The sequence below is a fragment of the Hyla sarda genome, chromosome 1, assembly GCF_029499605.1.
Source record: "Hyla sarda isolate aHylSar1 chromosome 1, aHylSar1.hap1, whole genome shotgun sequence".
In the NCBI taxonomy this organism is placed as follows: Eukaryota; Metazoa; Chordata; class Amphibia; order Anura; family Hylidae; genus Hyla; species Hyla sarda.
Window position 1 is genome coordinate 56221541 of NC_079189.1, and position 144179 is coordinate 56365719.

At 44.3% G+C, this 144179-nt stretch overlaps 2 protein-coding genes across 5 annotated transcripts; both read right to left on the reverse strand.

Moving 5' to 3' along the window:
- Positions 1-28322: 28322 nt before the first annotated feature.
- Positions 28323-86134, reverse strand: LOC130353908 (protein S100-P-like). The gene is made up of 2 exons (XM_056555096.1): positions 85988-86134; positions 28323-28521 (listed from the first exon to the last, which is right to left on the reverse strand). Exons 1-2 carry the CDS (start codon positions 86132-86134, stop codon positions 28378-28380), a joined length of 291 nt encoding a protein of 96 aa, XP_056411071.1. The 3' UTR covers positions 28323-28377.
- A 27355-nt stretch (positions 86135-113489) lies between these two features.
- On the reverse strand, positions 113490-120194 carry LOC130353924 (protein S100-P-like). 4 transcript variants are annotated; one of them, XM_056555099.1, is made up of 3 exons: positions 120118-120194; positions 117516-117815; positions 113490-113679 (listed from the first exon to the last, which is right to left on the reverse strand). In XM_056555099.1, the coding sequence occupies exons 2-3, from the start codon at positions 117651-117653 to the stop codon at positions 113530-113532; spliced, it is 288 nt and encodes a 95-aa protein (XP_056411074.1). In that variant the 5' UTR covers positions 117654-117815; positions 120118-120194; the 3' UTR covers positions 113490-113529. The 4 variants fall into 4 exon arrangements, with proteins under 4 accessions (XP_056411074.1, XP_056411073.1, XP_056411075.1 ...); XM_056555098.1 differs by lacking the exon at positions 120118-120194 and adding an exon at positions 119169-119254; XM_056555100.1 differs by lacking the exon at positions 120118-120194 and adding an exon at positions 119232-119253.
- Positions 120195-144179: the final 23985 nt, after the last annotated feature.

Below are 144179 nucleotides of genomic sequence, written 5' to 3' on the forward strand. Positions count from 1 at the left end.
ATTGATAAAGCCTGGTCTTGCCAGGCTTTATCATTCGCAGCGCAGGAGCAGACATGGAAGGAGAGGTAAGCCCTCCGGCTACCTCAGAAGTGTATTGCCCCCCCACCCCCCGCGATCGAGCTGCAGAGGGGGGTTGATACACCCTACTGGACCACAAGGGAGCAGTTTATTGTCCCTTTAGACGCTGCTGTCAGCTTTGACACCGGCGATCTAAAGAGTTAATAGCTGGCTGCGACGATCGCGTGTGTCGGCTATTAACACCGGCCCTCAGCTGCAAGAATCAGCTAGGGGCCGGCCGGTATGACGCGGGCTCGAGTCGGGAGCCTGTGCCATACTCAGTGTATACACGTCCTTGGTCGTTAACCTGTTTAGTTGCATTACTGAAATAAATGAACTTTGCACGATATTCTAATTTTTCGAGTTTCACCCGTACTTAGAGAAACTATGATTTGTAAATGACACAAGGTGGAATGTCCGTGTTTTCTGCACTCAACATGTGCCGGCAGAACAAGTCAGTGCCAGGACCGCTCTGAATTCTGCTCTCTGATTTCACAGAAACAATCCACATTCATTATTTCTGAGGAGTCCGGAATCGGAATTTCTGCAGCAGATGTTTCAGCCGTTTCTGCTGTGTGAACAGTGCAGCAAAATCCCATTGAAAACAATAGGACTGTATGAAATTTTCTGAGCAGAATTTTTCCATCGGATTCCACTTGAAAATTCCATCGTGTGAATGGGGTCTCATCTCTTTTGTGTTTTGGACCCACTGCTGGTTTTGGCTTATAAATACTGATGCAAAATACCAACAAAAACACTGTCGTGAGAAAATGGTTTTTGGTGTATCAGTGATGTCTTGTACCTAAGATGTGGCTGACCGATTTTCCTAACCCTTTATGTTATTGTTCTATTCTGAAAGAAAGTATGTGTGGTTATTGCTCTAGACATGATGCTACTTTAACTGGCAATTGAAATGGCCATTTTGTTGTCATACTGAATGACCAAATATATCCCAAAACTTAGGGCAGACTAATTTCCTGTGTCTATGAGGTGGTAACATATTTTTTCCGATAAAACGCTTAAAGGGGTACTCCAGTGGAATTTTTTTTTAAATCAACTGGTGCCAGAAAGTTAAAACAGATTTGTAAATGACTTCTATTAAACAATCTTTACCCTTCCAGTACTTTTTAGCAGCTGGATGCTACAGAGGAATTTCTATTATTTTTGAATTTCTTTTTTGTGTTATCCACAGTGCTCTCTGCTGACACCTGATGCCCGTATCAGGAACTGTCCAGAGCAGGAGAAAATTCCCATTGCAAACCTATGCTGCTCTGGATAGTTTCTGACATGGACAGAGGTGTCAGCAGAGAGCACTGTGCATACATCTGCTAATAAGTACTGGAAGGGTAAAGATTTTTTAATAGAAGTAATTTACAAATCTGTTTAACTTTCTGGCACCAGTTGATTTAAAAAATAATAATTTCCACCGGAGTACCTCTTTAAATGCTGTTATATATATATCTCCAGAAAATAGCAGCACACAAACAAATTGTGAAAAAAACGAGGGTTTGTTACATCATTCCAGTGTAAAAATCAGGAGAGCAAAGTTTCCGCGGCCTCTCGCCACCATTATCAAGCCCCATGATAACGTTGCTCTCCTGATTTTTACACTGGAATGATGTAATAAACCCACGTTTTTTTCACAATTTTTTTGTGTGCTGCTATTTTCTGGATTTCTACTTAAAGTGAGACTCCAACCCAAGCCTCCGTATAGCGTGCACCAATTACTTATCTTCTGCCAAGGTTATGCTGCTCTTCTTGGAATATATATATATATATATATATATATATATATATATATATATATATTTTTTTTTTATATATATATATATATATATATATATATATATATATATATATATATATATACATATATGTAACAGGGTTTTTGAGGTGTTCACATATATCCCTGTGGTCGCTTACTCTTCTTACCTCTCCATACTCAGCAGGCTGATCCTTACTGGGAGCTGGGGTACATGTCTGCACCCAGCAGAGCATCCGGGGTAGGGATGTGGGGTCCTGCCGGGAACATCTTATTGTGGGTTCACATCACAATTTTACCGTCCGATTAAAAGACAGTAAAATCGGGCAAAAACTGATTCCCTGATATTGTATACAATCGTATTATAAATAATTGTTTGGCATCTGATTTAAAAAAAAAACTTTTTTTCATCAGATTTTTATACTCCTTCTATGTAGCAGGTGTACCAAAATGGCAACCAGGCTCCACAGACTGGTTCTGTGTGTGGGGTCAAGGCTGCTGTGATGCATTATACTGTATATAGGGCAGTGTCCTCTGGGAGGAAGATGTTAGGGACCGACCGGGGGACAGGGAGAGTGAGCCCTAAACTGACCCTAAAACCGCTCTCCCTGCCTACTTGCCCACTCACCCTAACCGGTGAGTCGACAACTGGGCACCGATCCCTCACTGAACTAAAGTGCTGGGGCCTAATAAAAACACACACTAATAAATAGTCGGTCACCAACCAAAAGACTAACAGGAACATACAACTCTATGATATATAAGTTCAGAGGACACAGATCAGTGAGCAGCACAGAGGACACCATCAGCGGACATGAACAGAGGACACTAAAGATCATTGGACATGAACAGGGGGCACAGTGGCCGTGAACAGAGGATTCTATAGATCTGTGGTCATGAACAGAGGTCACTATAGATAAGTAGACATGTACAAAACTCAAGAGATCAGAATACCAGAACTAATAAACATAAAGTTCAAAACACTCGACAAAAAATGGATAAGTCAGACTTCAGGAACAGACAGGAATATAGCATAATCCCCCAGAACGTCCAATAGACTCCAAGTCCATGGAACAGAAATAGGGATCTCTAGATACACAGGATTTATAGAACACAGTTCACACTGAACACAAGATAGGAAACCGCTATCCCTCAGGAACATCCAGTAGACTCCAAGTCCCCATGGACCAGAAACAAGGATGCCAGATATAGGACACTATTCACACTGGACACACAAACTGGACACTCCACTATAGGAATAGCCATTAATAATAAATCCAAATAGACTACTGACCAGCGGCACACACACCGCAGTATGGTCAGGATGCTGGCCCAGTAGGAAAACAGAAATATAAAACTCAGAACTTCACATAAACGGATACTAGAGAATACAAAGTGTGAACAGACACATAACAAAAAGGAAATACAACTCCTAAAACCGACTAAACAAACAGAGATTAAAATCTACTAAGAGCATGCCAAAACATGACTAAAACCTGAAAATACAAAGGTGCATGCTAAAACAGATATAGTAGATAAAAGCACAAACAAAGTGTGTTTCACCCAGCTTCCATAGCAGCATGGCAGCAGCAAGCTAGCAGCAAGACATCAGGAAGTATCTGTAATCCCCAGCAACCAGAGACTAGCCTGAGCTGACAATAAATAGACACACCCTAGCAGCTATTGGCTAACAGAGGCCTGGACTTAAAGGCCAGAAACATTTAACTGCTCCCTGGCCAGGAAACCTAAAACTGTTCACACTCACCCAATGCAATAGCTGTGTGTGTGAACACAGACCAATACAGACATGACAGAAGAATCTTGAAGTTTCTAGCACTTTCCAGAGTATTCCAGGCTATTGCGCATGTGTAAAAGAAAAAAAGTGTGTGCAATAAATCTGATGAAATCGCACAGTCACACGATTCAGTACTATTTACATAGACCATAATAATCTTAAAATCAAACATGATTTCAATCCAATTTTGAATCTACAAATGTATGCCCTGACGTAAAATTGTGCAAAATTTAATGCAGATCAAAACTGATGCATGTGTTGGATATGATTATTCAATGGAAGTCAATGGATATGACGGCATACAGTTTTGTACGATTTGAAGGTAAAATATCGAGAGAAAAAGTAGGATGACAAAATCGTGATGTGAACCCACCCTGATCTTCGCCCTAACGGCTGTTGTTGCACATAAAAGAGATGGGGCCCGTAGAAACTCCTGCACCGCCCATAACCAGATCAGTCCAACTGTATTTTCTCCTACTGCACACACAGGCTGTAGTGTAACAAGTTCTGGATCTCTCCAACAGTTTCATCTCAGCTGCTGGGGCAGATTCTGGCAAGCTCCTTCCTCTGCTTCCTCTCTGTTTGCTTGTGCGGCTGGAACTGAACAATCTCCCAAAATCTATCACCGTAAATTACATTATAACATTTTGTCTACACTTTCCAATATGGGGAACTATGGGGAATATGGGGGAGACACAACCTGAGCACAACTGTGGTGCTGTTTTTGAAACAAACAGCTCTGTTTTTCTTATTCTGGATAACCCCTTAAATGCTGTGTATTACATGCTGATAAATAGACTAGGGCAGATTTACTATTGCAAATGTGCCAAAATTCCTTTACAACTTTTGCCAATAAATTGTGTTGCAACACTTGCACCACAAATATTTATTAAAGGGGAGATTTATTACAAACTTGTGAACAGGAAAAGTTGCCCAGCTGCTTATAGCAACCAATCAGATGTGTTTTTAGACTGCCTGATCCTAGTTTGCATTCCATAGAAGTAAGTCAGTTTTAGGGTCTATTGAGGTGACAGTTGTGTATTTTTTGAAATGTCTATTTGATTGGTTTATCAATTTTTTTTACTTGTTTGTTTATTTATTGTCTAACAGATAACGTAAGACATTTTTCCGTTAGATGTTTTCCATCAGACAAACAGATGATTTATTTATTCTATCCTGTTATTGAACAAGCTTTTGACAGATCCATTTCTGTATAGTGCATGTCTATGGCAGCAGAATGCTTCATATTAGGCTCTTTTCACACTACATTGGTCTATGTTTGTGGTATGTAATGCACACACAGCAAAAAATATCTATAAACTCCCATCACTAGTCAAAGGTTTAAAAATTTCACTTTGGCCTCCATTTGGATGCTTTTTTTTTAATCTAGCTTTCTGTTTAATTGCAGGACGGAATTTTTACACTTTTTATAGAGCATGGGAGTCAGTAGCTAACAGATGCCAATAAGTATCTATGATAGACCTATGTCAGAGGTTCATGTTTGGAAGTCCCTTGGAAAAGTAAAAAAAAAAAAATAACCTGATCTGTTACTGGGGTAGCCCAGTGCGGGATAGTGTGTTCCCGTACTTTCCTCCTGCCCTGTCAGGCAGAGTCCCTTTATGTCCTCAGGCCCCCCTGCAGTGTTACCCCCATTGTAGATATGTTATTCCTTATAAAGTGTATTGTATCTTTAATAGTTTGTACCATGTGATTAAAGTAATACCACATGATTGTTACCCAGGAGGCACTAGGGGCCAGGTGACCCTCCAAGTGACCTATGGGCTCCTTGCACAGCCCCCCTATAAAACTAGGGGAGTGGCTGCAATCTCTCTCTTGTTCCTGAGGTCCAGTGCAGTCAACATGTCTTACAGAGTTTGTCCAGAGCATTGGAGACCTCAAGCCTAAAGTCTGCAGCCACAAGTCAGCTCACATATACGGTGTCCATTTTAGGACAGCATCAGCCGTCAAGCTGTACCTCGCTCATCCTTCAGCCAAAATGGCGTCCCGCCTCCTCCGTCAGGCAAAACCTTTGTCAGCTGTACCTCGCTCATCCTTCAGCCAAAACGGCGTTCCGCCTCCTCCCTCCTCTGTCAGGCAAAACCTTTGTCATCCTTAAGTCTGGCATACCGCAGATGAAAATGAAAGTGCTTAGTCAGCAGAGCTCCGGCAGACCTGCTAGCACAGACAGTGTGTGATTGGCTGCTGCCAGCAAAGATACTGTGATTGGTTGATGGGAGCATAGGTGTGTGCAGTCCCACTCCACTGTTTAGACACATTTCTTTACAAACCCTAATCCTCTCATGTACCCAGCTTTCCCCTATTCCTGCAAAACAATCCTGCGCTAATCCTCTCATGTACCCAGCTTTCCCCTATTCCTGCAAAACAAACCTGCGCTCACTGTGATTGGTTGATGGGAGCATAGGTGTGTGCAGTCCCGCTCCACTGTTTAGACACATTTCTTTACAAACCCTAATCCTCTCATGTACCCAGCTTTACCCTATCCCTGCAAAACAAACCTGTGCTCTCAGCTTTTCCCCTATTCCTGCAAAACCTACAATTATGTACTCAGCTTTTAACAATTCCTGATAAACCTACAGCTGACTACATAACTGTAGGTTTTGCAGGAATAGGGGAAAAGCTGAGAGCGCAGGTTTGTTTTGCAGGAATAGGGGAAAGCTGGGTACATGAGAGGATTAGGGTTTGTAAAGAAATGTGTCTAAACAGTGGAGCGGGACTGCACACACCTACGCTCCCATCAACCAATCACAGTATCTTTGCTGCCAGCCAATCACACACTGTCTGTGCTAGCAGGTCTGCCGAAGCTGTGCTAACTCAGCGCTTTCATTTTCGTCTGAGGCATGAGAGAGTTTAGGTTGACAAAGGTTTTGCCTGACGGAGGAGGGAGGAGGCTGGACACAGTTTCGGAGGAGGGAGGAGGCGGGATGCAGTTTCGGAGGAGGCAGGACGCCGTTTTGACTAAAGGATGAGTGAGGTACGGCTGAAAACTGACAGCGATTTGTCTGAGGGAGGAGGCGGGATGCCGTTTTGACTGAAGGATGAGCGAGGTATGGCTGACGGCTGATGCTGTCCTAAAATGGACACCGTACACGTAGGCTAAAAGTCATCGTCTTGTCAGTCACAAGTCAGTCATCAGTCTAGTCAATTGTCTAGTCACCGTGGCCTGCACTAAAGTGTCTCTACATACTGCAAGTCCCAGCAAGACTGTGAGGTCCCCCTGTTTCACAGGTCCCCTCCTTGGGATTCTGGCTGTACTGCATAGACTGTAGCATCTGTCTACCCTCAGTAAAGCTACTGTTGTCCGTAACTTGGCATCAGTGTCTTCATTGCCCTCGTGCCTAGCCCAGGACCAGCGGTATTACCTTTAGGTGTGTCACAACAAGAAGGGGTTAATAACATCCGCCCTTGGGTTATAACATCTACCCTGCATTTCACACCGCTGTTTTATTGGCTGGAAATGGTGGGTTGAAGGAGAAAAATAAACTTTACTCATTCCTAAATTTGCCACCACTTCAGTCAGCACTGAATAAACTGCTGAAACAACATGACTGACATTGCCCACGATATCATGTATATTAAAGGAGTACTCTGGGATATAAAAACATATCCCCTATTCTAAGTATCGTGGATAATTGTTAGACTGTTGGGACCCCCGCAAACTCCTGTATGGGGCCCTGGCTCTGCTTCTTAATGGAGCCTGTCAACCACCGCACAAAGAGATGGCCGACACGACTCTTCAATGCAGCTCTATGGTAGAGCCGGAGATTCCTGAGTGCAGCGCTCCGGCTCTGCCATAGAGATGCACTGATGGGGCGTTTCAGCCGTCACTTTCATGCCGTGGTCAACACGCCCTATTCAGGAGGGGAGCCGGGCCCCTTGCAGGAGATTGCCGGGGGTCCCAGCGGTTGGACCCCCACAATCTGACACTTATCCCCAGTCCTTAGGATAGGAGATAAGTTTCTATATTCCGTAATACTCCTTTAAAGAGGCACTCTTGGTGAAAATAATTGTTTTCATTATGAGTGGTGCCAAACAGTTATACAGATTTGTAAATTATGTAGACTAGGAATAGTGCAGCTCACATCTGAGAACTTGCAACAATACTTAGGTGTGCAAATGAAGTGGGGATCAGTAAAAAGCAAGAGACCTGTCCTCAGCTGTATTTAGTAAGGACACAAAATGGACAGGTGGACATAAGGAAGTATACAGTAATGTCCTACTTTTATAGACCAACCAACTTTTATGACATATCCAAAGGATGAGTTTGGTCCCACCTAGAACAATTACTCCCACACCCGAATGCTTTAAGGTTTTAGGCTGCATTTCACATTCCCATAGACAGTGAAGGGAGCATCCGTCATGCAGGTCCACTACTGCTCTATTTACAATGGAACTTGAGGACCACCATTCCCTTATTTGGTGGAGGGGGTCACAGCAGTCGGATCCCAGCAATCATATACTTATCACCTATCCTATGGATAGTTATGTAGAGGGGAACAAGGGATTTGGGGCCATGCGATCAGACATATTATCACCTATGCTTTTGATAGGGGATAAGATGTCTGTGGGTGGAATACCCTGCTAATAACCTATTTGCCAACAGATAGCGGTGGCCCCATTATAGAACGGGAGCGGACTCAAGGCATACAGGTACGCCCTGAGTCCTTAAGTGGTTAATATATTGTTCCTTATATTAGCTGGGAGTTGTAGTTTTGTAACTTCTAGCAGGCCACAGTGAAGATTAGAGATAAGCGCTGCGGAATCTGTAGGCGCTATATAAACAAATTATTATTATTATTTATTATGTAGCAAATTGTTTGCCAGCGAACAGTTCCCGGCGAATTTAGAATGTTTTTCGTTCGCCTCGCCTGGCGAATATATGTGAAGTTTGATCCGCCCCTATACTTTAACATTGCGGTAAGCTTTGACCCTGTGAGTCAGAGTCAACAGACACATTACAGCCAATGAGCAGCAGTCCCTCCCTTCCAGACCCTCCTACCTCTTGTACGGACGCCATTTTACCCTCATTCGGCATGCTGCAGGCTTAGGAAGTGTAGGGTCAGAGAAGCTGCTCCTGCTGTATAGGGAAAGCGATAGCTAGGTTTCTGCTACGTGGTGTATTCAGGGTCCAGTTTACTCCTAAAGCACTAGTGTAACATCTGCTTTAAGGACAGCACCCAAAAAAGCCCTTTTTAGGGCTCAAATATCAGTCCGTGTGTCTTGCAACAGCTGGAGGCACCCTGGTTGGGAGGGAACCGCTGGTTAAAAGGGGTACTCCAGTATAAAACTTAAATTCCATCAAGCAACTAACTACTACAGTATTCAAAGGGCTGAAAGATATCAGTCTGTGTGTTTTGCAACAGCTGGAGGCACCCTGGTTGGGGACCACTGCTTAAAAGGGGAACTCTGCTGGAAAGCTTTTTTTCTTTAAAGCAACTAACTACTACAGTATTCAAAGGGCGGAAATATATCAGTCCGTGTGTTTTGCAACATCTGGAGGCACCCTGATTGGGGACCACTGCTTAAAAGGGGAACTCCGCTGGCAAGCTTTTTTTCTTTAACGCAACTAACTACTACAGTATTCAAAGGGCTGAAATATATCAGTCCGTGTGTTTTGCAAAAGCTGGAGGCACCCTGGTTGGGGACCACTGCTTAAAAGGGGAACTCCGCTGGAAACTTTTTTGCTCATTGTCACACTAGTGCAAATCATATTTGGTGTGATAGTTGTGCAAGTTTAAAAAAAATACCTTTTTTGGCTGTTAAATAAAACCTGTCACTGTCAGTTCACGTCACAGTTGCCAGTTTTTTTGCCTGCAGGGCAAATTGTGTCACCCTAGTGCAAATCACATTTGGTGTGACACTTGTGCAAAAAAAAACAAAAAAAACTTTTTTGGCTGTGAAATAAAATCAGTCACTTCACTTCACACTTGGGAGTCTTTTGGCCCTTAGGGCTCATTGTCACACTAGTGCAAATCATCTTTGGGGTGACCGACCATAGTGTAGATTTGAAAAAAAGAATACCTTTTTTTGGCTGTGAAATAAAATCAGTCAGTTCACTTCACACTTAGGAGTTTTTGGGCCTGCTGGGCTCATTGTCACACTAGTGAAAATCATATGTGGTGTGACCGTAGTGTAAATTTGAAAAAAAAATCATTTTTTTGGCTGTTAAATAAAACCAGTCACTGTCAGTTCACGTCACAGTTGCCAGTTTTTTTGCCTGCAGGGCATATTGTGTCACCCTAGTGCAAATCATATGTGGTGTGATCGTAGTGTAAATTTGAAAAAAAAAATCCTTTTCTTGGCTGGGAAATAAAATTAGTCAGTTCACTTCACACTTGGGAGTTTTTGGGCCTGCTGGGCTCATTGTCACACTAGTGCAAATCATATGTGGTGTGACAGTTGTGTAAATTTAACAACAAAAAAATAAAATTTTGACTGTAATAGATTGAATAGCAGTTAGTTGTCTGCAAGCGTATGTGTCAGGCCTACAGCGTCTACTCTACGTCTACGTCTGTCAAGGACATGTTTGAGCTTAAGATGCCAATGTCACAAGTTCACCCCCTAGCCCGGCGTCTGACAGCTGTCCTGTCTGAACTCATAGCCCGCCAGCTTTTAAAAATTTTTTTTTTTTTTAGCTATTGGGATACCGCAGTGGAAAGTACCCGGCCAAAATTTCTTTGCACAAAAGGCAATCCCCAACCGGTACTCTATTGTGCAACAGGAAGTAATGGCATGTCTGGCACTCAGTGTTGGGGCAAGGGTCCATCTGACCACTGATACCTGGTCTGCAAAGCATGGTCAGGGCAGGGCAGTGCATTGGGTAAACCTGGTGACGCTGTGCAGGGTTGCCACGGGGGATTTTGAATGAAGGCGGGCCTCTTGAAGCTGATTGGTCGCTCGCTGCTGGATGGTATGGGGGCGACCAATCAGGAACGTGCCATACATGGCTGTGTACAGTTACGCTGTCATAGGAAAAAGTCAGTGAGGGGATGTCATCCAAACATGGGCATGGGGATGGTAGGCTTAACTCTGATTGGCTGTTTGGGATGTTGAGTGAGCCAATCAGAGAGGGGATGTATGAGTTCAGGTTGCAAGTCTTTGCCGCTGGTGGCGGAAGGATGTCTTTCAAATCTTTCAGCCAATCGCTACTGGGCAGGTCCGGGCGGCGACCAATCAGGTTAAAGACATATAATTCCTCTTTGGGGTATTCCTAGAGGCTTCGGCGGCAAATCTTTTTTGAAGAATTCGACCAATCACTGCTGGGCAGGTCCGGGGCGGCGACCAATCAGGGATGAGACGTGTATTTCCTCTTTGGAGGATTCCAAGAGGCATCGGCGGCAACTCTTTTTTGAAGAATCCGACCATTCACGTTCCGTCTGGGTAAGGTGGCGACCAAGTATGACTTGCATGACTTATCTGCCACCAACTATGGTTCAAGCCACAATGTTTTAGGGCACTTTCTGGCTGGGAAACAAACAGAAATTTTTCTGGCTGCTGCTACAGCAGCGGCTGCAACAATACCAAATTTTTCAGCCATGTGTACATGCCTAATTGTTCTGGTACTCTCTGCTGACATCTCTGTCCATCATGCCAGTGAGGCGCTTGATTTGCGACAGCCCAACACGTTGGAATTCAACACTCCTAATGTTCGACCGCCTGCTCCAACAAGAAAAAGCCATTAACGAATATTTGTATGACCAGGCTGCTAGGACATCATCTGCGGAGCTGGGAATTTTTTTGCCACGTTACTGGAGGCTCATGCACAATGCCTGTAGGCTCATGCGTCCTTTTGAGGAGGTGACAAACCTAGTCAGTCGCACCGAAGGCACCATCAGCGACATCATACCATTTGTTTTCCTCCTGGATCGTGCCCTGCGAAGAGTGCTGGATCAGGCAGTAGATGAGCGTGAAGAGGAAGAGTTGTTGTCACCATCACCACCAGAAACAGCCTTATTAGCATCGCTTGCTGGACCTGCGGCAACGCTGGAAGAGGACTGTGAGGAAGAGGAGTCAGAGGAGGAATGTGGCTTTGAAGAGGAGGAGGAAGACCAACCACAACAGGCATCCCAGGGTGCTCCTTGTCACCTATCTGGTTCCCATGGTGTTGTACGTGGCTGGGGGGAAGAAGATGATACCTTCCCTGACATCACTGAGGAGGAGGAACGGGACATGAGTAGCTCGGCATCCAACCTTGGGGTCTTTCATGCTGTTGGGCCTGTTGAGGGACCCTTTTATTTTGAAAAGGATTTCTTTGTGTTTTTCACCATCCTGCATTATAGAGTCTTCTGGACTTTCTGATAATTTAAACTTGAATTTTCAAGAGTACTAACCATTACACAAAGGAACACTTGTTGCGTGTGATTTTTTAACTTAAATTTTCAAAAGTAAAATACAGAGAGGGAAGAACTCTGTTTCTTTATTTGATGAAAAATTTTATTTAGAAAATAATTTCTTTGTGTGTTTCTCCGTCCTGCATTATAGTTTTCTGGACTCTTGGATATGCGCTTGTTCTTATTTTTCAGCCATGTGTACATGCTTAATTTTTCTGGCCTCTGGTGCTGCACTTTTTCTGCTGCTGCAATTTTTCTGGCCGCTACAACAGCGGCTGCAACAATACCAACTTTTTGAGCCATGTGTACATGCCTAATTTTTCTGGTACTCTCTGCTGACATCTCTGTCCATTTTAGCAACCGTGCATATTATATGTATGGTAAGGGTAGCATGGTGGCTCAGAGATTAGCACTGCTGCCTTGCAGTGCTGGGGCCTTGGGTTCAAATCCCACTATGTGCTGCCTAATAGGGGGCTCTATCTTCTGCCTAAAGAGAGGCTCTACCTATGTGCTGCCTAAAGGGGGGCTCTAATTATGTGCTGCCTAACATGGGGGAATCTATGTACTGCCTATAGGGGGATCTAACTATGTGCTGCCTAAAGGGGGGCTCTATGTGCTGCGTAAAGGGGGCTAAAGCACGTTATTCCAAAGAATTTAGGAATGTTAGGTGATTTATGCCCTTTATGGATTAAAACCAGACTCTGCATCAACTATGTAATTTTCCATTGGAGTTTTGCCATTGATCCCTCTCCAGCACGCCACAGTCCAGGTGTTAGTCCCCTTGAAACAACTTTTAAATCACCATTGTGGCCAGAAACAGTCCCTGTGGGTTTAAAAATTTGCCTGCCCATTAAAGTCAATGGTGGTTCGCCCGGTTCGCCGGTTCGCGAACATTTGCGGAACCGAAAATTTTATGTTCGCGACATCACTAGTGAAGATCACTCACCAAAGAGGATCTTCACTGTCTCCGGCAGTGTCCTCCTCCGCCGCTGCAGCTCTTTCTGTGCCTGCCACGTCTGCTCTGGAGCTGCCTGCTGCCACCGCTGCCTGCTGGGTAAGACCCCGCGCCACTTTCTAGCACCCTCCCCACTCTGCCCGGACTTCTATGGGTGGGCAGAGAGGGGGATCTAAACTTTAACCCACCCCTGCCATTGGTCAGTCAGTCCTGACTGACCAATGGCAGGGGATAGTAGGAGGTGACATTCCTGTCACCTCACTTCTATCCTATAGGATGATCAGGGCTGTCTCTGATCATCTTATTTTCTGGGCGATCGGGTCACCAGAGACCCGATCAGCCTGGAAAAGCCATGATTCGCCAGTCAGAATTGACGTGCGAATCATGGCGATCGCTGTTATGGGGGGGGGGACCTAGGACCCCCCTAGGCGATGTCACGGGATGCCTGCTGATAGATATCACTGCCCGGCGAGCGGCGGGGATCAGACATACGGAGGGCGTACAGGTATGCCCTCTGTCCTTAAGTACCAGGACGCGAGGTCGTATCCATACGCCCTCCGTCCCCAACAGGTTACAGAGAATATTACACTGTATGTTGTGATAGCATCAAGTTTGCAGACTAGATGTCTAGTTAGCCACCCATGATGCTAAGGGGGATTTTAAACTATTTGTATATCCATATATATATATATATATATATATATATATAACACTTGTCTCTTCATGGATTTAGGGAGACTGTTTTCTCATATAACAGACATCATATGCCTCTAGTATTTACCCATGAGTCATAGGCTGAAAGCTTCATGTAAATATAAAGCAGTCATGGGATAATGCCACTGCCCTGCAGCCCCAATAGTCTGATAATATCCCCAACTGTTACATTCCTATTATAAATTATATTTACTATATTTCCTCTTCCTCCCTTATATACGCTCACTAGATGCTTTCTATTGTGATTGAATACTGAGCTGTGTTCTCATGGGGGCAGTGATAGTCTTACCCAGAGCTGCTTATAGACATGGATGAGAATATTACAATTCAGTATAATCGCCATCTTGACATTTTGCCGGCATCCCAGCTTTATTAAGAGGAAAATGACAAATGGTGATAAAGCGCAGCAGCAAGGCTATTTATATCCTCTGGGGCGGGTCTCACTGTATTGGATGCGCCAATCATGATGCTCAAAAGAGGTAAACCACCATACAAAGTGGAGTACTGGAGTAAGAAATGTGATCAGCACCATATTTATCCCAAAGGAAACAGCAACAATCGCCAGGTCCAGTATAGTAGCAAACTGATATTTATTGCATCAATAACAGCAACGTTTCGGCTAAAAGTGAGCCTTTCTCAAGCATAGTGCAAATGACAATGAGTCAAACTTATATATGTAGTGAAGGAACATGATTGGTGACAATACAAGTGCATTACATTAATCATTAGACATTGTATCCACCCTCAACCCATGATTGGGTAGATGGGCGGTCATGTGATTTCAGATCTGTCAAAACATCAATAATAAACTTAATCTCTGTGAACATTAATATTAATACTTCCCCACATGGAGCGATGGAGTCAGCAGGGATCAACAATTCTTCTCCAACCTTCCGATTGTTGATTGTTTGTGGCCGTTATTTATAATAGGAGACAGATAGGAATAATTTGACAGTTTTCACCCTAGACCCATGGTTAAATCTCTACCATGGAGCCAGATGTTGAGGGTGAAACGAATAGTTTCACCCTCCGAACATTTGGAGGATAAACTGGATGAGATGTGCTCTAAATTCAGAAAATGAGGTTATCCCCAGAATCTCCTATCTAAACACAGATCAAGATTATCTGAGATCACTAGAAATGAGTTATTACAACCCAAGGTAAAGGATACCACTGATAGAATACCCTTTGTATCTACGTTCACCACGCTGAGTAACAAAATTGCTGCCATAATAAGGAATAATTGGAGTATTATACAACGTACAACCAACCTTACTAACCCTCCTGTAATGGCGTACCGCAGAGGGCGCAATTTCAGAGATATGTTAGTAAAGTCTGACATTGGTAGTGATAAACAGAGAAAAAAACAAGAGACGCAGTTGCTGGGAAAAAAAGAAGGGAAATTTCCCTTGTTTTGGCTGCAGCCACTGCAACAGTATTATTAAAGGAGACAGTTTCTCCCATCCACAAACAGGAGAAAGATTTACCATCAAGAACCGATTTACATGCAGGTCATCATTTGTGGTGTACATGCTGCAATGCCCTTGCGGGCTATATTATGTGGAGGAGACCACAAACGAATGTCGCATCCGGCTCAATGGCCATAAATCTTCCATTAGGACAGGCAAAACGGACCTCCCTATCCATTTTCTAGAGAAGGGCCATAATATTAGTCAGTTACGTTTTCGGGTCATCGACCATGTCCCCCCACTTAGACGCGGTGGGGACAGGGAGAGGATCCTTAAACAAAAAGAACTTAAATGGATCCATAGGCTAAATACCTTGCATCCCCAGGGACTCAATGTAGATTTTAATGTGAAACCCTTTATGTAAAGTGGATTTACTTGTGACTTCTACCTTTTCTCTTTTCCTTTTTTTTCTCTTTTCCTTTTTCTTTTTCCTCTTTATTTTTTCTTTCTTTTCTCTTTTTCCCCCCCTTCTTTCTCTTTCTTCTCCTAAATAATGTATTTTTTTCTTCTTTCCCTCTTTCTTTGTCTATCTCTTTTTATCTTTATTATTTTTGTATTATTCTTTATATATATATTTTTTATTTTTTATTTTTCACATTTTATTTTATTTTCTATTGTTTATTTATTTTTTATTTATTTTTTATATTTTATTTTTTATTTTTTTTATTTTTATTTTAAATTTTTATTTTTTTTATTTTTTTTATTATTTTTTTTTGTAATTTTTAGTATTTTTGTACTATTTTAAGACACCTTGTTCACACATAACCCACATGGAGCGAGAAGACGCACGGAATTTTTCGCAATTCTGCTGAAGAATACATACAACCCCCTCTTTCTTCTAATATATTGGCCTCGCTATATATTATAGTCCGTTTTCAGTCTGTCTCACATCTATTACTATTGGCCAAGATCCTGGTGAATTCAGTACAAAGAGCTGCTGCATACATTGACAGCGGTTACTGCGTATTCACTACAGGACGGCCGGGTTCGAAGCACGGAGTATCCGCGCATGCGCAGCCTAAACACTGACGATACTATGAAATTGAGGCTGGACGGAGACTTACGTGGGATCTGCGCAGCTGCAGCTCCTTTGTTTACAAACGGAGGAGCGGAGAGACGGCGGCACAGATATACGGGAACGGCCACAAACAATCAACAATCGGAAGGTTGGAGAAGAATTGCTGATCCCTGCTGACTCCATCGCTCCATGTGGAGAAGTAATAATATTAATGTTCACGGAGATTAAGTTTATTATTGATGTTTTGACAGATCTGAAATCACATGACCGCCCATCTACCCAATCATGGGTTGAGGGTGGATACAATGTCTAATGATTAATGTAATGCACTTGTATTGTCACCAATCATGTTCCTTCACTACATATATAAGTTTGACTCATTGTCATTTGCACTATGCTTGAGAAAGGCTCACTTTTAGCGGAAACGTTGCTGTTATCGATGCAATAAATATCAGTTTGCTACTATACTGGACCGGGCGATTGTTGCTGTTTCCTTTGGAGAGATTGTGAAGTGTGCCCGTCCTTGGCGTTCGGGTGGATTACGGGCACATCCCCAGTGGTCATCCAGTGCTGGCTCCCTCTGTGTTTTTCTTTTTTATATATATATATATATATATATATATATATATATATTTGTGTATAATCCTTTTTTTGTAATTGAGCTATCACAAGGGCAATGTGACATGCTCTATTTACATCTGTATACACTTATACCATACTTGATATTATAATAATATTAAGGTTTATACATTTTAGATGTTGGGATACAATATTAGGATATCACTGTATACCTACTTATCCCTACCTGTCCATTTTCTGTCTCTCCTAGATACACTTGAGGACAGTTCTCTGCTTTTGTAAGTTACTTTTATAAAAAAAAAAAAAAAAAAAACCATAAGTGTTCCTGTACTTATGAGCTGCTGTATGTCTTGGAGGAAATCATGTAGTCTTTTCAGTTGACACAGTTCTCCCAGTTGCCTTCTCTGTCCCAGTCAGAAACTGCCCAGAGCAAAAGTACAAAGAGGTTTGTTCTTTGGTTTTGCTCCTGCTCTGGACAGTGTCCGACTCACACAAAGAGGGCAGCAGAGAGAACTGTGATAGAGTAGAAAGAACTACACAACTTCCTCCGGGACATAGAGCAGCTGATGAGTACTGGAAGCCTTGAATTGTTTAATTAAAAGTCATATTAAAATTTATACAACTTTCTGCCTCCAGTTGATTTGATTTTTTTTCCCTCTACAGTACCTCTTTTAGATTACATATGGTATAAAGGTGTGGTATCCCAGCACCAAAGGCAGTCTCATGGGCTAGAGATTGCCTCGGACACCCTTATGATTGTTTACTGGGCCCACTGTTTCGTTATTTAACTTTATTATATTGAATGATATTGCTATGTCGTTTTATATATTTATTTATGCACTGTACCCTTAAGAGATCGAGGCAGATTAACCAGGTGACCCTGATACCCAATGGGAGACCCCCAAAACCTAGCCCTAATGTTGTGTAGGGAAAAGGAGAATTTAGTTGTGAGAAGGATAGAGTAAAGGAGAGCGTGTTCCAGCTATCAAGCTGACGAGAAACCTATGGGGGAAGAAATCTACTAAATTTCACAGCCACGGAATATCTCAGAAAAAGACCCTGGTGTGCAGATGAATTGTCAAAGCCTGGTGTTAAAAGGGGTACTCTGGTGGAAAACATTATTTTTTTTTTTTTTTAACCACTTAACCCCTTAAGGACACATGACGTTCTCATACGTCTCCATTTCCGAGTCCTTAAGGACACATGACGTATGAGAACGTCATGTGTTTTACCGGCCCCCCGCAACCATCTGGAGCGGAGCCGGTGCCCGATGCCTGCTGAAATCGTTCAGCAGGCATCGGGGCATATCGCCCAGGGGGGTCATGATGACCCCCCATGTCGGCGATGGGCGCAGATCGCTGGACAATTCAGTCCAGCGATCTGCGGCGGATTCCGGGTCAATCGGGTCTCCAGTGACCCGGTGACCCGGAATTATTGGATGATCGGGGCCGTCTCTGAACAGCCATAGCCAGCAGGGGTGAGGTGGCACTGGTGCCACCTCACGATCGCCCTGATTCGTCTGCCGGATTACCGGCCGACCAATCAGGGCGCCTGCTGCGGGTGTCACTCCCGCAACCCGCTCCGCCCCTCTTCTGGAGGACGTGAGCGGGTGCGGGACGTGCCCCCCGGGTGCTGGGGACCCCGATCCCCGGCGTCCCTGCTGGGATCGGGGCCCCAGGAGCAGCGGCGGCGGCGGCGACGACGAGGGACTGACCTTCGCGGCGTGGATCGTTGGAGGTGAGTGACAGCCTCCTGCTGTTGCTTAGCAACAGCTCCCAGCATGCAAAAAGGGCATGCTGGGAGCTGTAGTTATGCAACAGCAGAAGGCAGACCACCACAACTCCCAGCATTCCCTTATGGGCATGCTGGGACTTATAGTTTTGCAACAGCTGGAGGCACATTCTTTCTATGGAAAAGTGTACCTTCAGCTGTTGTATAACTACAACTCCCAGCTTGCACAATCAGCTAAAGTGCATGCTGGGAGTTGTAGTGGTGCATCTGGTGGTTGCATAACTACAACTCCCAGCATGCCCGTTGGCTGTTGGTGACTGCTGAGAGTTGTAGTTTTGCAACAGCTGAAGGCACACTGAGTTAAGTTGCAAACCAGTGTGTCTCCAGCTGTTGCATAACTACAAGACCCAGCATGCCCTTCCGCTGTCCGTACATGCTGGGGGTTGTAGCTTTTGCAACAGCTGAAGGCACACTGGTTGCAAAACACTGAGTTTGTTACCAAACTCGGTGTTTCACAACCAGTGTGCCTCCAGCTGTTGCAAAACTACAACTCCCAGCATGCACTGATAGACCGTACATGCTGGGAGTTGTAGCTTTGCAACAGCTGGATGTCCCCCCCCCCCCCCCAATGTGAATGTACAGGGTACACTCACATGGGCGGAGGATTACAGTAAGTATCCGGCTGCAAGTTTGAGGTGCGGCAAAATTTCTGCCGCAGCTCAAACTGCCAGCGAGAAACTACTGTGAACCCCCGCCCATGCGACTGTACCCTAAAAACACTACACTATACTACACTAACTCAAAATAAAATAAAAAGTAAAAAACACTACATATACACATACCCCTACACAGCCCCCCTCCCCAATAAAAATGAAAAACGTCTGGTACGCCACTGTTTCCAAAACGGAGCCTCTAGCGGTTGCAAAACTACAACTCCCAGCATGCACTGATAGACCGTACATGCTGTGAGTTGTAGCTTTGCAACAGCTGGATGTCCCCCCACCAATGTGAACGTACAGGGTACACTCACATGGGCGAAGGATTACAGTAAGTATCCGGCTGCAAGTTTGAGCTGCGTCAAATTTTCTGCCGCAGCTCAAACTGCCAGCGAGAAACTACTGTGAACCCCCGCCCGTGCGACTGTACCCTAAAAACACTACACTACACTAACACAAAATAAAATAAAAAGTAAAAAACACTGCATATACACATACCCCTATACAACCCCCCTCCCCTCCCCAATAAAAATGAAAAACGTCTGATATGCCACTGTTTCCAAAACGGAGCCTCCAGCTGTTGCAAAACAACTACTCCCAGTATTGTCAGATAGCCGTTGACTGTCTAGGCATGCTGGGAGTTTTACAACAGCTGGAGGCACCCTGTTTGGGAATCACTGGCGTAGAATACCCCTATGTCCACCCCTATGCAAGTCCCTAATTTAGGCCTCAAATGCGCATGGCGCTCTCACTTTGGAGCCCTGTCGTATTTCAAGGCAACAGTTTAGGGTCACATATGGGGTATCGCCGTACTCGGGAGAAATTGCCTAACAAATTTTGGGGGGTATTTTCTGCTATTACCCTTTTTAAAAATGTAAAATTTTTGGGAAAACATGCATTTTAGGTAAAAAAAATATATATATTTTTTTTTACATATGCAAAAGTTGTGAAACACCTGTAGGGTATTAAGGTTCACTTTACCCCTTGTTACGTTCCCCGAGGGGTCTAGTTTCCAAAATGGTATGCCATGTGTTTTTTTTTTTGCGGTCCTGGCACCATAGGGGCTTCCTAAATGCGGCATGCCCCAAGAGCAAAATTTGCTTTCTAAAAGAAAATGTGACTCCTTCTCTTCTGAGACCTGTAGTGCGCCAGCAGAGCACTTTTCACCCCCATATGGGGTGTTTTCTGAATCGGGAGAAATTGGGCTTCAAATTTTGGGGGGTATTTTCTGCTATTACCCTTTTTAAAATTGTAAAAATTTTGGGAAACCAAGCAGTTTAGGTAAAAAAAAATATCAATTTTTTTAACATATGCAAAAGTCGTGAATCACCTGTGGGGTATTAAGGTTCACTTTACCCCTTGTTACGTTCCCTGAGGGGTCTAGTTTCCAAAATGGTATGCCATGTGTTTTTTTTGCTGTCCTGGCACCATAGGGGCTTCCTAAATGCGGCATGCCCCCCAAAAACCATTTTTCGCTCCTTCCCTTCTGAGCCCTCTACTGCGCCCGCTGAACAATTAACATAGACATATGAGGTATGTGCTTACTCGAGGGAAATTGGGTTTCAAATACAAGTAAAAATTTTCTCCTTTTTACCACTTGCAAAAATTCAAAAATTGGGTCTTCAAGAACATGCGAGTGTAAAAAATGAAGATTTTGAATTTTCTCCTTCACTTTGCTGCTATTCCTGTGAAACACCTAAAGGGTTAATACACTTACTGAATGTCATTTTGAATACTTTGGGGGGTGTAGTTTTTATAATGGGGTCTTTTATGGGGTATTTCTAATATGAAGACCCTTCAAATCCACTTCAAAACTGAACTGGTCCCTGAAAAATAGTGAGTTTGAAAATTTAGTGAAAAATTTCAAAATTGCTGCTGAACTTTGAAGCCCTCTGGTGTCTTCCAAAAGTAAAAACTCATAAATTTTATGATGCAAACATAAAGTAGACATATTGTATATGTTAACCCCCCAAAAAATATATTTTGAATATCCATTTTCCTTACAAGCAGAGAGCATCAAAGTTAGAAAAATGCAAAATTTTCATTTTTTTCATCAAATTTTGGGATTTTTCACCAAGAAAGGATGCAAGTTACCATAAAATTTTACCACTAAGTTAAAGTAGAATATGTCACGAAAAACCTATCTCGGAATCAGAATGATAACTAAAAGCATTCCAGAGTTATTAATGTTTAAAGTGACAGTGGTCAGAATTGCAAAAAACGCTCCGGTCCTTAAGGTGTAAAATGGCCTGGTCCTTAAGGGGTGTTAAGGACCTAGCGAGTATGGATACACCTTGACGTCCTGGTACTCAAGGACCCAGGGCATATCAATCAGCAGGCACCCTGCGCAAATGCCCAGGGGGGTCATCAGACCCCCCCCCCCCCCCCGTCGGCGATCGGCGCAAATCGCAAGTGAATTCACACTTGCGATTTGCGCCGATTCCGGGTCATACGGGTCTATGGTGACCCGATGACCCGGAATATAAGGGGGATCGCGGTTGTCTAAGACACCCACGATCCCCCTGTAGGCATAGGAGTGAGGGGGCAGGGTTGCCACCCCTCCTATCCCTGCTATTGGTCTGCTATTGATCGTCAGAGGCGACGACCAATAGCAGATCGGGGGCGGGGGAGTTCATTTTCGTTTGCCCCGTCCTGCCCACCCACAATAGGCGGGGCAGAACGGGGAACTGAAGGGGACCGGGCGCCGACGTCCACTTACTCGTCCAGAGGCTGCAGCGACGTTGATCGGCGGGCGGCGTGACGTGCGTCTGAAGAAGACGGCTCCCGGGATCCTACGGAAGTCGGTAAGTTGATCTGGAGGGCTACAGTCTGAGACTGCGGTCTCTAACTGTAGCCCTCCAGATGTTGCAAAACCACAACTCCCAGCATGCCCAGACAGCTGTTTGGGCATGCTGGAATATGTAGTTTTGCAACAGCTGGAGGGCTGTAGTTTGAGACCACTATACAGTGGTCTCTAAACTATATCCCTCCAGATGTTGCAAAACTACAACTCCTAGCATTCCCACATAGCTGTTTGTTGTCTGGGCATGCTGGGAGTTGTAGTTTTGCAACATCTGGAGGTCCACATTTTGGAGATCACTGTGCAGTGGTCTAAAAACTGTAGCTCTCCAGATGTTGCAAAACTGCAATTCCCAGCATGCCCAGAAAGCAAACAGCTGTCTCTGCATGCTGGGAGTTGTTGTTGGGTACCTCCAGCTGTTGCATAACTACATCTCCCAGCATGCCCTTCGGTACATGCTGGGAGTTGTAGTTTTGCAACAGCTGGAGGCACACTGGTTGGAAAATGTTGAGTTAGGTAACAGAACCTAACTGAAGGTTTTCCAACCAGTGTGCCTCCAGCTGTTGCAAAAGTACAACTCCCAGCATGCACGGTCTGTCAGTACATGCTGGGAGTTGTAGTTTTGAAACAGCTGGAGGTTTGCCCCCCCCATGTGAACGTACAGGGTACATTCACACGGGCAGGTTTACAGTAAATTTCCTGCTTCAAGTTTGGGCTGCTGTACCCTAAAAACACTACACTAACACATAGTAAAGGGTAAAACACTACATATACACCCCCTTACACTGCCCCCCCCCCCCAATAAAAAATTAAAAACGTCTTGTACGGCAGGGTTTCCAAAACGGAGCCTCCAGCTGTTGCAAAACAACAACTCCCAGCATTTCTGGACAGCCACTGACTGTCCAGGCATGCTGGGAGTTTAGCAACATCTGGAGGCACCCTGTTTGGGAATCACTGGCGTAGAATACCCCTATGTCCACCCCTATGCAATCCCTAATTTAGTCCTCAAATGCGCATGGTGCTCTCTTACTTCGGAGCCCTGTCGTATTTCAAGGAAACAGTTTAGGGCCATATATGGGGTATCGCCGTACTCGGGAGAAATTGCACAAAAATTTTGGGGGTCTTTTATTCCTTTTACCGCTTGTGAAAAGGAAAAGTTGGGGGCTACACCAGCCTGTTAGTGTAAAAAAATAAAAAAATTTACACTAACATGCTGGTGTTGCCCCATACTTTTTATTTCCACAAGCGGTAAAAGGAAAAAAAGACCCCAAAATTTGTAACGCAATTTCTCCTGAGTACGGAAATACCCCAGATGTGGGCGTAAAATGCTCTGCGGGCACACAACAAGGCTCAAGAGTGAGAGCGCATTTGAGGCCTAAATTGGTGATTTGCACAGGGGTGGCTGATTTTACAGCGGTTCTGACAAACGCAAAAAAAATAAATACCCACATGTGACCCCATTTGGGAAACTACACCCCTATAGTGAGCCTGAACACCACACAGGTGTTTGACCAATTTTCATTAAAGTTGGATGGGAAAATGATTTTTTTTTATTTTTTTACTAAAATGCTGTTGTTATCCTAAATTTTTCACAAGGGAAAATAGGAAAAAAGCCCCCCCAAATTTGTAACCCCATCTCTTTTGAGTAAGAACATACCCCATATGTGAATTTAAAGTGCTCTGCGGGCAAACTACAATGCTCAGAAGAGAAGGAATGCCATTGGGATTTTGTAGAGAAAATTTGTCCGGAATTGAAGGCCACATGTGTTTACAAAGCCCCCATATTGCCAGAACAATGGACCCCCCAACATGTGACCCCATTTTGGAAACTACACCCCTCACGTAATGTAATAAGGGGTACATTGAGAATTTACGCCCCACAGGTGTCTGACAGATTTTTGGAACAGTGGTCCGTAAAAATGAAAAATAAAATTTTTCATTTGCACAGCCCACTGTTCCAAAGATCTGTGGGGTGTAAATACTCACTGCACCCCTTATTAAATTCTGTGAGGAGTGTAGTTTCCAAAATGGGGCCACATGTGGGGGGGGTCCACTGTTCTGGCACCACGGGGGGCTTTGTAAATGCACATGGCCCCTGACTACCATTCCAAACTAATTCTCTTTCCAAAAGCTCAATGGCGCTCCTCCTCTTCTGAGCATTGTAGTTTGCCAGCAGAGAATTTTATGTCCTAACATGGGGTATTTCTATACTCAGAAGAAATGGGGTTACAAATTTTAGGGGTCATTTTCTCCTATTACCCCTTGTAAAAATGTTAAATTTTAAAATCTAGACGCGACCACCAATAGCAGATCGGGGGCGGAGGGGTTTAATTTCGGTTTCCCCGTTCTGCCCACCCACAATAGGCGGGGCAGGACGGGGAAACCGACAGGGACCGGCACCGAAGATCCACTTACCCATCGGCGACGGCAGCGGGCGACGATCAGAGGCGGCAGCGGGCGACGATCGGCGGAAGAAGAGGACCGCGACGCAGCTCACTGGATGCGACGGAAGCCGGTGAGTTACTTAGCAACATCTGGAGGGCTACAGTCTGAGACCACTATAGTGGTCTCTAAACTGTAAACCTCCAGATGTTGCAAAACTACAACTCCCAGCATGCCCAGAGAGCTGTTTAGGCTTGCTGGGAGTTGCAGTTTTGCAACAGCTGGAGGTCTACAGTTTGAGACCACTGCAAAGTGATCTCTATACTATAGCTCTCCAGATGTTGCAAAACTTCAACTCCCAGCATGCCTAAACAGCAAACAGCTGTCTCTGCATGCTGGGAGTTGTAGTTGCGATCCCTCCAGCTGTTGCATAACTACATCTCCCAGCATGCCTTTCGGCGATCAGTACATGCTGGGAGTTGAAGTTTTGCAACAGCTGGAGGCACACTGGTTGGAAAATACTGAGTTAGGTAACAGAACCTAACTGAAGGCATGGCGCTCTCTCACTTCAGAGCCCTGTCGTATTTCAAGGAAACAGTTTAGTGCCACATATGGGGTATCTCCGTACTCAGGAGAAATTGCACTACTAATTTTGGGGGCTTTTTTTCCTTTTACCCCTTATGAAAAAGAAAAGTTGGGGTCTACACCAGCCTGTTAGTGTAAAAAAAAATTTTTTTTTACACTAACATGCTGGTGTTGTCCTTTACTTTTTATTTTCACGGGAGGTAAAAAGAAAAAAAGACCCCATAAATTTGTAACGCAATTTCCCCTGAGTACGGAAATACCCCATATGTGGGTGTAAAATGTTCTGCGGACGCACAACAAGGCTCAGGAGTGAGAGCGCACCATGTACATTTGAGGCCTATATTGGTGATTTGCACAGGGGTGGCTGATTTTACAGCGGTTCTGACATAAACCCAAAAAAATAAATACCCACATGTGACCCCATTTTGGAAATGACACCCCTCACGGAATGTAACAAGGGGTATAGTGAGCCTGAATACCCCACAGGTGTTTGACAAATTTTCCTTAAAGTTGGATGGGAAAATGAAAAAAAAAATTTTCACTAAAATGCAGGTGTCACCCTAAATTTTTCATTTTCACAAGGGAAAATAAAAAAAAGCCCCCCAAAATTTGTAACCCAGTTTCTTCTGAGTAAGAGTATACCCCATATGTGGATGTAAAGTGCTCTATGGGTGCACTACAATGCTCAGAAGAGAAGGAGCGCCATTGGGATTTTGAAGGAAAAATTTGTCCGGAATTGAAGGCCACTTGTGTTTACAAAGCCCCCATGGTACCAGAACAATGGACCCCCCATATGTGACCCCATTTTGGAAATTACACCCCTCATGTAATGTAATAAGGGGTACAGTGAGCATTTATGCCCCACAGGTGTCTGACAGATTTTTGGAACAGTGATCCGTGAAAATGAAAAATTTCATTTTCCATTTGCACAGCCCACTGTTCCAAAGATCTGTCAAACGCCAGTGGGGTGTAAATGCTCACTGCACCACTTATTAAATTCTGTGAGGGGTGTAGTTTCCAAAATAGGGTCACACGTGGGGGGGTCCACTGTTCTGGCACCACGGGGGGCTTGGTAAATGCACATGGCCCCTGACTACCATTCCAAACGAATTCTCTTTCCAAAAGCACAATGGTGCTCCTCCTCTTCTGAGCATTGTAGTTCACCCGTAGTGCACTTCAGGTCCACTTATGGGGTACCTCCATACTCAGAAGAGATGGGGTTACAAATTTTGGGGGGTATTTTCTGCTATTAACCCTTGCAAAAATGTGAAATTTGGGGGGAAACACACATTTTAGTGAAAATTTTTTTATTTTTTTTTACATATGCAAAAGTCGTGAAACCCGTGTGGGGTATTAAGGCTCACTTTATTCCTTGTTACGTTCCTCAAGGTGTCTAGTTTCCAAAATGGTATGCCATGTGGTTTTGTTTTGCTGTTCTGGCACCATAGGGGCTTCCTAAATGCGACATGCCCCCCCGAGCAAAATTTGCTCTCAAAAAGTCAAATATCACTCCTTCTCTTCTGAGCATTGTAGTTTGCCCGTAATGCACTTCAGGCCAACTTATGGGGTGCCTTCATACTCAGAAGAGATGGGGTTACAAATTTTGGGGGGTATTTTCTGCTATTAACCCTTGCAAAAATGTGAAATTTGGGGGGAAACACACATTTTAGTGAAAAAAAATATATTTTTTTTTACATATGCAAAAGTCGTAAAACACCTGTGGGGTATTAAGGCTCACTTTATTCCTTGTTACGTTCCCCAAGGGGTCTAGTTTCCAAAATGGTATGCCATGTGTGTTTTTTTTGCTGTTCTGGCACCATAGGGGCTTCCCAAATGCAACATGCCCCCCCAAAAACCATTTCTGAAAAACGTACTCTCCAAAATCCCCTTGTCGCTCCTTCGCTTCTGAGCCCTCTACTGCGCCCGCCGAATGCTTTACATAGACATATGAGGTATGTCCTTACTCGAGAGAAATTGTTCTACAAATAGAAGTATACATTTTCTCCTTTTACCCCTTGTAAAAATTCAAAAATTGGGTTTACAAGAACATGCGAGTGTAAAAAATGAAGATTGTGAATTTTCTCCTTCACTTTGCTGCTATTCCTGTGAAACACCTAAAGGGTTAAAACACTTACTGAATGTCAATTTGAATACTTTGGGGGGTATAGTTTTTATAATGGGGTCATTTGTGGGGTATTTCTAATGTGAAGACCCTTCAAATCCACTTCAAACCTGAACTGGTCCCTGAAAAAAAGCGAGGTTCAAAATTTTGTGAAAAATTGGAAAAGTACTGCTGAACTTTGAAGCCCTCTGGTGTCTTCCAAAAGTAAAAACACGTCAATTTTATGATGCAAACATAAAGTAGACATATTGGAAATGCGAATAAAAATATATATTTTGAATATTCATTTTCCTTACAAGTAGAAAGCTTCAAAGTTAGAAAAATGCTAAATTTTCAAATTTTTCATAAAATTTGGGGATTTTTCACCAAGAAAGGATGCAAGTTACCACAAAATTTTATGACTATGTTAAAGTAGAATATGTCACGAAAAAACAATCTCGGAATCAGAATGATAGATAAAAACTTTCCAGAGTTATTAATGTTTAAAGTGACAGTGGTCAGATGTGCAAAAAACGCTCTGGTCCTAAGGTGTAAAATGGCCTGGTCCTTAAGGGGTTAAGGGGTTAAAACAACTGGTGCCGGAAAGTTAAACAGATTTGTAAGTGACTTTTATTAAAAAACCTTTACCCTTCCAGTACTTTTTAGCAGCTGTATGCTACAATTCGTTTCTTTTTTAATTTCTTTTTTGTCTTGTCCACAGTGCTCTCTGCTGACACCTGATGCCTATATCAGGAACTGTCCAGAGCAAGAGAAAATCCCCATTGCACACCTATGCTGCTCTGGACAGTTCCTGACATAGACAGAGGTGTCAGCAGAGAGCACTGTGGACAAGACAAAAAAGAAATACAAAAAGAAAGGGATTTCCTCTGTAGCATACAGCTGCTAAAAAGTACTGGAAGGATAAAGATTTTTTAATAGAAGTCATTTACAAATCTGTTTAACTTTCTGGCACCAGTCGATTAAAAAAAAAAAAAAAAAAAAAAGTTTTCCACTTTAGGTACCCCTTTCAGCAAAAGCTCAGTGGGGAAAATATCTACTTTAGTCAGTCAAGTTAAAGCTTTCAGTCAGCGTGCGTAGCCACTAAACTTCAGGCTGAATTCAACGGCCACTACATCTCCCAACAAGGCGATAGGCGTTCCCCAGATTCCACTCTGCCCATCTCACTGCACAAACTTCTGTGTTGTAAAAGACCTGCTACCTCTATCATCAGTAAAGAGCCAGTTATCCGTAACCTGGCATTGGTGTATGAACCCCATCATCACACAAACAAAAATTCATCCAATAGAATTTATGAAATACAGAACTTTTTTTTATCAACAGCAGAATAATTGAAGTAAGTATTTTTCAGGCTTGTTGGCAAATCTTTTCATCTCCCATACAGGTGAGCGCAGCAACACATTCAAGAAATTCCTTAAAATCCATTTCACTGTCTCGATTTTCATCCAGATTCTTTAGGAGTTTGTCACCCTCCTCCTTGTCTTTTGCATTCTGAAAAAATAAGAACATTTCTTAGAATCACTTAAACTGGTTAGTTGTAAGGAAGGAGACTATAAATGTTAAGCTTCCCAAAGATCCCAAAATTTGTAAATTCCTAAAGTGTAATACAATTTATCTAGTTGGAAGATCTACATAAGACCCTTTACTCATACACCTACATATCTAAACTCATTGGGGCACTGTCTTAAAACTCATCCTGTCACTTTAAAAAACTTTTGACATGTATTAGAGACGTGTCAAAAGATTTGATCGAGTGATAGAGTGTTTATCTGATCACAAGTGGGAAAAGAAGTCTGCAGCTGAGCACTTCTCCCTCCACTCCTGTCGTTAGTGCACTCTTCTCTCGGCTCGTTCTAGCAATCAGAACACTTAGACCCTGACTGATCAAAAGATGCCAAGATGTTTTTTTTGACAGTGTCTATTTAATAACCTTTTTGGAAAAGATAACATATGACCTTGTTTACCAACAAATGTCAAATAATTTTTTTTATTAACATATGAACATGATTGTGAGATCAAAATTGGTCTCTTCTGTTCTTTTCAATTAATATAAAAAAAGATAAGAACATATACATTAGTACATAATTAATTATGGGAAGAGAGGAAAATGAATAGTGCTATTGACTCCTAGATTGTATGGTTGGCTGTTCAACCGCAGAATCTTTAGTCCCTAATAGCAGACAGGTAAAGTTATTTTCTATAAAAAAAAATGTTTAAGCAATTAAGTCATAACTAATACATACGTTGTATCATGATGCAGCCCAGGCTAGGAAGCAGCACACAATAATTTAATACATTTAATATTCATAGCATGACAGTACAATATACAGCACAGGTGTCCCTACACTTCCCAACATACTACACTAACATTTCTGCACATATTATGAAACAAAGTCAAACAATAAAGCATTACAGATAGTGGTGAGGCATGGGGGTTGGGAAAGAAGGGGATAGGGAGGGAGGATCACAGGCTCAAAGCTTGATTAACCCCTTAACGACAATGGACGTAAATGTTCGTCATGGTGACGTGGTACTTAGCGCACCATGACGTACATTTACGCGCCGACATGATCGTGAGCACCGGAGCGGTGCTCGCGTCATGCGTGGCAGGTCCCGGCTGATATCAGCAGCCAGGGACCCTCCGGTAATGGCGGAAATCCGTGATTGCGCGGATGTCCGCCATTAACCCCTCCGATGCCATGATCAATACAGATCACGGCATCTGCAGCATTGCGATAGTTTAAATGGACGATTGGATCGCCCGCAGCGCTGCCGCGGGGATCCGATCATCCAGCATGGCAGCCGGGGGTCCCCTCACCTTGCTCCGGCCGTCTCCCGGGGTCTTCTGCTCTGGTCTGCGATCGAGCAGACCAGAGCAGAAGATCACCGATAATACTGAGCAGTGATGTGTCCTATACATAGCACTGCACAGTATTAGCAATCAACTGATTGCAATGAATAGGCCCCTATGGGGACATGAAAAGTGTAAAAAAAAAAGTAAAAAAATTTAAAATAAAAAAGTAAAAAAATGTGAAAAATCCCCTCCCCCAATAAAAAGTAAAACGTCAGTTTTTCCCCATTTTACCCTCCAAAAAGCGTAAAAAAATAATTAAGACACATAGTTGGTATCGCCGCGTGTGTAAAAGTATGAACTATTCAAATATATTGTTAATTATCCCGTACGGTGAATGGCGTAAACGTAAAATTTTTTTTTTTTAAAGTCCAAAATTGATGCTTTTTTGTCACATTTTATTCAAAAATTTTTTATAAAAAATGAATAAAAAGTAAAACCTAAGCAAAAGTGGTACTGATAAAAACTACAGATCATGGCGCAAAAAATGAGCCCTCATATCGCCCCATATACGGAAAAATGAGAAAGTTATAGGTAGTCAAAATAGGGCAATTTCAAACATACTAATTTTTTTTAATGGTTTGAGATTTTTTTTAAGCGGTACAATTATAGAAAAGCATATAATCATGGGTATCATTTTAATTGTATTGACCCACAGAATAAAGAAAACATGTCATTTTTACCAGAAATTGTACAGCGTGAAAACAAAACCTTCCAAAATTTGCTAAATTGCGGTTTTCTTTTCAATTTTCCCATATAAATAATATTTATTTGGTTGCGCCATACATTATATGGTAAAATAAGTGATATCATTATAAAGTAAAATTGGTGACGCAAAAAACAAGCCCTCATATGGGTCTGTGGATGGAAATATAAGAGAGTTGTGATTTTTAGAAGGCGAGGAGAAAAAAATGAAAATGCAAAAATAAAATTGGTCTGGTCCTTAAGGCCAAAATGGGCTTGGTCCTTAACCCCTTAAGGACTCAGGGTTTTTCCGTTTTTGCACTTTCGTTTTTTCCTCCTTACCTTTTAAAAATCATAACCCTTTCAATTTTCCACCTAAAAATCCATATTATGGCTTATTTTTTGCGTTGCCAATTCTACTTTGCAGTGACATTAGTCATTTTACCCAAAAATGCACGGCGAAACGGAAAAAAAAATCATTGTGCGACAAAATCGAAAACAAAAACGCCATTTTGTAACTTTTGGGGGCTTTCGTTTCTACGCAGTGCATATTTCGGTAAAAATTACACCTTATCATTATTCTGTAGGTCCATACGGTTAAAATGATACCCTACTTATATAGGTTTGATTTTGTCGCACTTCTGGAAAAAATCATAACTACATGCAGGAAAATTTATACGTTTAAAAATGTCATCTTCTGACCCCTATAACTTTTTTATTTTTCCACGTATGGGGTGGTATGAGGACTCATTTTTTGCGCCGTGATCTGAAGTTTTTATCGGTATGATTTTTGTTTTGATCGGACTTTTTGATCACTTTTTATTCATTTTTTAATACGCTTTTTTGGACTTTGGAATTTTTTTGCGCACACGCCATTGACCGTACGGCTTAATTAATGATATATTTTTATAGTTCGGACATTTACGCACGCGGCGATACCACATATGTTTATTTTTTATTTTTTTTACACTGTTTTATTTTTTTTATGGGAAAAGGGGGGTGATTCAAACTTTTATTAGGGAAGGGGTTAAATGACCTTTATTAACACTTTTTTTTTACATTTTTTTTGCAGTGTTATACGTCCCATAGGGACGTATAACACTGCACACACTGATCTCTAATGCTGATCACTGGCGTGCATTAACACGCCTGTGATCAGCATTATCGGCGCTTGACTGCTCCTGCCTGGATCTCAGGCACGGAGCAGTCATTCGTCGAGCGGACACCGGGGAGGCAGGTAAGAGCCCTCCCGGTGTCCGATCAGCTGTTCGGGACGCCGCGATTTCACCGCGGCGGTCCCGAACAGCCCGACTGAGCAGCCGGGTCACTTTCACTTTCACTTTAGAAGCGGCGGTCAGCTTTGACCGCCGCTTCTAAAGGGTTAATACCGCACATCGCCGCGATCGGCGATGTGTGGTATTAGCCGCGGGTCCCGGCCGTTGATTAGCGCCGGGACCGACGCGATATGATGCAGGATCGCGGCGCGATCCCGCTTCATATCGCGGGAGCCGGCGCAGGACGTAAATATACGTCCTGCGTCGTTAAGGGGTTAAGGGGTTAAAGGGGTATTCCGGGAATTATTTTTTATTTGACTATGCTACAGGGGCTGTAAAGTTAGTGTAGTTCATAATATAGTGTCTGTACCTGTGTGTGACGGTTTTTGCACAATTCTTATGTGATTTTCACCCCAATATTTATTTTTAACAGCATACAAAATGACTGTTGTCTCAGATTTTTCCCAGCTTGCAATGCGGTCAAGACCTGACTCACTAGTCAGCTGATGACAGGGAGCCTGTCTGCTTCAATGGGTGGAGCGATCAATCTGCAACTAATGCAACAGCTGTAGGCACCCTGATTGAAGACCACAGGTCTGCAGCTCATTTATGTTTCAATGGGTGGGGTAGCTGATGTGTGGGAAGGAGGAAAATTGTATAATGGGATTTGTAGGCAAACAAGAAAACTGAAAACAGGAAATACAAGGTCACAGAAAGCTAGCCACAGTCTTCTGGTAATCTCACAGCATAGCCATTTAGCCCAAGACAAGCGCAGATCCTTCCTTAGCATGTCCATTACTGTCTGCCAGGTATGTACTAAAATCACCTTATGCTGGATAACCCCTTTAAGAGACAACACACAAGGGAGAGGGAGAAGTAAAGGGATGTTACTCCTCTTCTTAGTTTTTGAGCAGGCTGCAGACCAGCTTTCGGCAGTCCTGGATGGACATCCTCTCCGATTTTACGATAAGTGAAGCATGAATTTCCTGGCAAACCATTAAACATCCTTATAGCTGTTTATAAGGCGCCAGGCCTCCTAGATAGCCACAACAGTGAGGTCTTCAGAAAACAATCTGTAAAGCACCGAACAATGTTTTAGGCTACTCTTGGGAACAGAGTCTCATCAGAGTTCACAATACAAGGCATTTAACTGTGTTTTGTCCTTCTTATGTGTGAGGGTACATAGTTGAAAGACATCTAAACCTTCCTTGGCAATGCATTGATAAAGGAGCCACATCCAACTTCAATTTTTATTGCAAAGGTATATGTGGTGAAACTTAGAAACAGTAAAATAACGCACTTACTAATGCAAAGAGAGATATGACAATGCATATAATACATTACTGTACAAGGCAATGCAAATACAATCATGTGCAGGACATGTAAGTTACATAAAACACTGATATAAGAGATGTTGATAAACATCCTAAAGAGTACATACAGATATATACCCATGAGCATGCTATCCTATCTAAATGACAAGCATGGTCCGAGCTGCTAACTATAAACTGTTATAAAAGAGCAGGACAACATGAAAACTCAACAATATGCATAATGCATAGAGATGCAAACCATATTGTTATATAGTTGTGTGAATATACCAGCGATGCTTCAAAAAGCTTGGCTAAAAAGGATGGCTAATGATCCTACTAAGCCGTGTGGTTACCTCCGGGATGCTGGCTTTAAAATGAGAAAATAGCTGCTATGGGCTGAACTGATGATAGGAGTTCGTAGGCTACAGGATATGGAAGCTGAAATGGCTCAAACATCTAATGTGAAGAGCTGCAGTATATGCAAACGGCCACTAGATAGTGCCATTAACCATAAACAAATAATTATAGACTATAAATACAAAGCACAGTAACCAATACATTAATTAACAAGTAAAAAAACTGTTGAAGGCATGACAAACTGGTTCAAGGCAAATGGGCACTGCAAGAAGAGGTGCAAAGGGCATGTCAGGCAGTACCTGGTGTTGCAAAGTCAGTGAGATTGCATGAAAGTTCTTAGGGACAGGGCCTCCTAAATGGCCATCCATGCAAGTTTGTCGTGCTAGTTGGTAAGACTGCTGGAAGCCACAGATTTCCAAACTGTCTTCAAAGAGCTCTGAATAGGCTCCACTGAATCCTTTGCTCAGATGAGCTTGAGGACATTCTTTGGTTTTCACAATCCAGACTCCAGCTTGTATAGACCCTCCAGCTGGTATTCCTTCACAAACTTGAGAACTTCTTGGTAGTGCCAGAGGGTAAACAGTTGTAAGGGCAGGAGTTTTCCCACTTTTCCCATATTAGCCTCTTTCAGAGTACTGCTAAAGTCAATTCCAATATTGGACTGTGGGACATAAGATAACTCACCATGGAAGAAAAGACTTTGAAGAGATTTTGCCCGTGCTCCAATACACGGCGCATGCCTGACCCCTCCCTTTCACCGTACGCCGGGCCAATACCAGAACCGTCTTTCACTTTGGGGCTCCGAACTTGCATGGATGGCCATGGTGTCAAATTGTGATAAAGCGTAACAGCAAGGCTATTTATATCCTCTGGGCAGCATAATCACTCTCACTATATTGGATGCGCCAATCATGTACCTCAAAAGAGGTAAAAGTTCTCTGTCTGGGTTACGTATGGCCAATAACTATACTCTGGTAGTAAACAATCCGAGCATCAGCTAATTGGTTAGCGGTCCGAGGGAATTCCTCCTCCCGTGGTCACATGATCACCGCATCATCATTTCCCCACGTTAGCAATAGAGGCGTTGGAATAATATGCCATACTCTATAATGGCCTATATATGCCTAAATATGGGAATTAGAAATAGATTCTTTGTGATTGCTCTCTTTAGATGTAGGCTAGTAGATGTCGATCAGATATATATTTCGAAAACATGTATGGACTTTTATTAATTAGGAAATGTAAGAAAAAAATATATAACCGGAAAATATAATACTCACTTTCAATTGTTTTTAGAACTGAATGTTTTAGAACTGAAGTTTGCAGATTTACTTATATAAAATATATTGGACATAATATCAATATATCTATAAGATCATAGTAATAACCGTGGGGGAAAGTTATTATTGGTTTTAGGCTGGAATTCCACAGAGGTTTTTATTTTGCAATAACACCGTAAAAAACACCAATTTTCCCGCAATTTTCAGCGAAAAAACGCCGCGTCCAGATTTTAGCTGCAAGTCAGTAAACTGCAAAATGCCAGATTCACTTGGCGTTTTTCAGTTTGGCATTTTTTTATCCTTTTGGTATTTTTCAGCAATTTCGGGCTCAGAGGCTGGATTTTCAAGACGCCCGTCAAAACCTAGTTTGGCGTTTTTTGCCCTGAAATCGTGGCAAAAACGCCAAGAATTAAAATTTGGTGTTTTTTGCAGGAGTTTTTATTCTTTTTTGGACATTAGCGATCCAAAAAAGTGATGGAGATACCTTTTTTATAAAAATTTCGTAGGGTACCATTAAAAAAAAAGAAAAAAAAAAAAAGATACAGTATTGATGGAAAAAATTGTATCTAACGAAATGTATCTTTTTTTTTTTACAAAATGTTTATACATTTTTAAACAGGGATCAATTTATGTGGGCGGGTAAAGCTCTAAAAATTTAGCCGACAATAATAAAAATGTAGTGTGCGTGTGGGTTTTTCATTTTTTTCCAACACTGTTCCTTGATGGGAGTAGTAGTACCTGTACTAATTGACAGATCGCCCGTTGTGATCCTCCTGTACAATTTATAGATGCGGCCAGCCGCTCTTCTATGGTCCCCTGCACTGCTATATATATATTCATATTTCCCGCAGAGATCTGTGATTGGCCAGATGGTTCCAGCCAATCACATCTCTCTGTGGGAAATAGGAACATGTGTATATATACGTCAGTGCAGGGGACCATAGAAAAGCGGCCGCATCTATAAATTATACAGGAGGATCACAGCGGATGTCATTAGTGATACCCGCTGTGATCTGTTCTTAACTACACACACTCTGCTCAATGTTGGGAGCTGCAGTACCTACATTAATAGACAGATCGCATCATGTGTCAGAAATTACACTTGCTGCGATCTGTCTATTAATGCAGATACTACAGCTCCCAGCATGGAGCAGAGTGTGCTCCATGTTAGGAATAGTAGTACTTGCAGGTAAGAACAGATCACAGCGGGTATCACTACGATTGTCCTGTCTTTAGCAGAGATGGAGCGGCTGTATACAGTGCTCGCATCTCTGCTCTGTACTCCGGCCACTCACTCATTGATATTTCCCTCAGAGCTGTGATTGGCTGCAACCATCGGGCCAATCACAGCTCTGGGCAGAAAATATGAATGATGTTCTATTCACATCACTGGCCGGAGTACAGAGCACAGAGTACAGAGATGTGAGTGCTGTATAGAGCCGCTTGCATCTCTGCTATATTACGGATGATCGCATCGGGTGTCAGGACTGACACCCGGAGCAATATGTCTATAGTACAGGTACTACTACTCCCATCATGGAACAGTATGTTCCATGCTGGGAGTAGTACTACTACATAAAAATAAAAATAAAAAATAAATAAAAAAAAGTTAAACACACACACACTTTATAAAACATTTTATTAAAATTTTGTTATAAAAAAAACATTTAGTTAAATACATTTTTTTACATCACTACTGCAGCCTTTTTTTTATTTTTTTTGGTACCCAACTATTTTTGTACAAAAAATGCCAAAGGGGCCAAAAAAGGCAAATTCCACACAAAGGTAAAAATGCAAGAAAAAACGCCTGAAAAAATGCCAAAAAGCAGGGAAAACCTGTGGCAGTTTTTCTGGCATTTTTCTGACGTTTTTAAGCCAAAAAAAATCGCAGGGCAAAAATCTCTGTGGAATCCTACCCTTACCATGGTTTTGTGGTGTAAATTTGTTGCAGTTTGTCTCAGATGGTGTTTAGAGACTTTTCATTGCAACTTTTTCTTTAGAAGACTTAAAGAAAAAAAAAACATACCAAGCATGATTTCAGTTGATTTCATGCAATGGTCAGGAATTTATCATGTGTGACTTTTTAGTTTACTTTTGGCGCAACTGAGCTAACTGAGGCATAAATTTACACTAGACCTCAGTTGGCTTACAAATTGACTGTGAATAGCATTAATAAAAAGTTGCACATCTCTGCCTACCGTTCCTACATACTATTTTACACGAATATGGATGCATGTCGGGCTATAAAATCAATAACATTAAAACTGAAGCCTTCCTAATCAATATTGACCCTTCGGACCTTAATCTACTACAGTCAAACTACCCTTGCAGGCGGCAGGAAAACTTCCTTACTCACTTGGGAGTCAGAATAACCTCAAAGTTCAATGCAATATATAAATGCAACTTTCCGCAGTTTTTCCAAGATATGAAATCTTTACTAAGGATATGAACACCGCTCCCTCTTTCATTCCTTGGTAGAAAAGTGGCAATCAAAATGTCCGTACTGCCTATGTTTTTGTATTTATTGGAAACACTGCCTGTACCGATTCCGCTACACACGCCTAGTAAATCATTGTTGCTAACATTTGTCTGGAAGGAGCGGGGGGGGGGGGGGTGGTAACACAGAGTTGCTGTCTCAGTCTTCACAGCAAAAATAACTTATGGCGGACTGGCAATGCCAGATGTCCTCAAATATTATTACTCTGTCCATCTTAGGAGAATACCCTCCTGGTCGCAGTTTTTAGCTTATAATCGATGGACCAAGGTAGAAAAACTTTGGATCGCTCCCATGTGCCCTAGTTTGGTCATCACCGGTTCAAATTCTACCTAGAAACTTATTAGGGCCAATGAGGTTGACTATGAATATTTGGACAATTGCATCAAATAATTATTCCTTAAAGTCACATTTATCACAGTTAATGCCGATTATATTTAATCCCCATTTCCATAACTGAAGTCTTACGGAAATAATTTCCCCCTGGATCACCGCCAAGCTCTTTCATCTAGCAGATTTGGCCGATCCTCTTACACGTAAGCTTTTACCCTTCCATGTGCTTAAATAAATGTTCCACCTGCCTAGCAAATCCCGTACATTCTACCAATTTTAGATAACTCCGGTCTTTCCACCTCTGACTCCCTTGTCCCTCTCCCGACCTCCTTTGAGTTCCATTCTAAAACCCAAGATTCCACAAGTGGCTTGATTTCTTACATATATAACATTTTAATGACTCCTGCCGACATTGTAGAATTGAGACACTCATATATGTCAAAATGGGAATCATACCTGGGCGAAACCCTATCACTAGGGATGAGCAAATTTCTGAAAAATTAAAAACGGCTATTTCTAGCCTAAGAGAGGCTCAATAGGGGTGTAGAACACTTTGCCTTGTCCTAACATGCATTGGGAATGTGCTGTGTTAGTGAAATAAAACTGTTATTCAGTATGACATGCAGATTTAAGGCATCGCTATTAGAATCACTGCCGCAGAGCTTCTGGATGTGGCAGATTTTTTAATGTAATTTAATTTATTTAATTTAATTTGAATTTATTAAAAATTTTGGATTACCCATTCTAGTAATGAGATACCACCTGTTCTAGCCCCTGCCTTTCAGCGCCCCCCTGACTGTGAAAGTGTGAATGTTTCATTTAATGAGTTAAGGATCATTGTTATCCCTCCAAGCTGTTTAATTGGATTCTTGTGATAATTCCACAGGTAATATGACGTCGACGACCATAGGGCCTCAGTTTTAAAAAGATTACATTGATTTTTTTAAATTAAAATGTAAGATTTATATTAGATTCCCAAGTTTAAGGTCCCGGCGTTTACTTTGAACTAATACTGTATGACCACAAAACCAAATCTAACAAGGAGTCACATGGCGACACAATGACAGAACCTAGAGGTGGCAGCAGCATGAGGAGACCATTATCTGGCAGAATGACACAGCCTGGAGTTGGCGGCAGCATGAGGAGACCAAAGGGCCTCACAATCCCTAAGATAAAAAGATGAATTTTCAAATTTAAATTGAAGTTTATAATAATTTTTTTTCAGGCAATGTCCGAGGCCTAGCAGCATCAGTAAACCATAAATTGGCTTAACGACACAGCCTGGAGCTGGAGGCAGCATGAGGAGACATTAGGGCTTCACAATCCCTAAGATTAAAAGATGAATTTTCAAATTTAAATTGAACATTTATGGTAGCTAGTGCTACCATAATAATGCGGAGGAATGTTTGTAACTGGGGAGCGCCTTAAATCTGTTTGGCACTATCCATATTTGTGAAGTGTTGGTGTGGCACCATGGTCAATCTACTCTGATGCATCAGGTATTGGTGGGTGGAAATCCTGGCTGATCCATGCATGATTCATCCTCGCAAAGGTCAGTCTCTCCAAAGTTTTAGTGGACAGACGAGTTCTCCTTGAGGTGACTATGGGACACAGTGGAGAATGAGGAGGTGGAGTTGCACACTGTCGCAGGACCAACGGCCTGAGAACGTGGAGGCGGAAGCGGCGTGACCTGTCCAAGTTGCTGTTGTGGCTGTGCAGGAACCACATTCACCCAGTGAGCTGTAAAGGACATGTATTGTCCCTGACCATAGTTACAGCTCCACACGTCGGCGCTGCCGTGCACTTTGGTACACTTTGGTACACTTTGGTAGAGTGGGGTGGTGGGTGTTAATACCATTACCCAGTAACAAAGGTGGGTTAAAGAAGGAGAACTTGGCATCAGATGTGTGGCATCAGGCAGGTGGCAGGATCAGAATAGTAACTGAGGCAGGTAGGCAGAAGAAAACGGTCTTTTTTGTCAAAGTGTTGGTGTGCACAAGTAAGTATTAAGTATATGCATTATATAAAACTTAACTTTTAACATTATTCTTAGAATAATATATATGGACCCCAATTTTTTTTTAATCTAACAAAAAGGTGGAAGGGAACAACGTATGGTCCATTGTAACAGGTCGGGGTAAAAACTTCCCCTGTAAGGCCCTACACTCGCACTATTAATTCCCTTATTGGCAAGTGTTACTCGTCCTTAAAGGGGTACTCTGCCCCTAGACATCTTATCCCCTATGCAAAGGATAGGGGATAAGATGTCAGATTGCGGGGGTCCTGCCGCTGGGGACCCCCGGGATCTCAGCTGCAGCATCCCGGTGTCAGTACTGCACAGAGCAAGCTCGCTCTGTGCGTAATGACGGGCAATACAGGGGTAGGAGTATCGTGATATCACGGCCTGTCCCCTCAATGCAAGTCTTTGGGAAGGGGCCTGGCAGGAGTCACGCCCCCTCCCATAGACTTACATTAAGGGGGCGGGTCATGACATCACGAGGGGCAGAGGCGTGAAGTCACGATGCTCCGGCCCCTGTATTGCCCTTCATTACGCACAGAGCAAGTTTGCTCTGCGCAGTAATGACAGCGGGGTGCTGCAGCCGAGTTTCCGGGGGTCCCCAGTGGTGGGACCCCCTCGATCTGACATCTTATCTCCCATCCTTTGGATAGGGGATAAGATGTCTAGGGATGGAGTACCCCTTTAATAGGGCAGCCCCACACAGGAACCTCTCCCTATTTCCACCTAAAAACACTGCCACTGGCATTTCCCAGGGTTTTTCGTTAGAAATAGGGAGAGGTTCCTGTATGGGGCTGCCCTTTTTAGGACGAGCAACACTAGCCAAGAAGGGAATTAATAGTGTGAGAGTAGGGCCTTATAGGGGAAGTTTTACCCACACCTGTTACAATGGACCATATGTTGTTCCCTTCCACCTTTTAGAGGTCTTTGCATCGCATCAATACTTGTTTTTTTAGGTGGCACATGGTGTTTTTTGCACACCTTTCCTTTTGTTAGATTTAAAAAAAAATTTGGGTCCATATATTTTATCCTAAGAAAAGTGGTCTAATGCAGAGGAATTTCTGTAACTGGGGACCAGCACCTTAATTATGTTTTGCAGTATCCATGGCAGCACGATGAGAGAGCCTGGAGGTGGTAGCATCAGCATGAGGAGACCATATAGTGGACAATGACAGAGCCTGGAGGTGGTAGCATCAGCATGAGGAGACCATATGGCGGCACAATGACAAAGCCTGGAGGTGGCAGCAGCACCATGAGGGCTATGCCAACTGAGGAACCCATCGACTGTTGACTGGAGGTGTCGGATGTCACTTGGGAGGAAGTGGATGACCGAGTGAACCAATCAATCACGGCTGCTGGGTTCCTGGTCGAGACACGACTGCTAGCGACACCGGGAGCTCAGACCTCTCGCTGCAACTCCTGCTGCCACACGCCCCTACTCTGCTGCGACCTCTGCCTGTGCCTGATGAATTTAGGCCTCTGTTACTCCTCTGTGCATGTCCTGGCACTTCTCTGCCTGAAATACTTAGTGCGTATATGAGGGGAGTACAATACGCTTCCCTACGCTTAAAACAGTATTTGTCTGGAACAGCAGCGGGTGTGTACTTTTGGCTGGCCTTTTACAGTAACTAGGCCCTTAAGACTTTATCAGGAACAAAATGGTACAACACTTAGATGTACGTATGTGGTACCCACTTATGAGGGCAGAAGAATGCGCTCCACTACGCTTAACAGTAGTTGTCTAGAACAGCAGTAGGTGTGTACTTTTGGCTGTCCTTTCACAGTATCTAGGCCCTTGAGAGTTTAACAGGTACAAAATAGTACACTACTTAGATGTAGGTATGTGGTATGCACTAATGAGGGCAGAAAAATGCGCTACAGTACGCTTAAAAATAATTTGAGTAAAACACCAGCCGGTGATTACTTTTGCATCGACTTTCACAGTATCTAGGACCTTGAAAGTTTGACAGGGACAAAATAGTACACTTCTTAGATGTAGGTATGTGGTATGTAGTGTTGAGCGGCATAGGCCATATTCGAATTTGCGATATTTCGTGAATATATGGACGAATATTCGTCATATATTCGCTAAATTCGCATATTCGTAATATTCGCGATTTATTTTCGTTTTAAATTAGCATGTAAAAAATAGCATATGCGAAAAATTTGCATATGCGAAAATTCGCTTATGCGAAAATTCGCATATGCAAATTTCCGCATATGCGAAAATGCGCAAGCCAGTCTCACACAGTAGTATTAGAGCCTTCTTTACAACACACAAGCTGGAAGCAGAAAGGGATTATCACTGTGATGTGTACTGTAGAAAAAAAAAAAAAAGAATATTCGTAATTACGAATATATAGTGCTAAAATTCGCATTGCGAATATTCGTGAGCAACACTAGTGGTATGCACTTATGAGGGCAGAAAAATGCACGACAGTACGCTTATAAAGTATTGGAGTACAACACCAGCAGTACACAACAGTGCTGCAGCACACAGTCCCTGTGTACTAAACCCAGAATTTAATTTTCTCTCTCAAAGACTATTAGGAATGGACTGCTGGGTATGTTTTATACGTAGAGATGAGCGAATCGAACTTGGCGAACCCGAATTCGTTACGAATTTCATGAAAAATTTGATTTGCAACGAATACGAATATTGCCGCGATACTATCGCACGAATCGCTTCATTAAACTCCATTTTACAGCGTTCCAGGCTATTGTAGAGCTAAGATGGCGGATCCACATGTGAGTACATGGGGCAGGGGATTATGGGAGGGCAGGAAAAGCGGCGGGAATGAAGGTAGGCGGGCTGACCCAGAACCACATGTGAGATGCAGCCTATCAGTGTTCACTGACCCCTGTGATGTCATAGCCCCTATATTATCGGCGGCCATCTTGCCTCACTTCATTTCATCTCTGCACTCAGATGGAGAGGACGGGACTGCGTGTGTGTGAATAGCTCATACCACAGCGTTACACTGCAACTGCTAGTCACATCAGCATTAGGGAAAGACAGGAGTGCAGAGTGCTGTGCTGTTACTCTGAGAAGGATCATTGATAGCTAAACCTCCTATTCACGTTATTGAGCATTGCAGCAGAGAGGGGCAGATAGCTGTCAGCTGCCTCATACAGATCTCCAAGCTGCCTGAACTTTCTGAAGCATCTTATCTCCTCATTTTTCAGCTCTATTGAGTTTTTTTTTTCTCCACAAATCTTCTGCTGCTCAGAATTGTGTGACAGAGTGCAATTTAGGGTTTAATCCCTGGATTTTTTTTTGTTGTTGGTGGTGCTGCACTGTTGGGTCCTGCTGCTGTTCAGAAATAAGTCATATTAGTGTGGACTTCCCTTATGGGCATGCTGGGACTTATGGTTTTGCAACAGCTGGAGGCACATTTTTTCTATGGAAAAGTGTACCTTCAGCTGTTGTATAACTACAACTCCCAGCTTGCACAAACAGCTAAAGTGCATGCTGGGAGTTGTAGTGGTGCATCTGCTGGTTGCATAACTACAACTCCCAGCATGCCCGTTGGCTGTCGGTGACTGCTGAGAGTTGTAGTTTTGCAACAGCTGAAGGCACACTGGTTGTGAAACTCATTTTTTTTTACCTAACTCAGTGTTTAACGACCGGTGTTCCTCCAGCTGTTGCAAACTCCAACTCCCAGCAGTCACCTTACACCATGCACCGTACATGCTGGGAGTTGTAGTTTTGCAACAGCTGGAGGCACACTGGTTTTGAAACACTGAGTAAGGTCACAAACTCAGTGATACATAACCAGTGTGCCTACAGCTGTTGCAAAACTAAAACTCAGCATGTACAGTCTGTCAGCGCATGCTGGGAGTTGTAGTTTTGCAACAGCTGGATGTTCCCCCCCCCCCCCCAATGTGAATGTACAGGGTACACTCACGTGGGCGGAGGTTTACAGCAAGTATCTGGCTGCAAGTTTGAGCTACGGCAAATTTTCTGCCGCAGCTCAAACTGCCAGCGAGAAACTACTGTGAACCCCCGTCAGTGGGACTGTACCCTAAAAACACTACACTACACTAACAAAAAATAAAATAAAAAGTAAAAAACACTACATATACACATACCCCTACACAGCCCCCCTCCCCAATAAAAATGAAAGCGTCTGGTACGCCACTGTTTCCAAAACGGACCCTCCAGCTGTTGCAAAACAACAACTCCCAGTATTGTCGGACAGCCGTTGACTGTCCAGGCATGCTCGGAGTTTTGCAACAGCTGGAGGCTCCCTGTTTGGGAATCACTGGCGTAGAATACCCCTATGTCCACCCCTATGCAATCCCTAATTTAGGCCTCAAATGCGCATGGCACTCTCACTTTGGAGCCCTGTCGTATTTCAAGGCAACAGTTAAGGGTCACATATGGGGTATCGCCGTACTCCGGAGAAATTGTGTTACAAATTTTGGGGGGTATTTTCTGCTTTTACCCTTTTTAAAAATGTTAAATTTTTGGGAAAACAAGCATTTTAGGTAAAAAAAATTTTTATTTTTTTTTACATATGCAAAAGTCGTGAAACACCTGTGGGGTATAAAGGTTCACTTAACCCCTCGAGGGGTCTAGTTTCCAAAATGGTATGCCATGTGTTTTTTTTTTTTGCTGTCCTGGCACCATAGGGGCTTCCTAAATGCGGCATGCCCCCAGAGCAAAATTTGCTTTCAAAAAGCCAAATGTGATTACTCCTCTTATCCCATGTTACATTCCCCGAGGGGTCTAGTTTCCAAAATGGTATGCCATGTGGGGGGGTTTAGCTGTTCTGGCACCATAAGGGCTTCCTAAAGGTAACATGCCCCCCAAAAACCATTTCAGAAAAACGTACTCTCCAAAATCCCCTTGTCGCTCCTTCCATTCTGAGCCCTCTACTGCGCCCGCCGAACACTTTACATAGACATATGAGGTATGTGCTTACTCGAGAGAAATTGGGCTACAAATACCAGTAAAAATTTTCTCCTTTTACCCCTTGTAAAAATTCAAAAATTGGGTCTACAAGAAAATGCGAGTGTAAAAAATGAAGATTGTGAATTTTCTCCTTCACTTTGCTGCTATTCGTGTGAAACACCTAAAGGGTTAAAACGCTGACTGAATGTAATTTTGAATACTTTGAGGGGTGTAGTTTTTATAATAGGGTCATTTATTGGGTATTTCTAAGATAAAGACCCTTCAAATCCACTTCAAACCTGAACTGGTCCCTGAAAAATATCGAGTTTGAAAATTTTGTGAAAAATCGGAAAATTGCTGCTGAACTTTGAAGCCCTCTGGTGTCTTCCAAAAGTAAAAATTCATCAATTTTATGATGCAAACATAAAGTAGACATATTGTATATGTGAACCAAAAAAAATGTATTCGTAATATCCATTTTCCTTACAAGCAGAAAGCTTCAAAGTTAGAAAAATGCAAAATTTTCAAATATTTCATCAAATTTACGGATTTTTCACCAAGAAAGGATGCAAGTATCGACAAAAATTTACCACTATGTTAAAGTAGAATATGTCTCGAAAAAACAATCTCGGAATCAGAATGATAACTAAAAGCATCCCAGAGTTATTAATGTTTAAAGTGACAGTGGTCAGATGTGCAAAAAACGCTCCGGTCCTTATGGCCAAAATGGGCTTGGTCCTGAAGGGGTTAACAGTGCACTCATCATTGCAAAGGGCATACATACAACCAAGTAGTGTACTATTTAGTACCTGTATTTCTGTCTCGGTGCTAAATTCAGCGCTATTCCACACATTAGTATACAGTGGTTCGTGTATACAACAAAAAAAGATTTTTTTTCTGCGTATAAATACGCTTAACAGTGCGCTCATCAGTGCAAAGGGCATACATACAACAAAGGAATGTACTATTTAGTTACTGTTATTCTGTCTAGGGCCTATATACTTTGAAAGGACAGCCGTAAGTAATCGCCTGCTGCTGTTCTATACCCTCATAAACGCACTAAGTATGTCAGGCAGGGAAGTGCCAGGACGTGCACAGAGAAGGGGCAGAGGCCTACATATGTCAGGCAGAGTTGGCAGCAGACTTGGGGCGAGTGGCAGCAGGAGTTGCAGCAATAGGCCTGAGCTCCCGTTGACACCCAGCGGTCGTGTCGTCGACCCATCTCTCCTCGTCAATTGGTTTGCACACTCATTCCCATCATCACAAGCGACATCTGACAACCCCAGTCAAGAGTCGGTGGGTTCCTCAGACACAACCCTCAGTTGGCATGGCCCGGGAGTAGTCCCTGTAATCCCATTGCCTTTGTCCTATGCTGTTCCCTCTCCCAAAGAAGTATCTCATGCTTACTGTTCAGCTCCACTATTTAGCGAGGACAATGTAATAGAGGACAGTCAGCATCTAATGGGCAGCCAAGAATGTGAGGAGACATGCTTCCCTTGCTCTGCAAGGCGGCCAAGTAGTGAGGCGGAGAGTGACGTGGGAGGTGGTGTTTCAATTGCTCAGGGTCCTGAGGCAGACACTGTTGTGGAACACGAGGAGGACATCAGTGACGTACACACATCTTTTGATGATGATGAAGCCGATCGCAATTGGGAGCAGGGTGCAGAAGCCGGGGCTTCATCATCATCAGGAGAAGAGATTTGCTCTTTGTCTATGAGGCAGCAAGGCGGTAGCACGGTTGGCAATCAGCGTGGTGGTGGCAGTAGTGGAAATTCAGGAGCCAAACGTGCCAGGGGGAGACCACCTGCTTCGCGGCAAACTACCATTCAGGGAGGTAGTGGAACAAGGGTTCCTGGAGACGGCGCCAATAGCAGTGAAATAGTGTGAACTACGGGTGGGAAAATCAGCTACCCTGCGGTGTGGTTGTTCTTCATAAAGAATCCGGAGGACCTTAGCGTAGTCACATGCAAAATCTGTGGGCAGAAAGTGAAGCGTGGCCAGGGTCCCAATCTCGGCACCACGGCCCTGCGTCAACACATGATTCGCCACCATAAAGCGGCCTGGGATAACCGTGGCTCCGAGGTAGTGGTCCAGCCTGCCGCATCACCCAGTGGCCATCCGCTCCCTCCGTCATCCAGCCAAGGCTCCACCACCTCAGCCGAAGGGAGCATTGTGTCAAACCATCCTTCTTGCGCTCCTGCTTCCTCCACTCGTAGTCAGCCATTCCGCCAACAATCAATCGGCGAAGCCATGTCCAAGAGACAACAGTATGCGCCCACTCAGAAGTTGAATGGGCTCCTGTCCAAGTTGCTGGTGTTGCAGTCCCTCCCTTTCCAACTGGTGGACTCTGCAGCTTTCAGGGAATTGATGGCTTGTGCCGAGCCGAGGTGGAGAGTCCCAAGCCGTCATTTCTTTGCGAAGAAGGCAGTACCAGCCCATGCATAAGTTTGTACAAGAGAAGGTGAGCCAGTCCTTGAGCCTGTCGGTGTGTTCAAAAGTGCACTGCAGCGCCGACGTGTGGAGCTGTAACTACGGGCAGGGACAATACATGTCTTTTACGGCCCACAATGGTGGAGAAATGGGGAATAAACTGTCTGTAATAGTTGGCGAATCCCAGGAAGCGTTGGATAGCACGGAGTCCAGAAGGGCGTGGCCAATCCAATACCGCCGACAGTTTATCTGGATTCATTTTAAGCCCTTGGCCAGAGACTAGGTAACCTAGGAAAGGAAGACTGTTGCATTCAAAGAGACATTTTTCAAATTTAGCATACAGGTGGTTTTCACGGAGTCTTTGGAGCACTTGACGGACATGACGACGGTGTTCCTCTAAGTTAGAGGAAAAAATCAAGATGTCATCCAAGTAGACCACAACACAGGTATACAATAAGTCCTGAAAGATCTCATTAACAACGTCCTGGAAGACTGCAGGGGCATTGCAGAGCCCAAAGGGCATAACTAGATATTCAAAATGTCCATCTCTGGTATTGAAAGCGGTTTTCCACTCTTCACCTTTACGGATGCGAATAAGATTATACGCGCCCCTTAAGTCCAGTTTGGTGAAGATACTTGCTCCGTGTAGACGGTCAAAGAGTTTGGAGATCAAAGGCAGGGGATAGCGGTTTTTGATGGTAATCTTATTTAAACCGCGGTAGTCAATACATGGACGTAAGGATCCATCCTTTTTAGAAACAAAGAAGAACCCCGCTCCAGCAGGGGATGAGGATTTCCAAATAAAACCTCACTTTAGGTTCTCCTGGATATATTCCGTCATGGCTTGAGTCTCTGGGGCTGACAGAGGGTAAATCCTGCCACGGGGCGGAGTGGTACCAGGAAGGAGGTCAATGGGACAATCATAAGGTCTATGAGGAGGTAAGATCTCTGCTTGCTTTTTGCAGAATACATCTGAAAAGTCCTGGTAAGCCTTGGGAAGGCTCGGTAAAGATGAAGCCTCAGGGGTTTGACAAGTGGGAGCAGATGTGAGACATCGCTTGTGACAAGAAGGACCCCAACTTTTGATCTCCCCGGTGGTCCAGTCGAGGGTAGGAGCATGACGCTGGAGCCACGGCAGGCCGAGAAGAACTTCAGAGGTGCATTTAGGCAGAACGAAAAATTCTATTTTTTCATGGTGAAGTCCAATGCTCATGGGCAGGGGTTCAGTGCGGTAGCGCACAGTGTAGTCCAATTTCTCTCCGTTTACAGAAGAGATAAAGAGCGGCTTGACGAGATGGGTTACTTGAATACTGAACCTATTAACGAAAGAGGCCAAGATAAAGTTTCCTGCAGAACCTGAGTCCAAGAAGGCCACTGCTGAGAAGGAGGTAGTTGGCGGAAGGAGAAATCCGCACAGGTACAGTCAGACGTGGAGAGGCTGAATTCACACCAAGTGTCGTTTCACCCTTGTGAAGTAGGTGCGTGCGTTTCTCCTGATTCAGAGGGCGGATAGGACAGTCTTTTAGGAAATGTTCGGTACTAGCACAGTACAGGCACAAATTCTTATTTCGGCGGCGAGTCCTCTCTTGTATGGTCAGGCGAGACCGATCCACTTGCCTAGCCTCCTCGGCGTAAGGCACAGGAACAGATTGCAAAGGACGTTTGAAGAGAGGAGTCGGGTAAAAAACCGCCTGGTGCGAACAAGATCCTTTTCCTGTCGAAGTTCCTGGCGTCTTTCCGAGAAACGCATGTCGATGCGGGTGGCCAAATGGATGAGTTTAGACAGATTGGCAGGAATTTCTCGTGCAGCCAGGACATCTTTGATGTTACTGGATAAGCCTTTCTTGAAGGTCGCGCAGAGGACCTCATTATTCCAGGACAGCTCTGAGGCGAGGGTGCGGAACTGGATGGCGTATTCACCCACAGAAGAACTCCCTTGGACAAGGTTCAGCAAAGCAGTCTCGGCTGAGGAAGCCCGGGCTGGCTCCTCAAAAACACTATGTACTTCAGAGAAGAAGGACTGGATAGTAGCGGTGGCGGGATCGTTGCGGTCCCAAAGCGGTGTGGCTCATGACAAGGCCTTTCCAGACAGGAGACTGACCACGAAAGCCACCTTAGACCGTTCTGTAGGGAATTGGTCCGGCATTATCTCCAGGTATAGGGAACACTGGGACAGGAATCCACGGCACTGTTTAGAGTCCCCATCAAACTTGTCCAGTAGAGACAGGCGGAAGCTGGGAGCAGCCACTCGCTGCAGAGGAGATGCAGGAGCTGGCGGAGGAGATGATTGCTGTAGTTGTGGCAGAAGCTGTTGCAACATAACGGTCAGTTGAGTCAGCTGCTGTCCTTGTTGCGTGATCTGCTGTGATTGCTGGGCGACCACGGTGGTTAGGTCAGCGACACTATGAGGGGGGACCTCAGCGGGATCCATGGCCGGATCTACTGTCAGGATCTGGACTGGTATGCAGAGAGGACAATGGAGGTGGATCCTCTGTGTCAGTGAGGTGATGGCGTGGGCCGTACCAGGGGAACGGAGTCTAAGGGGTTACTGGTTTTCACCAGAGCCCGCCACAAAACGGGATGGACTTGCAGCAGCAGGTAACCCCCAGGTCGTTCCACCCGATAGCGACTCAACCCCAATGACAGCTGAGACAGGCGCGGTACACAGGGACAAGAGCAAGGTCGGATGTAGCAGAAGGTCAGGGCAGGCAGCAATGGATTGTAGTCAGGGGCAATGACAAGGGTCTGGATACACAGGCTTGGGATACACAAAACGCTTTCTCAGGGCACTACGGCAACAAGATCCGGTGAGGACAGGAAGGGGAAGTGGGTTTTTATAGGAATGGGACGTGATTAACAACTGATTGGGCCAGGCACCAATTAGTGATGCACTGGCCCTTTAAATTTCAGAGAGCCGGCACGCGCGCGCCCTAGAGAGCGGAGCCACGCGTGCTGTGACGTGACAGCCGGGGAACGGGACAGGTGGATTGGGATGCGACCCGAGGGCGGGCATGTCCAGCCATGCGGATCGCATCCCCGCCGGCAGTGCAGCGCTCCCGGTCAGCAGGTCTGACCGGGGCGCTGCAGGCAGGAGAACGCCGCGAGCGCTCCGGGGAGGAGCAGGGACCCGGAGCGCTCAGCGTAACAACGGCCACATGAGCCCTGTGGGTGCTTGTGAGATTAGGTCCTTTGTACCCACACAGCGGGGTCCGGGACACAAATTTTGATTTAAATTTCAAATAAAAAAATCACACATTTCAATTGTCTCCAGGCTGCGTCATTCTGGTAATATATAGAGAGCACTCGCTGTCCTAAATTTTCGTAAAAATTTTTCGTCAAAAATGTTTGTCTTTTTTATTAGGGATTGTGAAGCTTTGGTGCATACTCATGCATCAGCCAACTCCAGCCTGTGTCATTCAGGCAATATATGGTTTACTGATGGCGCTGCTGGGCCTGGGTCTGGGAATTTCAAATTTTCTCATAGGTAGCATCCGCTATCCAAAAGTCTCATAAATTTCTACAATTGTTGTGTTTTATTGGAGGAATTGTGAAGCCCTAGTGTGTACTTATGCATCAGCCAACTCCAGGCTGTGTCATTCAGGCAATATATAGGTAGCACCCGCTGTCCTAAATATTCTTAAAATTATTTTAAAAATGGTTGTTTTTGCTTTGGGATTCTGAAGCCCTGGTGTGTACTCAATGCTGCTTCCTGCTACACTCTGTCAGCCCGTTGGTCCTGTGACAGTGTGCTACTCCACCTCCACATCCTCCACTGTGTTTAAAGCCTCCACTGCCCGGACTCTGTGTCTCAGTGGCCCTTCAGCATACCATGTGTGCAGGTCACGGGGGTGTCACGCTGTTCTTCACATGGTTTGCCTTGGCGAGAAGTCTTGGAAACAATGGCTGGTCAGGGCAATGGAGACGTTGCGCCTAAATCTCATGGCCACATGAGCCCTGTGGGGGCTTGTTGGATTTGGTCTATCAAATAAAAAAATGATGGCGCTGCTGGGCCTGGGTCTGGGAATTTAAAATTTTCTCATGGGTAGCACCCGCTATCCAAAATATTTTTCAAAAATTTCTAAAATTGTGGTGTTTTTTGGGGGGGATTGGGAAGCCCTGGTGTGTACACGTGCATCAGCCAACTCCATGCTGTGTCATTCAGGCAATATATGGGTTACTGATGCCGCTGTGGGGCCTGGAGATGGGAATTTCAAATTTTCTCATAGGTAGCACCCGCTATCCAGAATCTTCGGTTTAAATTTCTTAATTCATCTTTTAATCTTAGGGATTGTGAAGGCCTAGTGCCTACTCATGCTGCTGGCAACTCCGGGCTGTGCCATTCATCCACTATATGATCTCCTCATGCTGCCAACACCTCCATGCTGTGTCATTCAGCCACTATATGGTGTCCTCATGCTGCCAACACCTCCACGCTGTGCCATTCAGCCACTATATGGTCTCCTCATGCTGCCAACACCTCCACGCTGTGTCATTCAGCCACTATATGGTGTCCTCATGCTTCAGCCTCATCCAAGCTGTATCATTCAGCCACTATATGGTGTCCTCATGCTGCCAACACCTCCACGCTGTGCCATTCAGCCACTATATGGTCTCCTCATGCTGCCAACACCTCCACGCTGTGTCATTCAGCCACTATATGGTGTCCTCATGCTTCAGCCTCATCCAAGCTATGTCCTTCAGCCACTATATGGTGTCCTCATGCGGCCAACACCTACACGCTGTGCCATTCAGCCACTATATGGTCTCCTCATGCTGCCAACACCTCCACGCTGTGTCATTCAGCCACTATATGGTGTCCTCATGCTTCAGCCTCATCCAAGCTGTGTCATTCAGCCAATATATGGTGTCCTCATGCTACCAACACCTCCAAACTGTGTCATTCAGCCACTATATGGTTTTGTCATGCTACCAACACCTCCACACTGTGTCATTTAGCCACTATATGGTGTCCTCATGCTGCCAACACCTCCACACTGTGCCATTCAGCCACTATATGGTGTCCTCATGCTGCCAACACCTCCACGCTGTGCCATTCAGCCACTATATGGTCTCCTCATGCTGCCAACACCTCCACGCTGTGTCAATCAGCCACAATATGGTGTCCTCATGCTGCCAACACCTCCACGCTGTGCCATTCAGCCACTATATGGTCTCCTCCTGCTGCTAACACCTCCACGCTGTGTCATTCAGTCACTATAAGGTCTCCTGACACTGATGCCACCACCAGGCTCTGTAATTGTGCTGCTGTGCGGCAGTGATTCTAAAAGCAATGCCGGTAATCTGCATGTTATTCTGAATAACAGTATAATTTAGCTAACCCAGCACACTCCATATGCGTTTTAGAACACAGCAAAGTGTTCTATACCCCTATAGAGGCTGTATGTAGGCTAGAAATAGCCTTTTTTAATATAGATTTGCCGCAAAAAAATTCGGAACAAAACAAACTTTATCGGAAAATTCGGTGAATCGGCTGAATCGAATTTTTGAAAAGTTCGCTCATCTCTACCGGTAACCTACTTTCTAAATGTTCCACTTCCAAAAATGCCAAAACACAAACTCAGACTTTTCCATTACATTCTGACTGTGGCAAAATGCCTGATTGCGCAAAACTGGAACAAAACGGTGTGCCCTTCCATTCAATCCTTGATTAATAGAGTAAAGACGGATAGAATATCTATCGGCAATATCAGATAATCGCATTCCACATTTTCATAAGGTCTGGTCAGACTGGGACGAATTTATGGAGAGAACTTCTTCCTGAGGAGGGGGGTACGGATTTAACGCACGAGCATAATAACTTTCATCTTGTCTAATCTTGTTTTCCCTTTTTTCTTTTTTGTTGTTCTATTATTCTTCTCTTCCCCTTCTTGTGACTCCACATTTTCCCTCTTTTCTTTTGTAAATGGAAGAACAAACGATGATTGCTTGTCTTAATAGACAACTCATTAATCGCTCCTAATGGTATATTTTGAAAACATATACTTGATACAAAGAATGTCCTATATAAGGCTAAATAGTTTTTTTTCTTATCTTATTTTCTTCTGCTGACTTCCAAATTTACTTTATGACTAATGTTGATACCAACAGGAAATGCTCATGTTAAAGGAAATAACAGATACATTTCATATGCCTTCTTTTACCATATTGGACATATGTCTCTTACGTTGGGATTTGAATGTACCCTTTTGCTTGCGTTATATGACAAGTAATGTAATATTCATATCATGTAATGTGGATTTCATATTCTTTTCCTCTCAATTTTTTCTTTGTTGGAAAAATCTTAAAAAATGTTTAGAAATAAACAGTTACATATAAATATATATATATATTTATCGGCGTATAACACGCACTTTTTAGGCTAAAATTTTTAGCCTAAAGTCTATGTGCGTGTTATACGCCGATACACTCCCAGGAAAGGCAGGGGGAGAGAGGCCGTCGCTGCCCGCTTCTCTCCCCCTGCCTTTCCTGGGGTCTAGAGCCCTGCTGCCGGCCCTTCTCTCCCCCTAGCTATCGGCGCCGCTGCCCGTTCTGTCCCCCTGACTATCGGTACCGGCGCCCCATTGCCGGCGCCGATAGCCAGGGGGAGAGAAGCGGCGCCGACAGCCAGGGGGAGAGAAGGGGCAGCGGCACCCATTGCCGGAGCCGCTGCCCCGTTGCCTCCCCCCATCCCTGGTGGCATAATTACCTGGGTCGGATCCGCGCTTCTGCAGGCCTCCAGCGTGCGTCCCCTGCATCGTTGCTATGCACGGCGCGGCGCACTGACGTCATGCGCCGTGCCGTGCAGCGCATAGCAACGACGCCGGGGACGCACGCCGGAGGCCTGCAGCAGCGCGGACCCGATCCAGGTAATTATGCCACCGGGGATGGGGGGAGGCAACGGGGAAGCGGCGCCGGCAATTGGTGCCGCTGCCCCTTCTCTCCCCCTGGCTATCGGCGCCGGCAATGGGGCGCCGGCACCGATAGTCAGGGGGACAGAAAGGGCAGCGGCGCCGATAGCTAGGGGAGAGAAGGGCTGGCAGCAGGGCTCTAGACCCCAGGAAAGGCAGGGGGAGAGAAGCGGGCAGCGACGGCCTCTCTCCCCCTGCCTTTCCTGGGGGTATATCGGGGTATACACGCACACACGCACCCTCATTTTACCATGGATATTTGGGTAAAAAACTTTTTTTACCCAAATATCATTGGTAAAATGAGGGTGCGTGTTATAGGCCGGTGCGTGGTATACCCCGATAAATACGGTATATATATATATATATATATATATATATATATATATATATATATATATATATGAATTCGGGTAGAAAAGCAGACATGGTGCACATCTACAATCTTGTATAATGATCTGATTGCTTCTCAGCATAACATCAAAAACTAACAGGTTGTTAGTATACATTTTTGATCAAAAAGTACAAGCCCACTCGCCACGTCAAGGCCACCTATCCAGAGTGGGTCCCTAACGTCCCTAGCATAAAATGGCGCAGCACCGAGCGGCGACCACCACCGCCGCGACGCCAATGCCCACAGGGGGGAACGACCCACCGGCAGAGCAGCCCCAATGCCACTCAAACCAGTCTATGAGCCGCACCCCCCCGCAGACACGGCACCACGGCAGCAACGGACACCGCACAGCACCACACCAGTGTGAACAGGGATGTAATAGCTCACTTACCATACTCTCCCAGTCAGACTGGGAGGCAGCTAGGAAAGAAATGGCCCATGTGCAGCTAACTACTGCTTATATAGGGTTGGGCTGAGGGGGTGGGGAAGAGTGCAGCACATGTTAAAACAAAGAAAAAGGAGGGGATAGAATCACAGTGTGAATTCGGGTAGAAAAGCAGACATGGTGCACATCTACAATCTTGTATAATGATCTGATTGCTTCTCAGCATAACATCAAAAACTAACAGGTTGTTAGTATACATTTTTGATCAAAAAGTACAAGCCCACTCGCCACGTCAAGGCCACCTATCCAGAGTGGGTCCCTAACGTCCCTAACATAAAATGGCGCAGCACCGGGCGGCGACCACCACCGCCGCGACGCCAATGCCCACAGGGGGGAACGACCCATCGGCAGAGCAGCCCCAATGCCACTCAAACCAGTCTATGAGCCGCACCCCCCCCCGCAGACACGGCGCCACGGCAGCAACGGACACCGCACAGCACCACACCAGTGTGAAAAGGGATGTAATAGCTCACTTACCATACTCTCCCAGTCAGACTGGGAGGCAGCTAGGAAAGAAATGGCCCATGTGCAGCTAACTACTGCTTATATAGGGTTGGGCTGAGGGGGTGGGGAAGAGTGCAGCACATGTTAAAACAAAGAAAAAGGAGGGGATAGAATAACAGTGTGAATTCGGGTAGAAAAGCAGACATGGTGCACATCTACAATCTTGTATAATGATCTGATTGCTTCTCAGCATAACATCAAAAACTAACAGGTTGTTAGTATACATTTTTTCCACCACATTATTGTTCCCCATATGGAAATTCTTTTACTATTTTTTGATATGATATATTCCATGGTGTTAGTTGTCGATATGTTGAATTTTTTACTTCAGTTTTATTTTTCATTTATGATATGTATTCTTGTATATTTTGTTCATGCGTTGCTATGAGTTTGCATGCTAATGGTCCACACCCCACTTATTTATTTATTTATGTATTTATTCAGATCTATTGTATATGTATATATGTATGTTTAAAGATGTACATCTGTGCATTCCTAATATGGTTTATGTCCTCTTTTTCATCTTTGAGACCCAGTTAGGCTAGTACATCTGCTAATATGAATTGACAGATGTATCATTATACATACCAGTAGCAATATTATTTTTATTATTATACATGTCCCTGTTACTTATATACTATACTATACTACCTTATATACCTATGCTTACCTATACTTACCTTAGTTTTTATGCTGTGCCCCTATTTATATTAACCTCATTGTTGTTATTGTCTATGCATGAGGAGTGGCTAGCACACGGCTGTACTGCTCCACATGCATCTGACATGTGTCAGCCGTCACTGCAGCTCCAGGTATGTGTATTGAGTGAAGCTATTGCTTCACCCACAGCGGCGATCTCACTGACCCCTCCCCGGGGTTGTCAGTGGGCGTCCCCATTGAGTCTGACAGCTCTGACCTCGGGACGCGAGATCCTGACGTCAGACGCCAGATGCTGACTCCAACCGTTGTGCGCATGCGCATTTAGTGCGACACACGGTGGGATCGCATTGCGGATGCGCCAGCCACCCGGCTGAAGCGCATTACTATGTCTGCCCTAATTCTTATGACCCCTGCACGCTGTCAACATCAGGTGAGCCTAGAAATTATGAAGACTCCAGTCTGATCATGACTGGTTTCTGTGCCTGGAATTGGTAGTCCCCGAACAGAAAACACAGCCATCCACCCACCCACCCAGATTACGCCCCAGAAGAAGCCTTCAGTGGTGAAACGTTGGGTGACGGAGGTCTGGTGTGTACTTTCACCTTGTCCACTTAGTAATTATGTTTATGCACTCCTAAGTTTTGTTGGCTCTCTCTGTACATGGCATTTCACTGTTAGCTATTAGGATACCCTTACTGCACTGTACTTTATCTTACACAGATTGGGGGCTTTTGTATTTTTCTTCCCCAACATGCTTTACATTTACTTTGGGCATCAATCTACAGGGATCTTTAGTCTTATTTTTGTATAGCCATATTTCACTGTAACAGCCTGAGCCCACACCAGACCTCCCTCCTTTCCTTGCCTCTGTGGTTACTGAGTTGTATCTCGTATTATATACCTTCTGTATATTTTAAATGGATGGTGTTGGTGTGCACAAGTAAGTATTGAGTATATGCATTATGTAAAACTTAACTATTAAAATTATTCTTAGGATAAAATATATGGACCCAATTTTTTTTTGAAATCTAACAAAAATGTGGAAGGGAACAACGTATGGTCCATTGTAACAGGTGGGGGTAAAAACTTCCCCTGTAAGGCCCTACACTCGCACTATTAATTCCCTTATTGGCAAGTGTTACTTGTCCTTAAAGGGGTACTCCGCCCCTAGACATCTTATCCCCTATCCAAAGGGGACCCCCGGGATCTCAGCTGCAGCACCCCGGTGTCAGTACTGCACAGAGCAAGCTCGCTCTGTTCGTAATGACGGGCAATACAGATGCTGGAGCATTGTGACATCAAGGCCAGCCCCCTCAATACAAGTCTATGGGAAGGGTTGTGGCGGGGGTCACGCCCCCTTGTATAGACTTGCATTAAGGGGGCGGGTCATGACATCACGAGAAGCAGAGCCATGACGTCACGATGCTCCGGCCCCTGTATTGCCCTTCATTACGCACAGAGCGAGTTTGCTCTGTGCAGTAATAACAGCGGGGTGCTGCAGCCGAGATCCCGGGGGTCCCGAGCGGCAGAATCCCCGCGATCTGACATCTTATAAGATGTCTAGGGATGGAGTACCCCTTTAAAAGGGTGGCCCCACACAGGAACCTCTCCATATTTCTACCTAAAAACACTGCCACTGCCATTTCCCAGGGCTTTTAGTTGGAAATAGGGAGAGGTTCCTGTATGGGGCTGCCCTTTTGCGGACAAGTAACACTAGCCAAGAAGGGAATTAATAGTGTGAGAGTAGGGCCTTATAGGGGAAGATTTTAACCTCACCTGTTACAATGGACCATACGTTGTTCCCTTCCACCATTTAGAGGTCTTTCCATCACATCAATACTTGGTGGTTTAGGTGGCACATTGTGTTTTTTGCACACCTTTCCTTTTATTTAGATTTCAAAAACATTTTGGGTCCATATATTTTATCCTAAGAAAAGTGGTCTAATGCAGAGGAATTTCTGTAACTGGGGACCAGCACCTTAATTATGTTTTGCAGTATCCATGGCAATACAATGAAAGAGCCTGGAGGTGGTAGCATCAGCATGAGGAGACCATATGGTGGCACAATGATAGAGCCTGGAGGTGGTAGCATCAGCATGAGGAGACCATATAGCAGCACAATGAGAGAGCCTGGAGGTGGCAGCATCAACATGGCGGCACAATGACAGAGTCTGGAGGTGGCAGCATCAGCATGAGGAGACCATATAGCAGCACAATGAGAGAGCCTGGAGTTGGCAGCAGCAGCAGCATGAGGGCTATGCCAACTGAGGAACCCACCGGCTGTTGTCTGGAGGTGTCGAATGTCACTTGGGAGGAAGTGGATGCCCGAGTGAACCAATCAATCACGTCTGCTAGGTTGCTGGTTGATACACGACTGCTAGCGACACTGGGAGCTCAAACCTCTCGCTGCAACTCCTGCTGCCACACGCCCCTACTCTGCTGCGACCTCTGCCTGTGCCTGATGAATTTAGGCCTCTGCCACTCCTCTGTGCACATCCTGGCACTTCTTTGCCTAACATACTTAGTGCATATATGAGGGGAGTAAAATATGCTTCCCTACGCTTAAAACAGTATTTGTCTAGAACAGCAGCAGGTGTGTACTTTTGGCTGGCCTTTTACAGTAACTAGGCCCTTAAGACTTTATCAGGAACGAAATGGTACAACACTTAGATGTACATATGTGGTACTGTCACGATGCCGGCTGGCAGGTAGTGGATCCTCTGTGCCAGAGAGGGATTGGCGTGGACCGTGCTAGTGGACCGGTTCTAAGCCACTACTGGTTTTCACCAGAGCCCGCCGCAAAGCGGGATGGTCTTGCTGCGGCGGTAGTGACCAGGTCGTATCCACTAGCAACGGCTCACCTCTCTGGCTGCTGAAGATAGGCGCGGTACAAGGGAGTAGGCAGAAGCAAGGTCAGACGTAGCAGAAGGTCGGGGGCAGGCGGCAAGGTTCGTAGTCAGGGGAGATGGCAGAAGTTCTGGTACACAGGCTGTAAACACACAAAACGCTTTCTCTAGGCACAAGTGCAACAAGATCCGGCAAGGGAGTGCAAGGGAGGAGACTAGATATAGGCAGGGAACAGGTGGGAACCAATTAAGCTAATTGGGCCAGGCACCAATCATTGGTGCACTGGCCCTTTAAGTCTCAGAGAGCTGGCGCGCGCGCGCCCTAGAGAGCGGAGCCGCGCGCGCCAGCACATGACAGCAGGGGACCGGGACGGGTAAGTGACCTGGGATGCGATTCGCGAGCGGGCGCGTCCCGCTGTGCGAATCGCATCCCCAACGGCCAAGACAGTGCAGCGCTCCCGGTCAGCGGGACTGACCGGGGCGCTGCAGGGAGAAAGACGCCGTGAGCGCTCCGGGGAGGAGCGGGGACCCGGAGCGCTAGGCGTAACAGTACCCCCCCCCTTAGGTCTCCCCTTCTCTTTGTCCGGTAACTGCCTCCCCTGGAATGAGGACACCTGGAAAGAATGGAGGGTTTCCTCAACGACAGGCAGTACAGCAGGAGTGGGAATGGGGAGGGAGGGCAGAGGGCGAGGCCTGGCACGGGGCAGTGTGACACCAGGACGGGGGCCATGGGGAGGCACAGAGGCTTGCCTGATGGGACTGGGAGGGGGGGAGAGGCACTTCCTGTGGCAGGCAGAGTCCTTAATGACCTTAGGGGGACCGGATACAGGAGGAACCACAGGGTCACGGCAGGGAGTACTGGGAACCGGTTTTAGACAGTTCTTGGAACAAGAGGACCCCCAACTCCTGATCTCCCCAGTGGACCAATCCAGGGTAGGGGAATGAAGTTGAAGCCAGGGAAGTCCAAGGAGAATTTCCGAGGTGCAATTGGGGAGGACCAAAAGTTCAATCCTCTCATGATGAGATCCGATGCTCATAAGAAGGGGCTCCGTGCGGAAACGTATGGTGCAATCCAACTTGGCTCCGTTGACCGCGGAAACGTGGAGTGGCTTGACAAGACGGGTCACCGGAATGCGGAATTTATTCACTAGGGACTCCCGAATAAAATTTCCAGAAGCTCCAGAGTCCAGGCAGGCCACGGCTGAGAGAGAAGAGCAGGCTGAAGCAGAAATCCGAACAGGCACCGTGAGACGTGGAGAAGCCGACTTAGCATCAAGAGACGCCACACCCACGAGAGCTGGGTGCGGGCGTGCGTTTCCCAGACGTGGAGGACGGATTGGGCAATCCACCAAAAAATGTTCAGTACTGGCACAGTACAGGCAAAGATTCTCTTCCTTACGGCGATTCCTCTCTTCCAGGGTCAGGCGAGACCGATCCACTTGCATGGCCTCCTCGGCGGGAGGCCTAGGCGCAGATTGCAGTGGAGACTGTGGGAGAGGTGTCCAGAGATCAAAGTCTTTTTCCTGGCGGAGCTCTTGATGCCTCTCAGAAAAACGCATGTCAATGCGAGTGGCTAGATGAATAAGTTCATGAAGATTAGCAGGCATTTCTCGTGCGGCCAGAACATCTTTAATGTTGCTGGATAGGCCTTTTTTGAAGGTCGCGCAGAGGGCCTCATTGTTCCAGGATAATTCTGAAGCAAGAGTACGGAATTGTACGGCATACTCGCCAACGGAAGAATTACCCTGGACCAGGTTCAGCAGGGCAGTCTCAGCAGAAGAGGCTCGGGCAGGTTCCTCAAAGACACTTCGGATTTCCGAGAAGAAGGAGTGTACGGAGGCAGTGACGGGGTCATTGCGGTCCCAGAGCGGTGTGGCCCAAGACAGAGCTTTTCCAGACAGAAGGCTGACTACGAAAGCCACCTTAGACCTTTCAGTGGGAAACAGGTCCGACATCATCTCCAGGTGCAATGAACATTGCGAAAGAAAGCCACGGCAAAACTTAGAGTCCCCATTAAATTTGTCCGGCAAGGACAGGTGGAGGCTAGGAGTGGCCACTCGCAGCGGAGGAGGTGCAGGAGCTGGCGAAGGAGATGATTGCTGAAGAAGTTGCGAATGTTGGTGCACAATGGTGGACACTTCCGACAGCTGGTGGGTTAGATGGGCGATCTGTCGGGCGATATCAGAGACAACTGGCAGGGGAACCTCAGCGGGATCCATGGCCGGATCTACTGTCACGATGCCGGCTGGCAGGTAGTGGATCCTCTGTGCCAGAGAGGGATTGGCGTGGACCGTGCTAGTGGACCGGTTCTAAGCCACTACTGGTTTTCACCAGAGCCCGCCGCAAAGCGGGATGGTCTTGCTGCGGCGGTAGTGACCAGGTCGTATCCACTAGCAACGGCTCACCTCTCTGGCTGCTGAAGATAGGCGCGGTACAAGGGAGTAGGCAGAAGCAAGGTCAGACGTAGCAGAAGGTCGGGGGCAGGCGGCAAGGTTCGTAGTCAGGGGAGATGGCAGAAGTTCTGGTACACAGGCTGTAAACACACAAAACGCTTTCTCTAGGCACAAGTGCAACAAGATCCGGCAAGGGAGTGCAAGGGAGGAGACTAGATATAGGCAGGGAACAGGTGGGAACCAATTAAGCTAATTGGGCCAGGCACCAATCATTGGTGCACTGGCCCTTTAAGTCTCAGAGAGCTGGCGCGCGCGCGCCCTAGAGAGCGGAGCCGCGCGCGCCAGCACATGACAGCAGGGGACCGGGACGGGTAAGTGACCTGGGATGCGATTCGCGAGCGGGCGCGTCCCGCTGTGCGAATCGCATCCCCAACGGCCAAGACAGTGCAGCGCTCCCGGTCAGCGGGACTGACCGGGGCGCTGCAGGGAGAAAGACGCCGTGAGCGCTCCGGGGAGGAGCGGGGACCCGGAGCGCTAGGCGTAACAGGTACACATTTATGAGGGCAGTAGGATGCGCTCCACTACGCTTAACAGTATTTGTCTAGAACAGCAGCAGGTGTGTACTTAGATGTAGGTATGTGGTATGCACTTATGAGGGCAGAAAAATGCGCTGCAGTACGCTTAAAAAGTATTTGAGTACAACACCAGCAGTACAAAACAGTGCTGCAGCACACAGTCGCTGTGTACTAGACCCAGAATTGCACTTTCTCTCTCAAAGACTATTAGGAATGGACTGCTGGGTTTATATTATACGTCTACAGACTAGTATAACCAGAAGACCATTTGTTATGGAACAAAGACACAGAGTTGCGCTAAAAATTATTCCTCCATCCTCTGCCCACATTTCCCCAGCTGAGCCAGCTTGTTCAAATATATGAGGCAACACACAGTTCTCTGCCACTTTCTGTAATACACTGCTGTAGACAGTGGCTGGGAGGTTAATCGCTGCAGTAAAAATTATTTTCTGTGAAAAACGCTCTGCTCTCTGTCCACCAGAACGCTGACATGACTAGGAGGGGAAACGCTGCTGGAAAAAGCTTTTCTGTGTAATACACAGCGATGTCTGTCCTATGAAGTGACTAGCCAGAATATGGCTGCCAATTATATAGGGCTGTGACATCACAGGGTGACTGGCTGCATCCTGCATGGGATTCAGGGTCATCCTGCCTACCCTTGTTCCGGCCTTTCCAGGATTCCTTGCTCCATGTCCTCACATGTGGATCCGCCATTTTAGATGCCCTGGAGCCTAGACCGCACTAAATGGAGTATTCGTTGTGAATCAAATTTTTCCTGAAATTCGCAATGAATTCGGATTTGTCAGATTCGATTCGCTCATCTCAACAGATCACCCTTCACATGGTGAATCATTTGGGACCAGGCTGCAAGGGCATCTTCATGCACATCCCACAAAGAGGTCCAATATAAGATACTTTTCCAGTGGTATCATACACCAGAAATCCTTAGCCGTTTTTACACGCAGATATCTTCCAGATGTTGGAGATGCAATTTAGATTTAGGCACAGTACCCCACATTTTTTGGGATTGTATAACTCTACGCCATTTCTGGCTGGAAATGCAGTCTATGGTCCGAAGTGTGACAGGTATATTGATCCCTCTTAAGCTGGTAACCTACATTCTAAATGTTCCACTTCCAAAAATGCCAAAACACAAACTCAGACTTTTCCATAACATTCTGACTACGGCAAAATGCCTGATTGCGAAAAACTGGAAAAAAACGGTGTGCCCTTCCATTCAACCCTTGATTAATAGAGTAAAGACGGATAGAATATCTATCGTCAATATCAGATAATCGCATTCCACATTTTCATAAGGTCTGGTCAGACTGGGACGAATTTATGGAGAGAACTTCTTCCTGAGGAGGGGGGGGGGTACGGATTTAACGCACGAGCATAATAGCTTTCATCTTGTCTAATCTTGTTTTCCCTTTTTTCTTTTTTGTTGTTCTATTATTCTTCTCTTCCCCTTCTTACCCTTCTTGTGACTCCACATTTTCCCTCTTTTCTTTCGTAAATGGAAGAACAAACGATTATTGCTTGTCTTAATAGACAACTCATTAACCGCTCCTAATGGTATATTTTGAAAACATATACTTGATACAAAGAATGTCCTATATAAGGCTAAATTAGTTTTTTTTTCTTATCTTATTTTCTTCTGCTGACTTCCAAATTTACTTTATGACTAATGTTGATACCAACAGGAAATGCTCATGTTAAAGGAAATAGCAGATACATTTCATATGCCTTCTTTTACCATATTGGACATATGTCTTTTACGTTGGGATTTGAATGTACCCTTTTGCTTGCGTTATATGACAAGTAATGTAATATTCATATCATGTAATGTGGATTTCATATTCTTTTCCTCTCAATGTTATTTTTTCTTTGTTGGAAAAATCTTAAAAAATGTTTAGAAATAAACAGTTACATATATATATATATATATGTATATATATATATATATATATATATATATATATATATATATGTAAAAAGTTGCACATTTGTCGCATGGGTTAAAAAGTTGCACAAAAAGTCGCAGAGGATCATCATACAAAGTGAAGTAATGAAGTAAGAAATGTGATCAGCACCAGATTTATCACTTGCCTGCGCCATGTAATACTTTTGGTGCAGGTAAGCAAATTCCACCACATTATTGTTCCCCATATGGAAATTCTTTTACTATTTTTTGATATGATATATTCCATGGTGTTATTTGTCGATATGTTGAATTTTTTACTTCTGTTTTATTTTTAATTTATGATATGTATTCTTGTATATTTTGTTCATGTGTTGCAATGAGTTTGCATGCTAATGGTCCACACCCAACTTATTTATGTATTTATTCAGATCTATTGTATATATATATATATATGTATGTTTAACCCCTTAAGGACATAGGGCGTATCCATACGCCCTTGTTTCCAAGTCCTTAAGGACCGAGGGCGTATGGATACGCCCTGAGCATTTCCGGCCCCCACCGCTAGCCGGAGGGGAGCAGGGGCCGGATGCCTGCTGAAATCGTTCAGCAGGCATCCCGGCATATCGCCCAGGGGGGTCATTATGTCCCCCCATGTCGGCGATTGCCGCAGATCGCTGGACAATTCAGTCCAGCGATCTGCGGAGATTCCGGGTCAATCGGGTCTCCAGTGACCCGGTGACCCGGAATTACTGGCTGATCGGGGCCGTCAGAGACGGCCCCGAACAGCCAGAGCCTGCAGGGTTGAGGTGGCACTGGTGCCACCTCACGATCGCCCTGATTCGTCGGCCGGATTACCGGCCGACCAATCAGGGCGCCTGCTGCGGGTGTCACTCCCGCACCCGCTCCGCCCCTCTTCCGGAGGACGTGAGCGGGTGCGGGAAGACAACCCCCGGTGCTGGGGACCCCGATCCCCGGCGTCCCTGTTGGGATCGGGGCCCCAGGAGCGACGGCGGCGGCGAGGGACAGTCCTGCAGTGTGGATCGTTGGAGGTGAGTGACAGCCTCTTGCTGTTGCTTAGCAACAGCTCCCAGCATGCAACAAGGGCATGCTGGGAGCTGTAGTTATGCAACAGCAGGAGGCAGACCACCACAACTTCCAGCATGCCTTTATGGGCATGCTGGGACTTGTAGTTTTGCAACAGCTGGAGGTACATTCTTTCTATGGAAAAGTGTACCTTCAGCTGTTGTGTAACTACAACTCCCAGCTTGCACAATCAGCTAAAGTGCATGCTGGGAGTTGTAGTGGTGCATCTGGTGGTTGCCTAACTACAACTCCCAGCATGCCCATTGGCTGTCGGTGACTGCTGAGAGTTGTAGTTTTGCAACAGCTGAAGGCACACTGAGTTAAGTAGTAAACCAGTGTGTCTCGAGCTGTTGCATAACTACAATCCCCAGCATCCCCAGCCAATGTAGTATGCCTCCGGCTGTTGCATAACTACAAGACCCAGCATGCCCTTCCGCTGTCCGTACATGCTGGGGGTTGTAGCTTTTGCAACAGCTGAAGGCACACTGGTTGCAAAACACTGAGTTTGTTACCAAACTCGGTGTTTCACAACCTGTGTGTCTCCAGCTGTTGCAAAACTACAACTCCCAGCATGCACTGATAGACCGTCCATGCTGAGAGTTGTAGTTTTGCAACAGCTGGATGTTCCCCCCCCCCCAATGTGAACGTACAGGGTACACTCACATGGGCGGAGGATTACAGTAAGTATCCGGCTGCAAGTTTGAGGTGCGGCAAATTTTCTGCCGCTGCTCAAACTGCCAGCGAGAAACTACTGTGAACCCCCCGCCCGTGCGACTGTACCCTAAAAACACTACACTACACTAACACACAATAAAATAAAAAGTAAAAAAACACTACATATACACATACCCCTACACAGCCCCCCTCCCCTCCCCAATAAAAATGACAAACGTCTGGTACGCCACTGTTTCCAGAACGGAGCCTCCAGCTGTTGCAAAACAACTACTCCCAGTATTGCCAGATAGCCACTGACTGTCTAGGCATGCTGGGAGTTTTACAACAGCTGGAGGCCCCCTGTTTGGGAATCACTGGCGTAGAATTCCCCTATGTCCACCCCTATGCAATCCCTAATTTAGGCCTCAAATGCGCATGGCGCTCTCTCACTTTGGAGCCCTGTCGTATTTCAAGGCAACAGTTTAGGGCCACATATGGGGTATCGCCGTACTCGGGAGAAATTGGGCTGGGGGGTATTTTCTGCTATTACCCTTTTTAAAAATGTAAAATTTTTGGGAAAACAAGCATTTTAGGTAAAAAAAAATTTTTTTTTTTACATATACAAAAGTCATGAAACACCTGTGGGGTATAAAGGTTCACTTAACCCCTTGTTACGTTCCCCGAGTGGTCTAGTTTCCAAAATGGTATGCCATGTGTTTTTTTTTTTTTTGCTGTCCTGGCACCATAGGGGCTTCCTAAATGCGGCATGCCCCCAGAGCACAATTTGCTTTCAAAAAGCCAAATGTGATTACTCCTCTTCTGAGACCTGTAGTGCGCCAGCAGAGCACTTTTCACCCCCATATGGGGTGTTTTCTGAATCGGGAGAAATTGGGCTTCAAATTTTGGGGGGTGTTTTCTGCTATTACCCTTTTTAAAAATGTAAAAATTTTGGGAAACCAAGCATTTTAGGTTAAAAAAAAAAAAAATTCACATATGCAAAAGTCGTGAAACACCTGTGGGGTATTAAGGTTCACTTTACCCCTTGTTACGTTCCCTGAGGGGTCTAGTTTCCAAAATGGTATGCCATGTGTGTTTTTTTGCTGTCCTGGCACCATAGGGGCTTCCTAAATGCGGCATGCCCCCAGAGCACAATTTGCTTTCAAAAAGCCAAATGTGATTACTCCTCTTCTGAGACCTGTAGTGCGCCAGCAGAGCACTTTTCACCCCCATATGGGGTGTTTTCTGAATCGGGAGAAATTGGGCTTCAAATTTTGGGGGGTGTTTTCTGCTATTACCCTTTTTAAAAATGTAAAAATTTTGGGAAACCAAGCATTTTAGGTTAAAAAAAAAAAAAAAATTCACATATGCAAAAGTCGTGAAACACCTGTGGGGTATTAAGGTTCACTTTACCCCTTGTTACGTTCCCTGAGGGGTCTAGTTTCCAAAATGGTATGCCATGTGTGTTTTTTTGCTGTCCTGGCACCATAGGGGCTTCCTAAAGGTGACATGCCCCCCAAAAACCATTTGTCGCTCCTTCCCTTCTGAGCCCTCTACTGCATATGAGGTATGTCCTTACTCGAGAGAAATTGGGCTACAAATAAAAGTAAAAATTTTCTCCTTTTTACTCCTTGCAAAAATTCAAAAATTGGGTCTACAAGAACATGCGAGTGTAAAAAATGAAGATTTTGAATTTTCTCCTTCACTTTGCTGCTATTCCTGTGAAACACCTAAAGGGTTAAAACGCTTACTGAATGTCATTTTGAATACTTTGGGGGGTGTAGTTTTTATAATGGGGTCTTTTATGGGGTATTTCTAATTTGAAGACCCTTCAAATCCACTTCAAACCTGAACTGGTCCATGAAAAATAGCGAGTTTGAAAATTTTGTGAAAAATTTCAAAATTGCTGCTGAACTTTGAAGCCCTCTGGTGTCTTCCAAAAGTAAAAACTCATAAATTTTATGATGCAAACATAAAGTAGACATATTGTATATGTGAACCCCAAAAAAAATTTTTGGGAATATCCATTTTCCTTACAAGCAGAGAGCTTCAAAGTTAGAAAAATGCAAAATTTTCATTTTTTTCATCAAATTTGGGGATTTTTCACCAAGAAAGGATGCAAGTTACCATAAAATTTTACAACTAAGTTAAAGTAGAATATGTCACGAAAAAACACTCTCGGAATCAGAATGATAACTAAAAGCATTCCAGAGTTATAAATGTTTAAAGTGACAGTGGTCAGAATTGCAAAAAACGCTCCGGTCCTTAAGGTGAAAAAGGGCTCGGTCCTTAAGGGGTTAAAGATGTACATCTGTACATTCCTAGTATGGTTTATGTCCTCTTTTTCATCTTTGAGACCCAGTTAGGCTAGTACATCTGCTAATATGAATTGACAGATGTATCATTATACATACCAGTAGCAATATTATTTTTATTATTATACATGTCCCTGTTACTTATATACTATACTATACTACCTTATATACCTATGCTTACCGATACTTACCTTAGTTTTTATGCTGTGGCCCCTATTTATATTAACCTAATTGTTGTTATTGTCTATGCATGAGGAGCGGCTAGCACGCAGCTGTACTGCTCCACATGCATCTGCTGTCACTGCAGCTCCAGGTAAGTGTATTGAGTGAAGCTATTGCTTCACCCACAGCGGCGATCTCACTGACCCCTCCCCGGGGTTGTCAGTGGGCGTCCCCATTGAGTCTGACAGCTTTGACCTCGGGACGCGAGATCCTGACGTCAGACGCCAGATGCTGACTCCAACCGTGGTGCGCATGCGCATTTAGTGCGACACATGGTGGGATCGCATTGCGGATGCGCCAGCCACCCGGCTGAAGCGCATTACTATGTCTGCCCTAATTCTTATGACCCCTGCACGCTGTCAACATCAGGTGAGCCTGTAAATTATGAAGACTCCAGTCTGATCACGACTGGTTTCTGTGCCTGGAATTGGTAGTCCCCGAACAGAAAACACAGCCATCCACCCACCCACCCAGATTACGCCCCAGAAGAAGCCTTCAGTGGTGAAACGTTGGGTGACGGAGGTCTGGTGTGTACTTTCACCTTGTCCACTTGGTAATTATGTTTATGCACTCCTAAGTTTTGTTGGCTCTCTCTGTACGTGGCATTTCACTGTTAGCTATTAGGATACCCTTACTGCACTGTACTTTATCTTACACAGATTGGGGGCTTTTGTATTTTTCTTCCCCAACATACTTTACATTTACTTTGGGCATCAATCTACGGTGATCTTTAGTCTTATTTTTGTATAGCCATATTTCACTGTAACAGCCTGAGCCCACACCAGACCTCCCTCCTTTCCTTGCCTCTGTGGTTACTGAGTTGTATCTCGTATTATATACCTTCTGTATATTTTAAATGGATGGTGTTGGTGTGCACAAGTAAGTATTGAGTATATGCATTATGTAAAACTTAACTATTAAAATTATTCTTAGGATAAAATATATGGACCCAAATTTTTTTTGAAATCTAACAAAAATGTGGAAGGGAACAACGTATGGTCCATTATAACAGGTGGGGGTAAAAACTTCCCCTGTAAGGCCCTACACTCGCACTATTAATTCCCTTATTGGCAAGTGTTACTTGTCCTTAAAGGGGTACTCCGCCCCTAGACATCTTATCCCCTATCCAAAGGATAGGGGATAAGATGTCAGATCGCGTGGGTCCCACTGGGGACCCCCGGGATCTCAGCTGCAGCACCCCGGTGTCAGTACTGCACAGAGCAAGCTCGCTCTGTTCGTAATGACGGGCAATACAGGGGCCGGAGCATCGTGACATCACGGTCTGCCCCCTCAATACAAGTCTATGGGAAGGGTTGTGGCGGGGGTCACGCCATTAAGGGGGCGGGTCATGACATCACGAGGGGCAGAGCTGTGACGTCACGATGCTCCGGCCCCTGTATCGCCCTTCATTTTACATGAGCGAGTTTGCTCTGTGCAGTAATGACAGCGGGGTGCTGCAGCCGAGATCCCGGGGGTCCCGAGCGGCAGAACCCCCGCGATCTGACATCTTATTCCCTATCCTTTGGATAGGGGATAAGATGTCTAGGGATGGAGTACCCCTTTAAAAGGGTGGCCCCACACAGGAACCTCTCCCTATTTCTACCTAAAAACACTGCCACTGCCATTTCCCAGGGCTTTTAGTTGGAAATAGGGAGAGGTTCCTGTGTGGGGCTGCCCTTTTGCGAACAAGTAACACTAGCCAAGAAGGGAATTAATAGTGTGAGAGTAGGGCCTTATAGGGGAAGATTTTAACCTCACCTGTTACAATGGGCCATACGTTGTTCCCTTCCACCATTTAGAGGTCTTTCCATCACATCAATACTTGGTGGTTTAGGTGGCACATGGTGTTTTTTGCACACCTTTCTTTTTTTTAGATTTCAAAAACATTTTGGGTCCATATATTTTATCCTAAGAAAAGTGGTCTAATGCAGAGGAATTTCTGTAACTGGGGACCAGCACCTTAATTATGTTTTGCAGTATCCATGGCAGTACAATGAAAGAGCCTGGAGGTGGTAGCATCAGCATGAGGAGACCATATGGTGGCACAATGATAGAGCCTGGAGGTGGTAGCATCAGCATGAGGAGACCATATAGCAGCACAATGAGAGAGCCTGGAGTTGGCAGCAGCAGCAGCATGAGGGCTATGCCAACTGAGGAACCCACCGGCTGTTGTCTGGAGGTGTCGGATGTCACTTGGGAGGAAGTGGATGACCGAGTGAACCAATCAATCATGTCGGCTAGGTTGCTGGTCGATACACGACTGCTAGCGACACTGGGAGCTCAAACCTCTCGCTGCAACTCCTGCTGCCACACGCCCCTACTCTGCTGCGACCTCTGCCTGTGCCTGATGAATTTAGGCCTCTGCCACTCCTCTGTGCACGTCCTGGCACTTCTCCGCCTAACATACTTAGTGCATATATGAGGGGAGTAAAATATGCTTCCCTACCCTTAAAACAGTATTTGTCTAGAACAGCAGCAGGTGTGTACTTTTGGCTGGCCTTTTACAGTAACTAGGCCCTTAAGACTTTATCAGGAACGAAATGGTACAACACTTAGATGTACGTATGTGGTACACATTTATGAGGGCAGTAGGATGCGCTCCACTACGCCTAACAGTATTTGTCTAGAACAGCAGCAGGTGTGTACTTTTGGCTGTCCTTTCACAGTATCTAGGCCCTTAAGGGTTTAACAGGTACAAAATAGTACACTACTTAGATGTAGGTATGTGGTATGCACTAATGAGGGCAGAAAAATGCGCTACAGTACGCTTAAAAAATTATTTGAGTAAAACACCAGCCGGTGATTACTTTTGCCTCGACTTTCACAGTATCTAGGCCCTTGAGAGTTTAACAGGTACAAAATAGTACACTTCTTAGATGTAGGTATGTGGTATGTGTTACGCCGAGCGCTCCGGGTCCCCGCTCCCCCCCGTAGCACTCGCAGCGTTTACCTGCTCGCAGCGCCCCGGTCAGACCCGCTGACCGGGAGTGCTGCCATAGTCTCTCTAGCAGGGATGCGATCTGCGATGCGGGACACGCCCGCTCGCGGTTCGCATCCCAGCCTGCTTACCAGTCCTGTCCTCCGTCCGTCCAGTCCCGGCGCGCGCGGCCCCGCTCCCTTGGGCGCACGCGTGCCGGCTTTCTGCGATTTAAAGGGCCAGTGCGCCGCTGATTGGCGCCTGGTCCAAATTAGTGTTTTCACCTGTGCACTGGTCTATATTACCTCACTTCCCCTTCCCTGTATTGCCGGATCTTGTTGCCATTGTGCCAGTGAAAGCATTCCTTGTATGTCCCAAGCCAGTGTTCCAGACCTCCTGCCGTTGCCCCTGACTACGATCCTTGCTGCCTGCCCTGACCTTCTGCTACGTCCGACCTTGCTCTTGCCTAATCCCTTGTACCGCGCCTATCTCAGCAGTCAGTCGGGGTTGAGTCGCTATCGGGTGGAACAACCGGGGGTTACCTGCCGCAGCAAGTCCATCCCGCTTTCTGGCGGGCTCTGGTGAATACCAGTAACCCCTTAGACTCCGTTCCCCTGGTACGGCCCACGTCATCACCCCACTGACACAGAGGATCCACCACCAGTATCCTCTCAGTACCCGGATCCTGACAGTAGATCCAGCCATGGATCCCGCTGAGGTCCCGCTGCCAGTTGTCGCTGACCTTACCACGGTGGTCGCCCAGCAGTCGCAACAGATAGCGCAACAAGGCCATCAGCTGTCTCAACTGACTGTTATGCTACAACAGCTTTTACCACAGCTACAGCAACCATCTCCTCCGCCAGCTCCTGCACCTCCTCCGCAGTGAGTGGCCGCTTCCAGCCTCCGCTTGTCCCTGCCGGACAAATTTGATGGGGACTCTAAACTATGCCGTGGTTTTCTCTCGCAATGTTCCCTGCATTTGGAGATGATGTCGGACCAATTTCCCACTGAACGGTCAAAGGTGGCTTTCGTGGTTAGTCTCCTGTCTGGGAAGGCCTTGTCATGGGCCACACCGCTCTGGGACCGTAATGATCCTGTCACTGCCACTGTTCATTCCTTCTTCGCTGAGGTTCGTAGTGTCTTCGAGGAACCAGCCCGAGCCTCTTCTGCCGAAACCGCGTTGCCGAACCTGGTCCAAGGAAATTCTTCTGTAGGCGAATACGCCATCCAATTTCGTACCCTCGCCTCTGAATTATCTTGGAACAACGAGGCCCTCTGCACGACCTTTAAAAAAAGCCTATCCAGTAAAATCAAGGATGTGCTGGCCGCACGAGAAATTCCTGCCAACCTGCATGAACTTATCCATTTGGACAACCGCATTGACATGCGTTTTTCCGAAAGACGCCAGGAGCTCCGTCAGGATATGGACTTTGTTTGCACTAGGCGATTTCTCTCCCCGGCTCCTCTCTTTTCTGGTCCACTGCAATCTGTTCCTGTGCCTTCTGCCGTGGAGGATATGCAAGTAGACCGGTCTCGCCTGACCCTACAAGAGAGGACACGCCGCCGCAATGAGAACCTATGCCTATACTGTGCAGGTACCGAACACTTCCTGAAGGATTGTCCTATCCGTCCCCCACGTCAGGAAAGACGCACTCTGATTCCGCACAAAGGTGAGCCAGCTCTAGGTGTGAACTCTGCTTCTCCACGTCTTACTGTGCCTGTGCGGATTTCTTCTTCTGCTAACTCCTCCTTCTCAGCTGTGGCCTTCTTGGATTCAGGCTCTGCAGGAAATTTTATTTTGGCCTCTTTCGTTAACAGGTTCAAGATCCCAGTGACCAGTCTCGCCAGACCTCTCTACATCGCTTCAGTTAATGGAGAAAAATTGGACTGTACTGTGCGTTACCGCACAGAACCCCTGTTAATGTGCATTGGACCTCATCACGAAAAAATTGAATTTCTGTTCCTCTCTAACTGCACTTCTGAAATTTTCCTCGGCCTGCCTTGGCTCCAACGCCATTCTCCTACCCTTGACTGGACCACCGGGGAGATCAAGAGCTGGGTTGCTTCTTGCCACAAAAAATGCCTCACGTCTGCTCCCAGTCCCGTCAGTCAAACCCCAGTGGCTCCTCCTATACCAGGTCTCCCCAAGGCCTATCAGGACTATGCCGATGTTTTTTGCAAAAAACAAGCAGAGACTTTGCCTCCTCACAGGCCTTATGACTGCCCTATTGATCTCCTTCCTGGTACTACTCCACCCCGGGGCAGGATCTATCCTCTGTCTGCTCCTGAGACTCAAGCCATGTCGGACTACATCCAAGAAAATTTTAAAGAGGGGATTCATCCGCAAGTCTTCATCCCCTGCCGGAGCGGGGTTCTTCTTTGTCTCCAAAAAAGACGGTTCCTTACGGCCGTGCATCGATTACCGCGGTGTTAATAAGATCACTATAAAAAAACGCTATCCCCTGCCTCTTATCTCGGAACTCTTTGACCGCCTACATGGCGCTAACATCTTCACCAAATTGGACTTAAGAGGTGCATATAATCTCATCCGCATCAGGAAAGGGGATGAGTGGAAGACCGCATTTAATACCAGAGACGGACATTTTGAATATCTGGTTAGGACCTTTGGGCTCTGCAACACCCCCGCTGTCTTCCAGGACTTTGTGAATGAAATATTTCGAGATCTGTCATATACCTGTGTTGTGGTTTACCTGGACTACATTTTGATTTTTTCTTCTAGCCTCGAAGAACACCGCCACCATGTCCGTCTAGTGCTCCAGAGACTCCGTGACAATCAATTATTTGCCAAGATAGAAAAATGTCTCTTTGAATGCCAATCTCTTCCCTTTCTAGGTTATTTAGTCTCTGGCCAGGGACTTCAAATGGACCCAGACAAACTGTCAGCCGTTTTAGATTGGTCACCCCCCTCCGGTCTCCGAGCTATCCAACGCTTCTTGGGGTTTGCCAATTACTACCGACAATTTATTCCGCATTTTTCCACCATTGTGGCTCCGATTGTGGCCCTAACCAAGAAGAAAGCTAACCCTAAGTCCTGGCCTCTCCAAGCGGATGTGGCATTCAATCGTCTCAAAGCTGCTTTTGCTTCTACTCCCGTACTCTCCAGGCCTGATCCATCAAAACCCTTCTTGCTGGAGGTGGACGCCTCTTCGGTGGGAGCCGGAGCTATACAAAAAAACTCTACTGGACATAACATTACTTGTGGTTTCTCCGGCGGAGAAAAATTACTCCATTGGTGATCGTGAACTTCTGGCCATTAAACTAGCCCTCGAAGAATAGAGGCACCTGCTGGAGGGTTCCAAATACCCAATTGTCATCTACACGGATCACAAGAATCTGTCGTATCTTCAGTCTGCCCAACGGCTGAACCCACGCCAGGCTAGGTGGTCGTTGTTTTTTTTGCCCGTTTTAACTTCGAGATTCATTTTCGCCCTGCTGACAAAAACATCAGGGCTGACGCCCTTTCTCGTTCCTCTGATGCTTCCGAATCGGAAGCCCCCCTGCAACACATTGTTCCTTTAGACTGTCTGATCTCCTCTTCTCCAGCTTCTATCAAACACCTCCTGGAAAGACTTTCGTCCTTCCACGCCAGCGCCTCAAGATCCTCAGGTGGGGACATTCCTCGCACCTCGCCGGCCATGCTGGCATCCAGAAATCCATCCAACTCATCTCTTGTTTATATTGGTGGCCTACCCTGGAGGCAGATGTCGCCGATTTCGTTCGGGCCTGTACAGTTTGTGCCCGGGACAAGACTCCTTGCCAGAAGCCTGCCGGTCTCCTTCATCCTCTGCCTGTTCCTGAGCTACCATGGTCTCAGATTGCCATGGATTTTATAACAGACCTGCCTTTATCCCATGGCAACACAGTCATTTGGGTGGTCGTTGATCGTTTCTCTAAAATGGCACATTTTATTCCACTCCCAGGACTTCCTTCTGCGCCACAGTTGGCGAAGCAATTTTTTGTGCACATTTTTCGCCTTCACGGGCTTCCCACGCATATCGTCTTGGATAGAGACGCCATCGTCATCACCCCACTGACACAGAGGATCCACCACCAGTATCCTCTCAGTACCCGTATCCTGACAGTATGCACTTATGAGGGCAGAAAAATGCGTTGCAGTACGCTTAAAAAGTATTTGAGTACAACACCAGCAGTACAAAACAGTGCTGCAGCACACAGTCGCTGTGTACTAGACCCAGAATTGCACTTTCTCTCTCAAAGACTATTAGGAATGGACTGCTGGGTATATATTATATGTCTACAGACTAGTATAACCAGAAGACCATTTGTTATGGAACAAAGACACAGAGTTGCGCTAAAAACGTATTCCTCCATCCTCTGCCCACATTTCCCCAGCTGACCCAGCTTGTTCAAATATATGAGGCAACACACAGTTCTCTGCCACTTTCTGTAATACACTGCTGTAGACAGTGACTGGGAGGTTAATCGCTGCAGTAAAAATTATTTTCTGTGAAAAACGCTCTGCTCTCTGTCCACCAGAACGCTGACATGACTAGGAGGTGAAACACTGCTGGAAAAAGCTTTTCTGTGTAATACACAGCGATGTCTGTCCTATCTCTCTGCAGGGAAAGGATGAAGTGACTAGCCGGAATATGGCTGCCGATTATATAGGGCTGTGACATCACAGGGTGACTGGCAGCTGATAGGCTGCATCCTGCATGTGATTCAGGGTCATCCTGCCTACCCTGGTTCCCGCCTTCCCAGGATTCCTTGCTCCATGTCCTCACATGTGGATCCGCCATTTTAGATGCCCTGGAGCCTAGACTGCACTAAATGGATTATTCGTTGTGAATCAAATTTTTCCTGAAATTCGTAATGAATTTGGATTTGTCAGATTTTATTCGCTCATCTCTACCTATCACCCTTCACATGGTGAATCATTTGGGACCAGGCTGCAAGGGCATCTTCATGCACATCCCACAAAGAGGTCCAATATAAGATACTTTTCCAGTGGTATCATACACCAGAAATCCTTAGCTGTTTTTACACACAGATATCTTCCAGATGTTGGAGATGCAATTTAGATTTAGGCACAGTACCCCACATTTTTTGGGATTGTATAACTCTACGCCATTTCTGGCTGGAAATGCAGTCTATGGTCCGAAGTGTGACAGGTATATTGATCCCTCTTAACCCCTTCCCGCAGAATGGCATATATAAACGCCGGGTTGTGCAGTGCGTTCGCGCATCCCGGCGTTTATAAATGACATTCAGTTAACCCGGCGATGCGCAGCATCGCACGGGTTAACTGGCAGAAGTCCCGCTGTTTCCAGCAGGGGACAACTTCTGCTTCACCCCCAGGACCATCCATTGATGGTCCTGGTCAGCGATCACTGTGATTGGTCCCTGTGGACCAATCACAGTGATCTGGGGTGAAAGTTCAGATCCCCCGCACTGCCCGCCCCTGGAAGTCGGGCAGAACGGGGGACGAAGGCTGCGGGGGCTCGCGGGGACCTGCGGCACACGGGGGGGAACAGGAGGGGACCGGCGGACTTACCTGATCCAGCGGCGGGACCGAGGAGCAGCGCGGGACCGGCCACGTGGACGAGCAGCGACAGGTAAGTATGTAGTCCTCAGAGGCAGCAGTGAAGATCTTCACTGCTGCTTCTAGGAGTCTGAAAACTACAACTCCCAGCATGCCTAGACAGCCTTTGGCTGTCTGGGCATGCTGGGAGTTGTAGTTTTGCAACATCTGGAGGGCCTCAGTTTGGAGACCATTGTATAATGGTCTCCAATCTGTGCTCTTCCAGCTGTTGCAAAACTACAACTCCCAGCATGCACTGACTGTCCAGGCATGCTGGGAGTTTTAGTTCAGCAACATCTGGCCCTTCAGATGTTGCCGAACTACAACTCCCAGCATGCCCTTCAGCTGTCTGGGCATGCTGGGAGTTGTAGTTTTGCAACAGCTGGAGACACACTGGTTGGGAAACATTGTTTCTAACTCAGTGTTTCCTAACCTGTGTGCCTCCAGCTGTTGCAAAACTATAACTCCCAGCATGCACTAAAAGACCATGCATGCTGGGAGTTGTAGTTTTGCAACATCTGGAGGGCCCCAGTTTGGAGACCATTGTATAATGGTCTCCAATCTGTGCTCTTCCAGCTGTTGCAAAACTACAACTCCCAGTATGCACTGACTGTCCAGGCATGCTGGGAGTTTTAGTTCAGCAACATCTGGCCCTTCAGATGTTGCCGAACTACAACTCCCAGCATGCCCTTCAGCTGTCTGGGCATGCTGGGAGTTGTAGTTTTGCAACAACTGGAGACACACTGGTTGGGAAACATTGTCTGTTTCTAACTCAGTGTTCCCTAACCTGTGTGCCTCCAGCTGTTGCAAAACTATGACTCCCAGCATGCATGCTGGGAGTTGTGGTTTTGCAACAGCTGATGCACCCCCCCCCTGTGAATGTACAGGGTACATTCACATGGGCGAGGCTTTTACAGTGGGTTTCTCGCATCTTGAGATGCAGCAAATTTTGCGCTGGGAAACTCGCTGTAATCCCCCGCCCATGTGACTGTACCCTAAAAACACTACACTACACTAACACAAAATAAAATAAAAAGTTAAAAACACTACATATACACATACCCTTACACAGCCCCCCTCCCCCAATAAGAACGTCCGGTACACCACTGTTTCCAAAGCAGAGCCTCCAGCTGTTGAAAAACAACAACTCCCAGTATTGTCGGACAGCCGTTGACTGTCCAGGCATGCTGGGAGTTTTGCAACAGCTGGAGGCACCCTGTTTGGGAATCACTGGCGTAGAATACCCCTATGTCCACCCCTATGCAAATCCCTAATTTAGGCCTCAAATGCACATGGCGCTCTCACTTTGGAGCCCTGTCGTATTTCAAGGCAACAGTTTAGGGCGACATATGGGGTATCGCCGTACTCGGGAGAAATTGCGTTACAAGGTTTGGGGGGCTTTTTCTTCTTTAACCCTTCATGAAAAGGAAATGTTGGGGTCTACACCAGAATGTTAGTGTAAACATTTTTTATTTTTTACACTAACATGCTGATGTTGCCCTATACTTTACATTTTCACAAGAGGTAAAAGGGAAAAAAGCCCCCCAAAATTTGTAACGTAATTTCTCCCGACTACAGAGATACCCCATATGTGAGCGCAAAGTGCTCTGGGGGCGCACAACAAGGCCCAGAAGGGAGAGCGAACCATGTACATTTGAGGTGATTTGCACAGGGGTGGCTGATTGTTACAGCGGTTTTGACAAACGCAAAAAAAACAAAACCCCACATGTGACCCCATTTCGGAAACGACACCCCTCACGGAATGTAATGAGGGGTGCAGTGTGAATTTACCCCCCACAGGTGTCTGACGGATCTTTGGAACAGTGGTCCATGAAAATGAAAACTTGTACAGCCCACTGTTCCAAAGATCTGTCAGACACCAGTGGGGGGCAAATGCTCACTGTACCCCTTGTTACGTTCCTCAAGGGGTCTAGTTTCCAAAATGGTATGCCATGTGGGTTTTTTTTTGCTGTTCTGGCACCTTAGGGTCTTCCTAAATGCGACATGCCCCCCGAGCAAAATTTGCTCTCAAAAAGCCAAATATGACTCCTTCTCTTCTGAGCATTGTAGTTCGCCCATAGTGCACTTCAGGTCAACTTATGGGGTACCTTCATACTCAGAAGAGAAGGGGTTACAAATATTGGGGGGTATTTCCTGCTATTGACCCTTGGAAAAATGTGAAATTTGGGGGGAAACACACATTTTAGTGAAAAATTTTTTTTTACATATGCAAAAGTCGTGAAACACCTGTGGGGTATTAAGGCTCACTTTATTCCTTGTTACGTACCTCAAGGGGTCTAGTTTCCAAAATGGTATGCCATGTGAGGGTTTTTTGCTGTTCTGGCACCATAAGGGCTTCCTAAATGCAACATGCCCCCAAAAACCATTTCAGAAAAACGTACTCTCCAAAATCCCCTTATCGCTCTTTCCCTTCTGAGCCCTCTACTGCGCCCGCCGAACACTTTACATAGACATATGAGGTATGTGCTTACTCGAGAGAAATTGGGCTACAAATATAAGTATACATTTTCTCCTTTTACCCCTTGTAAAAATTAAAAAATTGGGTCTACAAGAACATGCGAGTGTAAAAAATGAAGATTGTGAATTTTCTCCTTCACTTTGCTTCTATTCCTGTGAAACACCTAAAGGGTTAAAATGATGACTGAATGTCATTTTGAATACTTTGGGGGGTGCAGTTTTTATAATGGGGTCTTTTGTGGGGTATTTCTAATAAGAAGACCCTTCAAATCCACTTCAAACCTGAACTGGTCCCTGAAAAATAGTGAGTTTGAAAATTTTGTGAAAAATTGGAAAATTGCTGCTGAACTTTGAAGCCCTCTGGTGTCTTCCAAAAGTAAAAACTCGTCAATTTTATGATGCAGACATAAAGTAGACATATTGTATATGTGAATAAACATTTTTTTTATTTGTAATATACATTTTCCTTACAAACAGAGAGCTTCAAAGTTAGAAAACTGCAAAATTTTCAAATTTTTCATCAAATTTTAGGATTTTTCACAAGGAAAGGATGCAAGTTACCACAAAAATTTACCACCATGTTAAAGTAGAATATGTCACGAAAAAACAATCTCAGAATCAGAATGATAACTAAAAGCATTCCAGAGTTATTAATGTTTAAAGTGACAGTGGTCAGATGTGCAAAAAACGCTCTGGTCCTTAAGGCCAAAATGGGCTTGGTCCTGAAGGGGTTAAGCTGTTAACCTACATTCTAAATGTTCCACTTCCAAAAATGCCAAAACACAAACTCAGACTTTTCCATTACATTCTGACTGTGGCAAAATGCCTGATTTCGCAAAACGGGAACAAAACAGTGTGCCCTTCCATTCAATCCTTGATTAATAGAGTAAAGACGGATAGAATATCTATCGGCAATATCAGATAATCGCATTCCACATTTTCATAAGGTCTGGTCAGACTGGGACGAATTTATGGAGAGAACTTCTTCCTGAGGAGGGGGGTACGGATTTAACGCACGAGCATAATAACTTTCATCTTGTCTAATCTTGTTTTCCCTTTTTTTTCTTTTTTGTTGTTCTATTATTCTTCTCTTCCCCTTCTTGTGACTCCACATTTTCCCTCTTTTCTTTTGTAAATGGAAGAACAAACGATGATTGCTTGTCTTAATAGACAACTCATTAATCGCTCCTAATGGTATATTTTGAAAACATATACTTGATACAAAGAATGTCCTATATAAGGCTAAATTAGTTTTTTTTCTTACCTTATTTTCTTCTGCTGACTTCAATACTTACTTTATGACTAATGTTGATACCAACAGGAAATGCTCATATTAAAGGAAATAGCAGATACATTTCATATGCCTTCTTTTACCATATTGGACATATGTCTTTTACGTTGGGATTTGAATGTACCCTTTTGCTTGCGTTATATGACAAGTAATGTAATATTCATATCATGTAATGTGGATTTCATATTCTTTTCCTCTCAATGTTATTTTTTCTTTGTTTTCTTTGTTGGAAAAATCTTAAAAAATGTTTAGAAATAAACAGTTACATACATATATATATATATATATATATATATATATATATATATATATGTAAAAAGTTGCACATTTGTTGCATGGGTTAAAAAGTTGCACAAAAAAGTCGCAGAGGATCATCATACAAAATGAAGTAATGAAGTAAGAAATGTGATCAGCACCAGATTTATCACTTGCCTGCGCCATGTAATACATTTGGTGCAGGTAAGCAATTTCCACCACATTATTGTTCCCCATATGGAAATTCTTTTACTATTTTTTGATATGATATATTCCATGGTGTTATTTGTTGATATGTTGAATTTTTTACTTCTGTTTTATTTTTCATTTATGATATGTATTCTTGTATATTTTTTTCATGTGTTGCTATGAGTTTGCATGCTAATAGTCCACACCCCACTTACTTATTTATTTATGCATTTATTCAGATCTATTGTATATGTATGTTTAAAGATGTACATCTGTGCATTCCTAATATGGTTTATGTCCTCTTTTTCATCTTTGAGACCCAGTTTGGCTAGTACATCTGCTAAGATGAATTGACAGATGTATCATTATACATACCAGTAGCAATATTATTTTTATTATTATACATGTCCCTGTTACTTATATACTATACTATACTACCTTATATACCTATGCTTACCTATACTTACCTTAGTTTTTATGCTGTGGCCCCTATTTATATTAACCTAATTGTTGTTATTGTCTATGCATGAGTAGCGGCTAGCACACGGCTGTACTGCTCCACATGCATCTGACATGTGTCAGCCGTCACTGCAGATCCAGGTATGTGTATTGAGTGAAGCTATTGCTTCACCCACAGCGGCGATCTCACTGACCCCTCCCCGGGGTTGTCAGTGGGCGTCCCCATTGAGTCTGACAGCTCTGACCTCGGGACGCGAGATCCTGACGTCAGACGCCAGATGCTGACTCCAACCGTGGTGCACATGCGCATTTAGTGCGACACACGGCGGGATCGCATTGCGGCTGCGCCAGCCACCCGGCTGAAGCGCATTACTATATCTGCCCTAATTCTTATGACCCCTGCACGCTGTCAACATCAGGTGAGCCTGGAAATTATGAAGACTCCAGTCTGATCACGACTGGTTTCTGTGCCTGGAATTGGTAGTCCCCGAACAGAAAACACAGCCATCCACCCACCCAGATTACCCAGAAGAAGCCTTTAGTGGTGAAACGTTGGGTGACGGAGGTCTGGTGTGTATTTTCACCTTGTCCATGTGATAATTATGTTTATGCACTCCTAAGTTTTGTTGGCTCTCTCTGTACGTGGCATTTCACTGTTAGCTATTAGGATACCCTTACTGCACTGTACTTTATCTTACACAGATTGGGGGCTTTTGTATTTTTCTTCCCCAACATACTTTACATTTACTTTGGGCATCAATCTACAGGGATCTTTAGTCTTATTTTTGTATAGCCATATTTCATTGTAACAGCCTGAGCCCACACCAGACCTCCTTCCTTTCCTTGCCTCTGTGGTTACTGAGTTGTATCTCGTATTATATACCATATACCTTCTGTATATTTTAAATGGATTTCAGATGTTTGTTTATTGTGCATTTGTGTACTAATAAAATTTGATATTTTTGAATTGATGAATCCGCATACACTTCTTTTTTCATGTTTATACCTCTTATTGGCGTAGGAGCATGTACACACTTCCCTAGGGGATTTGAGTGTATTATATTTCCTTTATTTAACCCCTTAAGGATGCAGGACGTACTCAAACGGCCCCTTTTCCGAGTCCTTAAGTACTCAGGATGTTTGAGTACGTCCTGTCAAATCCCGGCCCCCCCGCCGCTAGCTGGAGGGGAGCCGGTGCCCGATGCCTGCTGAAATCGTTCAGCCGGCATCGCGGCATATCGCCCAGAGGGATCATGATGACCCCCCATGTCGGCGATGGCCGCAGATCGCTGGACAATTCAGTCCAGAGATCTGCGGCAGATTCTGGGTCAATCGGGTCTCCAGTGACCCGGTGACCCGGAATTACAGGCTGTTTGGTGCCGTCTCTGATGGCCCCGAACAGCCATAGCCAGCAGGGGTGAGGTGGCACTGGTGCCACTTCACGATCGCCCTGTTTCCCGGCCGACCAATCAGGGCGCCTGCTGCGGGTGTCACTCCCGCAACCCGCTCCGCCCCTCTTCTGGAGGACGTGAGCGGGTGCGGGACGTGAACCCTGGCAGCTGTGGACCCCGATCCCCGGCGTCAATGTTGGGATCGGGGCCCCAGGAGCCACGGCGATGACGAGGGACTGACCTGCAGCGTGGATCATTGGTGGTGAGTGACAGCCTCCTGCAGTTGCTTAGCAACAGCTCCCAGCATGCAAAAAGGGCATTCTTATGGGCATGCTGGGACTTATGGGCATGCTGGGACTTATAGTTTTGCAACAGCTGGAGGCACATTTTTTCTATGGAAAAGTGTACCTTCAGCTGTTGTATAACTACAACTCCCAGCTTGCACAAACAGCTAAAGTGCATGCTGGGAGTTGTAGTGGTGCGTCTGATGGTTGCATAACTACAACTCCCAGCATGCCCGTTGGCTGTCGGTGACTGCTGAGAGTTGTAGTTTTGCAACAGCTGAAGGCACACTGAGTTAAGTAGCAAACCAGTGTGTCTCCAGCTGTTGCATAACTACAATCCCCAGCATCCCCAGCCAAAGTAGTATGCCTACAGCTGTTGCATAACTACAAGACCCAGCATGCCCTTCCGCTGTCCATACATGCTGGGGGTTGTAGCCTTTGCAACAGCTGAAGGCACACTGGTTGCAAAACACTGAGTTTGTTACCAAACTCGGTGTTTCACAACCAGTGTGCCTCCAGCTGTTGCAAAACTACAACTCCCAGCATGCACTGGGAGTTGTACATGCTGGGAGTTGTAGTTTTGCAACAGCTGGAGGTATTCCCCCCCCCCCCCCCCCCCCCCCCAATGTGAATGTACAGGGTACACTCACATGGGCGGAGGTTTACAGTAAGTATCCGGCTGCAAGTTTGAGCTGCTGAAAATTTTCTGCCGCAGCTCAAACTGCCAGCGAGAAACTACTGTGAACCCCCGCCCCTGCGACTGTACCCTAAAAACACTACACTACACTAACAAAAAATAAAATAAAAAGTAAAAAACACTACATATACACATACCTCTACATAGCCCCCCTCCCCAATAAAAATGAAAAACGTCTGGTACGCCACAGTTTCCAAAACGGAGCCTCCAGCTGTTGCAAAACAACTACTCCCAGTATTACCAGACAGCGACTGACTGTCCAGGCATGCTGGGAGTTTTACAACAGCTGGAGGCCCCCTGTTTGGGAATCACTGGCGTAGAATACCCCCATGTCCACCCCTATGCAAGTCCCTAATTTAGGCCTCAAATGCGCGGGGCGCTCTCACTTTGGAGCCCTGTCATATTTCAAGGCAACAGTTTAGGGACACACATGGGGTATCGCCGTACTCGGGAGAAATTGTGTTACAAATTTTGGGGGGTATTTTCTGCTTTTACCCTTTTTAAAAATGTAAAATTTTTGGGAAAAGAAGCATTTTAGGTAAAAAAAAATATTTTTTTACATATGCAAAAGTCGTGAAACACCTGTGGGGTATTAAGGTTCACTTAACCTCTTGTTACATTCCCCGAGGGGTCTAGTTTCCAAAATAGTATGCCATGTGGGTTTTTGTTTGCTGTTCTGGCACCATAGGGGCTTCCTAAATGCGGCATGCCCCCAGAGCAAAATTTGCTTTCAAAAAGCCAAATGTGACTTCTTCTCTTCTGAGACTTGTAGTGCGCCAGCAGAGCAATTTTCACCCCCATATGGGGTGTTTTCTGAATCGGGAGAAATTGGGCTTCAAATTTTGGGGGGTATTTTCTGCTTTAACCCTTTGTAAAAATGTAAATGTTTTGGGAAACCAAGCATTTTAGGTAAAATTTATTTTTATTTTTTTACATATGCAAAAGCTGTGAAACCCCTGTGGGGTATTAAGGTTCACTTTAACCCCTTGTTACATTCCCCAAGGGGTCTAGTTTCCAAAATGGTATGCCATGTGGTTTTTTTTTTTGCTGTCCTGGCACCATAGGGGCTTCCTAAATGCGGCATGCCCCCAGAGCAAAATTTCCTTCAAAAAAGCCAAATGTGACTCCTTCTCTTCTGAGACCTGTAGTACGCCAGCAGAGCACTTTTCACCCCCATATGGGGTGTTTTCTGAATCGGGAGAAATTGGGCTTCAAATTTGGAATTTCTGCTATTACCCTTTTTAAAAATGTAAAACTTTTGGGAAACCAAGCATTTTAGGGAAAAAAAAATATTTTTTTTACATATGCAAAAGTAGTGAATCACCTGTGGGGTATTAAGGTTCACTTTACCCCTTGTTAGGTTCCCCGAGGGTCTAGTTTCCAAAATGGTATGCCATGTGTTTTTTTTTTGCTGTTCTGGCACCATAGGGGCTTCCTAAAGGTGACATGCCCCCCAAAAACCATTTGTCGCTCCTTCCCTTCTGAGCCCTCTTCTGCACCCGCCGAACAATTAACATAGACATATGAGGTATGTGCTTACTCAAGAAGAATTGGGTTTCAAATACTAGTAAAAATTTTCTCCTTTTTACCCCTTGCAAAAATTCAAAAATTGGGTCTACAAGAACATGCGAGTGTAAAAAATGAAGATTGTGAATTTTCTCCTTCACTTTGCTGCTATTCCTGTGAAACACCTAAAGGGTTAAAACGCTGACTGAATGTCATTTTAAATACTTTGGGGGGGGGGGGGGGGTGCAGTTTTTATAATGGGGTAATTTATGGGGTATTTCTAATATGAAGACCCTTCAAATTCACTTCAAACCTGAACTGGTCCCTGAAAAAAAGCGAGTTTCAAAATTTTGTGAAAAATTGGAAAATTGTTGCTGAACTTTGAAGCCCTCTGGTGTCTTCCAAGAGTAAAAACACGTCAATTTTATGATGCAAACATAAAGTAGACATATTGTATATGTGAATTAAAAATTTTTTTTTGTAATATACATTTTCCTTACAAGCAGAGAGCTTCAAAGTTAGAAAAATGCAAAATTTTCAAATTTTTCATCAAATTTTGGGATTTTTCACCAAGAAAGGATGCAAGTTACCACAAAATGTTACCACTATGTTAAAGTAGAATATGTCACGAAAAAACACTCTCGGAATCAGAATGATAACTAAAAGCATTCCAGAGTTATTAATGTTTAAAGTGACAGTGGTCAGAATTGCAAAAAATGGCCGAGTCCTTAAGGTGAAAAAGGGCTCAGTCCTTAAGGGGTTAAAGTAAACTCTAAATTGTTTTTCAGTCTTCCCTGCAGCTGTAGAAGAAGATACTGTTATTAGGAATTCATTATTTATGCAATTTTCTATTTTATACAGTAATGTTGGTCCATAGTGAACCTGTGATGCTTTATTAATCCGTTCAGGACACAGGCCGTATGGGTATGCCCTTGCATCCTGGTACTTAACACGCTGGTCCCGTTACCGGTGTTTTAAGCATGTTCATGAGTACCCCTTTAAGTGGTTAAAAATATATTTAGGAAACAATTAGGTGATGTGTATAACGTGTATTTCTACTTATATAAATTTACAACTCACTTTTACCATCCCTGGCAGTTCCTTGTCCAGCAAAGTCTTCATTGTCCCTTTGGTTAAAGTTTTCTTTCTTTCCCCAGTGTCCTTGACTATTGAATATTTGTCAAAGACATCAATTAAAAGATTCATTGCAGTCTCCAGCTCGGTCATGTTCAGAGGTGATTTATTTTATCTTCTTGGCTCGTTCAGGCAGCTGGTTGTAGGCAGAATAGTATATTAGAGACTGAGACCATTCTTATATAGGGGATGGATTACATCTTATGCTTTTCGTTATGTAATTATTATATTGGGTGTGACAGTCCTATGTATAACTGCAATAAATATACATTACAGAATTCATTATCTGTGTTTAGTGACTTTGTTATTATTAGTTTGCCTCAAGCATTATTGACACACCTTCAAGGGAATGTATCAATTAGATCTTTATAATTTATTAGAGCCCGATACTTAAATCTGTTCTCTTTTTTTTTTTATCTGTTCCATTTCATTTTATGTGTTTTTCATATTTTTCATAATTATGGGGCTGCCATCTTGCCTGAGCGGTTTTCAACAGCATTTGGAGATATGTTTCACAGCAGGCCCCATAGACAACAATAGACTGAATCTGTCGCATGTATACATTACTACACCAGGCATATATCGCTGTGCTATGACGTGGGTTAGAGTGCTATTACAGGCGCCACATGCTAAATCATGCGTCACCATGTTGTTCATGCGTTACCATGACATTTCAAGGTTTCCTTTCTTGTTTTCATGACTTTAACTGGTATACGGTATTATTCCATTTATAAGTTGCCATGCAATATGTACATTATATACCATTTATGTGTTACATTATATATGTGTTACATTATATTGTATACATCACTGTTTTTCATACATCCTTCATATAGTGCCATGTTTTTGTACGGAATATTTTCATATGTTGCTCTGCCTTTTCATACCTTGTCAATGCCAGATATACCAGACTGCATCCTTTATAGATTACTGTATAATGAATATGTTGTAATACCCTGCACACTTTACATAGTATAAGTCACAATAGCGTGTATTCAGGCTTGGTTTGTCATGTCGTGAGTTCCCTGCATGTGTTATTTAGATTGTGTTATAGACATACTGTATGTTTTATAGGTATATATTTTGAGTATTTCCGTTTCATGGATTTATGTGTATTTTTCCTTAAGTGTAGTATAGATGTTTGTGTTTCTATAGTGGGCATTCGTGCACATGTTTTATTTCATGTCTGTGTATATTCCAGGCATGCTTCACTATCGCATTTCTCACCACATACATTTACTATAGTCGATATACTATTATTAAATTACTACAGCTAGTTTCCATGTACTTGTTACTATAGCATATGCATGTTGCCATAACACATATACACTAGGTATGCAGCATCAAAACATATATACTTAGTGCTAACCTACATACATCACGCGTACACCATACAAATAGAGGACGGGTACAGTTTTATACTTTGCTTCTTGGTATACGTTTGCACAAAGAGTCTAGTGGGCGTACATTCAGTGCTGCTATATCGGTGATGTTGTTAGCAATACGTACAGGTTAGCATTGTCAAGTTCACATGTTTCGAGTGTGCTACGTAATGGGCTGTCATTTCTACTTTGCGGTCACGCTTCCTCACTTATTCAGTGCTGGTTGTTTTCTTAGGCGGCTATTAGAGATAAGCGAATCGAAGCTGACAAACCCAAATTTGTTACGAATTTCAGGAAATATTCGCTTTGCATGAATGCGAATATCGCCGCGATTCTATTGCGCAAATCGCTTTATTAAAGTCCATTTACTGTGGTGCAGGCTCCAGGGCATCTAAAATGGCGGATCCACATGTCAGTACATGGGGCAAGGAATCCTGGGAAGGCGGGAAGGCAAGACGGGAAGGGAAGTAGGCGGGATGACCCTGAATCACATGCTGGATGCAACCTATCAGCAGCCAGTCACCCCTGTGATGTCACAGCCCTATATAATTGGCAGCCATAATTCCGGCTCATCAATTCATTACAATACACTGCAGAAGGATCATAGGACGCAGAGCCTATGTGTGTGTTACAGCAGAGAAATGCGCAGTTTGGCAGCGTTTAACATCCTCCTAGTCACATCAACATTCTCGTAAACGGAGAGCATTGTTTTTTTCTCTGAAAAGGATTTTTACTGCAGCTGCAGGCATTAACCTCCCAGTCACTTTCTTCGGCATAATATTACAGAGAGGGGCACATAGCTGTGTGTTGCCTCATAGATTTCTACAAGCTGCCTCAACTTCATAAACCTTAGCAGAGGAGGCAGGAATAATTTTTCAGTACAATTCAGTGTCTTTGTTCCACAAAAAATCATCTGCTGGTTATACTAGTCTGTAGATGTATAATACCCAGTAGTCCATTCCTCTTTGAGTGCAATTTTTTAGTACACAGCTTTTTAGTTATTTATTTATTTTTTAAGGGTACTGTAGTGTGTGTTTTTCTACCCTCATAAGTGCAGACCACATACGTACATCTAAGTAGTGTACTTTTTTGTACCTGTTAATCTGTCAAGGGCCTAGATACTGTAAAAGGACAGACAAAAGTAATCACCAGCTGGTGTTTTAGAAAAATACAGATTTTTTTGGGTGTACTGTATCGCATTTTTCTGTCCTCATAAGTGCATACCTCATACATAAATCTAAGTAGTGTACTATTTTGTACCTGTCAATCTGTAAAGGGCCTACATACTGTGAAAGGACAGACAAAAGTACTCACCGGATGGTGTTTTACAAAAATAGACAGTTTTTAGGCGTACTGTAGCGCATTTTTCTACCCTCATCAGTGCATACCGCATATGTACATCTAAGTAGTGCACGTAACCAGCAACCCATCTGCCGTCGTCGATTGGTTATCACGGTCATCCACTTCATCACAAGTGACATCTGACACCCCCAGTTAACAGTCAGTTGGCATGGCCCAGGAGCAGTCCCTGTCCTCCCATTGCCTCTGTCCTATGCTGTTCCCTCCCCTACAGAAGTATCTTATGCTGTGGGTTCAGCTCCACTATTCACTGAGGATGATCTAATAGAGGACAGTCAGCAGCTACTGCCCAGCCAAGAAGTAGAGGAGACATCCACCGCTTCCTCTGCTAGGCGGGCAAGTAGTGATGAGGAGAGTGATGTGGGAGGCAGTGTTGCCAGGGTTCAGGGTCCAGAAGCAGACACTGTTGAGGAAACAGAGGAGGACATCAGTGACATGCAGACACTTGTTGACGATGAAGCCGATCGCAATTGGGAGTCGGGTGCAGAAGGGGCTTCATCATCATCATCAGGAGAAGAGAGTTGCAGGTTGCCCGTGAGGCAACAGCTAAGCAAACAAGGCGGTAGCTTTGTTGGCAGCCAGCATGGTGGCAAAAGTGGCTGGGGGAGACCACCTGTTTCGCAGCAGCCTACCTTCCCGGGAGGTAGTGGAACAGGGGTTCCTGGAGATGGCAGCAGTAGCAGTCAATTAGTGCGGACTGTTGGTGGGAAAATCAGGTACTCGGTGGTGTGGCAGTTTTTCATCAAGCATCCCGAGGAGGTTTGATGTCTTGCATAGCCACATGCAAGATATGTCGGCAGAAGGTGAAGCGTGGCCAGGGTCTCAATGTTGGCACCACGGCCCTGCGTCAACATATGCTTCGCCACCATAAAGCGGCCTGGGAGAAAAATGGCTCGGATGTAGTGGTCCAGCCTGCTGCATCACCCAGTGGCATGCCGCCCCCTCTTTCAGACAGCCAAGGCTCCACCACCTCAGCCGAAGGGAGCTGTGTATCATACCCTCCTTCTGTCGCTCCTGCTCCTCCTACTTTTAGTCAGCCATTCCGCCAACAATCCATCGGCGAAGCCATGTCTAAGAGACAACAGTATGCGCCCACTCATCCAATGGCGCAGAAGCTGAATGTGCTCCTGTCCAAGTTGCTGGTGCTGCAGTCTTTCCCTTTTCAAGTGGTGGACTCTGCACCCTTCAGAGAACTGATGGCTTGTGCCGAGCCGAGGTGGAGAGTGCCAAGCCGTAATTTCTTTGCAAAGAAGGCAGTACCAGCCCAGCACAATTTTGTGGAAAAGAACGTGGGACAGTCCTTGAGCCTGTCGATGTGTACCAAAGTGCATGGCAGCGCCGATGTCTGGAGCTGTAACTATGGTCAGGGACAATACATGTCCTTTACCGCTCAGTGGGTGAATGTGGTTCCTGCACAGCCACAACACCAACTTGGACACATCATGCCGCTTCCTCCTCCACGCTCTCAGGCAGTTGGTCCTGTGACAGTGTGTGACTCCCCCTCCTCATCCTCCACCTTGTCCTCAACCTCCACTGCCCAGACAAGTCTCAGTGCCCCTTCAGCATACCATGTGTGCAGGGCATGGCGGTGTCACGCTGTTCTTCACATGGTTTGCCTTGGCGAGTCACACAGGGGAGTAACTGCTAAAAGTAATTCGTAAAGAAATCGGAGCATGACTTACTCCACGAAAACTGGAAATGGGAACCCTGGTGACTGGTAATGGGAAGAACATCTTGTATGCGCTGCGACTGGGATGGCTGAGCCATGCTCCCTGCAGGGCACACGTGTTCAATCTGGTTGTGAAGCAGTTCCTGAAGTGTTCTTCCCATTTACAAGACATCCTAACAATGGTAAGGAAACTTTGCATGCACTTCAGCCACTCGTACACCGCAAAGCACATCCTCCTTGAGCTGCAGCGTCAGAACGGTATCCCCCAACATTGTCTGATTTGTGATGTTGCCACACGTTGGAACTCCACCCTAAATAAGTTGGACCGACTGTACGAACAGAGAAAAGCCATCACCGATTTCTTTCTGATCCAAGCGGATAGGGGTACTCCCCCTGTGTAACTTCAATGTGAACCAGTGGCAGCTCATACGTGACACCTGCCATTTGCTCAGGCCCTTTGAGGAAGCCACATTATTAGTAAGTCGCCAGGATTACGGGATGAATGACATCATTCCACTGCTTCCTCTCTTACAACACGTGTTGGAAACGATGGCAGGTCAGAGCACTGGAGATGTGGCGCCTACCTCTCACAGCACAGCCACATGAGTCCTGTGGGGGCTGAACTGAAAGAGGAGGAGGGGGAGGGGCACAGTAGAGCACAGTTTTAAGGTTTTGTCAAATGGGCAGTTTTTCTAGTAATCTGACAGGAGGGGAGGAGCAGAAGCAACCAGAAGAGCTAGAAGGTTATGAGGAAGGCGAGACAGAGGACCCAGACAGGACCCAGACACTTTGCCAGTATGCAGTGGAGATGGAGGCAGGGAGTCCCTCCGATTCACTTGCACAAATGGCACGATGCATGCTCAAGTGCTTGCGTAGTGACAGCCAAATTGTCACCATTTGGCAGCGGGATGACTTCTGGATCTCCACCTCATTGGACCCTTGCCACCGCCACAGAATAGGGGCCTTTTTTACACCCACTGAGAGGGAGGACAAAGTGACCTATTACAGAGGCATCCTATGTAGTCAGTTGGCCGATGCCCATCGGCGCCATTGTCCATCCTCTCGCAGGTCTGAATCGGGTGGCCCCCTGCGCTCTTCTTCCACTGCCTTGGCTGCTGGGAAGTATTGGGGTGGCAGGAGAAGTACCAGCTCCATCAGCAGCACCCTGAGTCTACAGTCACTGATGAGTAGCTTTCTTCACCCGCATAGTGAAGCAACTCTTCAGCAGCAGGTAGACCCGGAGCAGGACCTGAACCAGCAGGTGGTGGCAAACCTTGACATGCCCTTGCCAACACACCTTGAAGATCCACTGAACTTCTGGGCAGCCAAACTTGATTTTTGGCTGCAACTAGCAGAGTTTGCTCTGGAAAAGCTGTCCTGCCTGGCCAGTAGTGTGCCATCAGAGCGGGGGGCCATAGTCACCCCAAGGAGAACTCGTCTGTCCATGAAAAATGTAGAAAGACTGACTTTTGTGAAGATGAATCAGGCATGGATCAGCCAGGATTTCTACTCACCAATGCCTGATGCATCAGAGTAGATTGACCATCGTGCCACACCAACACTTCACAAATATGGATAGTGCCAAACAAATTTAAGGCGCTGATCCCCAGTTACAGACATTCCTCGCCATCAGACCTTTTTTCCCCCATCTTCATCATGGGCTACTGGTATTGCCAGCCACCACACCACTCTATAACCGGGTCACTTTCAGGACTCCTGATGCTGCTGCTGCCACATCCAGGCTGTGCCATTCAGCCATTATATGGTCTCTTCATGCTTCACCACCTCCAGGCTGTGTCATCCATCCACTATATAGTATCCTCATGCTTCAGCCACCTCCAGGCTGTGCCATTCAGCCACTATATGGTCTCTTCTCATGCTTCAGCCACCACCAGGCTGTGGCATTCAGCCACTATATGTTCCCCTCATGCTTCAGCCACCTCCAGACTGTGCCATTCAGACACTATAAGGTCTCTTCATGCTTCACCACCTCTAGGCTGTGCCATTCATCCACTATATGGTATCCTCATGCTTCAGCCACCTCCAGGCTGTGCCATTCAGACACTATTTGGTCTCATCATGCTTCACCAACTCCAGGCTGTGCAATTCAGACACTATATGGTCTCCTCATGCTTCAGCCAACTCCAGGCTGTGCCATTCAGCCACTATATGGTCTCCTCATGCTGCCACAAACTCCAGGCATTCATTCAGCCACTATATGGTCTCCTCATACTGATGCCACCTCCAGGCTCTGTCATTATGCTGCCATGTGACATGTGACTCCTTGTTAGATTTGGTCCTTTGTACCCACACGCCAGGGCCCGGGACACTTAAACTTGGGAGTTAAAATTTCAATTTCAAAATCCTTAATTTCAATTTCAAAATCTTAAATTTCAATGGTCTCCTCATGCTTCTGCCGACTACAAGCTGTACCATTCAGACACTACATGGTCTCCTCATGCTTTAGGCACCTCCAGGCTGTGTCATTCAGCCACTATATGGTCTCCTCATGCTTCAGCCACATCCAACCTGTGTCATTCAGCCATCATATGGTCTTTTCATGCTGCCAACACCTCCAGGCTGTGTCATTCAGCCACTATATGGTCTCCTCATGCTGCCAACACGTCCACGCTGTGTCATTCAGCCACTATATGGTCTCCTCATGCTTCAGCCACATCCAAGCTGTGTAATTCAGCCACTATATGGTCTCCACATGCTGCCAACACCTCCACACTGTGTAATTTAGCTACTATATGGTCTCTTCATGCTGCCAACACCTCCACGCTGTGTCATTCAGCCACTATATTGTCTCCTCATACTGATGCCACCTCCAGGCTCTGTCATTGTGCCACTCTGCAACAGTGATTCTAATAGCCATGCCTGTAACCTGCATGTCATACTGAATAAGAGTATTATTTCACTACCCCAGCACACTCCATATGCGTGTTAGAACAAAGCAAAATGTTCTACATCCCTACTGAGGCTTTCTGTAGGCCAGAAATAGCCGTTTTTAATATAGATTTGCCGCAAATATATTCGACACAAAACTATTTTTTTTCGGCGGTGGGCCACTGTGATGAATTTAATATATTTTTACATTATCTAAAGATTAGATAGTATTAGGGCCTGTTGACATCACATTTGTGTGTTCTTTTAAAATGTCTGTATGATGTATTCATTTATTTTTTCATTCATGTATTCATTCATTTATAAATGAATAAAATCCCCTGATGTACACCTCCTCCATACACTACAAAAAGAGTCTCTGCATCATTCTATTTTATGTTTTTTTGTTTTTGTGAAATTTGCAATTGTATTTGAAGCCTCTAAAAATGTAAAAACACATTGTTTTGAATGGATGTAATTTTTTGGGGAAAATATCACTAAAAGTGTCCACATGACAGTATGTATGTTAACCCCTTCATGACCCAGCCCATTTTCACCTTCATGACCTGGGCATTTTTTGAAAATCTGACCACTGTCACTTTAAACATTAATAACTCTGGAATGCTTTTACTTATCATTCTGATTCCGAGATTGTTTTTTCGTGACATATTCTACTTTATGTTATTGGTAAAATTTCACTGATATTTGTATCCTTTCTTGGTAAAAAATCTAAAAATTTCATGAAAATTTTGAAAATTTAGCATTTTTCTAACTTTGAAAGTCTCTGCATGAAAGGAAAATGGATATTCCAAATAAATTACATATTGATTCACATATACAATATGTCTACTTTGTGTTTGTATAAAAAAATTGACAAGTTTTTACTTTTGGAAGACACCAGAGGGCTTCAAAGTTCCGCAGCAATTTTCCAATTTTTCTCAAGATTTTCAAAATCGTAATTTTTCAGGGCCCAGTTCAGATTGGAAGTGGATTTTAAGGGTCTTCATATTAGAAATAACCCATAAATGACCCCATTATAAAAACTGCACCCCCCAAAGTATTCAAAATGACATTCAGTAAGTGTTTTAACCCTTTAGGTGTTTCACAGGAATAGCAGCAAAGTGAAGGAGAAAATTCTAAATCTTCATTTTTTACACTCGCATTTTCTTGTAGACCCAATTTTTGAATTTTTACAAGGGGTAAAAGGAGAGAAATCACCCTAAAATTTGTAACCCAATTTCTCTCGAGTAAGGAAATACCTCATATGCGTATGTAAAGTGTTCGGCGGGCGCAGTAGAGGGCTCAGAAGGGAAGGAGCGACAATGGGATTTTGGAGAGTGAGTTTTTCTGAAAGGGTTTTTGGGGGGCATGTCCCATTTAGGAAGCCCCTTTGGTGCCAGAACAGTGGACCCCCCCCCCCACATGTGACCCCATTTTGGAAACTATACCCCTCATGGAATTTAATAAGGGGTGCAGTGAGCATTTACACCCCACTGGCGTTTGACAGATATTTGAAACAGTGGACTGTGCAAATCAAAAATGTTATTTTTCATTTTCACAGACCACTGTTCCAAAAATCTGTCATACACCTGTGGGGTGTAAATGCTCACTGCACCCCTTATTACATTCCGTGAGGGGTGTAGTTTCCAAAATGGGGTCACATATGGATATTTATTGTTTTGCGTTTGTCAGAACTGCTGTAACAATCAGCCACCCCTGTGCAAATCGCCTCAAATGTACATGGCGCACTCTCCCTTCTGGGCCTTGTTGTGCGCCCCCAGAGCACTTTGCGCCCACATATGGGGTATCTCCGTACTCAGGAGAAATTGCATTACAAATTTAGAGGGTCTTTTTTCCCTTTTACCTCTTGTGAAAATGAAAAGTATAGGGCAACACCAGCATGTCAGTGTAAAAAATTTATTTTTTTACACTAACATGCTGGTGTAGACCCCAACTTCACCTTTTCATAAGGGGTTAAAGAAGAAAAAGCCCCCCAAAATTTGTAAAGCAATTTCTCCCGAGTACGGCGATACCCCATATGTGTCCCAAAACTGTTGCCCTGAAATACGACAGGGCTCCAAAGTGAGAGAGCGCCATGCGCATTTGAGGCCTAAATTAGGGATTTGCATAGGGGTGGACATAGGGGTATTCTATGCCAATGATTCCCAAACAGGGTTCCTCCAGCTGTTGCAAAACTCCCAGCATGCCTGGACAGTCAATGGCTGTCCGGCAATACTGGGAGTTATTATTTTGCAACAGCTGGAGGCTCCGTTTTGGAAACAGTAGCGTACCATACGTTTTTCATTTTTTTGGGGAGGGGGGCTGTGTAGGGGTATGTGTATATGTAGTGTTTTTTACTTTTTATTTTAGGTTAGTGTTAGTGGAGTGTAGTGTTTTTAGGGTACAGTCACATGGGCAGAGGTTCACAGCAAGTTTGCCGCTGGAAGTTTGAGCTGCAGCGCAAAATTTGCGCCATCTCAAACTTGCAGCACTCACTGTAAACCTCCGCCCATGTGAGTGTACCCTGTACATTCACATTGGGGGGAGGGGGCAAACATCCAGCTGTTGCAAACTCCGAGCATGCCCTTTGGCTGTCCGTGCATGCTGGGAGTTGTAGTTTTGCAACAGCTGGAGGAACACTGGTTTGGAAACACTAAGTTAAGTAATAAACTTTCAAGTGTTTTGCAACCAAACTTAGTGTTTCCAAACCAGAGTGCCTCCAGCTGCAACAGCTGGAGGCACTGAGGTAGGAAACGGACAATGTTTCCCAACTAGTGTGCCTCCAATTGTTGCAAAACTACAACTCCCAGCATGCCCAGACTGCCCAGGCATGCTGGAAGTTGTAGTTCGGCAATATCTGAAGGATGTTGCCGAACTACAACTTCCAGCATGCTTGGGCAGTCTGGGCATGCTGGGAGTTGTAGTTTTGCAACATCTGGAGGTCCACAGTTTGGAGACCACTGTATAATGGTCTCCAATCTGTGCTCTTCCAGATGTTAGAGAACTACAACTCCCAGCATGCCTGGACAGACTGAGCATGCTGAGATTTGTAGTTTTGCAACATCTGGAAGAGCACAGATTGGAGACCATTATACAGTGGTCTCCAAACTGAGGACCTCCAGATGTTGCAAAACTACAACTCCCAGCATGCCCAGAAAGCCAAAGGCTGTCTGGGCATGCTGGGAGTTGCAGTTTTGAAACTCTCAGAGGCAGCAGTGAGATCGCTTTACGGCGATCTCGCTGCTGCCAATGAAGATGCCGCACTGCTGCCGGAAACTCACCTCCGGGACACAGCGCCGCCGGGACCGCATGGAGGACGTCGCTCTCGCCGGGACCGCTCGGGACACCGCTCGGACGGGTAAGTGACGCCGGGGGACGGGTCAGGGACACTTAGCAGAGCGGTGTGTGTCCCGATCCCCGTGATCAGGACTCACACACCGCGCTACTAAGTATTTTCATAGCGAAACGCTGCTATCAGCTAGTCAGATTTGACCAGCTGATAGCAGCGATCGCTGGGGGGGGGATGAAACCCCCCCCCGTGGTCGCATGGTAAGATAGCTGGCTATCAGTGATAGCCACCATCTTTCCGGGCGCTGCGGGATGCCGCGAGTAGCGGCAAAAATGTTCATGACGTACCTGTATGTCATGGGTCGGGAACACCTTGCCACCCATGACGTACAGGTATGTCATAGGTCGGGAAGGGGTTAAAGTAGTATTCTGGGAAAAATAAAGTTTTCAAATCAACTGGTGTCAGAAAGTTGTACAGATTAGTAAATAACCTTTTTTTTTTTTATTGTTTGTTTGTTTTACAGGAGTTATCCACCATAAGGTGACTTTAGTGCGTACCTTCCAGACAACAATGGACATGCTTAGGAAGGATCTGCGTTTGTCTTGAAGCTGAATGGCTGTGTTGTGAGATTACCATAACACTGTGGTTTTCTTTTCGTGAAATAGCTATTTCCTATTGGAGCCCGCTCCCTCCAACTACAAGTCCCAAATTCCTTGTTTGTAAGTAAGAGGTCACTTTTTTTCCTCCCACACAACAGCCACCCCACCCACACCTGAGACTATTCCCTGCAGCCTTGTGGAGAATGGTCTTCCCCCCACCCAGTGGTCATGCCACCCGAGCAGACAGACTCCCTTTGCACACCTGACTAGTGATGTAATGTCTCAGGCCACACTGCAACCTGGGAAAACCTGAACCAACACTCATTTTGCAGGCTGTTAAAAATCAACATTGGGGCAAAAATCACAGAAGAATTGCAAGACTAGCCATCAAACACAGGTATAGACACATTATTATGAACTTCACTAACTGTACAGCCTCTGTAGCATAGTCAAATAAAAAATAAATCTGTAATACCCCTTTAAGGTTTTTACTGTTCTGAGCAGTTCCTAACACAAATGGAGGTGGCAGCAGAAAGCACTGTGTTGGATTGTAAATACCTTTAGGGCTTACATACTGGAAGGATTGAATTATTTAAATAGTAGTAATTTACTAATCTGTATAACTTTCTGGTACCAGTTGATTTAAACATTTTTTTAACAGTAAATGGAGAACAGCAGTCATGCAGGCCCACTACTGCTCCATTTACAAGTGGACTTAGAGACCACTACTCCATTATTTGGTGGGGGTCACAGCAGTTGGATCCCAGCAATCATATACTTATTGAAATTGCTCTAATAACTATAAAGGATTCTGGACCTAGACCACCATTAAATCCTTTTTTTTTACTTTTACTTTTACATTTTTTAACATTTTTTTTTACACTTGAATAGTCCCCATAGGGGACTATTCATAGCAATACCATGATTGCTAATACTGATCTGTTCTATGTATAGGACATAGAACAGATCAGTATTATCGGTCATCTCCTGCTCTGGTCTGCTCGATCACAGACCAGAGCAGGAGACGCCGGGAGCCGCACGGAGGAAGGAGAGGGGACCTCCGTGCGGCGATATGAATGATCGGATCCCCGCAGCAGTGCTGCGGGCGATCCGATCGTTCATTTAAATCGCGAACTGCCGCAGATGCCGGGATCTGTATTGATCCCGGCACCTGAGGGGTTAATGGCGGACGCCCGCGAGATCGCGTGCGTCGGCCATTGCCGGCGGGTCCCTGGCTGCGATCAGCAGCCGGGATCAGCCGCGCATGACACGGGCATCGCTCCGATGCCCGCGGTTATGCTTAGGACGTAAATGTACGTCCTGGTGCGTTTAGTACCACCTCACCAGGACGTACATTTACGTCCTGCGTCCTTAAGGGGTTAAAGTCCGTCCGAAAACAACGACTGTTAGGACCCCCCCGCTATCTCCGCAATCTCCTGTACGGTGCCACGGCTCTGCCGCAGCTCTCCCGTGCAGGAGGCTTGCCGGCCACAGCATGACGTTGCTGTCGACACGCCTCCTCCATTTAGTTCTATGGGAGAGGCGGTGAGGCAGCGCCTCTGCCATAAAACTGTATGGTCGATGCTACACCCATTAGCACTCTCACTGAGCGTTAATGCGGGGGCCCCTTTCTGGAGATTACGGGGGGTCCCAGCAGTCGGACCCCCGTGCGATCAAACACTTATCCCCATAAGTGTTATAATGCTGCAGATGTCCTTTAAGGACACAGCCAACTTTATTTTTACATTTTTCAGTTTTTCCTCCTCACCATCTAAGAACCATATCTCTTTTATATTTCTGTTCTCAGACCCATATGAGGGCTTTTTTTTTTTTTTTTTTGTGTAGCCAATTGTACTTTGTAATGACATCACTATACCTTAAAAGGTATGGCAAAACCAAAATATTGATTGTGTGTGGAAATTGAAAAGAAAAACGCAATGATGTCACATATTTTGGAGGGTTTTGTTTTAACTCTGTACACTTTACGGTAAAACTGACACTTATTCTGGGTGTCAATATGATTAAAACAATTCCCATGTTTACATTCTTTTCTATTATTGTACTACTATTTAAAAATCTTACACTTTTTAAACAAAATTAATTTCTTTATTTTGACCACCAATAACTTACTCATTTTTCTATATATGGGGCGGTATGAGGGTATTTTTTTTTAACACCATGATCTGTAGTTGTTATCAATAGCAATAGTACTTTTGCATATATGTGACTTTTTAATCATTTTTTAATTAATTCTTTTTGGATTGTGATGTTACCAAAAAAGCAGCGATTTTGAACATTTTCTGTTTACGTTCACCAAACAGGATGATTAACATAATATTTTGATACTTGGACATTTATGCACCCACCGATATCAAATATGTTTATTTTTTAAAACACTTTTTGGGGTAAATAAAGGAAAAAGGGGCGATTAAAATTTTTATTATGGTGTTTTTTCCCTTTTTTTTTTTTTTTACTTTCTTTTACAGTTTTTATGTGTCCATAGGGGACATAAAAATGTATAGCAATCATTAGTTTGCTAATCTGATCAGCAATCTAATGATTGCTATAAATAGTCCTTGGACCTTGAAGTTCTCCTCTAATGTCTTTGGAAGTTGTTCTGGGCTTTTTGGTTACCAATAGAGATGAGCGAATGGAATCTTACGACCATCTCTGCAGGAAGGCTATTCCACTACTCTCTCAGTAAAGTAATACTTCCTGATATTACTGCAGAAACCTTTTGCCCCTCTAATTTAAAACTATGTCCTTTTATGGTACTTTTTCTTCTTTTAAACATTCTCTCCTCCTTTACTGTGTTGATTCCCTTTATGTATTTAAAAGTCTCTATCATATCCCCTCTGTCTCTTCTTTCTTCCAAACTATACATGTAAAGGTCCTTTAACCTTTCCTGGTAAGTTTTATCCTGTAAACCATGTACTAGTTTAGTAGCTCTTCTCTGAACTCTCTCTAGGGTATCTATATCTATGCGGCCTCCAGTACTGTGCACAATACTCCAATTGAGGCCTCACCAGTGTTCTGTACAGCGGCATGAGTACTTCTCTCTACTGCTTATACCTCTCCGTATACATCCAAGCATTCTGCTAGCGTTTCCTGCTGCTCTATTACATTGTCTTCCTACCTTTTAAGTCTTCTGAAATAATTACTCCTAAATCCATTTCCTTATATACTGAGGTCAGGACTGTGTCAAATATTCTATATTCTTGCAAAATTCTTTCCCTAAAGCAACCAAGAAAAATGTAAAAGTTGTGTGGCATTTAATTTACACTGGTATAGGCACATTTTTCTGCCCTCATAAGTGCATACCACATACCTACATCTAAGTAGTGAACTATTTTGTACCTTTTAATCTGTCAAGGGCCTAGATACTGTGAAAGGCCAGGCAAAAGTAGTCAATGGTATAGGGAACTATGACTAGTGAATTGAAACCAATAGGCCCATTGTGGTCTATGGGGATCTCATGGCATGTAAAACAGTAAGATAAGCAGGTCTGTCTTGGCAACACAGTGGAATGGGAGACCACCACTGGCTCGAGTCCCAGGGTGGGACAGAGTTTTACAGTGTTGTGGTTTAACTTTACTTTCCTGTAAAAGCTACTGAGTTGCAATCAGATTGCTGTTTCAAAAATGAAAGAAGCAATCTGATCGGTTGCTATGGGCAACTGCACAACTCTTCGCCTACACTGGTTTTCATGAATCTCCCCCATAGATGGAGATTTATCATAACCTGTCCAGAGGAAAAATTTCTGAGTTGGCCATAGCAACCAATCAGATTGCTTCCTTCATTTTTCAGAGGCCTTTTCAAAAATGAAAGAAGCAATCTGATTGGTTGCTATGGGCAACTGCACAACTCTTCCTCTACACTGGTTTTGATGAATCTCCCCCATAGAGGGAGATTTATCAAAACCTGTCCAGAGGAAAAGTTTCTGAGTTGCCCAAAGCAACCAATCAGATTGCTTCCTTCATTTTTTGAAAAGGCCTCTGAAAAATGAAAGAAGCGATCTGATTGGCTACTATGGGCAACTCAGAAACTTTTCCTCTGGACAGGTTTTGATAAATCTCCCTCTATGGGGGAGATTCATCAAAACCAGTGTAGAGGAAGAGTTGTGCAGTTGCCAATAGCAACCAATCAGATCGCTTCTTTCATTTTGCAGAGGCCTTGTGAAAAATGAAAGAAGCAATCTGATTGGTTGCTGAGGGCAACTCAGCAGCTTTTCCAGGAAAGTAAAGTTAAATCACAACACTGTAACACTCTGTCCCACCCCAGTGGTGGTATCCCATTCCACTGTGCTGCTGAGACAGTCCTGCTTATCTTACTGTTTTTCATGCTGTGAGATCCCCATAGACCACAATGGGCCTATTGGTTTCAATTATCAAAAAATCACAGAGTTAATGCACTAGTCATAGTTCCCTATACCATTAAAGAAGGGAGGGTTCAATATTCATGAATATGCGCATATGCACATATGCGCATACATTTTCGCATATGCGGGAAAAAAAATGAATATTCGTAGTGTACTATTTTTAGTTACATAGTTAGTATGGTTGAAAAAAGACATACGTCCATCAAGTTCAACCAGGGAATTGAAGGGAAGGGTGTAAGGGGATAAGGGGAAGGGATGTTGTTTTATAATTTTGCATAAGCATTAATGTTATTTTGTTCCAGGAATGTATCTAACCATGTTTTAAAGCTATTAATTGTTCCTGCTGTGACCAGTTCCTGAGGTAGATCGTTCCATAAATTCACAGTTCTTATGGTAAAGAAGGCGTGTTGCCCCTTTAGACTAAACCTTTTCTTCTCCAGACGGAGGGAGTGCCCCCTCGTCCTTTGGGGGGTTTAACCTGGAACAGTTTTTCTCCATATTTTTTGTATGGGCCATTTATATACTTATATACGTTTATCATATCCCCCCTTAAACGTCTCTTCTCAAGACTAAACAATTGTAACTCCTTTAATCGCTCCTCATAGCTAAGATGTTCCATGCCCCATATTAGTTTAGTAGCACGTCTCTGCACCCTTTCCAGCTCCACAGTGTCCCTTTTATGGACAGGCGACCAAAACTGAACAGCATATTCGGGGTGAGGCCATACCAATGCTTTATAAAGGGGGAGTATTATGTCCCTGCCCCTCGAGTCCATGCCTCTTTTTATACATGACAATATCCTGCCGGCTTTGGAAGCAGCAGCCTGACATTGCATGCTATTTTGTAGTCTGTGATCTACAAGTACACCCAGATCCTTCTCTACCAGTGACTCTGCCAGTTTAATCCCCCCTAAGACATATTACGCATGCATGTTATTTGTACCCAGATGCATAACTTTACATTTATCCACATTAAACCTAATTTGCCAAGTGGATGCCCAGACACTTAGTCTATCCAAGTCATCTTGTAACTCATGCACATCCTCTATAGACTGTACCGTGCTACAAAGCTTGGTGTCATCTGCAAAGATAGAAACAGAGCTGTTAATACCATCCTCTATATCATTGATAAATAAATTAAACAACAGCGGGCCCAGTACAGAACCTTGGGGTACACCACTAATTACCGGGGACCAATCAGAGTACGAATCATTGACCACCACTCTCTGGGTACGATCCATGAGCCAGTGTTCAATCCAGTTACAAACTAAAGTTTCCAAACCCAAAGACCGTAACTTACCTGTCAGACGACTATGAGGGACAGTATCAAATGCTTTAGCAAAATCCAGAAACACTATATCCACAGCCATTCCTCTGTCAAGGCTTCTACTCACCTCTTCATAAAAGCAAATTAGATTTATTTTGACAACTTCTATCCTTAGTAAACCCATGCTGGCTATCACTTATAATACTATTATCCCCTATGTATTCCTGTATGTAATCCCTTATAAGTCCTTTAAACAATTTACCCACACTGCACGTTAAACTTACCGTTCTATAATTGCCTGGGGAAGACCTGGAGCCCTTCTTGAAGATTGGTACCACATTCGCCTTGCGCCTGTCCCTTGGCACAATACCAGACACCAGAGAATCTCTAAATATCATGAACAAGGGTACAGATATTACTGAACTTACCTCTCTAAGAACTCTTGGGTGTAGTCCATCCGGTCCTGGAGATTTGCTTACATTTATATTACTTAACTTACCTTGTACCATCTCTACATTAAGCCAGTTCAGTACATTACATGATGTGTTACCAGCACTGACCTGGCCAATGTCAGCTCCTTTTTCCATAGTATATACAGAACTAAAGAACCCATTCAGTAGCTCCGTCTTCTCTTGATCGCCCATGACAACCTCCCCATTATCATTATTAAGGGGTCCTACATGCTCTGTCCTTGGTTTTTTTGTATTTATATATCTAAAAAAATATTTTGGATTAGTTTTGCTTTTTTTGGTCACTTGTCTCTCATTTAGAATTTTTGCCGTTTTTATTACATTTTTACAGATTTTATTAAGTTCTTTGTACTGTTTAAATGTTATATCTGACCCATCAGATTTGTACTATTTAAAAGCCATTTTTTTGTTGTTTATTGCTCTTTTAACATCATTTGTCTCTGTCAAGGGCCTTGATACTGTGAAAATTCAGGCAAAAAGTAATCACCCAATAAAGAAATTTAGGTGCACTACTGTGGTAGATGTATACAATGACATTGGCTATCCCTCAACACTGATGTTAAAATTGAGACATTCGCCAGTGTATCCTTATATGAAGGACACACCAGAGCCCGCACACCAACGCCAAGGTTTCTCAAATGGCACGGGACCTAACGCTAACCTACCTGTGCGTGAAAAGCAAAAACCAGGGGCCAGTGGGCAATTACAGCAGCACTAGGCCGACATGCAGCCTGCTCCCAGTTACCTCCAGCGTGACTGAGCACACATACAATGGGAGGAGGGAGAGAGGCTACAAGCCCCACCCAAGTTGGCTGATATAAAGTTGGCTGATATGAATTAAAAATTTATACTTGGAGGTGTGTAAACTCCATATGTTAATGCGCCTTGAACATTTTCCAGGCAGCATTAAGGTTGCACCTGTGAGGCCATGCACCTATATCAGCCAACTTGGGTGGGGCTTGTAGCCTCTCTCCCTCCTCCCATTGTATGTGTGCTCAGTCACGCTGGAGGTAACTGGGAGTAGGCTGCATGTCAGCCTAGTGCTGCTGTAATTGCCCACTGGCCCCTGGTTTTTGCTTTTCACACACAGGTAGGTTAGCGTTAGGTCCCGTGCCATTTGAGAAACCTTGGCGTTGGTGTGCGGGCTCTGGTGTGTCCTTCATATAAGGATACACTGGCGAATGTCTCAATTTTAACATCAGTGTTGAGGGATAGCCAATGTCATTGTATACATCTACCACAGTAGTGCACCTACATTTCGGTATTGTATTATTCTAATTGTTACACATCCACACCGTTTATCTGGTGTAGGATTCTATTGTGGCACTTGTAGTCCACTGCAGGCATCCTCCATTGTATGCATTTTTATGCTGGGGATCACCCTTAGCAACGGACTACAAGGGCAGGATCTGCTCCCCTAGTATAAATGCACAACTGCATTTGGGGTTGAGCACCTCCAGCCATTTGAGACCACGTTTTTTGTTGTTGTTTAAAAAGTAATCACCAGCTGGTGTTTTACTCCACTACTTCTTTAAGTATAACGTAGCGCATTTTTCTGCTCTCATAAGTGCATACCACATACCTACATCTAATTAGTGTACTATTTTGTACCTTTTAATCTGTCAAGGGGCTACATACTGTGAAAGGCCAGGAAAAAGTACTCACCGGCTGGTGTTGTGCTCAAATACTTTTTTAAGCGTACTGTATCGCATTTTTCTGCCCTCACAAGTGCAGACACAACCCTCAGCTGAGCCAGCAAGGTGGTAGAATGGTTGGCAGTCAGCATGTGGCAGAAGTGGAAATTCTGGAGCCAAATGAGCCCGGGGGAGACCACCTAATCGTGGCAGCCTACCTTCCCGGGAGGTAGGGGAACAGGGGTTCCTGGTCACGGGGTCAGTGGCAGTCAATTAGTGCGGACTGTTGGTGGGAAAATTAGCTACTCGACAGTGTGGCAGTTTTTCATCAAGCATCCGGAGGAGGTTAAAATAGCCACATGCAAGATGTGTCGGCAGAAGGTGAAGCGTGGCCAGGGTTACATTGTTGGCACCATGGCCCTGCGTTAACATATGCAGCTTCACCATTAAGTGGCCTGGGAGAACCGTGGCTTTGATGTAGAGGTCCAGCCTGCTGCATTGCCCAGTGGCACGCCGCCCCCTCTTACAATTTTGTGGAAGAGAAGGCCAGTCCTTGAGTCTGTCAGTGTGTACCAAAGTGCACGGCAGCGCAGATGTCTGGAGCAATACATGTCCTTTACGGTCCACTGGATGAATGTGGCTCCTGCACAGCCGCAACACCAACTTGGACAGGTTACGCCGTTTCCTCCTCCATGCTCTCAGGCCGTTGGTCCTGTGACTGTGTGCCACTCCGCCTCTTCATCCTCCACCGTGTCCTCAGCCTCCAATGCACAGACAAGTGCCCCTTCAGTGCCCCTTCAGCATACCATGTGTGCAGGGCACGGCGATGTCACACAGTTCTTCACATGGTTTGGCTTGGCAAATGGAGTCACATAGGGGAGGAACTGCTAAAAGTAATTCATCGGAGCATGGAAAACTGGAAATGGGAACCATGGTGACTGACAACTGGAAGAACATCTTGTCTGCGCTGCGACAAGGAAGGCTGAGCCATGCTCCCTGCATGGTACACGTGTTCAATCTGGTTGTCAAGCGGTTCATGAAGTGTTTCCCCCATTTGCAAGACATCCTAACAATGGGAAGGAAACTTTGAGTGCTCGTACAATGCAAAGCACACCCTCCTTTAGCTGCAACGTCAGAACGGTATCCCCCAACATAGTCGGATTTGCGACGTTGCCACACGTTGGAATTCCACCCTCCATATGTTGGACTAACTATGTGAACAGAGAAAAGCCATCACCGCCAGGATTACGGGTTGATCAACGTCATTCCACTACTTCATTTCATACAACACATGTTGGAAACGGTGGCTGGTCAGGGCACTGGGGACCTGGCACCTACATCTCATGGCCACATGAGCCCTGTGGGGGTTAAACTGGAGGAGGAGGGAGGGGCACAGTGGAGCACAGTTTAGATTTTGTGAGATGGGCAGTTTTTCTAGTCATCTGACAGGAGAGGAGAAGCAGGAACAGCCAGAGGAGCTAGAGAGTTATGGGGAAGGCGAGACAGAGGACCCAGACACACCATGGCAGTATGCAGTGGAGATGGAGTCCCTTGCACAAATGGCACGATGTATGCTCACTTGCTTGCGTAGTGTCTGCCGAATTGTCACCATTCGCCAGCGGGATGACTTCTGAATCAGGCATGGATCAGCCAGGATTTCTACCCACCAATGCCTGATGCATCAGAGTAGATTGACCATGGTGCCACACCAACACTTCACAAATATGTATAGTGCCAAACAGATTATAGGCACTGCTCCCCAGTTTCAAACATTCCTCCGCATCAGACCTTTTTTCACCCACCTTTGTCACCAGGTACTGATATTGCCATTCACCGCACCACTCTGTCACCGGGTCACTTTCAGGACTCCTGATGCTGCTGCTGCCACCTCCAGGCTGTTTCCTTCTGCCACCATATGGTCTCCTCATCCGCCGCCAACTCCAGGCTGTGCCATTCAGTCACTATATTGTTTCCTCATCTGCCGCCAACTCCAGGCTGTGCCATTCAGCCACTATATGTTCTACTCATGCTGCCGCCAACTCCAGGCTGTGCCATTCAGCCACTATATGGTATCCTCATCTGCCGCCAACTCCAGGCTGTGCTATTCAGCCACTATATGTTCTACTCATTCTGCCGCCAACTCCAGGCTGCGCTATTCAGCCACTATATGGCCTCCTCATCTGCTGCCAACTCCAGGCTGTGCCATTCAGCCACTATATGATTACTGATGCGGCAAATCTTCAATTTAAATGTTAAAATTCATTTTTTAATCTCAGGGTTTGTGAAGCCTTTTGGTCTCCTCATGCTGCTGCCACCTTTAGGCTCTGTCAGTGTGCCGCCATGTGACTCTTTGTTAGTTTGGGTTTTGTGGTCATACAGTATTAGTTCAAAGTAAACACTGGACATTAAACTTGGGAATCTAATATAAAGCTTAAATTTAAATAAAAAAATTGATGTAATATTTTCAAGACTGAGGCCCTATGGTCGTCGACGTCATATTACCTGTAGAATTATCACAAGAATCCAATTAAACAGCTTGGAGCTATAACAATGAACCATAACTGATTAAATTAAACATTCGCACTTTCACAGTCAGGGGGGCGCTGAGAGGCAGGGGCTGGAACAGGTGGTATCTAGCCTGGCAGAGGACCACCAGCTCGATTTTAAGATACAAGTACAAGCTTTTTCACTGCAGCCACTTCTAGCTTTATGCTCCCACTTATCAAATGGCACAGAAGCTGAATGTGCTCCTGTCCACGTTGCTGGTACTGCAGTCGTTTCCTTTTCAAGTGGTCACTCAGAGTATGAGGGTGGAACAGGTGGTAGCTCGCCTTGTGGTGGAGGTCCAGCTCGATGCTTACAAGAATGAGTAATCAAAAAAATTGAATAAATTAAAATTAAATTAATTGAAAATGACATAAAAAATCTGCCACATTCAGAGGCTCTGCGGCAGTGATTCTAATAGCGATGCCTGTAATCTGCATGCCATACTGAATAAAAGTATTATTTCACTAACACATCACACTTCCTATGCGTATTAGAACAAAGCAAAGTGTTCTACACCCCTATTGAGGTTCTCTGTAGGCCAGAAATAGCTGTTTTTAATAGCGATTCGCCGCAAATAAATTTGAATCGGCCGAATTGAATTTTTCAAAAATTCACTCATCTCAATTATCATCCACTGTATGCTCCACAGGAAGTTGAGTTGTTCTTTTCAGTTTAACCCTATTGCTCTCTGTCCATGTCAGGAACTGTCCAGAATAGAAACAAATCCCCATAGCAAACCTCTCCTGTAAATCCCCATAGCAAACCTCTTCTGCTTATGCAATATCTACAAAAGAGTTGCTGCCCATAGCAACCAATCAGATCACTTCTTTCCTTCTTGAAAATGCCTCTGAAAAATGAAAGAAGCGATCTGATTGGTTGCTTTGGGCAACTCAGCAACTTTTCCTTTGGATAGTTTTGGATAAATCTCCCCCATTGTCTTTCAGCTTATCATGCATCGCACCACGTTTGTAGTGTATGTGCTAGTCTGTCCCTGTGAGTTTCTCTTTGTGGGCAAAACTTAAAAGTACCTCTGTTTACGTATTAGAGAACAACTGTGGTCCATTGTGCCAGTTCTTTGGGCTTTGAGACTAATTGCCCACATTAGAAAAACCCATAATGGAGACAGTAGATGTTTATAGTTTGCCGGTCTAGAAAGTGTTAAACCTCTGATATAGGGAGGAGACAGACACTGAGTTCTCCTTCATAAAGATAAATGCCTTGGAGCCCATTAGCCTCCATGATAGGAATGATTTAAAGGAGTACTCTGCTGCTAGACATCTTATCACCTATCCAAAGGATAGGAGGTAAGATGTCTGATTGCGAGGGTCCCATTGCTGCGGCCCCCACAATCTCCTGCAGCACCTGGCGTTCTAAACAAATGCAGGGTTCCGGAATAGTGGTCATGATGTCACAGCCAAGCCCTTTGTAAAGTCAAGCCCCAGACACACCCCCTACGATAGACATGAATGGAGGCGGCGTAGCCGTCAAGGTGGGAGGGGGGGTGTATTGGGCGTGTTCATGACGTCACAATTATGGCCACCCGCTCCAGGCATTCTGAACAAAATTTTCAGAATGCTGGGGCACAGGAGTACCCCTTTAAGTCCATTTTTGATCATTTTGTGTATACTTTATATGTAAAGATTCTGTTTCATTGTATACCCCTGTGTGATAGTGGCTTTGTAAGGTAACTCCTCCCACCTTTGCTTGATAGCAGGAATAGGTGTGTCTTGGCTACAGGAAGTGCTCCATAGCACGAAACCGCGCTGTCTCAATCTCTCTCCCCTGCATCTGTTACTTTCCCTTCCCGCCAAGAGAAGCTTTGTTTGCATGCTGTGAATGAATCAAGTACCTGTCTTCATGTAGAAGCAAGTGACCATTTTTCTTTGCTTTTATGCGGTGTCCCAGTACCGTATTACATACGTTACAGTGTGGTGTGGTGAGGTCCCCAAAGTCAGAGTCCCTAGGAACAGTGGGGGTCCTCTTCCTTAGTTAACCCCTCGTCACCCCTCAGTTAGCTATAATTAATGTAAATATAAATGTAAAGATGTATATTTAATATTCTTACCTTGTTCTCGTCGCAGGACCTGGTCATGTGACCGGGTTACAGAACTCTATGGTTTTTGCTAAAGGACCTTTGGTGGTTCTAGTCAGGTGATCACCCACAATCCATTGTAACGGTGAGTGACAGCTGATATGGACCAATACAAAACGGGCCAGCCCCTGCCCATACAAGGGAGCTGCGCCATTTTGTCTCTCTCTTGGGTTGCTGACTCTGGACGAGGTAGGACCTCCGCAGCTTACAAGACAATTACTAGGCCAAAGCCTTGCGACCTGAGCCTGCGCTAGAGACGGATAGTTCTTACAATTCCCCGCTATCTCCGCAAGATCTCTGGACCTAATCCAACCCCTAAATCCAGCGGATCTATGCAAATCTAATCCTCCTAATCTTAAGAGAACTTTCCGGTCCTAAGCAACTGTCAGTCACTGCTGTGCTGTCTATATAGACTGTTACCGATACTGCATGTTCAGAAAATCTTCAGTAAAGTTCCTGCAAGCTTTAAGTTCAGCACTGCTGTGGACAATCAATTTATTTTACAACTCACCTATCGCTCTTGGGAAGGGTGGCGATAGGCCCAGCATCACTACAGAGTTTTATCCCTCACCCTGGCGTCACAAGGGTTAACAGCGCCCTTTAAAATACTGAACAGCAACACCCCAACTACCCTACACCCCACAAGGCTTTATTCCCCAAGGGTACCAAATTAATTATGGTCCAGACACATACCTTTGTACAGGGCACCATGGCAGGAAGAGAGAGGTGCACAGTCTCCTGAAGTTATAGGCATTTGTCAAAAATGCTAGCCGGAAAAGTTATCATGAAAGTAGTGCCAGATCCCTTTGCTTTATGTATAAGGTGGCATCCAGTGGTCAAGTCCTGGGAAAAAAAAGGATTGGGAACTCACCCAAGATTTACACTCAAGGACTGTCCTATTAAAGGGGTACTCCGCCCCTGGCATCTTATCTCCTATCCAAAGGATAGGGGATAAGATGTTAGATCGCCGCGGTCCTGCTGCTGTGGACCCCGGGGATCGCTGCTGCGGCACCCCGCCATCATTGCTGCACAGAGCGAGTTCGCTCTGTGCATAATGACGGGCGATACAGGGGCCGGAGCAGCGTGACGTCATGGCTCCGCCCCTCATGACATCACCACCCGTCCCCTTAATGCAAGTCTATGGCAGGGAGCGTGACGACCCCTTCCCATAGACTTGTATTGACGGGGGCGGGCCGTGACGTCACGAGGGGCGGAGCCGTGACGTAACGATACTCCGGCCCCTGTATTGCCCGTCATTACGTCCAGAGCGATCTCGCTCTGCGCAGTAATGATAGCGGGGTGCTGCAGCAGCGATCCCCGGGATCCCCAGCAGCTGGACACCGGCGATCTGACATCTTATCCCCTATCCTTTGGATAGGGGATAAGATGTCTAGAGGCGGATTACCCCTTTAATGGAAACAGTGTTCCTGCTGTGGAAAAGTGCAGAAACTCTGTTCCCATGCATTCCTGCAGGACTTGAGCCCTGGTGGCATCCCTGCCGAAGCAGGTAGTTGGGGTTGCAGGGGGGTGCAGAACCTAATGGCCACACACATCTCCCCTTGACCAATATGAGCGACACCAAGAAGGGGACCGAATCCCCATCAATCCAAGAGACAAAAAAACACATAAAGAGGCACAGTGACATAATAAATAATTAAAGAGATGATTCCAGTGATATACTGCCTGTTCATCTGGGAGGATTTATAAAAATTTCTTTGACCCTGCACCTTTCGACTTTCAGCACCTTGGGGTCACCACTTCCAGGCACAATATCTCAGCTCCTACCTTTCCAGACCTAATGCCCCAGTATACCTACCCCCCTTGTGTAGATCCAGTGGCTTGGGCTAGACCACTGATAAGAACAGATGCTACACTTGTTGTTAGCCGAAAGGCAGAGAAGCTGCATTTATTTATAAAGTGTTTAGAGGCAGTGTTGCTCCTTCCTTGATAAGGAGGTGTAGGTTTGCAAGAAATGGGTGTGCCTTAGCTGGCAAGGATTATGGCTTGAATGTGACTTCATGTGCCATAAAGTACGCCAAAGTTTTGAGCTTAAAATAAACCAACTAATAGGTGATCTAAACGTAGAACGACTGTGATCAAATTGATGCATTTTTAGACTGACCTGTCTGCTGGGGCCTGCTGACATCATATTGCATATTCTTTGATTTATTTATATGTTGGGGAGTCCCTTGATGTATATTTCCTCCATACACTGCAAATTGCAGTGTAAAAAAGAGCCGTAGGCATTCTGTTGCAACATTATATTTTATATCTTTTTTTTTTTTCCCCCTTAATAACATTTTCTGATATTGATACTTGACATCCTCCATGGCATACATACAGAAAGGCTTGAATTATTAAAAAATAATAATTTATTAATATGTATACCTTTCTGGCACCAGTTGATTTTATTATTTTTTTTCTTCATATATATATATATATATATATATATATATATATATATATATATGTGATATGAAATTGAGGGGCATTTTTATGTCTAGGCCCATACAACAACAGGCAAAAAGACTGTTTTATGCTATTTTTTAATTCCCACGGTGAATGGAGCAGCAGTTATGCAGGCCCACTACTGCTTCATTTACAAGGGGACTTGGGGACCACCATTCACTTAATTGGTGAAGGAGGTCACAGTAGTCAGATCCCAGCAATCATATACTCATCACTTATCCTATGGATTCTTGTATAGAGGGGAACAGGAGATTTGGAGCCCTGTATTGGTTAAATAGTTCTGATCACTATAAAGGATTTTGGACCTAGACTCCCATTAAACCCTTAACATTCTAAACTATATAATAAAAATCAGTTTAATTTAAATGTTAACCACTAAATCACCTTTCACCTTCATGGATATTAGATATTATCCCATACCTGCCTAAACATACATGTATCATATAAACCTCTAAACCCTGTGATCACACAAACAAAAAAGACTGCAGAAAATCCAAGAACAAAGAAGATACCATACATATGTGCACACCCAAAATGAAAAGATAAATTTAATAATTTTATTAAGAACAATTACAAAAAGACACAGACATTTAAAACCACTTAAAAGACTGAACACAGAGCCAACCTACAAGACAAGGGGGGAAGCCAATATGGCCCCCTCCCCAACTACCGTACAGTATACAATGAAAAAGATGACCCACCCTCAAAACAAGGAACCACTAAGATGAATAAAGTGCCTATACACACATATGGTAAACAATACAAAACATACAAAAATGACTGTGTGATAAGAAAACCAAATCATATCAAAGTGACATAAGTAAAAAAGTATATGCATGAAGTAAGATAAAGTAATGCTGCCCTTGAGTGCAGATACCAGCAATAGAAGGAGGGTTAGGTCATATATTAAGATGGTAGTCAGATGCACGGTGTCCACTAAGTCCCCACGCGTTCCGTTGCCTACATGGCAACTTCCTCAGGGGCACAGTAGTGTATCATGAATATGGGCTGTAATCCTCCTTGCCATCTGGGAATGGGGGAGCGAACCAACAAGGTCTCAGAGAGAGTGTGATGCAACTTCCTGTAATGATGCAACAACCCTAGGTCACATGTTTGAATCGGCTGACTATCAATACATGTGATCATGTGACCAAGTCACCTGATCCATTCACTCTCATAGTATCAATGTGTGCCAGTAAAAATAGTGGGGATCCCCACAGTGGGTCATGTGACAAAGTCACATGACTCTTGATTCATACAGCCTGTGATGCAACTTCCTGTAATGATGTAACAACCCTAGGTCACATGTTTGAATCGGTTGACCATCAATACATGCGACCATGTGACCAAGTCACCTGATCCATTCACTCTCAAACAAACAAAAAAGAAACTAATAAAATATGTTAAATACAGAACTTTATTGATCAACAGTAGAATAATTGAAATAATTATTTTTTGGGCATTTTTGCAAATCTTTCATGTCCCAGACAGGTAAGCGCAGCAACAAATATAATAAATTCATTAAAATCCACTTCATTGTCTCCATTTTCATCCAGATCTTTAAGGAGTTTGTCACATTCGTCCTTGTCTTTTGCTTTCTAAAAAAAAATAAAAAAAAGAACATTTGTTGAAATCAGTAAAACTTGTTAGTTGCTCTTACATGTAAAAGCAAAGAAGGAACAAACTAAACTTGAAATTTTGAAAATTCTCAAAATGTTTTACTAAAGATTCCAAAATGTAAACATTTTTATAGTGAAAGATAGTTTATCTATTTGGAGGATCTACACAAGACTCCCCCTTCCCCCCCATACATCTAGACATCTAAACTGATTGGGGCACTGCATTGAAACTCATCTTTAAAGTGTACCGGTTGCTTTAAAAAACTTTTGACATATACTAGAGACACGTCATAAGACTTGATCAGCCTGGTCCAAGTGTTTGTCCAATCGCTGGAAAAAGGGGGATGTGTAGTGTGCTGCTGAAGGCTTCTCTCCCTGCACTTTGTGTCTGTGACCGAGAAAATCCCATAGATGTATGTATATATATATATATATATCACACAAGAAAACGTTCGGCACTCGGGAAGATGCAGGTAAAACTTGTCAATGGCTTTATTCACACGCTTAAAGGCAGGACACAATCTGACGCGTTTTGCACACTCAGGTGCTTACGACTAAGCACCTGAGTGTGCGAAACGCGTCAGATTGTGTCCTGCTTTAAAGCGTGTGAATAAAGCCATTGACAAGTTTTACCTGCATCTTCCCGAGTGCTGGACGTTTTCTTGTGTGACTTCTATTAAGCCGGGAGCGGTACCGGTGTCCGTAGCACGAGATCGTGCAGCAAACGCGAGAGTGGTGAGCAGCCTTACCTTGTCTGCACATTATATATATATATATATATATATATATATATATATATAATATACATGTGGCAGAGTAGGGAGAGAACATGCTTAGTGCACTCTTCTCTTGGCCCAGAACACTCAGACCCTGGCCGACCAGACCCTGGCCGATGCTTTACTTTTGTACTGGTTTAAAAAAAAAAAAAAAACTTTTTAACCAAATCAAATTGCCCTATTTTGACCCATGTTACCGTATCTATAGTTTTCATTGGTTTCACTTTTGCATAAATGTGACTTTTTAATCACTTTTTATTTTATTTACTGAAATAAATGACGTGACCAAAAAAGCAGCAATTTGAGGTTGCTTGTTTCTTTATGTATATGCAGTTCACTGTACAGGATCATTAACATTATATATTATTTTAATCGGGCACCAAAAGCCAAAAAATGTCCGGGGGCTGGTGGACGGGACTGCGATATTGGCGGCACCAGGGGAGCGGTGAAAGGTTAGTTAAAGTTTGTTGTTTTTATTCTGGCAGCCCGGACATAGTGGATACATTTTTTTTTACTGAAGTTCTCCTTCGGGGTACGTTCACACGCTCGTAACTAGCAGCCGGTTTCCCACTGCAGAAAAACAGCAGCGGGCTATGCTACTATTCATTTTAATGGTTCTGCAAACCTGCCATTATTACGGACTGTCCATGTGCCCAAACAAGTGCTGTTAGTTATGAACGTGTGAACGTTCTCTTAACCCCTTCACGACCACGGACGTAAATGTACGTCCTGACTTGGCGGACTTCCCGCACCAGGACGTACATTTACGTCCTGTGTATGACAGCTAGCATCGGAACGGTGCTCGCATCATACACGGCAGGTCCCGGCTGCTAGCAGCAGCCGGAGACCCGCCCGTAATGGCCGACATCCGCGATCGCGCGGATGTCCGCCATTAACCCCTCAGATGCCGTGATCAATACAGATCACGGCATCTGCGGCATTGCGGTACTTTGATTGGATGATCGGATCGCCCGCAGCGCTGCCGCGTCAATCCGATCATCCAGCCTGGGGGCCGGAGGTCCCCTCACCTGACTCCGGCTGTCTCCCGGGGTCTTCTGCTCTGGTCTGAGATCGAGCAGACCAGAGCAGAAGATCACCGATAATACTGAGCAGTGCTGTGTCCTATGCATAGCACTGCACAGTATTAGCAATCAAAGCATTGCTATAGATAGTCCCCTATGAGGACATAAAAAGTGTAAAAAAAAAAGTTGAAAAATTTAAAAATAAAAAGTAAAAAAAAGTGAAAAATCCCCTCCCCCCCAATAAAAATGAAAATTGTCAGTTTTCCCATTTTACCCCCAAAAAGCCATATTTGGTATGGCCACCTGCGTAAATGTCTGAACTATCAAAATATAATGTTAATGATCCCGTACAGTAAATGGCGTAAACGTAAAAAAATAAAAAAGTCCAAAAATGCTGCTTTTTTGTCACATATTATAAAAAAAAAAAAAAATTATAAAAAATGATCTAAAAGTTTTATATAGCAAATGTGCTATCTAAAAAAAGTACAGATGACGGCACAAAAAATTAGCCCTCATACCGCCCTATATACGGAAAAATGAAAAAGTTATAGGTGGTCAAAATAGGGCGATTTTAGATTACTGATTTTGTACAAAAAGTTTTAGATTTTTTTTAAGCGATACAAAAGTATCTAGCCATGGGTATCATTTTAATCGTATTGACCCACAGAATAAAGAACACATGTTATTTTTACCGTAAAGTGTACAGTGTGAAAACAAAACCCTCAAAAATGTGCAAAATTTTGTTTTTCATTTAAATTTCCTCCCTAAAAAAATTTTTTTTTGGGTTCGCCGTACATTTTATGGTAAAATGAGAGGTTTCATTACAAAGTACAATTGGTCACGCAAAAAACAAGCCCTTATATGGGTCTGTATATGGAAATATTAAAGAGTTATGGATTTTAGAAGGCGAGGAGGAAAAAACGAAAACGCAAAAATAAAATTGGCCTGGTCCTTAAGGTGAAAATGGGCTTGGTCATTAAGGGGTTAAGGGAAAACTGTCAGATATTTTCTCCCGCACTATCCACAGGTACTCGTGGATAGTGCAGGAGACGCTGATTAAAACGAGCCCTACCTTACCCGGATCCGCCCGGCCGTTCGCCCGCAATTGTAGTTTTATTCTATGTGTATATCTTGCTGTAACTGGCACGGGCGGGGCTTCGGCGCTTAACTGGCACTGATGTCAGCGCCGCTTATGAATATTCATCCCCCCTCCCTCCAGTGCTCTCTCTCTCTTCGCCACTCCTAACTGGAGGGAGGGGGGATGAATATTCTTAAGCGGTGCTGACATCAGTGCCAGTTAAGCACTGAAGCCCCATCCATGCCAGTTACAGCAAGATATACACATAGAATAAAACTACAATTGCGGGCGAACGGCCGGGCGGATCTGAGTAAGGTAGGGCTCGTTTTAATCGGCGTCTCCTGCACTATCCACCAGTACTGTGGATAATACGGGAGAAAATAGCTGACAGTTTTCCTTTAAACACAGAAAATATTTACTATAGATTTTTTATTTGGACCCTGATACGTTTGTGTTATGGCCTTAGATGCTTTTCCCCTCATTGGGAATCTCAGGCCGTATTCACATGGTGCATGATCAGGAACCTAGTGCTGTGTATTCTGTATCACAAAACAGAGGAAACCAGGAAAATCTTTGGTCATGCAATTCAGTGGCCCCATATTTAATTTTGCCCAGGGCCACACTTAGTCTAAAACCGGCCCTGGTCCCAAGTTCCCCTTTCTACCTCAACTAGACCAGAAATAAGTAGATCCAAAACTGGAAGAATTTGGCCATTTCTGGTCTATATGTCAATCACAGTATATAAAATCTTATAAACCCCAGTCTATTCTCTATCTTGATGGATTCCTTATTTAAAGTCAGCTCCAAATTATTATTTCATCTTTCCTGCTGCTGTAGGAGATTCTGGAAATGGTTATTTGTGCCATTTTCTATTCTGTATGATAATATTGGTCCATACTGAACTTCCCATGCTCTATTACAACATATATTTCTACTCACCCCCATGATCCCGGGCAGTTCCTTGTCCATCATAGTCTTCAATTCCCCTTTGGTCAAAGAGTTCTTATTGCCCTCAGTACTAGCATATTTGTCAAAGACATCAATTAAAAGAGCCATCGCAGTCTCCAGCTCAGTCATGTTTGGAGGTGATGTTAGCTTCTTGGCTCGTTCAGGCAGATGGTTGTAGGCAGAATAGTATATTAGAGACTGAGACCATTCTTATATAGGGGATGGATTACAGCTTCATGGCAAGGAGCTAGTATTTGTCATTAAGTAAATATTTAATTGGGTGTGACAGTCCTACAAATAATAATGGCAATAAATACACTTTACAGAACTAATCCTATTTTCTGTTTGGTAAAGGTTGATTCAGTAAATGTCTATTGACTTTGTTCATATAAAATTCCCTGAAGAATTATGGACACACCTTAAATATATTTCACCCTTAACCAGGAAAACTGTGAAACTGAACTCGTGTATTATCAGTATCACACAGGTTAAGTGAAAGGTCTAAAGGTAGGCATACGCTTTAGATGAAAGTCAGCAATATTGTGGGACTGAACGTCCACCTATTCTATACAGAAGTGTCCCAACTGCTCTAATGGCAGATATTAGGGGAAAGAAGGATCACGCATGTAGGATCTTAACATGTTTATATCTGTGTTTCTTAGAACTACTACGTATTGACACGAATTTGTGATTTAGTCTTTGTTCCCAAAAATGCATAGGATATGGGATAAGATGTCTGATTGCCGGTGGTCCAGCTGCTGGGACACCCACGATCTCCGGGTCGGCACTAGTGTTGGGCGCGAATATTCGCAATGCAAATATAGCGATATATAATCGCAATTGTGAATATTCGCATTTTTTTTTTCACTGTACACATCACAGTACACATCCCTCCCTGCTTCCAGCTTGTGGTCTAAGAAGGCTCCAATACTAGTTTCTGTGTCAGACTGGCCCACGCGAGAATATTCACATATGCGAATATTTGCGAATATTGATCCCTCCCTTCTTTTAGCTTGTGGGCCAATGAGAATGATGCAGATACAATTGTCAGAGGTAAGGACAACCATCTTGATGCTGCTTGCTGTATAATTTGCTGCTCAAGATCTCGCGATAATGCGCATGCAAATTTTATGGCGCATAGAAAAAAAAGCCGGGAATATGCGAATTTTGAGAATATATGATGAATATTCGGCCATATATTCGCAAAATATCACAATTTCGAATATGGCCTATGCTGCTCATCACCCCGTCAGGCCGTCCGAACTCCCCGCAATTAGACATCTTATCCCTATGCTTAGAATAGGGGATGTTATGTCTCGGGTGGAGTACCCCAAAAGCCTCAAAATAATGAAAACCCTACAAACCCCATTACAGTTGATATACTCCAAATGAATGTATTGATTAAAGAAATCTTTCAGCCGAGAAGCAATGTAACCACTATAAGCTATACTGTAGATACATTACTAAAATTCTAAAATGATTCCAGATCAGTGTGCTATTGGTTCAACAATGTGGTTTTACAACAATTCATATAAAGGTCTATTTACTGTCAAATGCAGAAACTGTGCAAAAACAGGTGGAACTGGTCATGATGACTGACACAAGGATCTAACCAGACCACAATCACAGTATCCCAACATATACCAGCAATGTCCTTCAGAAATGCGATGTGAATAGGACCTCACTATGGGGGAGATTTATCAAAACCTGTGCAGAGGAGAAGTTGCCCAGTTGCCCATAGCAACCAATCAGATGGCTTCTTTCATTTTCAACAAGGCCTCTTCAAAATGAAAGAAGCGATCTGATTGGTTGCTATGGGCAACTGGGCAACTTTTCCTTTGCACAGGTTTTGATAAATCTCCCCCTATATGCTTATCTGAATCATTTTACGCGAATATATAATGTGACTGCGACTACAGTGGGTCCTGAAGTTACCATATTAATTGATTTCAGGAAAAACATTTTATGTTGAAACCATACATCTCATGAAAACTAATAATTGGTTTCAATGTCTCCAAAATGTGTAAAAATGTATTTTAATAGAAAAATTAGAAGATAACTAGTACAGGTAAAGAAAATCCTTACATAAGTAGTCAGAAATAGCTACTAGAACCTATAAATGACTCTATACATAAAGGTAAGGCACTTCTAAGTGTCCAGAACACTACGCACAATGTACCAGAGATACAAAACAGCCGCCCTCACCTGGTGTATAGGGAGGCAGCTAGTCCATTCCTATTTTCACAGCTTGTACCCCTGTCCTCCTGTTCTGTACTCCTCGAAACTCTACATAACAATCCATAGAGGTACCCGGCCTAGATTACAAACCATTACCGCTTATGTTATAATTGTTATTTTGTGTGATATTGTATGTTTTAGTGCATTGTATGTATGTATGTTTATGTGATTCATGTTTAGTACTTGCTATTACTCCATTTTAAATATCTTTAAAGGGAGTCTATCCCAAGATTTATGCTACCTGAGCTACAGGCAGCATGAAATCCTTTCAGGCTCATCATGCTAAGGCATTATCTACATTTCATTAACAAGTGTTTTCTAATAAGAGGTAGACTTTAATATCCACCTGACTTACAATATCTCTTCTTCACTACAGAGCTTTGTTTAAAGAGGTACTCCGCTGCTCAGCATTTGGAACAAACTGTTACGAATGCTGGAGCTGGAGCCGGGAGCTCGTGACATCATAGCCCCTCCCCTCGTGATATCACGCCCCACCCCCTCAATGCAAGTCTATGGGAGGGGGCGTGACAGTCGTCACGCCCCATCCCATAGACTTGCATTGAGGGGGCAGGGCGTGATGTCATGAGGGGGTCGGGGCTATGACGTCATGAGGTGCCGGCTCCAGCGTTAGGAACGGTTTGTTCGAAACTCTGAGCAGTAGAGTACACCTTTAAAGAATGATGGAGGGTCTTCCGGTTACCAACTCTACCAACAGCTTGCTAAATTTTTCTTCATTTCATTCTCCACATACCCTTCATGGAATTCCAACAGGATAGTTTCTCCATGTTCGCAGACATTACAGTAAATTGAAAGGTTTTCGAGAACAGTTGAAATTGGGGCTATCCTAAGAAAATAATTTCTCATGCATTTCAGAGAGTCAAAACAGCAGATGCTGTTTAGTGGCACCACCAGACTACAGGATTATACTCTACCTTTTCTCTCTACATTTAAAGGGGTACTCCGGTGGAAAACATATATTTTTTTTTTAATCAACTGGTGCCAGAAAGTTAAACAGATTTGTAAATGAAAAAGAGAAAATGTGTGCAACTCACATATCAAAAATCCGAGGATATGGTTGGTTATATGCCGAAACCCCAATGGCCGGGAATAAATAATATATAAAGAAAAACCACGAGGGACGCCAGCGCTGTGCCCGCCCTGCAATATCATCACAGGAGCAACACGGAGGCCACTGGGGACGTTGTGCCAAACGCACCCCTGTACAAGCAAAACTCTGCACAAGTGACAGCCCTGTGCCAGCGCAGCCGGCGTGTGGTGGACGGAGTTAACATCGAGCGTCAGGAGCGGGTGAGATACTCTGTACCAGCAGTACTCAATACAGATCAGTCCAAGCCTGTATTAGTCAAAAAGACTGAAACAAGTAACCACACAGTGGATATATTATCTGTCCATATATATACTGCAAATATATATTGTATCAGCTGCATCAGAGAAGGACTAATATCTTTTTCCAGACTGGTATTTTTTATAATTTTTTTATTTTTATATATTTTATGGTTGCCAGAATACAAAGTCTTCCTTTTTTAGGCGATTAATACCACTATGGCCCAGTGGAATATTCACCTTTATTATATCTGTGCCAGGATTAGAGTAATTTTATATAATTGTTTTATATACCGTATGTCTAATAAAATTTATATAAATTGAAGCATCTCTATAATATTTTGGAATTCATTGTGTACCCTTTGGGGTAAAATCCTAGAAGGATTGGTTATATATTTTTCTTTATAGATTTGTAAATGACTTCTATTAAAAAATGTTTACCCTTCCAGTACTTTTCAGTAGCTGTATGCTACAGAGGAAATTCTTTTCTTTTCGAATTTCTTTTTTGTCTTGTCCACAGTGCTCTCAGCTGACACCTCTGTCAAGTGTTAGGAACTATCCAGAGCAGCATAGGTTTGCTATGGGGATTTTCTCCTGCTCTGGACAGTTCCTGATACGGGCATTAGGTGTTAGCAGAGAGCACTGTGGACATGACAAAAAAGAAATTCATAAAGAAAAGAATTTCCTCTGTAGCATACAGCTGCTAAAAAGAACAGGAAGGGTAAAGATTTTTTAATAGAAGTCCTTTACAAATCTGTTTAACTTTCTGGCACCAGTTGATAAAAAAAAAAAAAGAAAAATGTTTTCCACCAGAGTACCCCTTTAATAACCAGTGGGGTGATTTGAGGTCCCTTATGCAACAACACTGGCAAGTGGTGTTGACAGATCCACACATTTAGTACTTTGATTCCAGAAAGACCAGCCATTGTTTCTAAAAGATCGCCCTATTTCTGGGACTTGTTGTCACTTTAAGAAGCTATGCCATCATTTAGGGAGAGGCAGTCTAGTGTAATCATCTTATCTCTGCAGGGATTGTAACGTTTGCCAGGTGATGACTTCCATAAAAAGGTTTGAGAAGGATGGACGCCAGTTCTCCATTAGAGAGAACATTAATTGCAAGTCTGATGATGTTGTATAAGCACTCACGTGTCCACGCCAGAAAGACTATGCGGGTCAAATCAGTCAACAACTAGGAAAATGGCCACAGAAGCACCTTTCTACAATATTGTTTACAAAACATGATACTGGGGACAACATATTCTGTTGCAGCATATTTTTTGAGATTTCATTTTAGGAGCTCAACTGGTATCAGAACAATTGAACCAACGTCAGGGAGTGGTCCCTTAAAGGGATACTCCAGTGGAAAATGTTATTTTTTTTTTTTTTTTAATCAACTGGTGCCAAAAAGTTAAAAAGATCGGTAAATTACTTCTATTAAAAAATCTTAATCCTTCCAGTCCTTTTAACTGCTATATACTACAGAGGAAGTTCTTTTCTTTTTGAATTTCTTTTCTGTCTGACCACAGTGCTCTCTGCTGACACCTCTGTCCATGTCAGGAACTGTCCAGAGCAAGAGTGGTTTGCTATGGGGATTTGCTTCTACTCTGGACAGTTCCTGACATGGACAGAGGTGTCATAAGAGCACTGTGGTCAGACAGAAAGGAAGTTCAAAAAGAAAAGAACTTCCTCTGTAGTATACAGCAGCTGTTAACTACTGGAAAGATTAAGATTTTTAAAGAGAAGTAACTTACAAATCTGCTTAAAGGGTTACTCCAGCCCTAATAAATCTTATCCCCTATCCCCACAAGCGTGAAGACCACGGGGCCGGAATATCGTGATATCACGACTACGCCCCTCTGTGATGTCACGCTCCGCCCCCTCAATGCAAGTCTATAGGAGGGGGCGTGACGGCCTCCCATAGATTTGCATTGAGGGGGCGGGGCATTTTGTCACCCCCCCCCGTGATGTCATGATACTCCGGCTCTGTGGTCATCACGCTTCACACTCAAAGCCTCCAGCGCAGCAGAGAGCTCACCAAGGTGGGTGTGGAATGACAGATTGCGGGGGTCCCCAGTGGAGATGATTAATAGGGGATAAGATGTATTAGGGCCGGAGTACCTCTTTAACTTTCTGGCACCAGTTCATTTTAAAAAAATACAAAAATTCCAGCAGACTACCCCTTTAACCAATAGACTGTTTTAGGCTGAATCAAGATGTGTGTATATTTACTTACTATTTCTTTATTACAAATTTTTAAGGAAAGAGGGGGATGAGAAATGAGAAAGAAAATACATTTTTTTATATGTTTATCCTACTTATGTCTTTCACTAGCTACACATTCACTTATTATGGTAGATTAGTTTGCTGGTTGCTAAAATTACACATCAATGGGGGTTAAAAGGAGTACTCTGGTGGAAATTTTTTATTTTTTTTTAAATCAACTGGTGCTAAAAAGTTAAACAGATTTGTAAATGACTTCTATTAAAAAATCCTTATCTTTCCAGTACTTATTAGCTGCTGTATACGAGGAAATTCTTTTATTTTTGGATTTCTTTTCTGTCTGTTCACAGTGCTCTCTGCTGACACCTCTGTCCATGTCAGGAACTGTCCAGAGCATCATATGTTTGCTATGGGGATTTTCTCCTGCTCTGGACAGTTCCTGACATGGACAGAGGTGTCAGCAGAGAGCACCGTGGTCATGACAGAAAAGAAATCCAAAAAGAAAAGAATTTCCTCTTTAGTATACAGCAGATGATAAGTACTGGAAGGATTAAGATTTTTTAATAGAAGTAATTTACAAATTTGTTTAACTTTCTGCCACCAGTTGATATAAAAAAATATATATGTTTTTCCACTGGAGTACCCCTTTAAATCAACACAACTCCTACATGTTGGGTGTTTTTTCCTGGGGGGGGGGGTTCTCCCCTCTTAGTATATCACTTGAACACAATTGTCTTTGACTGCAGTTCTTTCTGCAGCAAGTAGCGCCAACACCCATACCTTGTTTATTTCTCACTAATTTATTCATCATGTTTGTATTTATATATATGTGTGTGTGTATATGTCTGCATGTTTTTTTCTGTGATATTTCTCTCCTGTGTATGAATATATGCTTTGGTGTGAGACCAGTAGGCGTTAAAGGGTACCTCTCATCAAAAAAACTTTTGATATTTATAGATTAATGTATGCAGAATAACTTTACAATTGCATGTTATTAAAAAATATGCTTCTTTCTATTTAATTTTCCACTTTGAAGAAATGACCACTAGGGGTCTCCCTACCAGTCATGGCAGCAAGCATTTCAGACTCATGCTGAAGTCCTAAACACCACGAGCTGCCAGTCAGCTTTGTTCACAAAGGAGAACACTCAGAGCTGCCAGCCTGCTTTGTTCACAGCCTGTTTGGCTGTGAACAAAGCAGGCTGGCAGCTCTGAGTGTTTAGGACTCCAGCATGAGTCAGAAATGCTTGCTGACAGGACTGATGTACTTACCTGGAATATACCTTGATTACACTTAGAGTCAGAATGTCTACGGTTAACATAATGCTGACAATGAATGAGTGGATGTAGTTACCTGGAGTATACCATGAATTGGAGTCAAAGTGCCAATGGCTGGAGTAGCTCTGACAATGATTGAGTGGATGTACTTACCTGGAATATTCCATGATTATACTTTGAGTCAAAGTGCCTATGGGTGGAGTATCGCCAACATTGATCTAGTGGATCTACTTCCCTGGTGTATACTATGACTATAATGCAAAAGGAGAAGAAGGAGGGCACACTATGCGGAATCCACATGTATACACAGACAGCAGTCGGCCTCGGCAATCCAGCATGAGTGACACCTGCGGGGTGCATGCACTAAGATAAAGAATCAATAAGTAAACAAAGAGAAAGTGTGTACGCACTCACCGCAAGGTATGTGTCAAGACGTTCCGGAATCCGGGTCACAGGTAACGGGATCCTGATGTAGACGCATGAAGGTAGCGCTCAGAGGCAACGCCGGCAGTTTCGCACGTGAGTGCATGCTTCTTCCGGCAGCGTTGTCATCTATGTTTTTTTCATACAGGAGATTTTTTGCTATGACTGTTTCATCATTATAGCACAGTAAACACTGTGGAGTTGATTTTATTCCCACAGCACACGAACGCTGAGCGCATAGCACTATGCACACTGCTACATTCACCAGTTTTCCTTTACAGGAGATACTTATTGGACTCTTTGTAGCTCTTGAGGACTGCCTTTCTGATTGTTTGCCATGGGACACCACTCTTCCTCTGCACAGGTTTTGTGTAAAAGTTTGGAAATATTGCATTATTTGTGTTTTCTCTGTGTAAGGATAGTACATGGGCCGGTCACTATTCTGTATTGTCAGAATGCCGGACATTTATTTTTATGGCGCCAACGTTGGTAGGAAAGTGGGGGGTGGGACATGTGGACTAGCGTGTGTATCATGGATCAATATAGTCATTGTTGTATATCATCCATTGATAATTTTGCTTGACACGTCTTGGGCATATGGTCTTAGTTTATTAGTGTAAGACTATTTAGGACACTGAGTGGCTCACATCTTACACCCCTGAGTAAGTTGCTGAATAGTGACGGAATGTGTGGGGTTTAGTGTAGGCACATGTATTGAATATTCCATATCTGCTTCCGTCTAACCCTTCACCTGGTATTCTACACTGTGGTTTGCTTATCTCATATTGATTTTTATACTTTACAGGATCTTAGTGCTTAGTGTTATCCAGTCAAGCCTGTTTATTCATATATATCCATAGGGTGGTATTGTTTCTAACTGTAATACATGTTATCATTACTTTAAAATTTGTACGAAGTGACCGAGTTTTTGGACGGATTGAGCACCTTAATTTTCTTATCTTTTGTACATGTGCCCATTTAAGGGTGGACTTTGTTACCCCCTCATGTTTAGTAGAGTGTTGCTCTGGTTTGATCATTTTTAATAGTTTTGAACATTGTGTCTATTTTTGTATTCTTGTATTTGTGCCAATAAAGATTGTGATTTATTTGCATACGTTTTTGTATATACTTTATTATTCTCTTTTTGGGTGCGTTCACACGCTAGTAACTAGTAGCGGGTTTCCTGCTGCGGGAAACCCACTGCGAGTTACGCCACCATTCATTTGAATGGGTCTGCAGACAGTCCGCAAATCTGACACTATTGCGGACTGTCTGTGGACCCATTTGAATCAATGGAAACCCACTGCTAGTTACTAGCATGTGAACGCACCCTTAGGGTGTACATTAAATTGTAGTGTATCTGCTTTTTCTTTTGTGTGGGCAAAGTACATTGATTCGAACCTCTGTATGTATTTGTTATACATAGGTTGAGCCCCAGTTTTCTTAGTTTGTCGATAGTTTGGAACAGAGACATGGCACTGGGTAAAATGTCTATGAGGCAGACTCTCTGGTATTCCCCCCCGCTGACTTGATTGAGAGGTCTTTCTCATACATGAAGCCAAGAGCGACTTGTTAATCAATTCAAGCCGAATAGGGAGAAGCTAGGAAAACCACCTCCCAGTCAACTTCACCCAGTGCCATGGCTCAAGGTCAAACATGGTTTTCTCTTAAACACCGCAACATTTCAGAGTAAACTTAGTTGGGGCCGGTCATGCTTTCTTGCTGCCAGTAGTTCAGGTAGCATAAATCTCCTCACATATTCCTTTTAATTGCTTTCGTTTTAAGAATACTTGTTTACAATGGAAATGTTATCTAATAAAGTCTTAAATATACATTCCCAGATGCAATACACATATTTGTTGGGAGGATTTGTAGTTGAATACAAGTTGATGATTGCAATGCTATTCTTCTGTGATGATCTAATCTTCTACAAATACTATATCCTAAGTCTCTCGTTCTTACATATTTTTGCAGTGCAGCTGGTGCAGTCTCATATCTGTGTCACTAAAGTGTTTTATTTCAGGCGACCAGGATGTGTGAAGCAGAGGTAGAGGCATTTCTCTGAAAGTTGGGTTAAATCTAAAATTCCCAAAACAGGGTCTTGTTGTTGGGGTTGTGGAAGAGAATGGTGACTTCCTCTCCCTTCACTTATACATGTGATGAGCAAATTTGGCTCAGTAAGAGTCCCTGAGAGAGTAAATGAGGCGTGACCCCCTTAGACAAAGTTCCCAGTCTGGAGTAGGACAGGCTATGCCGTGGGTGCCGCAACCATGATGTTGATCGACACAGTGGGGGACATATTCAAAAACTACTGTCATTTCTGTTAGAGATATTAATCACACTTTTTTTTTCTCCTCACATTTCAAAGGTCTCTTGTGCTGCTTTGAATATATGAAAATATATATATATTTTTTGTGTGGCATTCTTGTTTTTTTTGTGGCAAAATTGGCCAATTTGGTGCCAATTTTTTTTTTTTAACAATAGCCCATACATTAATATTTATATTTCAAATATTTATTAAATAACACTCCCCCAAAAAATAAATAAAATAATAAAAAAAACAAAAAACATTTTTTCTGATTTCTACACTAGAAAAGAGCTGGTGTGAAATTTTTGATGTAAAATAGACTCACCCTTTGAAAATATCATAAAACAGGAAATTTACATAACCACACCATGCCATGCTTTTGCAAAACTGTCATGGCAAATGTAAACCTTGGATCATTCTCATGTAAAACACTTCAAATATCTGATGGAAACTTTTTAGAAATGCTAAAATTTTTGACGTGAGGAATTTTTAATATGTCCCCAGTGTTTGTTTAAGATACTGGGTATAAAAAGAATACCTCTACTAGATATCATGAAATCTACCCACCCTAAAGGCTCATACACATGGCAGAGCCCTATGCACAAACCCTAAAAGGACAATTCATGGAAGCTGTAGACCTCTGTATGAATGTAGTCTAATGGAGCATGCAAAATCTCTGTATGGAGGTACAGCAGAGCCCTGGGGGAATTCTCTTAGCAGACCAGCTACTGAGTGGAAATCTTGGGTGAGTTCCCACACTTTTTCCCCAGGACTTAACCCCTAAATATATACCCTTTCTTCAGCAGATGCCATGCAATATTACCAATCAGACATTGGAAGTGCTTGGTGGAAATACCCTTGCTGGCAAAATAAATGCCATATTGCCAATAAATATTCCTTTATAAATAATAGAGCTATAATAAATATATAAATGTATAAATACAAATACAAGCACTTATTATAATGAAATCCAATTACATCAATGTAAAGTGCGAGAGCTTATAATATAAATGGATAATAAAGCTGTATAATGTAATGTATCACATGTGGCAAATAGCAACAAGCTCGTAATAGGGCTGGGTATATAAATTGCAAACTAGTTTAGACACTCAAAAAGTTCACTAGCATATTACCTTGTGTTCCCCTATCTCACGAGGTGGGGGAACACGAGGTAATATACTGGTGAACTGTTTGAGTGTACTCCATTTATGCCACAGGAGCACCTCCTTGCCACATTTGCCACATGTGATACATTACATTATACAGCTTTATCATCTATTCATATTATATGAACTTGCACTTTACATTGTTGTAATTGGATTTTATTTATAATTAGTGCATGTATTTGTTTTGATATATTTTATATATTTATTATAGCTGTATTATTTATAAAGGAAATATTTATTGGCAATGTGGCATTTATATGGATGAAAGTATACATGATTTGTGTTTTTATGGGCAAATGTGCAATTGATTTATGGTCACCAGAGTGGCACTTTATTTTCATTCCATGTGCTCACAAGTCCTCTGCAATTGTGCTCATAGGCTTTATGTATGGATGGGTGTTATACCAACATTGAAGGACATATGACTGGCGGTGCAATACACAGGGCAGTGGAGGGCTCTCTTACTCCAAGTAATAGTCGGGAGCTGGAAGGAGGAAGGTGCGCTGGATTTGGATTTTTTTCCCCTCTCCCCCAAACTTGGTACCCTAAGGCAGCTGCTTAAACTGCCTTATGGTAACAACGGCCGGCCCCGATGACCCATTTTCAATGCCCCGTTAAGTGGAGGAGGTTCTCACCTAAGATCTTATGGTACATGGCCACATCCATCGAGCCATTGATGTGCATAATCTTTCCACCTTTATGTTTGATGGTGGGGATGGTGTTCTTGAGGTTATAGGCAGCATTCCTCCTCCTCCAAAGAGCTACATTTTGGCCTAATTTTACCACAACAATTTTACCAAGTTCTCTGAATCATTCAGATATTAATTGGCAGACTTCAGTCGGACCTTGTGGGTGCTGCAGGATTTCAATCCTTCACGGCGTAGTATGTTAGCAATTGTTTTCTTAGTGGCTATGGGCCCAGCTGCCTTGAGATCTTCCTTGTACTAACTGTTGTAAACTTTGCACCAAGCTGCTTGCCAATGGTCTTGTAGCCCATTTCAGCCTTGTGAAGGACTACAATCTTGTCCCATATCCTTGGACAACTCTTTGGTTGGTGGAGAGTTTGGAATCTTATCAATTGCTTATGTGGACAGGTGTCTTATATACAGGATGAGGAGCGCTCCCTTTAAGAGATTGCTCCTATGTTCAGCTTGTTATCTGTATACAAGACACCTGGCAGCCAAAAATCTTGTTTAATGACAGAGGATCAAATTATGTGTTTTTCTGGATATTGTTTGTTTTTATTCTATCTCTTACTGTTCAAATCTACCATTACCATTATAGACTGATCATTTCTTTGTCAGTAATACCAATTTTTTATTCTTCTCTGTATAAGGCTATTAGTTTAAAGAGACATAAATTAGTAAAACTGTGAACTATTGATTCTCTTTCAATGGAATACTCTGACCACATGGCTATATGGGATCTCCTATAGGCATAGAATAATTCACTACATACATTATATGATATGTTTGTGTATTATTTAGTAGCCATATCCTGCCAGGATGTGGCCTCATAACATCTCTGTAAAATTAATGTATTTGCTTTGAACTCTCACAGCTTAGCAGCATTGCTAGCAGCATGGTTTAAATACCCATATATTAACACCTCCCTCAACTACTGTGACCATACTTCACAATTCAGGTTCCCACCAAATATTGCAACCGCAGTATCGTTTACGTGCGCTAACTAGCAGGAATCCTTCTATGTGGTTTCGCTGGTCTGGTTGTTAACAAAGGAAATTTTCATGTGGTCTACTTGACTCTCCATTCTGGTTTAACTAGACTGATCCAAAGTGGAAAGATATAATGATAAAACTGTGCCAGCTTTTCACCAAACCTCAGACCTTTTGTGTGTGCTGTATGACATTCTGAGTAATCCATGGCACCATATCGCCCGGCTAATACAGCCGCTGAAGTTTACTTACAATAAGCTTTAATACAGTGTATGTATTTTTTGACTCTTTAAAATAAATACTTTTGGAGGCAGATCCACTTTAGCCTATTAACCAGCACCATGCATAATGTGCGTCCATGCAGACGTAGTGAGTAAGGCCTGGATCTCTCTCAGCTAGAAAGATGATAGAAAGAGGGTAGTAAGATGTTTGTTACTATTATCTCTATTGGACTTTTCCATTTTGTAACTTATTACATTACTAGCTCAGTACCTGGCGTTGCCCGGTTTTTCCTTCCTCATCCTTGTTGGGGAGGAAAATCAACAAAGGAGGAAGCTTTTGACTTCATATCCCATCCCCAGGGGCGGACTGACAGGCCGGTCCAATCGGCCGTTGTCCTAAGGCCCGGCCGGGAAGGGGGCCCGCTGTCCCCCGCCTGTCGCGAGAGGGGTCCATGGCTCCCCCGATGCCGCGGGATTTTGGCGTGAATTTAAAAAAAAAATAATTTCCCGCCCCCAGCCTGTGCGCCTGTGACTGACAGCGCCGGAGGAGGGAAGGGAAGCGTACGTGCGTACTGCGCACCCAGCGTCCCCCTCCCCCCTGCGTCCCCATCCGGCACAGTTAGCCGAAAATGGTGCCGAAGATGCCGTGGAACTGCAAACTGCGCCCTGTGCCGGCTTGCTTAAGGTACGGTACCCTTTCCACCCCTCTGTTACATCCCTCCCGGGGTCACCCATTCCCCCCCCCCCCGTCATTCATGTCCGCCCTCTTTTCATTCATGTCCGCCCTCCTTTCATTCATGTCCGCCCTCCTTCCTTTCATGTCCGACCTCCTTTCATTCATGTCCACCCTCCTTTCATTCATGTCCGCCCTCCTTTCATTCATGTCCACCCTCCTTTCATTCATATCCGCCCTCCTTTCATTCATGTCTGCCCTCCTTTCATTCATGTCCACCCTCCTTTCATTCATGTCCGCCCTCCTTTCATTCATGTCCGCCTTGTACACCCTGTCACCCAAGTTCACCACCATCCCTGTCACCCATGTTCACCACCTCCCCTGTCCAGACCCAGTCTACCCTGTCACCCATGTCCATCCCCCATTCACCCCTCTGTCCCTTTTGTCACCCCTCTTTTACCCCTTGTCATCCTTTTCCACCCCCCTGTCATACCTGTTCACCCCCCACCCCCCACTGTCTCCCATTTCCACCCCCCTGTCATCCATGTCCACCTTGGCCACCCCTGTCCATCCCTCTGTCACCCCTGTCCACCCCCTTATTCACCTCTCTGTCCCTTTGTGACCCCTGTCCACCCCTCTTTTACCCCCTTGTCACACCTGTCCACACCTCTGACCCCCTGTTCACCCCCCTGTCACCCCTGTTCACCCTCTGTCTCCCATGTCCACCCTCCAATCTACCCCCTGTCACCCATGTCCACAGCCTTATTCACCCCTTTAACCCCACTGTCATCCTTGTTCATCTCCCCTGTCATCCTTGTCCATCCCCCCTGTCATCCTTGTCCCCCCTGGGCAACCCTCTGACCCCCCCCCCGTCTACCCCTCTGTCAACCATGTCCACCCCCTATTCACCCCTCTGACCCCCTGTTACCCCTGTTCACGCCTCCTGTCTCCCTTGTCTACTCCCTGTCTCCCTTGTCTACCCCCCTGTCAGCCATGTTCACCCCCCTATCCACCCCTCTGTCCCCCTTCTTTTACCCCCCCCCCTTTCACCCTTGTTCACCCCCCCCCCCCCTGTCTCCCATGTCCACCCCCCCTGTCATCCATGTCCACCTTGGCCACCCCTCTGTTACCCCTGTCCATCTCTCTGTCACCCATGATCACCCCCCATCCACCCCTCTGACCACCCCCTAGTCTACCCCTCTGTCACCCATGTCCACCCCCTATTCACCCCTCGTCCCTTTGTCACCCCAGTCCACCCCTCTCTCACTCCTGTCCACCCCTCTTTTACCCCCTTTTCACCTTCCTGTCATGCATGTCCACCCCCCTATCCACCTCTCTGTCACCCCTGTCCATCCCCCTGTCACCCATGATGTTCACTCTCCATTGTCCAGCCCTGACCACATCCTTGTCACCCATGTTCATCCCCTATTCACCCCTCTGTCCCTTTGTCATCCTTATCCACCCCTCTGTTACCATCTTGTCACGCCTGTCCACCCCTCTGTAACCCCCTACGCCCCCTGTCACCCATGTTCACTCTTCTACACCCCTCTACCACCCATGTACACTCCTCTACACCTCTATCACACATGTACACCCCTCTGCCACCCCCTACGCCCCCTGTCACCCATGTACACTCCTCTACACTCCTTGGTTACCCATGTACTCTCCTCTACACCCCTTGGTTACCCATGTACATTCCTCTACACCCCTCTCACCCATGTACACCCCTCTACACCCCTTTGCCACCCATGTACACTCCTCTACACCCCTCTGTCACCCATGTACACTCCTCTACACCCCTTGGTTACCCATGTACACTCCTCTACACCCCTCTCACCCATGTACACCCCTCTACACCCCTTTGCCACCCATGTACACTCCTCTACACTCCTTTGCCACCCATGTACACTCCTCTACACCCCTCTGTCACCCATGTACACTCCTCTACACCCCTCTGTACACTCCTCTACACCCCTCTGTCACCCATGTTCACCCCTCTACACCCCTTTGCCACCCATGTATACTCCTCTACACCCCTTTGCCACCCATGTACACTCCTCTACACCCCTTTGCCACCATTGTACACTCCTCTACACCCCTCTGTACACTCCTCTACACCCCTCTGTCACCCATGTTCACTCCTCTACACCCATCTGTCACCCATGTACACTCCTGTCACCCATGTACACTCCTTTACACCCATCTGCCACCCATGTACACTCCTCTACACCCCTCTGTCACCCATGTACACTTCTCTACACCCCTCTGTCACCCATGTACACTCCTGTCACCCATGTACACTCCTCTACACCCCTCTGTCACTCATGTACACTCCTCTACACCTCTCTGTCACCCATGTACACTCCTCTACACCCCTGTCACCCATGTACACTCCTCTACACCCCTCTGTACACTCCTCTACACCCCTCTGTACACTCCTCTACACTACTCTGTACACTCCTCTACACCCCTCTGTCACCCCCTACACCCCTGTCACCCATGTACACTCTTCTACACCCATGTACACCCCTCTGTCACCCATGTACACTCCTCTACACCCACCTGTCACCCATTTAAACTCCTCTACACCCCTCTGTCACCCATGTACACTCCTGTAAAACCCTCTGTCACCCATGTACACTCCTCTACACCCCTCTGTCACCCATGTACACTCCTCTACACCCCTCTGTCACCCATGTACACTCCTCTACACCCCTGTCACCCATGTACACTCCTCTACACCCCTCTGTCACCCATGTACACTCCTCTACACCCCTTTGTCACCCATGTACACTCCTCTACACCCCTGTCACCCATGTACACTCCTCTACACCCCTCTGTCACCCATGTACACTCCTCTACACCCCTCTGTCACCCATGTACACTCCTCTACACCCCTCTGTCACCCATGTAAACTCCTCTACACCCCTCTGTCACCCATGTACACTCCTCTACACCTCTCTGCCACCCATGTACACTCCTCTACATCCCTCTGTCACCCATGTATACTCCTCTACACCCCTCTGTCACCCATGTTCACTTCTCTACACCCCTCTGTCACCCATGTACACTCCTCTACACCCCTCTGTCACCCCTGTACACTCCTCTACACCCCTCTGTCACCCATGTACACTCCTCTACACCCCTCTGTCACCCATGTACACTCCTCTACACCCCTCTGTCACCCATGTACACTCCTCTACACCCCTCTGTGACCCATGTACACTCCTCTACACCCCTCTGTCACCCATGGAAAAAAGTGTGGAGCCTAATAGGTTTGTTTTGCAGGTTTAATGGTGAAGAATTGTGGCTGGAAGAAATTGTCATGATGGCGCAGACCAGATGGAGAAGAGAAGGAAACAAGGCTGATTAGAGAAGACGTAATTTGTGAGTTGTTGTCTAAAGCAGTACTTTAATCTACAGCTAAATAGATATAGTGCATTTTGTGTATTGCGGCCCTTTTCCCACCCCCTGCTTGGGTGAGGCCTCTAAGATTTATTAAAGAAATTGCACAGCAGCACAGAGTATTTCTGGAGGGAACTGTCGTGAGGCAGACTGTCTGCCAGAAATACTCTGTGCTGCTGGGAAGCCTACTCCTGCCTTTCACTGCCCCCCCCTACATGATGGTACAGTCAGAGATATAAGTTATATTTCACATATAACTTATATCTCAGACTGTGCCATCATGTAGGGAGCGGTGAAAGGCAGGAGTAGGCTTCACAGCAGCACAGAGTATTTCAGACAGTCTGCCTCTCTACAGTTCCCTCCAGAAATACTCTGTGCTGCTGGGCTATTTCTGTAATACATCTTAGAGGCCTCAGCCAAGCAGGAGGCAAAAAAGGTAAAGTGTGTGGCTAGTTGCTAGTTGCTATTTTTTACCTGCCTTTCACCGCTCACTATATGATGGCACAGTCAGAGATTAGTTATATATCTGACTGTGCCATCATGTAGTGAGCTGTGAAAGGCAGGTACTCCTGTGAAAAACTTTTTTTTTTCTTTTTTTAAATCAACTGGTGCTAGAAAGTTAAACCTATTTGTAAATTACTTCTATTAAAAAATCTTAATCCTTCCTTATTAGCGGCTGTATACTGCAGAGGAAATTATTTTCTTTTTGGATTTCTCTTTTGTCACCACCACGGTGCTCTCTGCTGACACCTCTGTCTGTCAGGAACTGTCCAGAGCAGGAGAAATCCCCCATAGCAAACATATGCTGCTCTGGACATTTCCTAAAATGGACAGAGGTGTCAGCAGAGAGCTCTGTGGTCGTGACAGAAATAGAAGTAATTTAATTTAATAGAAGTAATTTACAAATCTGTTTAACTTTCTGGCACCTGTTTAACTTTTCTACCGTAGTACCTCTTTAAGGTGAGTGAAGGCTGGAGCCAAGTTGGACTGGGTATCGCAGACAGAGATCCCAAGTTGGCACAAAAAGGAGGAGGATAGTTCAGCGTTTTTAAGCGCTTGGTGTAGTTAAGGTTATTGGCATTGCCATCCCTCAAAGTACACCATAGCCTCAAGTGCACTGCACCCCCTATTCTATGGCAAATATTCATGTACATACTGGGCGGGAATAGGGGCGGGGCAGGGGTGGGTCCAGGGGTGGAGTCTTGCTTGGGGCCCTTGCTTTATTTGGTCTGGGGGCCCTGAGTGGTGTCAGTCCGCCCCTGCCCATCCCCATATAATTGTTGTCATATCCCAACCCCATATCCCGAAAATTCACACTTGCAATTTGCGTCTATTCCGGTGATGTGTAGGACACACCCCCTATCACCCACTGTATCTATGGGGAGGTGGCGATTTCATCACCCCCCCCCCCCCCAGGATGGCTGCTATTGGCCAATAGCCGGCAGGGGAGGGGTTAACGGCATCCTCCGGCAGCTCCCGCGGCTGGCTGGGTTCAGTCAGTGGTCGGAGCTGCTGGAGGAAGCCAGGGACCGCCCCTCTGCACAATCGGAGCCCCCTCAGGAATGAAGATCCCCCTTAGAGCAGGGACAGGTTAACCCCAGGGACAGGTAGGTGTTAAAAGATAATAAAAGTAAAAAAAAAAAGTAAAAAAAAAATAATAATTTCCCCCCCCTGACCCCCTAATAGGTCCCCAAGGGTCCTCTGCAGTTTTTTCAGTGTGACCCGGGACCTATTAGGGGTTCAGGGCACTGCATTGGCCCCCCCATTTTTTCTTTTGCCCGCATCGCTTTTTTTCCCCATATAACGGTGTGTGACTTTTAATCACACACCGTTATATAATAGTCACACCAAGCACACAACACTACATACTCCCCCCCCCCCCCCACACACACACCCTCCCCCCGCCACCGCCTCCCTTGCCACCGTAGAAAAAAGGCGATGGCTCACCAGGCATTTTCGGCAGCGGAGGTATACGCTTTTCTTGCCTCCAACTCAGAATCTGTCAGTGAGGACGATGAAGATCCTACATTCCTGTGTTCTTCATCGTCCTCCTCATCATCTAGCACTGATGATGAGTCCCCTGTAAGGTAGTGGAGACGCCGCCAGGCGAGGCCAAGCACCCCCCATGATAGTGGCCCAGTGGCCGGCACTAGTGCAACTGACAATGCCGCTGGTACTAGGAGTCCGACCCCCCAGACAAGTGTACCAGAGCCCCCTTCCAGTGAACCTGTCTGGAGACCCTCAGAGAGTTATCAGCCACGGGGCAACTCCAGAATCCGGATTGACAATTCTGTATTCACTGAAATTGACTATTTCAGTAATTTTTTCAGTGACAGTCTTGTCAATCTGATGGTGGAGCAGACGAATCTGTACTCCCAGCAGTTCATCGCCCACCACCCTGGTTCTTTTTTGGCCAGGTCCAATGAATGGTACGCCATTAATGCAGCAGAGATGAGGACATTTTGGGGCCTCTTGCTGCATATGGGCCTGGTCAAAAAGCCAAGTGTCAGGCAGTACTGGAGCGGGGACATCCTATACAAGACCCCGCTTTACAGTATTGACATGGCACGAAAGCAAATAATGAGGCATGCCCTCCCGAAGTGTTCCCAAATTTTTGGAGGCCTATGTACAGCTCAGGGACCTCTCGGTAGATGAGTCTCTTATCAGTTTTAAGGGGAGACTCATCTTTCACCAGTATATTCCCTCGAAGCGGGCGCGGTATGGCGTGAAGCTTTATAAACTTTGTGAGAGTACCTCCGGGTACACTTACAAGTTTAGAGTGTATGAGGGACAAGATTCCCGTATTGAACCCTCAGATTGTTCCCCCACTCTGGGTGTTAGCGGGAAAATCGTTCGGGACCTTGTGTACCCATTGCTGGATAAGGGGTACCAAGTGTACGTGGACAACTTTTATACCAGCATCCCTCTGTTCACATCCCTTGCCGCCAGATCCACATCCACTTGTGGGACCGTGCGGAAGAACCAGAGAGGCCTCCCTCTAAATTTTATCCAGACACCTATGCCCAAGGGTGAGGAGTCCCGTGCCCTTACCCATGAAAACCTGTTGCTGGTCAGGTATAAGGATAAGAGGGATGTCCTTATGCTGACCACTATTCATGGTAACGGCAGCTCACCTGTCCCTGTGCGAGGTACCACAACACTGGTCCTCATGCCCGATTGTATTCTGGACTACAATTGGTATATGGGGGAGTTGATCTTTCTGATCAAGTCCTCAAGCCATACATGGCCATGTGGAAAACACGGGCATGGTACAAAAAAGTTGCGGTCTACATGGTACAGGTTGCCATGTACAACGCTTTTGTTTTGTCCCAGTACGCTGGCAACACAGGGACATACCTTCAATTCCAAGAAGAAGTCCTAAATGTCCTGATCTTTGGTGACCGGGAAAGAGCAGGCCGGACTTCCAAAGGAACTGAAGTAATAGGTGCCAGGATCATCCCAGGCCAACACTTTCCAGGTGAAGTCCCCCACACTGGAAAGAAGGGACGAAACTGGAAAAATGCAAAGTGTGTCACAAGAGGGGGATACGGAAGGACACCACCTATTAATGTGAGACTTGCCCCGATCATCCAGGCCTCTTCATTAAAAACTGCTTCAGGGAGTATCACACTTCCATGCAGTACTACATTTTCCCTCTTCATTTTAATTTCCAATAATTTGACCCCAATGTACCAAGTCCAGAGTACATTGCAAATATCAACCCCATAAAACCACTAAATTGCCCAAAAAACTATTTTATAAAAAAAAAAAAAACTGATAAGACCTCTGGGGGTATTTTTTCCAAAAATGGGTCATGGGTCACTGAGTCACTCATCGGGGACTTTTTATGTTGCTTCAAATGCGCAGCGCTCTCTCTCCACCTGAGCAGGGTGCGCATTTGAGGCAACAGGTTAGGGACGGCCACAAACATCACATTCCCAGAATGATGATTCATAGCATAGGGTTTGGGGTGGGCATATTTAGTTTTGGCTATGCTCTGGGTCATCATTCTAGGAACATAATTTATAATTTTATGTCCCACTGTACCCCACTTTAGTTACTTAGTGTACCCCAGTTATTTACCCCATGTAATGCCCTTTGAGGGGGGGTCCCACTGTTCTGGCTCCATAGGAGAAATGCAAACCTCAAGGACCCTGACTGATCTCCGGCACCTCTGAGACCGGTGTGCATGCTGTTTATGCCAAGACATGAAGTATGTCCTTACTCCAAAGAAATGTATTTACAAATTTACAGTAACATTTTCTCCTGTTACCACTTGTGAAAATGAAAAATTTGGGGTAACGCCAGTATTTTAGTGTAAAAAAATAAAATTTTTCCTTTTCACATACCTTTTCAAACACCTGTGGGGTGTTGAGGCTCACTGTACCCCTTGTTACGTTCCTTGAGGGGTGTAGTTTCCAAAATGGTATGCCATGTGTTTTTTTTTCTGTTCTAGCACCATAGGGGATTCCTAAATGCGACATGCCCCCCATTTCAGCAAAATTTGCAAATGTGACTCCTCTTCTGAGCATTGTAATGCGCCAGCAGAGCACTTGAGGTCCACACATGGGGTATTTCCATACTCAGAAGAGATGGGGTTGCAAATTCTGGGGGCATTTTCTCCTATTACCCCTTGTAAAAATGTAAAATTTGGGGGAAACCAGCATTTTAGTGGGAAAAAAAATAAATCATTTACACATCCAACTTTTGCGAAAAGTCATCAAACACCTGTGGGGTGTTAAGGCTCTCTGTACCCCTTGTTACGTTCCTTGAGGGGTGTAGTTTCCAAAATAGTATGCCATGTGTTTTTTTTTTTTTTTGCTTTACTGGCACCATAGGGGCTTCCTAAATGGGACATGCCCCCCAAAAACCATTTCAGCAAAATTTGCTTTTCAAAAGCTCCTTCTCTTCTGAGCATTGTAGTGCACCAGCAGAGCACTTGATGTCCACACATGAGGTATTTCCATACTCAGAAAAGATGGGGTTACACATTTTGGACAGCATTTCTCCTATTACCCTTTGTAAAAATTTAAAATTTGGGAAAAACCAGCATTTTAGTGAAAAATAAAATAAAAAATAATTTACACATCCTAAGTTGTCAAACACCTGTGGGGTGTTAAGGCTCACTGGACCCCTTGTTACGTGCCTTGAGGGGTGTAATTTCCAAAATAGTATGCCATGTGTTTTCTTTTTGCTGTCCTGGCACCATAGGGGCTTCCTAAATGGGACATGCCCCCCAAAAACCATTTAACCCGATAACGACCAAGGACGAGTATAGACGTCCAGGTTGGCGGCCGTTCCCTCACCTGGACGTCTATACTCGTCCATTCTTCTCGTGGGTGCTGCCCAGTGCACCCACGAGATCGCGGCAGGGACTCGGCTGTATCACACAGCCGGGACCCTGCTGCACTGCCAGGACCGAAGTAAAGTTCGGTCCCGGCAGTTTTAACCCTTACAGCCGCGGTCGGAAGTGACCACGGGCTGTAAGTGTTATGACAGAGGGAGGGAGCTCCCTCTGTCACTCCTGCAGCACCCCGCATCGCGATCGCAGGGTGCTGTGTGTGTCCGCGGCTGGCTGGGACCTGCCGCACTGCCGGGAGTGAAGTTCACTTCACTCCCGGCAGTTTAACCCCTACAGCCGCGGTCAGAAGTGACCGCGCGCTGTAAGGAGTTCTGACAGAGGGAGGGAGCTCCCTCTGTCTCCTCTGCAGCACCCCGCAGCGCGATCGCGGGGTGCTGTGTGTGGCCGCACTGCCGGGAGTGAAGTTCACTTCACTCCCGACAGTTTAACCCCTACAGCCGCGGTCAGAAGTGACCGCGCGCTGTAAGGAGTTCTGACAGAGGGAGGGGGCTCCCTCTGTCTCTCCTGCAGCACCCCGGAGCATCGCGGGGTGCTGCTGCATATCTGGGCAGCCAGGGGTCCTACAAAGACCCCCAGGTCTGCCCTGGGTATTGCCTGCTAGTGAAATATGCTGCCTGCTAGTGAAAACTGGCAGGCAGCATATAACTGCAATGCTTTGGAATACTAAGTATTCCAAAGCATTAAAAAGTGTAAAAATAAATAAAAATGTAATAAAAATGTAATAAAAAAAAAATATAAAATGTATAAAAAAATATATAAAAAATGCATTTATTAAATGAATCTAATAAAAAAAAAAAAGCATAATGTGTAGGATCGCATTGGGGGACATCCGCAGCATGTAATATGCTGCGGATGTCCGCCACGTGATCCTACACATTATGCAGCAGTCACGGTAATGAGCTCGCTGCTGCGGCTGGGTAGCTTTGTGCATCCACTCATAGCGGCGGATTTTCCGCCAGCAGTCATAAGCGGACACACTGAGCTACCCAGCCGCAGCAGTGATGGATATATTCGCCATGAGCGGGTGCTTATTCCCACAACATGGCGAATATATCCATCAGGAGCCTTAACTGTCACAGACAGACGCGTTATACTGCCAGCCGACCAGCCAATAACTTGTAGGGGTGCGGTATATAAATGGGGTCACTTGTGGGGGTGGGGGTACTGTTCTGCCCTGAAAGCCAAATGGCGCTCCTCTCCTTCTGAGTCCTACCACGCGGCCAAGGAACCATATATGGCCAAAGCGGGGGTATTTCCGAACATGGGACAAGCAGCTAAATAAAATATAGGGTGCATTTCTTTCAATATCAGAAGTGATGTACAAAAAATATGCCCCCCAAATGATGCATTTGTGAAAAATTGCAATTTTCGAATTTTTAACACTGACTTTGTAATAATTCCTGCCAAAAAACGATGGTGTTAAAATACTCACTGTACCCCCTAGCGAATACCTTGAGGGGTCTAGTTTTTAAAATGGGGTCATTTGGGGGGTGTTCCTATGTTCTACTACCTTTTAATTTCTGCAAACCTTGCATACCACATAAAAAAAATTTTCAAAATTTAAAGTTAAATTGTTAGGGTTCTAACTAATTTAAAATGTTAATTAAAAACTAAAAAATGACGTCAAAATAAAGTAGACATCTGAAAGTATAAGTTTCATGAACTATTTGGTCAGTAAGTATAAATATATGCAACCAATTAGTGTTAAAATAGCAAAAAATCGTAAAAATTTCATGATTTTTTGCATTGTAAAAAAAAACCTACAAATGATATCGGCTTACTTTTACTATGTACATGAAGGACAACTTGTGACAAAAAAACAATGTCAGAATTATCGTGATTGGCAAAACGTTACCAGAGTTATTCTCTAATAAAGACAGACATCCCCGATTTGAAAAAACAGGCCTGGTCTTTCAGGGGCGTACAGGTTTATTTGCATTGGTCCTTAAGGGGTTAAGCTAAATTTGCTTTTCAAAAGCCAAATGTGACCCCTCTTCTGAGCATTGTAGTTCAACCGCAGAGCATTTTACGTCCTAACATGGGGTATTTTCATACTCAGAAGAGATGGGGTTACAAATTTTGGGGGGCATTTTGTCCTATTATCCCTGGTAAAAAGAATTTAATTTGAGAGAAAACTAGCATTTTACTGAAAAAAAAATCATTTACACATCCAATATTGACGGAAAGTCGTCAAACACCTGTAGGGTGTTAAGGCTCATTGTACCCCTTGTTACGTGCCTTGAGGGGTGTAATTTCCATTATAGTATGCCAGGTGTTTTTTTTTTGCTATCCTGGCACCATAGGGGCTTCCTAAATGTGACATGCTCCCCAAAAATCATTTCAGAAAAACTCACTCTCCAAAATCCCGCTCCTTCCCTTCTGAGCCCTCTACTGCGCCCGCCTTACACTTGACGTACACATATGAGGTATTTTCTTACTCAAGAGAAACTGGGTTACACATTTTAGGAAGATTTCTCTCCTTTTACCCCTTGTAAAAATTCAAAAACTGGGTCTACAAGAACATGAGAGTGTAAAAAAAGAAGATTTAGAATTTTCTCCTTCACTTTGCTGCTATACCTGTGAAACACCTAAAGGGTTAACACACTTACTGAATGTCATTTTGAATACTTTGAGGGGTGCAGTTTTTTTATAATGGGGCCATTTATGGGGTATTTCTAACCAGAAGACCCTTCAAATCCACTTCAAACCTGAACTGGTCCCTGAAAAATTCCAATTTTGAAAATGTTGCAAAAAAGTTGAAAATTGCTGCTGAACTTTGAAGCCCTCTGATGTTTTCCAAAAGTAAAAACATGTCAACTTTATGATGGAAACATAAAGTAAACATATTGTATATGTGAATCAATATATAATTTATTTGAAATATTCATTTTTCTTATAAGCAGAGAGCTTCAAAGTAAAAAAAAAATGCAACATTTTAAATGTTTTCATCAAATTTTGGAATTTTTCACCTAGAAATGATGCCAGTATCGACAAAATTTTACCACTAACATAAAGTAGAATATGTCACGAAAAAACATTCTCGGAATCAGAATGAAAGGTAAAATCATCCCAGTGTTATTAATGTTTAAAGTGACAGTGGTCAGATGTGCAAAAAATGACCGGTTCCTACAGTGAAAATTGCCTGAGTCCTTAAGGGGTTAAAGGTAATCCATATATTCTGTGCTCACATAAGTCTAGAGAAGGAAAAAAGGAAAATGTCCTTGTGTGGGATCTCAAGAAACATACTTACTCCCCTAGTAGTGTAGAACCAGGTATGATCCTGGAACATGTCTGGTATACATAAAAAAAGAAAATGAATATAAAAAAAAAGTAATGAATAAAACAAAAAATACTACCAGTCCAAACTGCACCCATATCATATCCAGTTATTTGGAAATATACATATCATATATCAAAGAGACAGAAACAAAGTTGAGAACCATTTAATACTTTATTTTAAAATGAATAAATAAAATAAAATATAAAAAAGAAATAAAAATAAGAAAACAATATTTATTTTTGTACTTTTTGCACAATACACTTAAAAAAACTAAAGAAAGAGAAATATAATACTATAAAATTAAAGAAAAAAAATTATATATATATATATATATATATATATATATATATATATATATATACATATATATAATGCAAAATCATCTGTAGTTGCAGTATCATGTAATACCTTTTTTATTGGACTAACAAGATTTTGTAGAGACAGGCTTTCGGGATTCCTCCCTTTATCAAGTCATAAGCATGCTTATGACTTGATAAAGGGAGGAATCCCGAAAGCTTGTCTCTACAAAATCTTGTTAGTCCAATAAAAAGGTATTACAAGATACTGCAACTACAGATGTAAATAACATAAAACTCGTAAAAAGTTTTTCATCATCAAAAATCAAGAATCTCATTTTAGTGCACTTGGTTATATGCAACATTCTTGCTTCCGCTTCTGTGGGATACACTATAAAATGTTTGTCCATTTTTATTTCTTTCTTTTGTACAGGAGGTATGCTGTGAGTGCCACAAAAGGAATTATGGCAATGCCAGTAATTGTAGGCTTGCGTTTTAACTTACCTGAAATATTAGAAGAAACAAATATTTATGAAAGAGTGACCAGTGTCCATGAAATATTAGAAGAAACAGATATTTAGTAAAGAGTGGGCAGTGTGTATTACATGTTATGATCATTTCCAAAGTTTCAAAATTAGCGTGGAACCTCTTGATTGCTTTATGGTTGGCCACACACAGTAACGTATATACTCGAGTATAGGCCGACCCGAATGTAATCCGAGGCCCCTAATTTCACCCCATAACCCTGGGAAAACTTATTTACTCGA

Bases quoted from the DNA above. Each gene is read 5' to 3' on its own strand.
- LOC130353924 (XM_056555099.1), bottom strand. From the start codon at position 117,653: ATGACTGAGCTGGAGACTGCGATGGCTCTTTTAATTGATGTCTTTGAC. The intron at 113,680-117,515 runs GTGAGTAGAAAT...ATTTTTTTTTAG, and splicing joins AACTGCCCGGGATCATGGGG to AAAGCAAAAGACAAGGACGA.
- LOC130353908 (XM_056555096.1), bottom strand. From the start codon at position 86,134: ATGACCGAGCTGGAGACTGCAATGAATCTTTTAATTGATGTCTTTGAC. The intron at 28,522-85,987 runs GTGAGTTGTAAA...TTATTTTTTCAG, and splicing joins AACTGCCAGGGATGGTAAAA to AATGCAAAAGACAAGGAGGA.